The sequence below is a fragment of the Rhipicephalus microplus genome, chromosome 1 (assembly GCF_043290135.1).
Source record: "Rhipicephalus microplus isolate Deutch F79 chromosome 1, USDA_Rmic, whole genome shotgun sequence".
In the NCBI taxonomy this organism is placed as follows: domain Eukaryota; kingdom Metazoa; phylum Arthropoda; class Arachnida; order Ixodida; family Ixodidae; genus Rhipicephalus; species Rhipicephalus microplus.
In genome coordinates, this window is record NC_134700.1 from 71,067,938 (window position 1) to 71,212,116 (window position 144,179).

The following is a 144,179-nucleotide window of genomic DNA, read 5'->3' on the forward strand; positions in this document are numbered from 1 at the left end:
GAAATTTTCGCTCTGATTGCCGCGGTGGGAGTGATTTTTGTTCAACACCCGTCGAAATAAGGCTGGTCTGGCCAAGTCGTCGAAATAGAGACTACGTGTTTGTTTTGGTAATAGCCGATGCTGGGCATTTCAAAACGAATTCAGGCTGGAAGGTGTTCCTAAATGACGAAACAAGTGGGCCCTTCGTTACCGTTTATGGTAACTTCATGATATCATAATGCACGTAATAATATTTTACATTCGTGTCTGTCACAATGAACGGTGGAAAGAACTCGCCGCTCTAGTCGCAGAGCGAAAATCGGGGAGTGTTCACGGCCCATGTGAAACAAAACTGCTATTAGCGCCGGTTGCAAACAGAATAATTGGAGCGAACGGAACAATTTTTTCGCTGCAATTGCGGCGTGTGAAACAGGCTTTACGCGTCAAGCCCATCCGCGTTTTGTGGCGCACTTCAGGGGATGTAAGTTCGCAGATCTAGAAGAGCTCGCCACCGAGGCGAAACGCAAAGAAGGGGACATCCTCGCTGCGCGATCGCATTGCCCACCTCCGCCCGCAGCGCAGTCAATCGAGCCTCGCTGTGCGTGTAATGGCCGTGTGGTTGTTTCAGAAGCGTTTAGGGGTAGCGCGTCGGCACCGTTGACTGATGAGCAGGTACAACACGGTTGGGAGCTGTCAGACCGTGCTTTGGACCCCGATGCTTACGCGGTCCACATGGCCCACGCCACCCCCGTGCATGACATTTCAACACGGGAGCACGCGGTCGGCACGAGGCCTAAAGAGCGGCGCAACCCAGAGCGAGGAACACCTGATCGAGGTGACTTACGATCGGGCCGGCGTGGTGTCCGCGGTCCTTGCTATCAATGCGGCGCGCCGGGGCACATTGCCTGCGGATGCGATCGCACAATGGGTCAGGAGGACACGCGCTATTCGGAAAACGGAAGGCGGCACCGGTGATTCACATCGGACTCCGCGTGGCGATCAGTAATTCCACCGTTGCGTTCGGATCCCTTGCACCCTCAGTCTGTCGCGAGAGTGATGCCGTAGACTCACCCGCACCGCTAATTGATTTAACAATAGCTCGAAAAACGTTCGTAGCACTTTGGAATACACTTTGGGCTTCTTTGCTCGGCGACGACGTGTTGCACCAAATTCGCGAGAACAATATCCGCTTGAGAGGAAGCAACGCCATTTCCCTCCTTGTTACGGGCACAGCACAGTCGAGCGGCGCGGCTAGGCTACTCATCCGCTGGGATAAACATCTGAGGCGACAACGTTTCGTGCATCTTTGTGGGCTGTCAATGTCTCTAAACCTGGGTTGAGACTTTCTCGCAAAGACGGGTATTGTCATTCACATTGCAAATGGCTGGTACCGCGAGCGCGACGGAGACGCACTAAATCTTTTCTCGAAGGCCCCCGCACAAAGGAATGCCAATCGCAGGGAGAGGCGCGAGTACGCGAGGAGAGAAGCAAGCTGTCAAAGTGAGAAACCACCCTGCCGGAACAATGTGTTGCTCTACAGGGAGGGCCAGTGCACCCGCTTTTGGTAGAGGCACAGAGCCTACTAGAAGGGAAACGAGCGTAGCTGTCGTCGCTGTTGTACGAGTATGGCGCAATGTTTACTGATTGTCCCAGCCGCAATACGCTGGTCCAGCATAGAATTGACACGGGTGATGCACGACCTTGGAAATGCAACCCCCGACCGATCAGCTTGGCTAAATGGAAAGCACTTGACGCTGCCTTGGATGATCTAATCGACACAGGCGTAGTTGACAGCTCAAACAGCCCATGGGATTTTCCGGTATTTGTAGCTTCAAAGAAAGATGATACGAATCACTTTTGTGTAGATTACCGCAGGCTGAATGAGGTTACGAAAAAAGACGCTTACCCCCTTCCCTCAATTTCATCGTTAGTACCCAACCTAGGCGGGCCGAAGTACTTCACTACGCTCGATGCTAGCCGTGGATATTTTCAGGTTGAGGTGGACGAGCGGTACAAAGAGAAATCGGCTTTCACGTGCCGCGGAGCACCTTTCCGATTCAGGTGAATGTCTTTCGGCTTGGTGATAGCTACCGCTACGTATCAGAGGCTAATTGACCGTGTTTTGGTAGATGCAAAGTGGCAGCACGCACTCGCATATCTATACGACACAGTTGTTTACTCGAAAACGTTCGAAGAGCACTTGCAACACTTGAGAGACGTTCCAGAAAGGCTGAGGTCTGTGGGCATCACTCTCAACCCCAAAAAAGCTTAGATAGTGGCGACTCGAATAACATTATTGGGATTTAAGCTTGACGAGGGTCACATTTTGCCGGATAAGGGTAAGCTTGAAGCGATAGTCAGCTATCCATCGCCGGACAATATCGGTGAGCTGAGGTGCTTTCTGGGATAGTGAACTCTTATCGCAAGTTTATCGCAGATTTCGCGGCAGTGCAGGCACCTTTGACAAAGCTTTTGAGGAAAGGCGAGCGTTGAGCTTGGAGCCAAGAGCAGGAGGCCGCATCGCGTCGCCTCACGAAGTTGCTGAACAACGTGGCTGAGCTGCAGCTACCCGATTTGTACAGGGAGTTTGTGATTCACACAGATGCAAGTGACCTGGGCTTAGGAGCGAATCTGCATCAGGAGCATGGCGGTTCCCTCCGACCGATTGCGTTCGCGAGCCGTAGGTGGACGCCGGAGGTGGGGCACTACTCGGCAACCGAAAAAGAGTTTCTGGCAATAGTTTTTTTTCGCTCTCCGTAAGTTTCACTTTTAAATCGGCGAAGTTGCGCTTGTGGTTGACACTGACCACGTTGCGCTCACGTGGTTGAGGCGCTTAAACGAACCAAGTGGCCTCCTGGCGCGTTGGGCATTGCTCCTGCAGCGTTACAACTTTACCGTTTGCTACCGCAAGGTCAAGAACAATGCTGCGGCTGACACACCATCGCATGCTCCAGTCCGACACGAGGCAAGTCACGCGACTAATTCGGAACGAACTGAGAGCGAGACACTCGCGCTAATGGAAACAGCGGAGCAAACGTTAGTTCGACGTAAGAGCGTGAACCCCGTAGAGGCTGTTGTTAGCGCAAGGATTGTTTTCAGCAGAAAGAAACTGTTAGAAGCTCAGCAGAAAGAACCATTTTGTCGAAAGGTTCTTACCCCCGCACACTGGACCTGATGTCAGCGCTGATCTCTCCAGACTGAGGCTGCAAATCTGAGCCCCACGAAACCTTCACCCCGCCCCCTCCACGCGAGAGACTGTTATGACCGCCATCATTATTGAAGTTCTTTCAGCGTTTGCGAACTGGACTAAAATATTTCGAGTTCTTCCAAGCAAGGATGGGTCGTCAAAACAGGCTTATTTCCTTTCAGCAAAACGTGAACAAGGGGTCCTAGGACCGGTTCGGCGCTAAGAAAATGCACGAGCAAGCAAAAGCCACTGTTAACTCGACTCTGTGAAAGGCTTTCTAGGAAAACAGAGAAGCAACTGTGCTTTTTCTGAGGTCACCTTGTATTTAAAGAGACCGGAACCAGCATGGTATTTTCAGTTTGGGCTGAAAGCTAAAATTCAAACCGGTTGTTCCTGCACCTTGCGAGGAGAAGCCGAATTCATTCGAGGAGAAGGAAAGTCCCGGAAATTTGCAGTTAAGCAGTAACTTCTAGGAAACGACGACAGATTTTTCGACCACTCCTCTTTCCCCCTCTCTCCATTGCATCGGCTAAATGGAGTGGCATGTTTGTCAGGCCACTAAATGGAGCGGCATGTTTGTCAAACTGTCAGGCCACTACATTGTCCTACCTGAACGCAGTCAGGCAAGTGTGGCACGTGTAGCGAAAGCACGTCTTTTGAACCTCGCCCTACTTGACTGAAGAGTTCCTGGAAACCAACACCATCTAGGATCGTCGGACGTGTGAAAAATCTTGGTGACGTCGGCAAAACGTTAGTACAGTGTGTTCATGACCATATTTGGGTACCGTGTAGACTGTGCCCTCTCTACATGCATTGTGTAGCGCCTTTCCCCACGTTCGTGGGCGTAGCACCTAGACCATCGTGCGCCATATGGGCTGAAGCGGTGGACAATGCGTTCAAGGTTGGCAACGCGATGCTATATGAGCAGAAAAGCTGGTGTATATTTTAGAGTTCTTGAGTTATAGTTCCTGTTCAGTTCTGCAAAGAGCCTATATTAGCTAACTTAATCACCTCCTTTCGAATTCTCAGTTACGAACCGTGTAAATAAATTGTTGTCGTTCTTATGAGCGGGCCATCTGACTTGTTGGACAATGGGTCCTAGGATGGCGGCCCGCTACCAGAATGTGACCCGCGGGACCCATAGTCGCAACACTCCTTAGGCCCATATTGTCATCTCGTTACGCTATCTTTGCCCCATGGCAATTTTTGTGCCGCGAAAGTGTACCAGCAGCACCACCGAGGCAGCCCTCCGCTCATACCGCTGACAGAAGTGCGCGAACCGCCAGGTATAGACGTGAGACTCGTGAGTTTTGCCTGGACATAGCGCCACCTTTTAGGTCAGTTTTGGATAGTGCATAGTCTGAGTTCCTTGGACAGTTGGCTGCGGAACGGTGCAACTAGAATGTGTGAAATAGAGACTCTTCTGAATATTACGAGTGTTTGCACACTGAAAACTCAGGAAAAGAACTACGAATTTCTTTCCGTTACTCAGAAGTGCAACCAAACTACGATGAAGTGCTTGCTGGATCGCTTGCCGTAGTGACAGCAAAAACAAAAGCAAGGCGTAACAGCTCCGCCAGAGAACATGCTCCGAGTGCTACGAAGAAAGGCTTCAGTCGATGCTACTGCCAGGTTGTGCGCTTCCACGGACTTAAAGTACGTAAATTTTACTGATATTTCTAGCACAAAGCATAATGGTGAAAGCGCTGGATACGGGCTGTTGCAAACACGCTTAGGTAGACAAATGAATTGCGTTCTCCACAGGCCGTCGCGTGAGAAAGTGTGATAATGTGGGTCTCCTCTTATTATTTAGAGTAGTCTTGCGGGATTACTATGATACCCTTGACTATAATGCTTTAGAGCCTCTGACCGCGATGCGTGCGGTGTAACAAATGATTGCAGAATGGCGACAAGCGCGATCACAGCGCACTTCGCAGCCATTCATAATTAAAACTGGCTGTCACTACAGAGCATCGCGCACGTACGCTTTGAGGACAAAGATGCGGGTTTAACTAGCAAATGCTAACATGCGCGTCATGCAAGTACATCGTCACCACCACCAGGTTTTTCTTTTTCGGGGTCTCCGTGATTGCCGCAGCTATCTCGGAGGCTTCGACTTTAACTTTCATTCTACAACGAGAATGGGGACATGAGTGGGGTCATGAGCGCAACCCTATTGTTGTGATCAGCTCTCACATCTTAGCTCCGCTTAGACGCGTGGAAGGATTCAAACTTTGCAGCGCTTCCTGAGGTGTCCAGATTCGGCGATATCGCAGCAGTTGTATACTGCGAGTTCTTTAGGGCCGTCGGCTCGCCTCGCCAATACCCTTTGGACACGCCAGACCGCCGGGTCACCTGATGATGATGTGTGGTGCTTTGTGGCGCAAGGGCCAATTGATGGCCAAAGAGCGTCATTTCGATGAGTAGAGATGAGACAATGATATGTTGCGTGGCTGTATAGGGGCCTTAAAATTCCTCGCGATAATGCGGGGGAAAACATAAGTATTAAGATTATGACAGTGGCGTGATATGCATATTAAAAGGGGTGACAAAGATTTTGATAATAAAAACATGTAAAAATTTTTGGCACTAGCACACGTGCCTCATCAGCGCCCTTGTGTCCAAGGGCTGCGAGGCAAGTGCTTTTAAATGTAATCACTGCAGCAGCAACCTCTCTTGAGAGGTCACGCTACGCAATGCCTGGGTATACAACATAGTAAAATTAACATCTCTTAAAAAAGCTAACAATGATTTATGGGTGAAAAGTGGTTCCCTACCAACAAACATTGCGGGGTGTAACGGTATATGTTGTCGGTAGGGTAGTGGAAAGTGTTGTCTTCTTAGAGTGTCTAACTGTTTACATTGGATTAAAACGTGAAGAACTGTCAGTGCCTCACCACAATTGTCACACAGTGGTGGATCACCACCGGACAAAAGAAGTGTGTGTGTGTCGTGTATGTGTGTCCTATCCTGAGTCTTGTTAGTGTTACCTCTGTTAGACGAGATTTTGATACTGGTGGCCAATGGCCAAGGTGTGGCTTGATAACGTGTAGTTTGTCTTGTGTGTGTTAATCCCACTTGCTCTGCCAGTAGTCCCTGAGGGTTCGTTTGAGAGACGGCTTCAGATCAAGGACCGGGATTGATATGGGTGTAGGGGCAGTGTTTTTGTGGACGGATGCAGCGAGCTGATCTGCCCTCACGTTGCCTTGGATCTCACGGTGCCCTGGCACCAAGCACACCACAACATGTTGGTTGAGTGTGTAGAGTGTGCAAAAAATGGAGTAAAGTGAGACAAGGACAGCGTTTTTTTGTTTTTTAAGACTGTGCAGAGCCGTTACCACACTGAGGGAGTCTGTATAAATTACTGCTTTTTGTATTTGTAATTTTTTGATGTGTTTAGCTGCCACAAGTATCACGTAAGCTTCCGCTGTGAAGATACTTGTGCCTGGATGTAGAGGGCCAGCTACCGAAAAGGAAGGGCCAACAGCAGCGTAGGACACAGAGGAGTTGGTCTTAGAGGCATCTGTAAAGAACTCAGGACGTGTGTATTTGTGTTGAAGTTCCAGGAAATATGTTCGAATATGGGCAATGGGCGCATGTTTTGTAACTTCTAGAAAAGACACATCTCAGTCTATAGTCTGTCATTGCCATGGTGGCGGGTATGCTACAGGAGCCATTAAACTGTGTTCAAGTGAGACTACAGTTTCCTCAGCTAGACTCTTCAGGCGAACTGAGAAGGGCTGCCTCATCGAAGGCCTGTTTTGAAACAGAATTGAGCTCGACAAATCATTATTAGTACAGTATGAGGGGTGCTTCTTGTCTGCTTTTATCTTAAGGAAATAAACGAAGGACATGTAAGTTCTCTGCAGATGAAGCGACCACTCATTTGACTCAACATAAAGGCTTTCTACGGGGCTGGTGCGAAAAGCACCCGTAGGAAGGCGGATGCCCGAATGGTGCACGGGGTCCAGCATCTTCAAGGCACTTTGAGTAGCAGACTGATAGACAACGGCTCCATAATCTAAGCGGGTGCGAATGAGGCTTCTATACAGGTTCATGAGGCATTGCCTGTCACTACCCCACGTAGTACGTGACAACACTTCTATAATACTCATGGGTTTTAAACATTTTGTTTTTAAATACTTGATGTGTGGTACGAATGCCAATTCGTTGTCCAAGATTAAGCCTAAGAATTTATGCTCCGCATTGACAGACAGACGTTGACCGTTCAGTTCAATGTCAGGTTCTGAGTGCACGCATCTCTTTCGGGAGAACAAGACACACGTGCTTTTTTCTGAGTTCAGCCGGAATCCGTTTTCCTCTGCCCATTTGGAGAGCTTGTTTAAACCTAACTGAACCTGCCGCTCACACATTGTTAGGTTGCATAACTTAAAGCCAAGCTGGACGTCATCGACATATGTGGAATAGAACATGTTGCGGGGGATGGACAGGTGCAAGGAATTCATTTTATTAATAAAAAGTGTACAACTAAGTACACCACCTTGCGGTACTCCCGTTTCTTGCACAAATGTTTTGGAGAGAGTACTGCCCACACAGACGCGGAATTTCCGATTGGACAAGTTACTCTCGATTATGGAAAGCATTCTATCACGCACACCCAGGTAAGACAAGTCTCTTAATATCCCAAAACGCCATGTTGTGTCGTAAGCCTTCTCGATATCGAGAAACACTGAGAGGAAGTATTGTTTGTGGACAAAAGCGTCTCAGATCTGTGCCTCGATACGCACCAAATGGTCGGTGGTGTATCTACCCTCTCGAAACCCACACTGGAACTGGTCGAGCAGATTGTGTGTTTCAAGGAAATGTAAAAGTCGGCGGTTTATCATTTTTCAAAAAGTTTACAAAGGCAGCTGGTTAGTGCAATGGGCCTATAACTTGAAACTGAGGAAGGGTCCTTGCCCTGTTTCAAAATAGGGATAACAATAGCCTCTTTCCAGAAAGCAGGGATGGTGCCAGAAAGCCAGATAGCATTGCATAGAGACAGTAAAGTTTTTCGCGTTTTAGGCGGCAGGTTTTTCAGCATTTCATACGTGACACGGTCGTAGCCTGGTGCAGAATCACTGCTAGAGTTTAGTGATGTTTGTAGCTCAGCTAAGTTGAAAGGTTGGTTGTATGCCTCGTGTTTTGTGCACTTATATTCTAGTTTCTGTTTTTCTATCCTTGCTTTATATCTTTGGAAAACTTCAGTATACTGTGCCGAGCTAGACACTTGCTCGTAGTGTGCACCGAGGAAGTTCGCCTGATCTTCCAGGCTGTCACCCTGTGTGTTTACGTGTGGGAGTCAGTGTACTTGTCTTCCTGCTACCGTACGAACCATGTCCCAGACTTTAGCCTCTTGTGTATATGAATTTATTCCTGATAAAAACTTGTGCCAGCTTTCTCTTCTGGCCTGCCGACGCTTTCTCCTGCCACGAGATTTTATTTTCTTAAAGCTCTCAAGGTTTTCCGCAGTCGGCGAGTTGCGCAGCAACCTCCATGCCCTGTTCTGTTCCTTTCGCGCATTCTGACACTCAATGTTCCACCACGGGACGTGTCGTTTGCCGCGCAGTCCAGATGTTTGTGGAATGCACTTGCCTGCTGCGTCTGTAAGAAACGCCGTGAAGTACTGCACAGCTTCATCTATGCCTAATCCGCATATGTCGGTCCAACGTAGGTGTGTAATCTTTTGAAATTGTTCCCAGTCGGCTTTGTTCACCACCCATTTGGAAACATGTGGAGGACATTCATATGTTATTGGTGTACTCAAAATTAAAGGAAAATGGTCACTTCCGTATGGATTATGTATGACTTTCCACTGAAGTAATGGTACAAGTGAAGGAGATGCGATACTGAGATCTATGGAGGAGTAAGTATTGTTTGCAAGGTTATAATATGTTGCCTCTTTTCTATTCAACAGACAAGCACCTGATGAAAAGAGGAACTGTTCAATGAGACGACCTCGTGCATCACATCGACAGTCACCCCATTAACCGCTGTGCGCATTCAGGTCCCCTAGAACCAAATAAGGTACTGGTAACTCATCTATTAAAGACTGGAAATCATGTTTTTCCAGGCGGTGTTGCGGCGGTATGTATAGAGAGCAGATGGTGACGAGCTTATTCAATAGAACTGCTCTAACAGCCCCTGCCTCTAGGGATGTTAGTAGTGGTAGATGAATGCATGCTACTCCTCGATTAACTATAATGGCTACACCACCAGATGACGTCACAGCATCATCTCTGTCCTTTCGGAAGACAAGATATTGACAAGATATTGAGTGTGTTTTCTGTACACACAGCACTTTTGGAGAATGTTTGTGTAGAAGTTCATGGACATTGTCGAGGTTTCGACGTAGTCCTCTGACGTTCCATTGTATAATTTGTGTCTCTATTATGGGAGTAAATAAGTGCTGTGTGTACGAAATGAGTGTGGCTGGTGTCTGAAGAGAGAAGTGACTTATCTTACAGAGCCTTCAGAAGGCCCTGTAATTACCGTTTTGTCTTTTTTAGAGCGGTCGAGGGAACCCCGCCGCTCCTTTGGCGCAGTCTGCGCCGGTGCAGTTGATGTGTCCATCGCCTCAGGAGAGACGACAGATAATGTTGTTTTCGTTGTAGGCGTCGTCGTGACAGACGGAGTCTTGAACTCCACCTGGCTGGAGGTCGAGGGGACCTCTTTAGTTTGTGTGGTGCCCTGGCTGCTGCCAAGGTTCACAAAGGCCTTCGGTGGGGCTGTATTCAAGGAGGGGGGGGCAGCCGAGGCTGCTCCTCCCATGGGGGCTTGTGGCGTTTGCCTCGGCACGCTGGGCGTGGTGCAAGGCATTGCCGAAAGCCGAAGTGGTGCTGACCCCCCTCGCACCACTTCGGCATACGTTGTGTTCCCAGCGAAATGCGGGGAGACGCGCTGCCGCGCTTCACGGAAGCTTATGTTCAATTTAAACTTTGTATTAATAATTTCTTTTTTCCATTTTCCAGGCCACGCATGACCTGGAATATGGTCACCCTCACAGTTTGCGCAGTGCACTTGTAGCTGACAGTCATCGTCAGCGGTATGACCTTTGGTGCCGCATTTCGCGCAGGTAATCTGTCCTCGGCAGCTCTGGGAGCCGTGCCCGAACCTCTGACACTTAAAGTAGCGCCGCGGGTTGGGTATGTATGGTCTAACTGGCAGTTTAAGATATCCTGTTGCTATTTCAGTGGGGAGGGTCCTAGATGCGAAAGTTAGTATGATGTGCTTCGTTGAGATTTCCTTATTTTCTCTTCTTATTTTGATATGCTGCACCTGAATGACGTTTTCCTCTTTCCAGCCTGCTAGAAGTTCATCATCAGAGAGGTCCATCAGGTCTCCATCTGATACAACACCCTTCACTGTGTTCATGGTTCGATGCGGTGTGATTGTAATAGGCTGATCCCCAACTGCTGTGAGTTTATGTAGTCTTTGGTACTGTGCGTTGTCTTTTATTTCAAGTAACAGGTCACCACTGGTGGTCTTCGTGGCTTTGTAGCCTGCGCCCAGCGTTTCTATGAGACATTTGGACACAAGGAAAGGTGAACTACTTTTAGCTTTCTTTTCTGTACTTTCACAGTGGATAACCTGGTACTTGGGGAAGTTATCTTTTTTGTTGGGAACAAATTCAAAAATTGCATCGGTGCGTACCCGCTTCAAGCCGGTACGATCAGACATTAGGAGGAATGCTCCATGCATGCCTTTCTTATTTTTGTTCAGCAGCGTTGGCGGCCACCCACCATGAAGTCCAACAAGGGGACGCTGCAAGTTTGCAGGTGCTGAAAGCTTGCAGACGACAGCCGTACAACACTGCCATAACCCAATGCGCCTAGACCAAGATAGGCTATTTGCACAGGGTTAACCCTTGCCACCAGGAAAATTGGAAGTAAACAGAAGAGAGATGTAGACAGGAAAGCTAAAAAAGTAAGAAAGACGAAGATGTAGGGAGAGAGAGATAGGAAAAGGCGACTGCCGATTTCCCCTGGGTGGGACAGCCCAGGGGTGCCGTCTACGTGAAACCGGGGCCAAAGGGGCGTGTTGCCTTTGCCGGGGGGCCTTAAAGGTGCAATAACCCAGCGTCAGCTCAACGCCCAGGATCCCCTTTCCTCCGGACATGGCAAAGCCACGCATGGCTAGGCATGGGAGGGAGTAAAAACTCCCCCGTTAGCTCGGATCCGTGGTGTCGCTACACACCAAACCCCTACTTGTGCAAGCGCCCCTGCGGGGCCGCCGGGTCACCTAAAAAGGGCTGTTTGCTCTCTGGGCTGCCTAGAAAATGTGGTCACCTCGGTGTTTTTTGGGCCTTTGAAATGCACCTGACCATGAGCCGAGTGCCAGAAAACAGCTTCGAGGACGTTTCTCACGTTTCTAAGTGCCTTTCCAGTCTTCATTTCTCGCGCACAGTGGCCAGCCCCGCAGCGATGCCTCCTCAATATAAGTCATCTCTGCGCGCGAGACATTCCGTCGTCCCACTGTGTTAGTTGTGTGGGGTATTGTGTGTGTTCATCCCTCGCCGTGTGACGAACTGGGCTTATTTTTTTTTCCTGGGTTGGGAATGAGGTGGTGTTTGACTTTCGCTTTTTGGGGACGGAAATCAAGACGACGATTCTATTGGACTATCCTGGCCTCAATCGTATTCCTTGCTGAGAATCTTGAGATGACCAGGACACGAAAACGCGAGTGCAAGACGCTCAAGGAAGCTTCATCTTTTATATGTACTATTATGCTACATAATATTGTAAGTATCTGTAAATAAACGTTCCAGTTTTCAGCTCCGGCTCCTCGGTTCGTCTTCGCCATGACCCTTGAGTGGCTCGAGGTCCCGACCAATTTTCTGAGTCGGAACAACATTTACAATGTGTACAAAATAATGATAATGGTCTCCAGAACATGCGAGAATGCGTAATAAGGCAGTCCAACGCACAAGAAGTGAGAGACATGGAGACTGCAACTGCAAAGACGAAAAGTGTCGGGACCATATGGGCCTAATAAAGCAAGCTTCGTGCCACTGATCGTGCTATAACTTTCTCGCGTATGTACTTGATCACTTTGACATCATGTGTATGCCCATATTTGAAACATTTAGGCGTAGAAAAAGCACGTTGGAGTGATTCCTTCGAACTCAATTTAATACGGTGCTCGCTTGCTCTTTCTTGCGAGTTGCAGCACGGTGATACAACTGAAACATACTTTGCACTGCACCCGCAGTTAGCGTGGATGAGTTCCTGCTTTTCTGAAATGAGGGTAGATTGATAAGCGAAGCTTCACAGGTCTTTAATTAATGGGGAACCGTGGTTCAACACCAACGAAAGAGGTGGGTTCTATTGTGGCCTGTCCACCTTCGCTTGAAGATGGCCCTCTTTGCACTATTCAGTTATGGCCAGGGCGGCGAAAAAGGCGCTAGTAGCGGTGCTTTTCGTAGTGCCGCCTCAGTACACTCTAAGGCAAAATGGTGTTAAAAGGGTGTGTGGTTCGTCCTTTTGGGGACTAATGGGGCTGCCACACCCATTAATCCCTTTAAGGACTAACGGCACCGGGTCTAACAGTTAGTCCCCTCAGAAGACTAACATTTAGTTCTCACATTTACACCTTAGTGAGTAGCCGATAGTCCCGCAGTTCCCCCCAAAGAACTAACATTTAGTCCTCACATTCGCACCTTATAGAGCAACTGTTAATCCCCACATTTACACCTTACCGGGCAACCGTTAGTCCTCATAGTTGCACCTTGCCGGACGAACGGTTGATCTACTCAAATACTCCAATCGTAGGAAATTTTTGTCCCCAGTTCAAACATTGCTTTTTGTTTATTTTCCGCCAGGCCAAATACTTTTTTTCGCCTGTTTTCCTGCGCAGTGAGCAACAAATTCTGCAGAAAAGAACACGCGAAAAAGTAGTTAGCCACCTATGTGTATATGCTTTCACAGTCACGGCCACAACGAAAGACAAAAGTGAGACATCGAAATCTTTTATTTTCTACATACACATGAAGCTTCCCCATTCTTTTAAGTGAATTCATGGTGAAGTGTACAAGTCCAGTCTTGTCAAATCTTCTTCACTCCTTGGGGAGCTCCTCCAACGGAAGCAATAGATGACAGGCATTGCAGACGCCAGCGCACGCAGCCTTCTGTCTGTTGTGTTCCCATGGCTGCACGTACAATATTAAAGCAAAAAGTAGTTAGGCACGTGTCAGAGAAGATGAAGATGCACGCATATGACAAGTATGTGCACGTTAATATAAAAATAAGTATTAAAATATGACACACAAATAACTTTACCTTGACATCTCGCACAGTCCAACTGAAGCTCCTCTGACGAAAGAGATGGATGACAGGCATCGCAGACGCCAGCGCACAGTCTTCAGCACGGTGTGTGCCCACGGCTGCATAATAAGTATGTAAAATAGTCGTGAGAGAAGATGAATTCAAATGCATATGAGAAATACGTGCAAGGTGAAATGAAAACATATGTGAAATATGACAAGCTAATAATTTCCCCGTAGCGCAACAGCTTAGGAGCAGCGGCCGCAGTCACAACTCCGCAAATCACCATACCGCTAACAAGTCAGCGAGTCCTAAGTGAGTGACGTCGTTCAGCTCGAGCAAACGAACGCGACACCAAACACGGCGCTGCACGCGGAGCGTATGCCGCTAGCGAACTTCGAAAGGGAAAGCGAGCATACGCTTGGCCGCTGCCGTAAACAGCACCGAGCTGGTTTGGAGCTAGCGCCGAAGAAATCGACGGTAATGCGGCCTTTTTCCTTTCCACAAACTAGATCGAGTGCAGCGCGCAAACGCGAGTCCGCCGGCGCGACCAGCGGACGCTGCCAAGCTTCTTGCGACCGACTGGCTGGAAAGCCCACTGTAACGGCGACCTATTTTCAGTGAGTTCCGACGCTAGCGAAAGCCCCGAAAGCCCATGCTGCTGCACTTACAGCGCGCGACATACTACAACCCAGCTTTTTACGAGAACCCGTAACGTGTTTTTGACTACTCCCAAAACAGCGACGAGGTTTCTGCCCAATATCGTCAGCCCGAAGCTCATCGCGGCGGCGAAGACAGGCGAGCACTCGATCAGTGAGCGTACGGGAGGCCGACGGCAATGGCGGCCAAATTCCAGGTGGTCGAAAAATACAGGCAAACTGCACACGCCAAAGCTGCCCTTCACGATGCATTTCGTGCTTGCGTTATACAACAAGACCAAGGCCGTTGCCGGCAAGCGCGATCCCTATGGCACATGCGACAAAAAGAGTAGTATAAAGAATGATAACCTACTTGCCTTAGAATGCAGCTCTGTTTTCTGCCCTGAGTCGGACTGAAGTATATATCCGATAGGCCTGTTCTTCTCGACCGCCATATTGGCCTTCCCAACTATTACTGTCGTGTGTTGGTCCTGACTATCTTGAAGCCAGAGATATACAGCGTGGCGTGGTGACGTGTCGGGACTTGCTCCAAACTTCGTGGGTGCAGCGAAACGCAAAAGCAGCAGCCGACGCTCATCCAAGCATACATACGAGCACCACGTCGTAATTCTTAGATCGTTGAATACAGGCGGCCGTGGTCGACCACTCCAAGCGCGACGCGATGTGGACCGTCGCCGGCAAAATACGGGGAAAGACTGAGCCAGCAGAGGAGGAGAGGGAGGCCTGGTCACCTTGGCAACGCTTTTCGCGCTCCCTGTAATGCCCGGGCGGTTTATCCCTTGCTTTCGCACTCCCCGCTTCCCTCTGTGGTTGCTCCTCAATGATCTATCTGTTAATCGCGTGCGCCTTTTGGGCCCCGTTACTCCTTTTTCGGGTAATTTTGCCTTAGAGTGTAGAATCTGACATTATAAATATCCGCAACTAGTTTGTCGTTCCTTTGCTCTAGATTGTATACGTTTCTGGCGGGTACATCTAACGTTCCGTGTGGCCGATGGCCTGAACGGATGGTCTTGTTGAATGAATGGCACCTTTAATCAGACTCGGGCTCCTTCTTTGCGTGGTGAGCATGCACCTGGGTCACAAAAAGACATGGAGCGATAAAAGGCTAACTCATGAAATAAAATAAATGATCACCTAAAGAAGTTCACTGTTGCCCAATATTGTTCATTCAAGATAAGCTTAATGCCGCAAACACCCCTCAGCTAGGAGAAGCGTGTCATTCGCTTAAGTAAGCACGTATGTGCGTATTTCTCATTGCACACCCTAAGCATTATTACTTGGCAGTGGCTTGAAGACACGCATGGTGCCTGCACAACTAGTACTCGTACGTAGCAGATACGACTGCTTCAGTAAAAGTTACGTTTCAATTCCAAAGTAGGTCGCCTGCGAACTCGTTGCTTCAGTGTTAACTACGTGAACAATAAATTTTATTTTCCGAATTCACAAGTTCAGTGTTTAAATTTATTCTTCATTGATAAGGCGCCGTATCTCTCTCCCACGCATTTTTTTACGCTTCAGAAGATTTCTCTGGGTTCCCTTGAGACAGCTGTCTTGTTAAGGCAGCGAAATTCCTCCGCCGATGTGGATAAACTCTGAAAATAAGAATACACAAGGCGTGGTGGAAGACTGAATATAAAAAGCCAAATTTGCTACGACATGGATGTGCCCTGCAAAATCTCAAGCTAACAAGGGGTGGGTTCGAGCGACATGGTACTTGATGATGAACTATTTCTTTCACAAATTACCCTGACAAAGGACAAAATACACGGATTTCTCTGCTTCGTACTTTGTCCAGAAAATTTGCGCAAGATGTACTTGACCCTGTAATAATATGGTCGGTCATCTTGGACATCCTCGAATGCGACATGTAGTTTGTGTGTATCGCCTAAACTAGTGAGTGACTTCGTGACACAATCAAGAGTAGTAGGACATATTTACCAGTGAAAAAGACGAATATTGAGACAATGGTACTTTCAACTGCTCAGCTACACTTCTCAAGGACGATATAAACAAATAAAAAATGTCATAAGGATTTTAAGGGTCACGCTGTACGCTACCTTTTGTTTGCTCACACTGTAAGAAAGTAGAATACTAGGGCAAAATCTGTACGTATTTGGGGTAATAACCTTTTTTCATGAGTGCTTTCAGAATGTAGTGCTGTGTGCTTGATTGTAATACTGTACCCTCCTTGCTGCAAGAGGTTATAGCAAAGAAGGCATAGATAAATACATACATAAAGAAATAAATATTTATACTTTCTTTGACTTCCAGACCGTTCATAATGTTGCAAGTATAATGGGCTGTGCTAGGGTAGAATATAATTAGAATGATTAGACAGAATGTTTGATGATTACGCGGGCAGATATTATGGCGATGAACCATATGTGACACCGCTGTCATCTGTCGGAGGCTAGGCTGAACTACCCATTTCGTACCGTGTTGTAGGCTTGTGTCTAAATTGTATTTCTATCGCTGTTAAAGCATCCTACTTCTATCTTTTTTGTTTGGAGGCTATCAAGTCATAAAAACGGCAGACAAGTATGGAAGCTCATGTAAATTATGCCAGCGTTCTCTAGTTTTTAGGTTGACAGTTATTAGATTTAAACAACGACCTATCAATGAGAAGGCGGGTAGTTAGTCACCGAGTCACTTGCAAGCTTGTAGTCGGATACAAAGAAACTGTGTGCAAGGTCACGAATTTTGTTTGTCTGTTTACAGCGTAGTCAACGGAACGTTGTTAGCTCTCTGAATATTATGCCAGTAGTACATATATATTGTGTTTTGAAGGAGGCTTTAGCGTGCGTGACGGCAATGAACCGCAATCTGGGTAAGAAAGTGTTGTGGACCCATATCAAAGCACAGGATACCGCCTACCCTGTATTGTTCACTATACTTTAGATACTACGCTGTTATCTTTGATTATTTCTGAAGTGAAACATATTTCGCCGAGGTAGCGACCTGCGTATAATATGTGTAGATTCGCCACACAGTTCAAATGTAAAAAGTGTCCGCATCTCGCACATGTCGCAAGAGAACAAGGCATGTGCTGGTTTCCTGAAGTTGTTGCAGAGTGCGGATTAGCTGTTATTATATCAAATAGCCATGAGCCAATATTATTCGCATTCAAATCATCGTTTTTGGGACCTACTGGCACTTTCACTGTCAAATCATTGCATCAAGGCAGTATCACGTCACTGGCTGGACTCTTGCGAAACCAACTAAGCGTATAACGAACAGCATTGCACCCACGGTCAAATGCAACACTTTACCAGATCATACTTTTCAGTTTCACACGAACAGTCCTACGGACTTGAATATTTTAAAAACATTCACAGCATCAAGTAGTGGATACAGGTTTTTTTTTGAAGAGTGATAGTTTCGGGAGAATTTCCTAAGTGCTCTTCTTGGAGTAATAATTAAAAAAAACGTAGTTGATCCCTCTTTTCAGGATTTGGCGTATCACGAAAGTGAAATGTGTCCTCTCAGAGCTAGTTGAGCATTAATTGCGCCTTGTTTCGCCACAAGGCCGACGAATGAATTGCTGAAAATTGCAATGTTCGTTGAGGATCGACAACGCCCGTGAGCTACTTGAGTCACATGCGATTGTTATCGCAATGTTATAAACACAGCAATGTCAACAGCAGCACAGACATGAACACGTAGCTTTCGAGCCCGTACACGAAGCCAGTTGGGTCTGTGCCTGCAAGCACTCGGCACGAAAGCTGTCTCGTTCTGGCAAGTCACATAATTGTGCCAATGATGTCGCGTATATTACGCACATGTTTGCGTCCTTCCGTATTTGCTCTGTATTAGCACTGTTTCTTTGTTCAAATTCAGTATATACTGCAATTTGTAACCCAATTCAACACTTTAACGCATTTATCAAGAACGGAAAATGAAAACACGGTTCTATGCAGTAACTCGAGCAATGGTACGGTCGGCCGCTTCTCGTCGATTGTGAAAATATACTAAAGCATGGAAGTCAGTGACCTGCCGATAGTTTTTAGCATGCTGGTTTCCGCAGTCCCTGCAATTACGCCCAAAGCGCGGAAACCAATGAAGGCCCGTAGCAAACACTTTATTGCTACATCGCGTCTGAAGTGCGACAATACATAAACAAATTAAAATGGTTGCGTAAGACACCAGCCTACACATGCCAGCTTTAGAGAACTCAGACTCTGGAGTTTTACGAACACGCAGCACCACCCGAAGATGCAGTTTTGAGTACTGTAAAGCCCAACTCCTCTGCGCTGTTTACTGCGCAACCAGGTGCAACTACGGTGTACGAAACAACGACTGAGCTAATTTTGTGACGGGCTAAGTAGATGCCTGAGGATGACGACGACGAAGTGCTTAACGTGAACGTGCTTGGGCTGCAGCAGCGTTGTACGCATTTGCTCGCCAGTACTTTATTCCCCGTAACAATATTAGGTGTATTTGCGCATTTAACCCTAAAAGAGCTACAAATTTCCGCCCGCTAGTGAGACGCGTTACAGAACAACCATGAAGTGCTTGCCGGTTCACTTGCTAAAACGACGGCGAGAACAAGAGCAGACGCAGCACAGCTCTGCACTCCACAAAATGTACCCCAGTCACCACTACTATTGCGTTGCGAATTGCCATGGACGTAAAGGACTTACGTTTTGCTAGTTTCCGCAGCTTGGCGAAGTGTAAAGGTGACAGTGTTGAATACCGGCCCTCGGGAACGTGTTGGACAAGCAAATTACTCGCGTTCTCCACAGCCGGTCGAATGTGAAAATGTGGTATGTGGGTTATTTGATAATGCGCTCGATCGTTACCGTAGAGAAGCATGCTAACTTTGATTATGAAGCTTAAGAGAGCCTATGACCACGGCGCGTGCATGCAGCCGTTAAAAAGTGAGGTGCGCAATAAACATAGCACATAGCATGACATGCCACGACCACCAATAATCTGAAGCGGTCACCTCAACACAGCATTACGCACGTAAGGGCTTTAAAGGCTCCAAGTTTCAGCTTTAAGCCCCGCCACGGTGGTCTAGTGGCTGAGGTACTCGGCTGCTGACCCGCAGGTCGCGGGTTCAAATGCCGGCTTCGGCGGTTGCATTTCCGATGGAGGCGGAAATGTTGTAGGCCCGTGTGCTCAGATTTGGGTGCACGTTAAAAAACCCCAGGTGGTCGAAATTTGCGGAGCCCTCCAGTACGGCGTCTCTCATAATCATATGGTGGTTTTGGAACGTTAAACCCCACAAATCAATCAAGTTTCAGCTTTAACTAGGAAATGCGAACACGAACGTCACATAGATAAATCACGAAATGATCGTGGCCACAATCAGGTTTTTCTTGCAGTTGGTCTCCGCCCTTGCCGCAGCTATCTCGGAGGTTTATGTTTTGTCTTTCGTTATTGTCAACTCAGAAAGCGGACACGCATGCATCCAAATTTGCAGTATATAGAAATAAAAGACAACCGTCCACTAAACACTTTAGCAACAGTTCAGCGCCTAGGAAGCGAAAGGTCGATAGAGAATGCAAGTGCGAAGACGAAAATTGTCAGGGCCATTCGTGCCAGGTATAGCAAGCTTTGTAGCATTGATTGTAAGATAGATTGCTCGTGTATGTACTTATCGCTTTTGCATCATGTGTATGCCGAAGTTTAACGCATTCAAGCGTTGAAGAACGCACGTAGGAGTGCCTGTCTGGAACTCGATATTGTGTGATGTTCGTTATTCCCAGCGAGGCCTTAGCAGAGTCTCATGTTCATACCGATCGCAGTTGGGTCACATATAGTTACTGGGCAGCTTGGCTGGCCGCTCTTATCTGCAACTCGTGGAACTATTGCAAACACGCATTAGCTTCACGTTTCATGAAAATATGGCGGCATGGCCATTCCTATCAGCCACCACACGTTGATGCATACACTCCGGGTGTGCACTTGCGTAGCGTGCTTGGCCTTCAACATGATGCGAATTCGCTCGGCAGCCGCTATATGGCAGCCGATTTTGCATAAAGTCAATAGCATCGACATCCATTCGATTATTGCAAGAACATTGAAGGTATTTGCGGCCGTATCTACATTTCGGTTATGTTGAAAATGCATTCTACAGCTAACTCCTAATGAACCAGCAGAAAACAAAGATAATCGCCACTCCCATGCCTTTCTTTGGGAAAACAATCGCATAATTCAGTTCTGGGAACCTGGGCGCGTGGTTGCATTGGCAATAATGGCGTTATTATGCAAAGTAAAAAGCTTTGTAGGTGAAAAGTTTTTGCTTAGTTTACGTTTGAAAGCTGGTTATGGGCTACTTGCCGCAGTACCTACCGTCGTTGGTTGCTGTAATAAAAAGCAAAAATAATAGGTTTAGTAGTCGATCATTATTAAATGTGAGTCAACTTAAAATTTTGCGTAGATGACTTTCCAAGTTACGAAGGTCGTGGTTATTTGCCCCTTTTATGGACGACCACAATATATTACGCGTAACAGTAAGCTGGCTTGCAAGCTAGAAATTTTGAGTGTTTACCATGCGTCTAGGTCAATTCACCTCCGCATTGCAACTTTCTCGCACGAGTTGACGAACTTTATTCAAAACTGTCTTATAAGCTAGTCACACATGTGGTTTGTACAACTTTTTTTCGTCATTGACGAGGCAATCGATTCCTTACTATTAAAAACCTTTACCATACCACACCATTACCAGTGTGAGTTAGCATCCGTGCTCGGGAGATTTATGAAATTGGGCAATTCTTAAGCTACGCCTTTGGGTGTTAAACGTGATAGCAATATCCTGTTCCTAGTGCGTACTACAACCACTTAGCGCAGAATTTTATTTGTATTATGTTGATACAGAAGCCGAAATTTACTGCTCAATGTAAGCAGTAAAGTGGAAAGTGACTTGTGTGAGTGAAGCTTTAGCATATGGCTATATTTTTGTAGTGGATGGGCCATGCTTTACTCTGTGACTAATCATACCCCTAACATGTTCTTGAACTAAGCACCATAAGTTGATACATGCTGCAACTTACACTTTTTGTAAGAGGTGTCCGACTTTAAACAATCAAGTTGTTATGATAGTCACATGTTCCGATGCCTCATGGCAACGTACGTTCATTACTGCGATAATAATGACATGATACGTATTGAAGCATACATACAGAGCGCGTGTGTATTTAAAGTAAGAAAGCTACTTTGATTGCATTTCCAAGCAGAGGAAATTCTTTTCACTACATCTTCAAAGAGGCGCAAGGCTGTGAGGCTAAACACCTGCTTGTTACGCAAGCGGCCTGAGTTCGATGCTCACTCAGACGCAGAAATTCGTATTTGTACCCAATTGAGCTTAGTGTGAGTGGTAATGAAAAGCCACTAACTGAATTAATAAATAAAAGCAATTGTCTCAGACGCAATGTCTTCGCGTATTTTGAGACATTGTGCTGAGTCTATCTTGCTTTACCTGTACATATGTTTTTGAAGAACCCTTACTAACAGGCCTACTACCTGCCGACTAAAAAACTGCTCATGTTGTTGCAATCTACAAAGGGGGATCGAAAAAGAATGCTGAAATTCGCAGGCCAATTTATCTAACATTGACAGTGTGCAAGGTAAAGGGAAAAGATTGGTATTGCTTTATCGCATCTAAGTTTGAGCGTGGAGAAAAGATGCCACGGTCAAGAACAAAAAAAAAACAGACGACAGTATGAACTTATGAAGCGTGGAAACATGGGCAAGTTGGTGTCGGCACATTTTTTAACTCTCGCTAAAGATATCTGAGGCATCCTGTATAGCTGACTTTATTGCGCACGTGACGCCACACATATTCCATCTTATTTTTTTCTTTACGCTCCAACTGAGTTGTGCGAAAGCAATAAAGTTTCACCATGCACCAACTCGCCCAGGCAGAAGTACTTGTCTAGAGTAATGGAACACACTCTATACTCCAGAATGACGAAACACTGGATTGAAAAATAAATGTTTATTAACAAATGTTGAGCCTTGAGTCCGAAAGGAATGCTCATGCACCACACAACTGGCTGCGTTTTACCATGATCCGGTTTCCGATATCGATTCTAGGAGCAAACTGACTATAGGCGTATTTTCTTGGAGAGTCTATAAGGCACTTCACATGGTAACGCACTATAACATCTTTGCTACAAACTTAAATTACTAAACATCATAGACCAGCGAACTCACACAAGAGTTGACTCACTCGGACTGACACAGAATCTGAGCGGCCCGTACGTCTGAGTCTGAGTGAGTCCGAATGAGTCATAATTTGGTCAGTTTGAGTCCGAGTGAGTGCCATTGACCAAATTGTCTGTGACTGTGAGTCTGAGTGATTCCGGCTTAGAAATACTTTGGCGAGTCACAGTCCGAGTAAGCCTTTGCCCAAAATGCATTTCGTTAGTGAGTCTTAGTGAGTTCTAGCCTATCAATATACAGAAAACTTGGCTGGCCTATGCTGAACATAAAGGTCGGTGTCCTTTGATTGATCGAAAATTATGTGAGTGTGAGTTGACAATGCGTCATTTGAAACTTAGAAAAGCTCCGAGTATGTTGACGTGAGAACGGGTGTTTGACAAAGTTCTCCGTTGGGGCCACTCGCTTTTGTTTTTTTAGTTTACACAAACAATATTTCACTAGGTATTTCATCCCATAATAATTTTTTTTGCAGACGATTGTATTGTCAATGAACAGATATAGAGTAACAGTGATCCCACCAACTGCAAACTGGTTTGAATGTGTGCAGGATTGGTGCTCTATGGACAAAATGAACCTTAATACAAAAAGTGTGCCCACATTTTACTACTCTTACTAGAATAATAGAATATGCTTGTGCTGCACCGAGTTTTTCGCAGGTCACATTGCTTGATAAATAAAAAAAATTAACACGGGCGGCAAGATTCGTTTTTGGCCGAAAAACAGAGGAGACAGCTGCTGTCAAACGAAAATTGAGCTTGGGTGAGAAGCGCTTTACTCGAGTCGTTAAAGACTGAGATTGAAGTTTTTTTTTCCAAATATATCACGATAAAACAGGAATTAACAATAAAAATTCTTTAAGGAATCTCATAATTATTTATCTCAAAAGGACCATGTTTTCAAAAGAGGAGACTTTAGTATCAAACAAGCCTATTCACAAAATCATTTTTTTGCTACAGCCAATTAGGAGAGGACTTGTTTAAAATGCAAGTGTCTTGTAAAGATAAAAAAATGTTCATGTCACTGTAGTAACCCCCTGCTCCAACGTCTTCGGGCAATGCAGGGTAATATTTCAATAACGGATAAATAAATTAACTTTATTTGCGTCTTTCTGAATTTTTCTCAATCTTTGGGTCACTTACAAGATGGTGACTTTTCGCTGACAACAAGCGACGCCCACGCAGACACCAACGCGGAAATTTTTGGAAAACGAGCTCCTTACGCAATCGTATCAATTATGTTTATCACTGTTTTTGTTTAAGTGATGCACCAGGATTCACCGTTCAAAGAGTGGTGAATCCTGGTGGCGACTCCTAGACATCTGCACACTGATGATGAGTGTTGACTCAACTTGGCCCGAACGAACTTTTATCAGTAAAGGTTTCACGAGTACAGCAATTGTATTGATTGGAGATTAATGCACTCTGTCTTCTCAGATGTGTTCTTACCTTTTTGCGAAACAAAACTTTCTTATACATTGGTATTCGTGTTAAGTAGTCAAAATAGTTACTCCCTTCTTAAAACAGCTCAAAATGTTGAACTATTTTCTTTGCCTAATACACAATTTATGAAACAATGAAGAACAGTAGACATCATTCACTACATTTCTCGTACTGGGCGTTACGAAAATACTTACTCACCTCTCTGGGATCCCAAAACACTGTAGACTACTATAGCTAAGATGGTAATGCCGACCGTGATAAACACCGCACTCACGGCGATTATCTTGAAGATACCTTCTTCACCCTCTCTGCAAAAAGACGCAGGCAAAAATTAGTGACTTATTAGTGACTTAGTAGTTTTTTGTATAATAGAGCGAATAAATAATCCACAAACGCAGAGTACTACTGTCGCATTGAAACCAAAAAGCAGCTTCATTTCACTTTTTGCCCCGCTGCAGTGGTCTAGTGGATAAGGTATTCAGCTGCTGACCCGCAGGTAGCGGGATCACATCCCGGCTGCGGCGGCTGCATTTCCGATGGACGCGGAAATGTTGTAGGCCCGTGTGCTCAGATTTGTGTGCACGTTGAAGAATCCCAGGTGGTCTAAATTTAGAAAGCCCTTGACTATGGCGTCTCTTATATTCATATGGTGGTTTTGAGACGTTAAACCCCACATATTATTCAATCAAATCATTTCACTTTTTCCCGCGCGTTAAACACTGGAATATGGCACGGTTTCACTATTTATCATTCGCGATACCGATTACGTGTGTAGCTTCTCGAAGCGATATTGTCGGAGAATGTGCCTTGCAGAAATTCTGGTGTAGGTGTCCGCGTCGTTGGTTGTTAGCAAAAAATAGTCATCTTGCTCATGAACAAAAATTCATGATGTAAATAAAATAAATAATACTACATTAGGGCAACTTCGCCTCAGTAGCGAAGGAAGTGCGTCACTCGGTGGTCTTCCTTCGCACCTACCTTTTTCTCTCTCTTCGCTTTCTTCTTTGTTCTCTTTTCGAATGTCTTTTCCTTTTTATTTTGATGTTTTTCTATTTCATTTTCTATTTTCCTTTTATTTCTCTCTCTTTCTATTTCTCGCCTGCTTTTTCTTTACCTTATTATACGTGGTTCGGTTGTCATGTTGGCCTAGGCATGTTAGTATTGTGCGCACCTAATTCAAAATAAAGGAGCTCAAAAAAAGACGAACCAGACTTCTTTTTGGCGCGATGGCGTGCTTGAAATGCGGCAGCCAGCTATGCTATATTGTGCTTTTGCCTGCCAAGTGACGATGCCACCATACGATAACCTGGCTCCTTGAGTGCTCCGCATCTAATACCTTCGGTCCGCGTCCTAATCCAATCCAGGTCATCTGCATGGCATGTACGAGCTTTACCACCGAGCCACGGTAATGATTGAAACTGATTAAAAAAACTATTTTTTCATGTGGTCGCCGTCAACAAGCTCGTTCAGTCAACAACACCGCATCAATTGAATATTCCTCATCGAGCGCTGACGAGGATGCTGCCATTGCCGTAGCTCTCCTCGATGGTAAACGTGTAAACATATTCAGTGACTCCCGGGCAGCCGTCTTGCAAGTTACAAAGAAGCACGCCATATTCTAGGTGAAAATCTATCTCTAACCACATCTTAGTGTGATTTCCTGTGCTCTCATGAAGCATTTTGAAAGAGGCCCCATCAACCTCAACGAGCTGGTCCACTAAAAGGTGCGAAACATGATGTTCGGCGCCCACAACGGTTCGCCCCAGCCCGCGACATTGAGCAACGTCGTGCCCATGACATACAATGAGCTAATGGACCTCATACCTCAGGAGGAGCGTCTTCACCTCCTCACAGAAAGCTGCACAGAGCCCAGGCAATAATGCTTCGAATCTTAGAAAGGAAGGCATATCCGTATCCGGCCTTGTTCCATAAGCTTTACCCTGATACTCCCCTCCCCCAGCTCGTGCCCCTGTTGGAGAAAAAAAAATTCCGCCATATGCACGAAGTGAATGATGATGAGTGGGCGAAGCTCCGGAGGTAAACCTGGTAAACCATGAATCCTCTGTACATTTTGCCCACTCGATTTTATTACATCGCTCCCCCTAGCGTACGTCGCCGCACTAAATCGAACGATTGCCTTCAACCAATGACACGCGCCATATGTGACATCATTCCTGTTTTATAAGATCTCGCGTCTTTCATCAACTACAAGTACCGCTTTCTAGTTTATAACATCTTGCATTTTTTCATCATCAGCTACAAGTACCACCATCTAGTAAACACTACAAGAACTAAACGAGAGGTGGCTACATACAGGAGACGGTACCGCCATCTAGTGAACACTGCAAGAACTAAACTAGAGGTGGCTACATACAGGGGACGGTACCGCCATCTAGCGAACACTGCAAGAACTAAACTAGAGGTGGCTACATACAGGCTACAGGGGACGAACAGCCCACGCCCTATGGAGCTTCGCCCCTAAAAGTAGCTAACTTTAGAGCATATGCTGGCAATTACCCTCGTTATAGGCCAGCGATCAAGCCAACCCGGCCAAGTGGTGCTCCACCATCAAAAGCCCGAACATGCCTGATCAGCTTTCAACCGGCCAGAGAGCCCACGATAAGGCGGTCAGGTTTAGCCTGCCGGCAGCCCAGCGTGATAGATGCCCACAGCGCGCTAGCCATGTTTTTCATGACTACAGAGTTTCTCCATCCTTAAGAACGGTACAAGCGCACTGAAATGAAACGACACCAAGAAGACATGCACTCACACCACACACACACACACACGCACACACTCACGTAAACGCACACACACGCACACACACGCACATGCACACACACGCACACACACGTACACACACACACGCACACACATACACACACACACAAACATAAACACACACAAACGCACAAGCACACACACGCACACACACGCACATGCATACGCACGCACACACACGCACACACACACACGCACAGGCACACAATGACAAACATACACACACACAGACACACACACGCACACACACAGGCACACACACGCACACACCGAAAAAACACACTCACGCACAGGCACACACACGTGCAAAAACACACACGTGCACACACACACGTGCACACACACACGCACACACGCGCGCACACACACACGCACGCACACGCACACAAACACACGCGCACACTTACGCACACGCACACACGCAGAGGCACACGCACACGCACACACGCTGAGGCACAGACACACACGCGCACAGACACGCACACACACACGCACACACGCACGCACACACGCACACGCACACACACAGGCACACGCACACACGCACACGCACACACACACACGCACCGCACACCCACACGCACACCCACACACGCACAGACGCACACGCACACAGACAAACACACACACACACACGACACACACACACCTGCACACGCACACACACGCATACACACACACACACTCGCACACACACGCGCACACACACACACGCACACACACACGCACACACACACGCACGCACACACGACACACCCACGCACGCACACGCACACACCCACACGCACATGCACACACACACGCACACGCACACGCACACGCACATGCACGCACACGCACATGCACACAAACACTCACACACATGCACACGCACACATACACACACACGCACACACACCCACACGCACACACACGCACACGCGCACACACACACGCACACACACACACACGCACACGTACATGCACACGTACATGCACACACACACGAACACACACAAACGCACACGCACACGCACACACACGCACACGTGCGCGCACACACGCACACGCACACATGCACACACTCACACACACGCACACACACACACACAGCTCTGTATGCGTAAGGGAGCACCCAAATTTACGCAGCTGCTCAATTTTTCATGCTTTGGCTGGTGATCGTGATTAAAGATATGTGAGCACTTTCTAAGCAGTGGACCTTTTAAACACCTACTCGTTTGGTAATTCACAAGTTTTGATGCATGAAGTTATTGTACTTTTCTGCCAGGCAATATTACATGCGTTAGAGACGCCACCCACTACAGGGCATGAATGGATATGGATGGAGCCAATTCACCAACACGGACATCTGAGCACGTTGGTATTTCGTGTTTAAGAACGGTAAAAGCACAATAAAAACGAGGACACACAGACGGCACACATACAGCTGTGTGTGTGCCTTCTTTGTTTGCTCCAACAGACTCTATAAAGTACACATAAAAACTTAAGCGCGCACACACGACGACACAGACGAAAGGGATACCGGGACCAGTTCAGAATGCCAACTGCTTTTTACTCAATAACGAACCAGAATATATACTCTTTTTCAGCTCCTCATAATCACTGGGCATGAGCGAAAACGTCACAAAGTTGAACCAGAAATTTGAAGATCTTATGGATTGTGGGACTCGATGATATGTGAAGCATGAACTAAAAAAGTACATATGTCACATTAAAATCAGCAAAACATTCCGAGGTGGAAGTAAATGATATGTACATGACATCTGTGTCATATTTATCATGTTTGTGTCGTTTACCTTCATCATCTGTTCGTGTCAAGTGTTACCAAATTCAGTATATGTGGAGCTAGCGAAACGGCCGCGAGCACGCTATGAGCGTGGTAGGTTGTCATGCTCTTATATGACACGCGTGTCAGGATTATCATGTTTGCACCAGCCATATAATTCATCATTCATAGACATAACCCAACCCCAAATTTTGTATATGTGGAGCTAGCGAAACGGCCACGAGCGCATCATGAATGGCCCAATATACTTTAATGTAGCGTTGACGCGCGTGCGCGCTGAGCACAGCGACGCAACGTAAGCAAAAACCAGCGTCCATCGTAGCGGCCCTACGCCAATCGGTGCGAAATGCGACATGCTGCATTTTGCGCCGATGGGTTACATAGAAGACACTGCGTCTCCTTCTGTTCGTGACGGAGGGATGTCTGACGCGCTGAAACGCGCATGCTTTGAAGTAACGCAGCGTGGCGTGCGCCTGCGAGTATGTGGCAGGACCAGCACCTGGTGTGGCAAAGTCTGCGTGACGCGACAAAATAAAAGCCAGTGAGCACCGTTGCGAAGCGCGCCTCCAACGACGTTACGAAGGGCGCCACGAATCTCACCGCTGCAACCACTGTTTCGAAAGACGGCGACGCCAACATGGTCCCGAAAGCGCCACTGCTTTGAATTTTGCCGGGAAGGTCACCAGCCGTTTGGTAGCGTAGGTTTTTCAGCTCGCGACTGCTTCTGCGCAGAGCTGATACACGAGCGGACGCGACGACAGCGAGTTAAACAAGGTTTATGTACAGCATGTATACAAAGGTATTACAAATTCGGCACTGGGGCCGACAACTTTGAGACCCGAAGAGCCGAGCTCTCCTATCTAACACATAGGTCTACTGCTAACACATAGCTCAACTGCTCGCGACGCGCCGCAGGGCTTCTTTTATATGCAACGGGTGAATTCTTTGAGTAACCAAATGTCCAACCAAAAGCGCCGCTGGTCGTGAGGTCAGACTTCTCCAATGGGTCGCCGCTGAGCCGCATCATTCTCATCAAATGTGGAGCCGCTGTGCTGCACGTGGCTGCACCCAAGGACGAGTGACGTCGCCACGCATTGCGTCAGACTCGCCAGACAGGAAGGCGTCGGCTCGCTGGCTGAGGTGACTCCCTGCACGTGCGCGGCCGAAAGGCACCTTCGCGTGATGACGCTGTTGAGTTGTTCATCGCGTCAGGCGGGCTCGCGTGCTGGCCTTGACACAGATTGCCTTTTTTCAGAGGCATGGACGCTCGCTGTAGACTCGCAGGCATAGCAGCACCCCCGCCGCCAGACTATGCGCCGGAAAAACGAGCTGCTTCCACGTGGCTCGAATGTCAGGCACGCTCGTTCGCCAGGTCTCTTCAGGTTTGCCTCCAGGGCCCTGGGGAGAATGCAGCTCCAGACTCTGTTCCGGGAACACATCCCATTCTTGAGGACGGATCCCAGCTCCACTGGCTTGTCGCCACAACTTATCGGCCAGCTTCGCTCGTCTCTTCTGACCATGTTTGGTCTCAGCACTTGTCGATGGTTCTGCAACTTGTCAAGAACGGTTCGACAACAGACAACACACGACACAAGCAAGTGCCCTCGGTCACCCGACAGAACACCAGACAAAGTATAGTACAACATATACCTAGCTACGTGGCTATCAGAATTTCGTTCCCTCTACACCAAGAGGTACATGTGGGACACAAGACTACTAATATGAGAACTCAATTTTGTACACGTAGAACATCGTAACAAAACAAAATAGAACATAAACTTGCCTCCTTGAGCTCATTCTGGACGAAAGCGCTCAGCTAAGTTCGTAATGAGGACAAAATTTTACCCCGAATCACCAGCGAGAAACCAAAGGGTTTAGAAGGTACTAACACGCACCGCTCAATGCGTCTGCATTAGCGTTTAGCTTTCTTTTTTTTAGCGAACGTCAAAGTTGCGCTGTCGGAGTATCGCGCTCCATCTCAGTAACCGGCCACTTTTAGGCGACGATACCTTTGCCGTACTAAGGGCTGTTCGTACTTGCGACGTTGCACATCTGTGTAACTACAATAGGAGAGTCCAGATTTCTCATAAAAAGGAACATTCCTTCTCAGCTTTTTCTTCTGGACTTCACTTAACCTAGGCTCTAGGTTCAACTGCTCCAAGATCACCTCCGATCCCCTTTCGATTACATCACTAGAACTCAAAATTTCTGCTCCCTCTTTCTCTGAAGCATTCAAAAGCAGATTTACGACTGTTTGACGTTGAACGTATGGTTTCATCAAGTTACTGTGGTAAATTTTGTTCGGCCGCCTTTCTAACTTCACTTCATAATTGGTATCAGAAAGCTTCATGGGTGCCTTCCACTTGTCCGCGGATTTCCCCGCTCTCTGACAAGTGTCACATGAGCGTACAAAGTCTTCGATATCCTTCCAGCATTTTGGCCAATAAAACTCGAGGGAAACTCTAGCCTTGATCTTTTTTTATGCCGAAATGTCCTGCCCACGCATTTTTATACACCAGTTCTAATAGTTGGCGACGATACTTTTGTGGCACCAAGAGCTGCTCATACTTGCGACCTTGCGCATTTGTGTAGCTCCGATACAAAAGCCCTGCTTTCTCAAAAAACAATCATTTTTTCTTTTTTTCCCAAGTTTACGCTTTCCATTAGCGCTTTTATAAAGAGTCCTCACACTGCTCTCAAATGAGCGTTTCTCGATCAACCCTCAAGAGCTCATTCCAACTTTCCGCTACAGGCGAGAGCGTTGCACCCCTCTCGCTCTGACTAATTGGCGCCATGTCGTCTCCCCCTGCTACGGAAACCGCGCCAGTCGCTTCGGCGACGGGCCGCACGAGTGACAGCTCAAATGACCCACACGGAGAATCTTGTGTCTGAGGTTCCGTCGACTCGCTGCCAAGGTCACACAGATCTGCTGCTTTTGAACTTGTTTCACCACATAGAACAAGATCAAGCTCCCGCGAAAGCTTCCACGCTTGCGATCGCGTGAGGGCCATGTACGCTAAGTTGGAGAAAAATGATTTACCCTGCTCTTTGAGAAGCTGCTCTTAGTTGTTAGAGAAAAGATAAGGAAAACGATCCAGACACAGCCGCTTCGGTGCGAAGCTTACCGAACGGGCCTTCAATGACAACCGTAGCCATTCGTAAGCAAGCACTCTTCTCCTGGGCGACTTGCCTGATCCACGCGCATTCTCCTGTAAGTCATCCGGAGACACCAATGAAGGATAGACAACGTCCACTGTTGCCGCTGAGTCACGAAGTGCTTGACACGTTTTCCCATTCACACTAATTTCTTAGATATACGACTCTAACAACCACATGTTCTTTTTGATTCTCGAATTGTTGCAAAAGCAAACTTTTGCTTACAGTTTATCGCGATGTGACCTTCCTTTTTGCAGTTGTAGCGGATTCGCGGCTTCCATCGAACAGGTTTCTTTGAAAAGCCCGTTTTCTTTTTATTCTTTTGACGCGCACTGCACTGCTATGTAACTTTCAAAGAGTATAATACTCCTCAGCCAACTCTGCTGCCTTGTTTAGCTGCACTTCACCAAGTTTTTCCTGCAGCCAAAGCTTGACATCTTCCTCGATGCAGCGGCAGAATTGCTCCAATCCAATGCATTCCACCACTTTATCGCGATCGTCATATACACCTTCGCCCTTGAGCCATTCAAATAAATTGGCTTTAAGACGAAACACGAAGTCAACGTGTGACTCATTCCCCTTTTTAGCATACCTTTGCCTGAAAGCCTCGGGTGACGACCTATAACTTCTCAAGAGCACTTCCTTAACCTCGTCATAGCTCCCAAACGCTTCCCTCGACAAGCAAGTTACCGCGTCGGACACTTCACCGGAACGAAGAGCTAACAGGTTCTGCACACAAAGAGACCGCTATAAAACATTTCGCTCACAGACGTGTTGAAACTTGACGAGATACTTTGCCATGTCCTCGCCTACTGCTAACAGTGGCAGTTGGTCGCGAATTCTATAACCACTGACCTGAATCGTCGGAGAAGCTACGCTAGGCGCCTGCGAACACTGTAGGATTGCCAATTCTATTCGTTTAATTCGAGGTGCTCCTGTCTCTCGGCATCCTCGCGCTCGCGACGTTCGCGCCTTTCAGCTTCTTCACGTTCGTGAACTTCTCGCCTTTCAGCTTGTTCACGTTCGCGGGCTTTCACTTCTTGCCTTTCAGCCTCCTCGCGGCGTGCTTTGATATCCGCCCAGACGTCATCGACTTCCTCAACTGACACTCCTTCTTTCCTCATGATCTCAAGGATCGCTTGCTTTCGTTTCGCACGGCCCACAGCAATGCCGAGTTCCTCACAAATTTCGATGAGTTCCTTCACTTCAAGGTTCTCCATTGTTTACACTAGCCTCTTGCTGTTTGCCCCTGTTAACAATGTACTTGCCGTACCCACTATAAGTCAACTAGCAAGACGCGCAAGCAATATTTAACACTCCCTTGTTTACCCCCTCCGCATTAACTTTGGTTTCAAAGCACTCTTACTTGTCTTGAAACAATCAAAGCTCACTTTAATGCTTAACACAGCCCTTCTCTAAACTACTATAACCTTTGCTAGAGTAGTCTGGTGAACTGAGGGGAAAACATCAGACACACCGCATCGATGTCGCTGACGCCAGCTGATCCCGCAGCTGCCAAACACTGTTGCGAAGCGCGCCTCCAACGACGTTACGAAAGGCGCCACGAATCTAACCGCTGCAACCACTGTTTCGAAAGACGGCGACGCCAACATGGCCCCGAAAGCGCCACTGCTTTGAATTCCACCGGGAAGGTCACCAGCCGTTTGGTAGCGTAGGTTTTTCAGCTCGAGACTGCTTCTGCGCAGAGCTGATAGACGAGTAGACGAGACGACGGTGAGTTAAACAAGGTTTATGTACAGCATATATACAGAGGCATTACAAATTCGGGACTGGGGCCGACAACTTGGAGACCCAAAGAGCCGAGCTCTCCTATCTAACACATAGGTCTACTGCTAACACATAGCTCAACTGCTCGCGACGCGCCGCAGGGCTTCTTTTATATGCACCGGATGGATTCTTTGAGTAACCAAATGTCCAATCAGAAGCACCGCTGGTCGTGAGGTCAGGCTCTTCCAATGGGGACACCGCTGGGCCGCGTCATTCTCATCGAATATAGAGTCGCTGCGCTGCACGTGGCTGCACCCAAGGACGAGTGACGTCGCCACGCATTGCGTCAGACTCGCCAGACAGGAAGGCGCCGGGTCACTGGCTGAGGTGACTCACCGCACGTGTGCGGCCGAAAGGCACCTTCGCGTGATGACGCCGTGTAGTTGCTCATCGCGTCAGGCGGGCTCGTGCGCTGGCCTTGCCAAAGATTGCCTTTTTCAGAGGCATGGACGTTCGCTGCGGACCCGCAGGCATAACAGCACGCGCACCGCGTCACTCGAATAGGATTGGCACCTTGACTGCGCCATGAAGTCATGCTCTCACATAGTTTGCATCTCCTGATTATCATGTTTGCACCAGTCACATACCTTCTTCATCCATTGGCATCACGTAACACCCAATTGGGCATATGTGAAACTAACGAAATTGCCGCAAGCGCGTCATCAGTGGGGCATGTAGTCGTGTTGTTAAATGACATGCATGTCCTGACTATCATGTTTGGTTGTGTCATTTACCTATATCATCCGTTCGCGTCGTGTAATACCGAGTTCGGTACACGTGAAGCTAGCGAAACAAACGGCCACTAGCGCATCATGAGCTGTGCAAGTAGTCATGTTCTTTCATGACACAGATCTCATGTTTATCATGTTTGCACCGGTATCATACCTTCGTCATCTATTTACGTTCCATAACACCAAATTTGATATAAGTGAAGCTAACGAAACGGCCATGAGCGCATCATAAGCGTAGCATGTAGTCATGGTAAATGACACGAATCTCATAAATATCAAGTTTGCACCAGTCAAATACCTTCGTTATATATTCATGTACTGTAATACCAAATTCGGTTTAAGTGAAGCAAGCGAAACAGCCACCAGAACATCATGAGCGTGGCATGTGGTCATGTTGTTACATGACACGCATCTTATGATTACCATGTTTGCACCCGTCACATACCTTCATCATCCATTCATGTATTGTAGTACAAAATTTTGTATATGTGACGCTGGCAAAACGGCCATGAGCGCATCATGAGCCGGTCCCTTGTGTTCGCCACGCAATCGAGCCATACCATACCAGTTTTGCAAAATGCCATTTGAACGAACCAACGCAAAAGCAGCATAACCATGAAATGCAAATCATGACGTTTATGACATACATGTCACGATTTTCATGTTATGACTAGTCACATGTGTTTTTCATAGAGTCATGTTATGCCATACCAAGTTTGGTATCGATATCATTATCAGACGGCCAGGAGAGCGAAACGTCGTAGGCGTATAGATAGATAGATAGATAGATAGATAGATAGATAGATAGATAGATAGATAGATAGATAGATAGATAGATAGACAGACAGACGGACAGACAGACAGACAGATAGATAGATAGATAGATAGATAGATAGATAGATAGATAGATAGATAGATAGATAGATAGATAGATAGATAGATAGATAGATAGATAGATAGATAGATAGATAGATACGCTCAAAGTCGCCAAAGCTCACTAAGAAATGTTTCGCATTTAATGAATACTTCACCGAATGCATTGTAATTTAACAAGGTATTCAGAAATTCGATTTCTTTTCCATTCAGCGATACAGAAGGGTTTTTAAGACACGTGCATTTGGGTGAAAAGATATGTCACCGTTCTTCGAATTCTCTTGTCTGATTAGCTTTAACATACAGAACCTCAGTTTGATTAAACAAAGGCTTACGCGAACTAAAATAACAATATGCACAATGCAATGCTAGATGTGGTTCTGGCCTCACCTTCGAATTTGTCAAGTGCTCTTTGAATCTCACTTGGAAGCATCGGCTTGTTTGACACACATAACAGTGCCCAAAACTGAAAGGAGTCTTACTAACTACATTTTTTTTTGCACAAGAGTGCCTGATGATATGCATGCTTGGAACATGCGCTACAGATATGCGTTGTCCTTTTTCTCGTACAGATATATTTACAGTCAGGCACACTTCACCTATTTTTTTACTTTACCGAGATTAGTACTTTATACCATACTTAGCTGCCACCTTCTTTAGTTTATGAGCGAAACCATGCACAAAGAAAATTTTGGTAATCGCTACTCACTTTATCGCTTGCCTTTAAAAGCATGCCGTTGAAACTAAGCTTGCGCGTTTTGTAAAGTTGATGAAGGTACGGCGTGGTGACCTCTCATTCTCTTCGAAAAAAAGCTGCCCGAGTCCTGCCGTCATCATTATTGGTTATATGCTCCTCTTGTTAGCAAGTCACCCGTCTTCAGTTTTCCGGTTTTCTGTGTTCTTTTAACTGAGGAAGATTTCAACCTGCCATGTAGGTTGAGTAATCGAGATGTGGTCGGCAGGATGAAGTGTTTCTTGTCGGCCCTTCGCTGAATGAATTCTTAGCGTTTCTCACACTACGCGATAATACGTAGATGTCAGTGTGCCGTAGCAGTCTCAAAAGCCTTCTGTACCTTTTCCACATTAGCGAGATTAAACTGTGTGGGTCGCGTAAAGTCCACTCCAACAGCATGTGGATCATCCGAAGCCCCATTGTATAACTTCACAGAGACATATAATATCTCGTTGGCTTGTGACCATTGTTGGTACGCGGTTTCGACTGAAGCAGTTTCTGGGTCTTCAGTGTTGGTGTTCTTACGTTCCTCAGATTTCAATTTTATGACTTCCAAGTCCACATAAATCTGTGTTGTCTTACGATTCGTCACTTCTGCTTTCAATATAATCACCTCGTTGCAATGCATTGCCGAAGCGCAAAAGGCGAATGGTCTATGTTGCGCCCAGCCTAAGGAGGTCTCGACTGCTGTTAGTCAGTTTTCTAAAGTGTCGATGGTTCGAGTGACAAAACCAGTAATATTCACTGCCAATCAAGATATCAACAGCATTTGGACTCTCAGCTCGGTTGATTTCGTAGAAGTCCTTGCTGTCCGAGCTTGTCGACGAAGTCTCTTGTCGGTCGTTGGATTGAATTATTCCTGGTCTTTGTTGTGAAGAGAGCTATCTGCTGTGACTTTCAGCCACGCACTGAACTCAAGGTGACAATCACGCGTGAGACGGGCTTCTCGTCATGTCGTCCTGAAAGACTTACGTACCCGAGTAATTGACAACGCAATTTTTCAACCAGTCGCTTCGTCATGAAACTACGCTGATTGCTTCCGTAGAATAAAACTCGAAGAATCACTGCCCAAGTAATATCAATGTAGAGGTACGCACTCGACTTCGAGGTTTTCTATTCAAGTTTTTTGCGATGTACCGGACTTGGCAACTTAGGGGCATCTGTAGTAGACTGCATCATCTGAGGGTCGCACATAGTAACGGCATGGCGTTGATTGCACTTTGCACATTTCACCATTCTCCAGAAATATTTTGCCATATAATATTTCAAGGTGGAGCGGCAGCTAGCAGGCGCCTTTTCTACCTTTTTAATGGCAATTAGAAGTCGCACTCCTCGGTGTAATGTGTAGTTGAATCACAGAGAATCCAGGCGTTCTTTTGAGTAGCTCGATCGTTTTATGGATGACTTAAAAGAATTCATGCTTGATCGATGTCACGAGGAGTATACGTCCCACATATGTGAAAATATCTAATTTGGCTTTTCGACGCGTCCTCTCTTCTAGGTACTTGCAGGACTATTTGCTTTCGAGCCTAAATTTCTGTTTAAATAGGTTTCTGTTCCTGGTTGTCCTGTATTTGCTGACCTGAGTTCCGTACGTTGGTGTGCGATGCCCTTGTTGAATTCGAGGACGATGTAGTGAGAAAGCGACTTCGGCAGAATGGGGTAGAACATCACCCAGAAACTATCATTCGATACTCCGGGAATCTTGAGGGCACGTGTCTGTGAATGGACCGTGTCGTAATGTCATCAAAGTCTTTCAAGATCGGTGGAGGACTGCACCGGTCGCATGTCGGTGAGTCGCTGCATGTGAGCCTGAATTAGGATGTAGTTTTTGGCGAAGCGTTGTTTTAAAATGGCCAGGGCTTCTGAATAGCAGCTTGTCGTTGCTTGAAGTCTGGCGATAGCCGATGCCATGTCACCTGTCAGAGCCGAACGTAGACAGGCAGAGCGGCCTCTGTCGGTGAACCCACGGTGTTGCGGATCAGTTGACTGAACTGTTTCTGAAAAGGCATTCACAATGAAGGTTGGTCATTGAACTTCACGGAGTCGATTTTCGGAAGTTGTATGGTGGGTATAGGAACGTGCGTGACATGGGTTGAGATGGGTGCTGTCGGTGGTAGTGCACGGTTCCGGAAATCCCGAAGATTGCATTGCCTGTACCTCAGCTTCACTGACGTCGTTGTGGCAACGCACGGTCACACTCTGTCCCCGCTTCTGCAGTTGTTAGGAGAGGTAGGATGTCGAAGGCGGTGTTTTTCAAGTCAGTGTGCAGATGGTTGCGGCGTTCGTTGAGAATGCGAAGCTCATCATCCATGACGTTTCTTGAGTGAGTGTTGTCTCTGCCTCGTTGATAATGCATGTTTATTGAGCTCTCTCAGATTTTTGCTTCAGTTTGAGAGCTTCCATGTTGCTTATACGCGTTGAGGAGCTGTAATTCAGTCGGTTAAATCCGTAAGCGGGAAGACGATTACCTTAAGTTTATCCACGTGGTTCGCTGTTCCGACAGTTCTCGGCACCACTTGTAGAAAATCGAGCCTCCCGCTGCGTAGAAACGGTTTGTTTACAATAAACCACAGCCCGACCGACTCTGTGGGTTGCTGCTGCAGCGCGTAAATCCGAAGGAAAAAACTGGTCGTCTGCTTCGCCTTCGGTAAGTGTTGTAGGCCCGTGTACTCAGATTTGGGTGCACGTTAAAGAACCCCAGGTGGTCAAAATTTCCGGAGCCCTCCCCTACGGCGTCTCTCATAATCAAATAGTGGTTTTGGGACGTTAAACCCCACAAATCAATCAATCAATCAATCAATCAATCAATGCTTCGCCTTCGGTGCTCAAAGCCTTTCGTTGCAACAACAAAAAGCTCTCAGCACGACAAGACGCGAACATAGTCTTTCAAAGACCATAGATGGATGGTTTGCGTCGTTGCAGCGTGAATGAGGCGACGAAAAGTCAAAATATGCTCCTAAGAACTCTCGGCTCACCAAAATTTTCATCGATTTTTCAGGAGCTTTCACGTTCCACACAGTTTCACGTTCACGTATCACGTTCCACACAGTTTTAAATGCGAAGCATTTCTGAGCGAGCTTTGGTGACTTTGAGCGTATCTATCTATCTACTTATCTATCTATCTATCTTTCTATCTATCTATCTTTCTATCTATCTATCTAGCCGCTTACGTTTGGGTGCTCTCGTGGTAACCTCCTTAACTTGGCGTGAACCAACATTACAATGGAAGGGTAAGATGGCTTGATGAATATGACGCGCTAGTCAAGACACGAATACTGTCGCAATGCTACCACGCACGTCGCCAAACATTTCCCGTCAGACAGTGGCACATATGCATGTGCGGGTATGTGCCGCTCGCATGCGGGTGTGTGCCACAAATGATTGACACTTAGTATCTATACAGGAACGACGAGAACACACATGAGCGTGAGCGTTAATGAATACCCGACATCGGTAGCGTCGACTCAACGAAGGCACAGAATTAATGTCAGTAATGAGAAAAACCTGAAATAGGCAGCGTGGACCCCCCGACGAATGCAAAGAAAAAATTTCAGGGTCCCAGCAGAAATTGAACCCAAAAATTCTGCGTGGCAGTGAAGCATTCTAAAACAGAATTACGCCAAGTCTCAGAAATACTGTTCAAATATACGCAAATCTTTGTGAAGCGTCAATAGTGGTTGCAGTGCTGCCTATACCCAATTTTTTAAACATTACATATGTACTCTTTTGATACAGCCGTCACGTCTGGTTAACGCCTATTGTGGTTGGTTGCCATGCGCTGAGGTTCATGTTTGTAGCAGTGTCGAGAACCTCGCTAGCACCAGAATCTTCGCTAGCATCAGCGCTTCATATCAGCTTTTGGTGTTAATAATGCGCAAGTTCCAGTTGTTGTCTTGGCGCAGCTGCAAACCACTGGTTATATAGGCGTCTTCAACTCAACATATGTCTGTGCGTGACACACTTGTACATATATTTGGCGTCATTTCATGGCGTGTCGCTAAATAAAAAAAATTGCGACGCAGTCATCTTTCCTCCACGTGCTTCTAAAAACGTCGATTACCAGGTACTACAGATCTGCCGATTTTTTTAGCTCCTGAACAGAAATCACTGGCAAATCATTTCCTAAATTATCTCAGAGATTGAAGCCTACTTTTATAATCGTTCCCAGTTTGTTCGTGTATATATTGCAAAAAAACCTTGTTTTTCAAAAGGTTTCTGTGGGGATCAGTTTCATGGGGAATTATATCTTTAGTATGGATAAATGACAATTACTCATTCACGAAACGCGGCGTGAAATAAGGCTTTTTGTGAATGACTGTGCCATTTACATACATGTTAAACAATCTATGATAAGACAAAACTTTGTAACTGTTCAGAAAATATTAGCACTTGGTGGGAAAAATGGGGCATGAAAATTAACACAAAGAAAACCATGTCTAAAAATGTTACTCGTAAAAAGAGCCCTTAAACTTCACATACAAAGTAACAAACAATCGCGTGAAACACGTTGACTCAATAAAGTACTTAGGTATAATCATGACAAAATCACTAAAGTGGGAACTGCATAGAAATATCGTTCACGCCAAAGCGTTTAAGCAACTCGCAATTCTACGAAGAAAGTTTGTGACGACTTCCCCATCGGTGAAATTAGCCGCTTCAAAAACTCGTTAGGCGTGTATTGAAACGTGGCAGCATTGTATGTAATCCACATAAAAAATATTTATGCCTCGCATTCAAAACGATCCAAAGCAGGGCCGTCAGGTCCTCTATATACACAATATATTTAAAGCATGACAATGCAACTGCACTTCGTACCCAAAGGGATATGCCTACGCTGACCTGTTCGAGAAAAAAGCCATTTCTAAATTTCTGTATCTCATCAGGACTTCACAAAGTTAACCTAGTCTGACTACTTAGGGCCGCCCGAACGTGTTTGTAGTAGTACTAACCAGAAAAAATGTATTAAGCCGAATTTTTCGCGGTACAACGCGCTAAAATGTCTTTTTTTTCTACAGCAATATATATATATATATATATATATATATATATGTCCCATCTGATGATATTTTTTGCTCACAATTTGGACCACTTTCGTATCGGCACTTGTTTTCCGCCTCGAGTCATTATCAAGTCACATGATTGCACTGTTATTTAGTATTATATTAGGCATTTTGTAGGCGCCTTAGCTGCCAGTTTTTCAGCTCTTCTTCCTGTGTTTACACCTTTTTCTTTTTTTGTGCTCACCTATACGCACATGTTCATGTTATTACTTTTTTAAAATCGCTTGTTACTGAGTGTATACGTAAAGGAAGTGTGGCACACTGCTTCGTTTATTTTTCAACATTGTATGAAGTTTTTTTTCATGAAATGCCCAGTGTGGTTTTAAATTGGCTGTATTAAAGTTGTTTGCTCCTCCTTCTTGACTTTGCTTCATTCTTTAAAGACACAGCGTGTCTTTTGTAATTTATTTTGCAATAGATGCCCTGTCTGTACTGTTTGTATGCCCATTCCTGTATGAGCATTTGGCTTACTGAATCAATCAATTAATAAATAAAAATTGATGTCGTGTTCAACAGGTAAAGTGCTGCTGAGCAGAGGTAAGAGACCGTAGGCTCTTGGACGTGAGGAGCAGAGAGCCGAGGCAGTCATCCGCTCGGGAGAAAAGAAACTTAACAGTTTATTTATATGTAAGACTGTGATGAGTAAAGGAGAACACACGAGACGCGTGCTGAACGTGGAAGTGCCGTGACGGTGCATGAGCAGAGGAGAGTCCCCCGAGTGCACTCGAAGCAGCCACATATATGCAAGAGATTGGTTGGGAAAAGGCTGGAGGCACACGGCTGGAGTTAAGAACGAAAACTCCAGAGGATGTGCTGGCATGGTGCCTTGGGATGCCGAGCTGCGAAGACGGAAGGTCAGTGTCGCTACCGCGACGCAAGCAGTAGTACCGCCTAGTTCTGAGGCTTTCGGCGAAGAAATTCGGTCAGTGGCCGTCGATATCGGAAGAATCGAGTGAGGCTGCCTGAGCTTGCCGCAACCGGTCACAGATTTCCTGGGTGGACTACAGTTTCTCCGCTTCGAGACAGAACGTATGCGGCCTGCAGCGCAGTCAAGACGCCATTGACAAGTTCGGTGGCAAATAACTGAGCCGGAAAATACGACGAAGGCTGGGACCAACCGGCAATGAGGTGGAGTTGCCCATACGGCGATGATTTCGAGGACCACTTTGACGTGGGTCGTCGTAGCTTCGTCGTATCACTTCGTCGTAGCTCCGAGGGTGGCATCGGAACAGTAAGAATGTTTCACGAGAGAGTGCGAGAGTAGGCACCGAGACGCTTATTGACTAGAAATAGTTTAACGCTTAAAGGCTGAACTTGGCTTGGATCAGTGCTAGATACGGTACCGCTGCATATCCGATTATTGTGTGCGTACAACAACCTCGGAAGAGAGCAGCGCCTCAAGATAGGTAATAGTCCACTTCAACTTGTAAAAGACTATGTCTTCTTAGGGCAGGTAATAACTGTGGAGCCCAACCCCGAGATTGGAGTAACTAGAAGAATAAGAATGGAGTGGAGCACATATGGCAAGCACTCTCAAATTATGACAGGTAGATTGCCACTATCCCTCAAGTGGAAGGTATATAACAGTTGTATCTTGCCGGTACATAGCTACGGAGAAGAAGCCTAGAAGCTTACAAAGTGGGTTTAGTTAAAATGAGGACGATGCAGCGAGCAATGGAAAGAAAAGTGGTAGGTATAAAAGCTTAGGAGACAAGGAGAGAGCAGAGTGGATTACAGAACAAATGGGGGTTAAGTATATCATAGTTGAAATCAAGAAGAGGAAATGGACATTAGCCGGGCGTGTAGCGCGTAGACAGGATAGCCCCCAGTTAAAAAAATAATAAGGATAACTAACTGGATTCCAAGAGAAGGCAAGCGGGTTAGGGGGAGACAGATGGTTAGGTGGGAAGATGGGGTTAAGTAGTTTGCGGCTATAAATTGGCAGCAGAGAGCACAAGACCAAGTTAACTGGCGGAACATGGGAGAGGTTTTTGTCCTGCAGTAGAGGCTGATGATGATGATTATGATGGCATGATTATTTTTTTGAGTGAAACTCTGAGTGTCAGATTACTGTTTGCCAGTTTGTTTGGTGTGATAGAATGTTTTTGTCATGCCACACACATGTCCCACCCTCGTTTCTCTCTCAAATTCATCCTTCAAAAGCACTCCCCAGATTCAATTCGTGACATTAATTATTAACGAGCCTCTGCCAGGACTTTTTCCTTGTGCGGCCCAGTCACGTTATCGTCGGAGAATTCAGGAATGAATTTGGACAAGATACTGAGAGTCTTTCGTGAGCGAAAGCTCGTTAAGGACAAGGGCATAAATTTCATCGAAAAGACAAGACGTGCAAAACAAGATGCAATACGCGAAGCAGAGCATGTAACGCTTGAAGCCTATGCGCGAGAAAAGCAGGAACTTGAGCGCCAGCGGCGATTGGCACAATCCGACGGGGGCACAAGGCACGATGAGAGAAAACCTGCAGAGTTTGAACAGAGAGAAGTTAGGGTACCCGACGTAAAGAATTCCAGTTCAGTTGAGCCGAAGGGCATTGATAAGGCGTGTTAGCAAATGAGACGAGTTTTATCGTTGATGAGCTGAAGGGAACGAGCGCAGACGCGAAAGATAGTGGTAACAAGTCACCGGTGAAGGAAGTGTATGCCACTGTTGTCGAAGAGGACACGGAGAAAGAGAAAGCGACGCCTACAGACAACAGAGACAAGGCATGGTGCTTCGGTGATATAAGCTCATCTTGAAAAAAGAAGCAAGGTGAAAGCGCGAGTGAAAGTACGAGAGAGCAGTAGAACATAAATAGTGCCTCAGACTAGCATAGTTTAACACGAAAAAAGAAAGGAGACGCTGATAGCTTCAAAGGTATTGAATAGCCTAAGCATTTATCCGGACGCGAGAAGCATTGTTAAAAGGTGTGTCAAAAGACGTGTCAAAAGAAAAATAAAGAATGTTTCAAAGGTGCCTAAAGTAGGTCATACGTATGTGGATGCACAGAGGGTGGTGAAAGATCGGACGCAGCCTAAGAAAGTTGGTTTAGAGAGGCGTGGAGTGAAGTGAAATAGTGGAATCAGCAGTAGCGAGCGTTGGAGATATTGAATAGCGAGCAGGTGTAAGTAGAAGCTGAAAAAGGCGTAAAATGATTGATATGTGGGGTTTACAGGTGAAATGCACCAAAATTCGGCACTTCGCAAAAAGTCAAGCTGCCTGCCAAATGTCGCATTCAAAATACAAGCGCTTATCTTAGAAAAAAAACTTGCAAATGATGTTTTTAAGACCTAAACTAGCAAAGATGACGCCATTACGGCTGACTGCAAGTGACGTGAACGACAAAAAAATCGTCTGCTCCCTGGTCCTCGAACACGCATGTCGCGGACGCAGCCCTTAGTGTGTGTTTTTTTCTGCGTTAAATTGAAAAAGCTGCGTGAACATGTATCTTATTGAACGCTGGTCTGGGCTTCACACTGGTGGGTTCGCAGTGTCTCAACTACGTATTCAGAAACACCGATTTACAAGAACTTGATTTGCCATCGACTTAACTGCAGCACGAACGCGCTTCGAACGCGCTGTCTTTATGTGGCACCAAAGTCAACACAGACGCAGGGAGCGGTTTAGCGGCTGGCAGGATTGGTCACAAGGAGCAACGCGGCGACGTTCTGTAGTAATCGTCATATCCGGTTCTGTCTAAATTGCCTGGGCACACCACTAGAGCATTGCTTTCTCTGCTTTCTGGCAATTAGAGCACCAATTAAAATTGAATACGTGACAGATGGACTTTTCACTGTCGTTATCGTAACTCACCGTATATATACTACGTATTGATGGCCGTTTCCGGCCAAGTAAAATTTTGGTGCAGATGGTCTTTAACGTACGAAAAACACCATATTAACATCAGAGATGCAGTATTGCTGGGCTCTAGAAATCTCTACCATCTCAATTTAATTAACTTGAACCATAAACTGAGCACATGGGCCCACAGCATTTTCGTCTTCACCGAAAATGCAGCCGCTTTAGCAGGTATTCCATCCTGCAACCTGTGGGTCAGCAGCCGAGTACCTTAGCCACTAGACCACTGCGGCGGGGCAACAAGCGGAATGTGAACAAGCACCGACTAAAGCCGGTAGTGTTTACTTGGTAAATGGTTTTGCGGAAAATAAAGCCTGGATAGCGGAAAAAGTTACGAGCAATTTGATAGGTCGATTTAGGTTGGGTGAATTTGAGTTCAGTTTATAATATATAGGACAGATTTTGTACAAGTATTAAAAATTGTACAGATTTTTTTTAATATTGTGTGATGAGTACTGTGTGCAAGTATGCCTGTGGGTGTATCCGTGTAGTGTAATATGAGGAACCGGTGTACCTGTAAGCAGTTGAGTGGTGTTTCATGCATATTGGTGAAAGTGTGTGGCAGTGTGGCGTGGTGCCAAGTGAATATTAGTGAAGGCGTGTTGCGCGAGAAGATGATGGGTCAACCCGCGCACGTTTGGCCGTGAGTCACAACACCGACAGAAAGCGGAAGGCCGAAACCAAGAAAGAAGGACAATGGACAGACTTGCCCACATCATTTGGAGTAGAGAAATGAGCAGTTTTTCAGAAAAAACTCCCAAGCAATGCCATGAGGGTGAACATGGTTGAGTTCGAATGCACCGGGTGATGCTATGAGGGACAGTAAAGTTAAAATCCGTTGGCATTCACCAGTGATCTAACGTAAACTCCCTCGTGTGATTCTATTGCGATTGCCAGGAACCATTAGACCCTGTCGGAAATTCTTGGTGAGTTTGCGCGTATATGTGAGAGTAAATTCGCACTATAATGATGTTTACGTCCGTAGCCCGCTCCGCCCGCTTGCGCTTGGCATCACGGGCCCTTCGCCGCGCTGCCGTGTGTTCAACCTGCGCGACATCTTCAACGACGCTTGCAATGCTCGCATTCGATTAAGTTGTACTCGTTGTTGGAGGTATCGCAGTCGAGGTTGATGCCTGCGATGGATCCATACCTATGACGACTTGCCGATCTCGAGCAAGCCGTGGGGGCGCGCGCAGCCACGGAGCGAAGGGCGGAGCGCGCGCAATCACGTTGTGTGTGACGTCGCTGCGCCGTTGCTACAGACGCTCCTCTCCGATCCTCTCGCTGCTGCTTGGAGATGGGAGGAGGCACACCGCGGACGGCGCATTCAGGGTCGCTTGCAAAGTGCATTCGCACTTCAAAAACTCCTTAAAAAGGGGCCCATTGCGTTAAGTAAAGCAGAGGGCCGAGACGCGCACCGAGCACGGAAGCGCAGCGAGGGTGCGTGAGGAGAGAAGAGTCATCCGAGTAGAGTCATCCGAGTAGATGTGCACCAGCCACGTAGAAGCTAGAGATTGGTCGGAGAAAGGCTCTTGGCACGCGACCCGAGCAGACAACAAAAATCCCAGAGGGTGACCTGGCACGGTGCGTTGCGACGCCGAGCTGCGAAGACCGAAGCTCATTGTCGCTCCGTGACGGCAGAAGTAGAACCACCTGGTTCTGACGATGCCTTTTAACTGATTCAGAAAGCGGCCGTCGATATCAGAATAATCGAGTGAGCCCGGACTTGCCGCAACCTGTCACAGCCGCTTTCTGGGTAGGCTACAGCTTATCCACTTCGATACAGAACGTATGCGGCCCGCGCCACAGTCAAGACGCCGTTGACGAGCTATGCGTGGCCTAACTGAGCCGGAGATATCGACTAAGACCACAACCAACCAGCAATGCGGTCGAGTTGCTCATACATCGATGGTTCCGAGGACGAATTTGATGACGGTATCACTTCGTTGTAGCTTCAAGAATGGCATGAGAACAGTAAGAATGTTTTGCTATTGCCAGGGCGCACAAGAGTAGCCAACGAAACGCCATTTTGGCCAGGGCACTTTAGGGCTTCAGACTGAACTTGGCTTGGATCAGTGGTAGCTACGGTATCGCTGTATAGCCGATTATTGTGTACGTACAAAATTAATTAGTGGGTGAATTACTGTTCGCTGTATTGTTTGGTGTGATACAAAGTTTTTGTCCTGCCACACTCACGTTTCTCTATCGTCTCTCTCAAATCAATCCTTCGCAAGTGCTCCCGACAAGAACTTCTTGGAAAAGACGGCAGGTATAGTCGGAAGACTGATTTGTTTCCAACGTATTATTTGCGAACACAAGCTCAACAGCTCGTTATATACAGTTCATATTGTCACGCATGAAAAGAAATCCTAGGGAGAGAAATACCACGTAGTCAGAAAAACTGAAGCAGGGCTTCATGTGAGTCAGGGACAAAGCAAAAAAGAGCGAGTGAGAGCGCGCGCTATCCTAAAAGACTTCATCATTCAATTTTTCTAAATGCGGGCCCGAGCTCGCCGTACTTCATGAGCAGGTGCCATTATTCTACCACTGAAAAACAAGCGTTGCCCCGAATCTCACGCAAGTAGTGCTGCATAAGCAGAATAAAACCAATATAGCACACTGTGGGCACAATAAATAAAAACACAAAAAGTAATCCGATAGCGTCACAGTTGTTTTAACGCGTGAACGATGGTTTGAGTCATACAATGTGCACAATCTCTGGGTAGTACTTTTGACACTGGGGTGACATGGTTCCATCTGCGTCAGCCATATAGTTATCGTCGCTCACGTGACGAGCCACTTCGTGGGGTCCACAGTAGGGACTGGGGAGCTTCTTGCAGTAACCTTGGCGGCGCACCGGAGTCCATACGCAAAGTTGTTCTCCTGGGTGGTATTCGACTTGTCGATAGCGAAGCTTGTAGAGGCGTGCATCTGCAGAGTGGCTTCGTGTAGTGCAAGTGTGCAAACTGTTGAGCTTCTTCGTCAATCTGAGCAAGTTACAAGCTACTCAGCATCAGATGTGAGTGAAGCATTGTAACCGTGTGGAAAGATAACCTCTAGAGTGGTCTGGGCCTCACGTCGTAGACGAGACGGGACGGTGGGAATGGTGTCGTTCCGTGGATTGCAAATTTGTACGCAAACGTTATGTGTGGTAGGACTTGATTGATGTCTTGTGCTGAACTTCCACATACATGGATAACATGTCGGCGAAGGTATTTTTCAGTTGTTTCGTCAGGCCGTAATCCTGCTGAAGATGTGCGGTCATGTTACGATCGCTCGTATAGCTTAGTTTGAATACATCGTCACTCTGCTGAGCTGTGAAATCTGTTCCTCCAAAACTGATCACGCAGAACGGGGAGCTATGATGAAGAGCAGTAAGTTCGACGAAAAGGCGGGCAACATTAAAGCTGCAGCTCGTTTAAGGGCCCTTGTTTCCGTATCTTTCGTAAGGTATTCTATTGCTTGGACTATCCATTTGTTACTGGCAGGTGACACAAAAAAATTCATTTCTATTTGATCGAACGGGGCCCTAGTTGTGTTTTTGGTTCCAGCAGGCCTGTAAGCCGCAGTGGTAAAGATTTTTGTCGTTGATATTCGTGGCAGCTTTTTTCATATAGCTTGACCTACCTAGCAAGCGTAGTACGCCTGTTGAATTCCAGCGAGTGTTCGCGAAGAACTTAGATGATCGGACATCAGCTCGTCGTGGCGGGCGAGAAGAATGTCTTCTCTAATCTCAGAGGGGACAACTAGCAGGTAGTATTCCTCGTTTCCGTTCGAGTTTGTCTTGTAAAAGACATCACTTCGTTGGGAGATTGAAGAGAGATATCGAGAAAGGTTTCGCCGTATTGGCGTATTGCGTCCTTCTAGATTGTCCATGACTGCGCAAATCTTGCCGTCGTAATGTAGTGTGATCAAGTCTGCTGCAGTGAGGACTCCTGGGAGACGCTGGGATCCTCATTGTCAGGATCACAAACTTCAGCAGGTCCACGGGACAACGAATCAGCATATTCGTGCTTGCGGCCCCATATAAAGACTATAGTAAAGTGAAATTCTTGCAAATGGAGCGGCCACCTTGCCAATTGCTCAGACGGCTGGGTCTCGTAAATTGGCTAACCAGCACAATGCACAATAATCGATCACTATTTTAGAAATAACAACCATTGGGGTAAGGGCTTAATTACATGGTTACCCATTCTATTGTGAGGCACCCCTTCTCAGAGGAACAAGAGTCGTGTCAGAGGTATTATAGTTCATCTCGGTGCGACAGAGGGTAAAGCTGGCGTAAGCTATTACTCGCTCGGTGCCTGCTTGGTGTTGGACAAGGACGGTGCGGAGACATCTGTTGCTCGCGGCGGTATGAACTTCAGAGGCAGCTTCTTCATTGAAGTGAACAAGAACTGGACGAGGCTCTATACGCTCCCATAGATCGATAAAAGGAGCCTTCTGTTCTTCATTCCAAACGAATCGTACGACTTCACGTGTGAGGTGGCTCAGAGGTTCGGCACATTGAAAAAAATAGGCGATAAAGCGACGATAGTAGGCTGAAAGCCCGAGGAAGCGATGTAATGCTTTCTTGTCACAGAGAACAGGAAAGGAGGCTATGGTAATTGTCATGCCGGAGTCAGGTGGAACACCGCCTGCGCTCACAACGTAACACAAAAGTATAGGTTTTTTATAGCTGGAGTGATATTTTTTAAACTTCAGCTCAAGGTTTGCAGAGCGCAGCGTTTCTAGAACAGCCTGCAGACGCTTCCAATGCTCTTTCGAGGCGACCGGAAACATGACGACTTCATTTAGATGATCTAGGCAAGTGCGTCACTTTAGACTGGTAATAACAGTGTCCATGAGTCCTTATAATGTCACTGATGCGGAACACAGGCCTTAGAGGAGCACCTTGAATGCATACTGGCCATGCTGTATAACAAAAGCAGTTTTTTCCTGTCTTGTTCATTAATCTCATTCTGTTAGTGTCCACTTTTAAAGTCTATGGATCATAACTACCTCACCTGTCATAGTATTTTTAGTGAATCATGAATGTGCGGCAGAGCATACACGTTCTTTAGTCACGCCATTCAGCTTTCTGTAGTCAACGCACAAACAAGACTTTACGTCCTTTTTTTAACAAGAATAGACAATTTTAGTTGGGCGTACAAAGAGGCTGCGTACGCTGTAAAAATTACGTTGCGTACGCTGCAAGTGAAGCATGCAACTACACTTTAAGTTTAATGCACATTGATGCTTTTCAATCAACTAGATAAATCATATTCAAGATGCAAGGTTTTCACATGCTCATCAGTGCTACCGACGTTAGACGCATACCAGGTCTCAGTATTAACGTAGCCTCTGTGATCTGTACGAAAAACATCCTGACTGCCAAGGTAAGGGCCACCAGCGTTAGAGGCAGGCCATGGCGTTCACAGTGTAGATTTTTAGCATCGTTCCTGGGTGCACTGAATGTGCACGTTCGACTTTGCTGTTTTCAAGTTGGGTGTGCAATGTACCAACGGCGTCTGAGCAGGCATGGCCGCACTGGATCGATCCCAGCGTGCCCCGCCACGGTGGTCTAGTGGCTAAGGTACTCGGCTGCTGACCCGCAGCAGCCGAGGTTGTCGGATCAAATCCAGGCTGTGGCGGCTGCATTTCCGATGGAGGCGGAAATGTTGTAGGCCGTGTAATCAGATTTGGGTGCACGTTAAAGAACCCCAGGTGGTCAAAATTTCCGGAGCCCTCCACTACGACGTCTCTCATAATCATAAGGTGGTTTTGAACCGTTTAAACCCCACAAATCAATCAATCAATTGATTCCAGCGTTCTATCCAGTGCTGCTGCGGATGAGGCTTAGCGTACCCCAATGCAAGTGGGCGCGTTCCAAGTATTCATGACCTTACGATGTACTATTTGCACATTTAGGGAGTGAGAACTAACTCAAGCTTCGAGGCGTGTTTTTTTGCACCAGAAATAAAAGTACGCACCAAGCTGCCGTTTTATTTCCGGTTTCATTCACCGAGAGAACTGACAGAAAAAGACGCGTTCCCACGGCTTTGCTGGGAGCGACATCACAGGGCGGCCTAAATTTACAATTGATGGTGCGGTGAGTCTGCTGGGCCCACGGACCTAAACACCCTTCCCACCTGACTACCTGGAGGAACCTTCGCAGCCTGCGCTTCCGCCTCCTCCTTTGGGTGGTGCACCGAACAATGGGCCTCGCATCTGGGCTTGTGCCGAGAACACGCTTTCTACAATCCTGGGCCAGCGACCGCGCCTTGGTGCTTTGTGTTCAGGGCCTGCAGGGAGCTAGCTGAGCCAGTGGTGCCGTATTGCTCTTCCCTGTGCTACCGGGTGTGCGTGTCCTTGCAGTTTTCTGGAAACTGGTTTGGCGGACTAGTCTGCAGAGGGTCGGAGTGGATCAGGACAACCCTATTCAAAGGACTTGAGCTGACTTGTCTTCCCTCGCAATGAATCCAGGGAAGGCAGTGTATAAAAACGCGAGTGCAAAGACGCTTGGGTGTGCTTCATCTGTTCCATGCTGTTCTACGCTAATCTCAACATGTAAATATTGTACATAAACGTTTCTTCTCATCTACACCGGCTCCTCGACTCCTCTTCTCCCGTCACTCGGATGGCTTCAGCCGGGACCCCGCTACCCAAGGCCACCACAGTCACGGACGTGGCGGCATGTCCCGACACCTCATACCTAACACCGCACACAATCTATCAAAAACGATTCTTGAGGATTCTCGTGAGATACCAGATAATTCGTTTGGAATTATGAGGATCCTGGAACGCGCCGCTTCAATTTGACTTGTCTGGCATGAAAACATCGACTTTCATTGTGAAGTACACATGCGCTGCATCAGGTCCGCCCTTGCTGCCTGCGTCAAACGCTACTGCCACCACCATATACTCTCGTTTTCGTTTCTTCGAGGTCTCGCGATAACGTAACGTAGTAAGCGTTGTGTTACGTACGCAGCATGTTGTTTCGGGCGTACGTGCGCATCTCTGGACTCGATACGTTACGTACTGCACATGCGTAGTTCTCTCATGTGACAGTGCTGCGCACGTGGCCTCGTTACTTACGCCCAACTAAAAGTGTCTAATGACTGGCGATAAGCATGGAGTATTCGACGGCAGTATAAGCTCATCCTAGAGCATTTCTTCGACTTGAGGGTTGACCACGTCACATTTCTTTCCCGAACCTCGGTAGGGCTGTTGCTAAGGGCGAAGCACCGGTGTGCGTAATAATCCGGTTTTGACGCCCCTTCGAGGACGAAACGAAGTACCCTTGGAAATTAAGCAGCGATTCCTGCAGCGCTGCTCGCTGTTGCTCCGTGAGGCTCCAATCGATGTTCACCTTTGCGAGAGCCGTAGAGACGCCTGTCAATTTCGATTGTAGCCCGCTGTTCATTGATGTGGCGGCAAAAAATTCAGCAATATCTTTGGTTGCTAGGCGTAAGCGAATGCGGTGCGATGAAAAAGTGCCACTGCTCATTACTGAAATTTGTAACAAGAAGCGTGGCAAGATTGTCGCAAAGCGTGATGAGGCTGTGGCAAGCGCAGACACCTATGCTATTTAAAAGTGCCAAGCTGCCTTCAGCAACTTTCTCACCATCAGGTAGCTCGTCACACACATCAACCAAGACGCTTGAACGCGGGGGCATATATGCTGTCGGCAGAAACACAAAATGTGCGGAGGTGGCGTTCACTAAGTTTCTCTGGTGCTCTCTCTGTCTAGAGCCTCGTGATGTGCTCTCACAGGTCAATTGTGGCACCGTATCTACGTAAGAAGTCGATGCCTAGGATCAAGTCTCGGGGGCATTCGGGAAGTATAAGACAGCTTCTGAGAAAAGTACGTGTGCAAACGCCGACTGTAATCTCGCACATACCGAGATGGGTGACGACGTGTACGCCTGCTGTGCGGATTTGAGTTCCGTAACGTACCATGGCGTAGCAACTTTTTTGACATTCGTCGGCAGTTTCCTGCTCATGATGGAATAGGCAGCTTCTGTGCCTAATAAATTACTATCATCGTCGTTACCATCAAGCACCACAGGTATGTCCAGAAGGAGGCGGCTTACAAAATCAGGTGCTGTCATCGTCAAATAGCTTGTGGTACTGACATGCGTCGATTGGGGGCATCGCTCACGTTGCTTCCGCGGCCTCGCCCCCGAAGATCGCTGGCGTTAGTTTTCCCGTCTATGGCTTGGCCAACGCGCTAGCTCCTCCCTTGGATAGTTCGAGATATTCGGAGGAGACCGTCTTGGAGATGCTGATCGTGACTGCCACTGCAAGGGCATGCAGTGGCATGCGCACCTGGGACAAGTATTGCTCGATCATTTTAGGATTTATATCGAACCTTGGCCTAGGTGAGTCGACGACGAAACCCTATAGTACGAGGTGGTGATAGTGACACTCGTGGTATACACGTCCGGGTCGCCACAGTGGTTGGACAGCGGCCGCTTGTCCAGACTGATTGAAATGCATCATGATGCGTAGGGTGTACGAAATGGTGTGGAGTGTTGTAACGGCTCACGACCTCGGCATATGATGCGGGAGGAGCGCAATGGTTTCCGGCATCGGCGTATGCTGCGGGTGGTCCTGGATGTAGAGGTTTCGCATTCCCTGCAGAAGTTCTTTGACCGTCTTGGGTTCTCGCATTTATATTTGCTTCTGGAGGTCCGCACTTAAGGGTGTGGAATGGTTCACAGCCCTGGCATATGACGCTTGAAAGGCATAATGGCTTGCAGTCTCGGCGTATGGTGCATGCCGGTGTCTATTGGCTCAGGTGGAGTAGCATCGCTGGAAAACAGAGCTTGTAGAGCCTGCTGTACTTCACTCTTGAAGACGATAGAGATGGATCGTGCAGTAAGTAGAAGCGGGCAGTGAATCATTTGCAGGTCATCGCGTACCGCTGTTCTTATGAGGTTAGAGAGAGATCTTCGATATTGGTCTTACTCCCGGCAACTTCAATCTTGCCCACTGGTGAAGCACCACTCAGTTGGCTGTCGTACACAGCCGACAGCTGCTGCATGGTCTTTTCCATGGTTGTGGCTTCGGTTAAAAACTCCGCCATAGTAACACGCACACTAGAATTTTCTATCACTGTACGAGTGACTATAGGAAGAGACCGTTCCTGCACGACATACATGGTCTCCCCCCCGCCCTAATCTTCTCTCTACAACCACCTCGACAGAACAGGGAGGTCGGGGGCTGTTGTCCTTCTGATTACTTTCAAGTTTTGACAAACCACGACAGCAATCCACTCCTTCTGACCATTGATTGCGAGACAGGTACCCAAAAATATGCATCTCCGCGCACGCGTACCCCCCTCCCCCCCACCACCATCTTGCTGACATTCATGACAGGTGAAGACCGGTCCCTCACCGCCAACGCTGCATCTTTGCCACACTTGCAGAGAAAAGCGCCCGGTTCACAGGAGGACGGCAGGAGCAAGGGAGAAACCAGTTCTCTGAAGTGATGGGGGGGAGGTGTCCCAGCATTCTAGATGCCTGAAAGATTTTTATGAACGGTTGGAACAAAACATTGCTGACACTTTGTAACGGATTGTTAAATGTGCGCTTTCGAGCGCCTGAAACAACCACTTAAATTGTCCAGATCGGCCAGGTAATCTGTTTGGAATTCACGGGCTGTATATGCAGTGTTGCGGATGATTGCGGCCACGTGACAAGAAGGAGGATAATCGAAGAAAAAAGAAGTTAGGCGTGAAAAGTAAAATAAAGAGACGTTCTTAGTGTAAGGCTCGTGTCTTGAATATGTGACATCTTTCTGGTGCCGGAAACACCCCTGTCACGCCCTCCCAAGACTTCTACTTCTGATGGCGTCGTCGGAGCGGCTGCGCAAGAACCGCGGCATCACACGAACTATCACGCTCTTGACCGCGAAGCTGGAGGCCTCCGTTCCCGATGCCAGTCAGTTCGACTCCCAGGTTGGGTACCTCACTCAGAAAAACGCCGAACTTGTCACCTTAAAAAAAGAAATCTTCGATGCGACTGATGACGACGACTACGAGGAAGAACTCGAGGTCATGAAAGTGTACGACCGGAGGGTCTTTTACGCAATGTCCAGAGCGCGTTTCCTCCTCCGAGAGGCTGCCTGTAAGGCGACAATAACGAGTGCGGCGAGGTCGGTGGTCCCAGCACTGCAGCCCAGAGCAAGGTCAGTCACTTTTCTCGAGTAGCCGATGCGATTGCCAGCCAAAGAACTATGCTGCGTCATCGCATGGTGGTCCTGCTGAAACTACACAACCCCACGTTTTCCGGCGCAGTACGGGATTGGCAGTCCTTCTGGGGCAATTTCAGAGCCACAAGTCACCTGAATGATGATATTTCACAGATTAGGATGCTCAACCACCTTCAGTCGTATTTGAGTGGTGCAGCGAAGAGACCAATCGATGGTGTCCGACTAACCGAAGACAATCACAATATCGTGATCAAGGTTTTGACAGAGTTATTTGGTCAACGCGACTTGCTTGTCAACGAGTAAGTTGACCACCTGCTCACCTTAGCGCCAGTCAAGTCATCAACAGACGTGGAGAAGCTTCGCCTACTCTACGACAAGGTCAACTTTCGAGTCTCGGCGTTGACCGGTTTGGACGTCGCACCTGAACAATACAACCTGGTCCTGAACCACGTCTTGATGAAGTGCCTGCCGGTCAATCTTTCAATTCCGTACTGTCCGAAGGTGTAAGAAGTGCCGCAGGAGACGTCCGGCATCGCGACGCCTTAAGAGAGAGCTAACCAGGCTGTCGAATCGCTCAATTTTCTGCGCATTCACATTGATGTTTGAGAGGAAAGCAGGGCAGAAAAATCGCCGTCTGGTTTCTCGTGGTCGGGGCCTGAAAAGGTGCAACCTCCATCGGAACCCATAGGACATTTCCCTTCAGCGTTCACACTTGCTGCTGAATGTGTTACAGTTACAGAAGAGGTATGCCCTTTATGCAGCAGTTCTCGGCACACCATTGCCGACTGCAACGTTAAACTCTCGGCTGACGAGAAATGGGCTTGGTTGCGCGCTGCTCGCTGCTCCTACCGTTGCGGCTTGTTAATCCACATGACACTTTTTTGCTGACGTGCATGCAGCATCATCTTTAGTAAGTGGAACCGACGACACCTCACTATACTCAATGAATTGTATAGTGACTTGTATAGTGAACCAGGACTACCCCCGCATCGTCAGGCGAGGCACTAACACCCTACAGTAACATCGGACTCGAGTGTCCTTAGCAGAATATACGTCGTTCTTCTTCAAAAAACACGAATCTGCATCGAGTGCGGGTCCCGAAAGCATTTTGAGCGCATTCTTCTTGACAGCGGCAGCCAGCGCACATTCACCCGAGCGGATGTGTCAAAGGACTTCAAAATCCCGGTTATCGGAACCGAAGAACTTTCCTTGGTTACGTTCGGCCATTCGACGCCCCGTGAAGTAACACGCAGTGGAAGTGTAGCCTTGACGCTACGAGGCCAACGTAGGGGCATAGCGATAATCATGAAGGCCTTGGAGGTACGCGAAGTGTGTGCAGTTACAAGCACGCCGCTCAGTACAGATGTTTTGCAACATCTGTGCGACAAGAACTATAATGCTGCAGACTACTTTCATCCCGACACCTGGCACCCACAGAAAGTAAGCGTCTTACTTGGTTCCGGCATTTACTGGAAGGTCACGACTGGAGGTGTTAATTATTTAACCAGCAATCGTGGAAACCAAGTTCGGCTGGACCGTTAAGGTTACCACGGAACACGAGAGAAGTTCAGCTCACACGAGCGCTCTATTTCTGCACTGTAGCACGAAGTTTGTTTCAGACTGTGTTCTTTCTGCGATGTGGCGTCTCGAAGTCATGAGGACCAAGACGCCTGATGAAGAAAACAGCAAGAATCCACCCCAACTTCAGGCATTTCAAGAGGGAATTATACAACTAAACGCGCACTACCTGGTGCCACTGATGTTAAAAATTCAGGAATACCTGCCGGCAGCGACCACTGATGGTTGGCGAAGCGCTGGTTGCAAGCACATATAAATGAGTTCAAATCACAGCCCCACTTCCTGAAGCACTATGACAGGGCCATAATGGCGTACTTTATTGGGGAGCATGCAGAGCTAGTCGAAGAAGAGCCACTACCAAGAGAAATAAGTATTATGTGCTTCATCATGTCGTCATACGAAGAGAGGTGGTTATGACAAAATTTCGGGTGGTGTTTGACGCTTCCTCGCTCACACCTGGCCATCCCTGCCTGAATGATGTCTTGTTCAATAGTACGAAGCTGAGAGTAGACATTGTGCAGCTACTGCTCACCTTTGGATGTCACCCGGTGGGGCTCATCGCGGATATCAAAAAAGCATACTTGCAGATGCTTATTCGCCCAGAAGAACATGGCATGCTGCGATTCCCCAGGATTGATTGGCTGCCCACGGAAAATAATTCATCTCTATCTGTGGTGACGTTGAGAATGATGCAGGTCCCGTTCGGAGCCTCGTCTAGCCTATTTTCGCTCACAGCAACAATTCGACATCACCTAGCATTCTGTCGAGAACGATATCCGGAGACGGTAGCATTATAGGAGAAGGCCTTTTACGTCGATGAACTTATCGTGGGACATCGATTGTGGACGGAGCTGCTACGGTGTAGAATGACAAACGCAAGATATCCTCGCAAGCAAGCATGGAATCGCGCAAGTGGGCTTCCAATGCACATGCCTTGCGGAAAATGTTTCCTAAAGACAAGATTGTTTTTGAAGACGAAGCCGGAGAGAGCCTCCTATTCAAGGTCCTTTGTGTACCTTGGGAAAGTGAAGGCGACAGAATTGTCTTCATGATGCGCGAAGCGTCTGACTTCACTGCGAACAAGCCTTCAACCAAGCGCGTTATGCTCCAGATGTTAGCAGGGGTGTACGATTCGTTGGGGTATCTAGCTCCATTTTCGGTGAGAGCAAAACTTCTGTTTCAAGACATGTGGAAGAAGAAATGCGCATAGGACGACGCCCTTCCACCAGAAGAACAAGCAAGCTGAAACAGTTGGCGCACTGACTTGAACAGCATGAATCCCTATTCTGTCGACCGTTACGAATTCCTGCAAGCAGCTTATGCGACGATTTTAATTGAACTATGCGTGTTCTGCGACGCAAGTTTTAGATCGTATGGTACCTGCATCTACGTACGAGGTGTTCAATGAGTGGTGGATAAAACTCACAGCTCCACATAAGCAAGAGCCGCGTGACACTAGTAAACATATTTAGCTGCTGCGTCTCGAGCTCTTTGCACGCGTCGTCGGCGCAAGGTTGTGCGCATACTTGAAGACAGTACCAGTGCTAAGCTCTGTTACTGTGCACTTCTGGACCGACTCACTCGTGACAATGCAATAAATTTGGAACGCGCTTCCAAAAAGAGAAATGTTTGTACGTCATCGAGTCATCGAGATTCATAGCCTGACGTAGCCGACCCAGTGGCATCATTGTTCCGGAAAAGAGAATCAAGCTGATTTGGTTACACGAGGAGTTTCATCACTTCATCTTGCGTCAACAATGTGGTGGCATGCACCAACTTGGCTTCATGATCCGGGAGAGCCAATGCCTACTGAGCGCACTGAATTGACAGAGTTTGCAGTCTTCGAACGTAGTCCAGAAGAAACGTTGGTGTGTCCCACGGGCTTTCTTGCGAACACTATATTATCTGTAAGCAATAACAGCAACCTGAACATACTGCTAAGAGTCATTGGGTGGGTGTACTGTTTCGACACAGAACCGCTTCGTGGGTGTACCGCTTCGGGTGTACCCCTTCGGCACCATAGCTCCACTGTGGGATGCAGAGGATATACATAGTGCTGTTTTCTGTTAAACAAAAAGTGGTGAAGTAGCTTTACTTGCCGCCTATTAGTGGTAATAAATGCAACATACTTTAGTAATATTTTTGAGGGCATTGCTTCACACTCGAAACCACGTTTTTTAATGATTCTGTAAATAGACTCCATTGCACACGCACTCTTGTCGTAAAACCATCAGTTTTGTTTTGCCTCTAGGAGCGTACACGTTCCCAGTTTGATAGTAGTGCATGAATGGTATATAACTCTTACGCAGGCAACGAGGTGGCGGGGCATTGAAACCACTCTAATGATGGTATTTTTTTTCTTTATGTGTGCCTAAACACATGTACAGCCACACGTGCAAACGCTTGAACGACCATGCATGAAGAGTAGGTAAATATCGCTTTCCACCCGCCCACCACCATCATCCGACTATAAATGTCAGATACGCTTCTGTCCTGCACGATAATTACTGTCGATCTTATACCACTGTAGAATTAAACACTCTCAATCATATACAATGCAATATATCGCATAAGGTGACCGCAGTGTGGCAAAAACAGTCGCAAGTGCAAACAGCTGCTATGGCGATTGACAGGTACCTTACCATGTTTTAAATATTCGCACCACCAACTTATCGTATTGAGGCAATCCTATTTATATAGAGTCATACGCTGCCTAATGTTTTTACCGCACACGTTTACTGTCCTAATTATTCGTAAAGTATTCTTGAATCATCGTCATTTTTGGGCTCATATGCATTCAATAAAATTTACCATCTAGACCAATGTTTGACTAAAACATGCCAGTCTTTATTTACACTTTCAACTACCATGTTATCATGCAGAACACATTTAGTTCCTCGCGCTATCACGTGGAACGTATAGCGAAGATGACTTTGTTTGACTGTCATGTATATACGGACAACTTTTTTTCAGGGGCATTTACTAGACTCACATAGAAATCTCAGAATATAAGTGAGCGAAATATTTCCTCAGGCCGTTATTGGCATAAATGCACAAGTTGCTACTTCTTTGGGCTAACGAAAATTCGAACTTAGTTTGCCATTTATTGGCACTCAGTGATTGTGCGGCCACAGCCTTTGGGCCCAATGCCATAGAAACGAGAGTGACAGGTGTCGCGACGTTTCATCTCGCTCTTCCTTATAATACGAAGTCACAGGCAGAGCATGACCCCCACCTGAACTACCAAAACTGCATATCTCGTGGACCAGGCATTATAAGAACAACGTTACGCCTTTAGGCAGGTATAACTTGTTCATGTTCAATGTGAAAGCTGTTCAAAACATTTACAGGGGACGTACAAGTTTCTTCTTCGGGCAAATCACTGCTCAGTCACGCATAGCAACATCAAATTCTCATCGAGAAACATTTATGTTGGCAAAAAATGGTTGAGATGTATACGAGAACGTGACCGCAGTGCAAATCGAATAGCCCTAGGAAAGTCCTGCTCATACTCTGCTGCACTCGACAACACAGGTTCCCACATGCAGGAATGCACATAATGAGCGTGAAACTTCAATAAATATTATATTGCCACCGTGGCCAGCAGAGTGGTCTCGTTCATTTAACACAAAATATTCGGAATGGGGACGTAGACAGCACCTGAGCCAAACAGGAAAGAGAAAAAGACGAGTCTAGCGCTGACTTCCAACTGAAATTTTTTCGCAGGAACATTGCAAAATTTTTTGAGATTGCACACGGAATCACTGCTCATTAATTTGCGCACGGTTACAGGCTTGCAAAGCATTTGAGAGACGCAATAACAGCAAAAAAGTGACGCCATATCTACGAAGTAATGATGGTGGAGGGCCCCGCCGCGGTGGTCTAGTGGCTAAGGTACTCGACTGCTGACATGCACGTCGCGGGATTAAATCCCTGCTGCGTTGGCTGCATATCCGATGGAGACGGAAATGTTGTAGGCCCGTGTGCTCAGATATGGGTGCACGTTAAAATACCCAGGTGGTCGAAATTTCCGGAGCCCTCTACTACGGCGTCTCTCATGATCATATAATGGTTTCGGGAGGTTAAACTCCACACATAATTAATTATTGATGGTGGAGCAGCTTGCTCCAGAAGTTAAATCTGGTAAACTGTGAATCATCCGTACATTCATTCGACCATCATACTAAGACGCAAAGACGTGCCCTATCAAGGACAGCGATTCTTATGGGACGTTGAACCCTACAATTATTATTATTATTATTATTATTATTATTATTATTATTACTATTATTATTATTATCATCACTTTTAACATAGCGAATGTTCTTTGCAGCCCCTCCCATCGGAGCTCGTGTTTTACTAGCTAGCGTTGCTTGCCCAGCGTGCCTTCTTATGCAAGAAGAGAAGGGCGTGCGTCAATTTACAATATGGCTCTGTGCAATTGCTCCAGCGGGAGCGTGGCTGCTACAGAGAGACGAATGAACAAAGATCGAGCCTAAAAAGCAAGCTCCTAAAAGCTCTTCGAATTTCCATAGAACCTGAAAGGGTGTAAAAGAAATCAACAGAAATTTATTTAGGTTCTTTTACCACATGAAGTAAGGTAATCTATTCTTCGTGAATAAGACTAATTCATGGTTTCCTGATGCAGTTTTCTTTAGTGATATCCGCAGCCTCAATGATGACACGAGTGCTACACTAATGGTGCCTAGTTAAAACAATCGACGGATCCCGCGTACACTGGGATTTGAGGATAAGCGAAGCACGAATGAAAACTGTTGATGTGTCACTTTAAAATCCGCACAACCTTACGAGGTGGAGGTAAATGATGCCGTACATTACTTCCCTGTCATGATAATCCTGTTTGGATTTGTCGTTTACCTTCGTGATCTATTGACGTCACGTGATACCAAATTTAGTATATGTGGAGCTAGCGAAGCGGCGGAGAGCACGCTATGAGCGTGGTATGCTGTCAGGCGCTTACATGACGTGCGTGTCAGGAATATCCTGTTTGCACCAGTCATATATTTTGTCATCCAACGCTGTCATGTAACACAAAGTTTGATCTATGTGGAGCTAGCAAAACGGCCGCGAGGGCATCATGAAGGGCCCAACATACTCCAACGTAGCGTTGACGCGCGCGCACGCTGGGCACAGTGACGCAACGTTAGCAAAACGCGAGCACTCTATAGTCTGACGGCAGGCGTGACCAGCGTCCGTCGACGAGGCCCGATTCAACTGGCACTAAGAGCCACATTCTGCGTTTCGCGCCGATGCATTACCCATACAACACTGTCTCTCCGTCTTTTCGTGACGGAGGTACGATGGACGCGCTGAAACGCGCATGCGTCAGAGCAACGCTGCGCGGTGCGCGCCTGCGAGTATATAGCAGGACCTGTGCCTGGCGTGGCAACGCGGGCGTGGCGCGACAAAATGAACGCCGGTGAGCACGCGCACCGCGTCACGTCAAAATGTATTGGCGCCTTGACTGTGGCATGTAGTCATGTTCTCAATTGTCACGCATGTCATGCTTATCGTGTTTGCCGCTGTTGCATACCTTTGTCATACATTAACGTCACGTAATACCAATAATACCAAATTTGTCTTATGTAAAGCTAGCGAAACGGGCGTGATTGCATCATGAGTGTGGCAGGTTGTCATGTTGTTAGATGACACGCATGTCGTGATTATCCTGTTTAGACGTGTCATTTACCTATGTCGTCCGTTCGCGTGGCGCAATACCGAGTTTGGTACATGTGAAGCTAGCGGAACGGCCGCAAGCGCGCCAAGAGCGTAGCTTGTAGTCATTTTGTTACATTACACGCATCTCATGTTTATCATGTTTCCATCAGTATCATACCTTGGTCATCCATTTACGTCCCGTAATACGAAATTTAGTTTGAGTGAAGCCAGCAAAACGGCCGCCAGTGCCTATGAGCGTGGCATGTTGTCATGTTGTAGCGTCACACGCATGTAATGACTATAAAGTTTTCACAAGTCACATAACTTCGTCTACCATTCACGTACATTTATAAAAAAATTGCTATATGTGACGCTAGCGAAACGGCCGCGAGCGCATCCTGAGCGTGGCATGTAGTCATTTTGTTACCCGACACGCATGTCATGATTTTCATGTTAAGGTCTGTCGCTTGTGTTCGCCATGCAGTCATGTTAAATCAAACCAGTTTTGCAATAGCCATGTGAACCAAACCACCACAAGTGCTGCAGGTCCATGAAAGGTCATGACATAAATTTCATGACATTTATGACATACATGTCATGGTTTTCTTGTCATGAGTAGTCAAATATGTTTTTCGTACAGTCATGTTAGGCCATACCAAGTTTGGCATCGATACCATTAATGAAATGGCCAGGAGAGCTAAAAGTCGTAGGCGGCTAGGTAGATAGATAGATGGATACGATCAAAATCACCGAAGTTCGCTAAGAAATGCTTCGCCTTTAAAATTGTATGTTTTGTATCGGTGGAGCACCTGCACCTTGAGAACAATGAATTTTAAGAGAAGCTTCTCTCCCTTTTTGTGCCTGTTGTTATGCTTCTGCAAACGTGCTTTATGGCAAAGGTGCCTAGTGCTATACAAGTCTGTCTACACAAAAAGTGGTCTGCTATAAACACTGCTACTACAGCAGTGAATGAATTTATTGTTGTGGTTGATTTTGCCTGTACTGTGATTCCGTTGTATTGGTTGGGGCTGACGCTCAGCTCAGATGGTTTATGCAGTGCCGTAAATGTGACAGAGACGCCCGCCTTCTCACCAATCTTTTTGAGTTTGAGTGAAATGAAATGTTCATACGGAATGGCTGCTTCCTTATTTCGCGTTGTTGCTTGAAGGGCCAGACAACTGATTGAATGCTTCAACATTTTTGGCAGCGTCTCAGCTACAGAAACGAGAAGCTAACAGAGATAGCCAGCTGTCTTCAATATGCCTATGTGCGAAAAAAAGCTATTGCTAATAGAACAAGGAAAGACTTCATTAGAAAGTTCTGCAAACTTGCTCGAAAGATTCTTTGCTTAGCCTACAAAGTGACGAAGTGTAAGGTAGGATAGGTTCATTTGGCGTGGGGCTCGATGCTTCAACACGCATACCAACAAAAAGGGATGGTTCCTCATTGAGATATTTGTGCCTTTTACCTGCAGTGAACTCGTGAGTTATAACGAGAGGTACAAGGTCGTCCTCAAAAATTTTCAAGGTGCCCGGAGACAAAGATTCAAAAGTGACAACATCACACTTAAACAATACGAAATCATCATGCACAAACTGGAAGCATTTTGCTACCTTGTTCCCTTCTAATCTCGCTTCAGTCTTTTTATCAACACGGGCTTCATGCAATTCACTGAGTATGGGGGCGATGCACGAACCACTACATACGCCACATTTCTACCAATAAACCCGCCAATTTCATTGAACGAAAGTATAATTCAGGCACAGTTTGAGTGTATTTAGACAGCCTGCTGGCGTAACACGCACTCATTCTGGAAAGGAATGGTAGAAAAATTAAGAATACCGTCTTCAATGACACTCAACTGATCGTGATCGGGAATGGGATATTGTAGATCTTTAACCTAAGTAGACATACCATCGAGCGAAACAGTGTTATGCTCACTAAAATGGTCCATGGCATCATTTACCAGAGACAGCTGTTGGGGGCACTGTGACCAACATAAAGAGACGTTGGGCCACTTTCTCCTTTCAGAAATAATCCGTCTGAATCGCGTACCACTTTGAATTATGGCAGCTAAAAAATATATACGACTATCTTTTTTTTTTGTACGGGCTTGGCTAGTACATTCAAAATAAGCTTCATTACCAGCTGTTTTCTTCGCGTGTGTCATTTTGTTCTAACTCAGCATCAAACACAGCGTCAAGGCAGCTTCAACTTTACAAGTTAATGACGGGTTACAAGCGACACAAAACCCACGTTCCTTGTTGGAGGCAAAAACAGAGGTTGGTTTTGGTCAAGTAGGTGACAGGCTATAGTATACGGGAACTTACGCCGGGAGGATACCTACGAAGCACGTCTACACAGCTTTCACCGTTACCTTGTGGAGTCCGCTTGGCACGTTATGCTCCACTGAAAGATGTTCTGCAGGACAGTTCTGTTGTATGCGCAATCATCTTTGTGTTGTGAATTGAAAAAGGCTCCAATAATTTATCCAGACCTCGAGTTAGGATGCGAGGAAGAGCGCTCGTAATTTATATCGCGAGATACTAGGTGTGTGCTTCGACATACCACTAAAAGTTGTTGTGTTCTTTTAGTTTTGTTTTCACACACGTCGCAAGCTGACTACGTACAGTGAAGGCTGACGAGTTTGGTGATCCATTGAGACACCTCCTGGCTCGTGGAGCATTCTGAAATAAAGCAAAGACACTATATTACGGGGCCGCTATCATGCTACTAAGCTCATCCAACATTCGTGATCCTGAACGTATACAATATTCAGATAGTGCCATATGTGTAAATCTCCTTCACAACATGGAGGCAAACCTGATCCCTCATTGAGGTGTCTGGTATTGCAACTAGCCAGTCGACGTTCATGCGCTTGAGGTATCTCCGTGATCAAAAACATCGGTAGCGTCAAGACCCCCTCAAGCAATTCTGTGCGAGACTAATTTCGTAGCAATGACAACTCATATATCTAGATTCATGTAGGTCGTCTAGTGTTGCCTGTGTCTTCCAAACGAGCTGACGTTCTTTATTGATGCAGTCCTTGGGCTGATCACCCCAGTAAATAAATGAATTTATTATCACTGGATTTTTGTTGCCCTTATAAGCAGTTTTGTCCTAAGCCAAAGTCATTGACGTACAAACTGACGGCTAATCATACACGTCATACGCGACGGGAGAGGTATACCTTGCTTTGAAAAAAATGAAAAAAAAAACATGACTGTCAGAGAAATTCAGATGTGCAATATTTGAAGGACACACCACAGAATTACTTGCATTTAAGGAAGCAACCCATTTTGTATTTACAGACAAATTTACCATCTCAACTCACAATTACACAGAATTTCAATATTTTTAATAAAACTTTCAAGAGTCAATGATAACTACGAAAGAACTTGGAAGATCAAGCTGCTCGTTATTATTAACATCTAGACAGAAAAAATCGGCCCGCCACGGTGGTCTAGTGGTTATTTATTTTTTTATTTATTAGAATACCCTCAGGGCCCGTAGGGCATTACAGAGGGGGTGGGTACAACATATATAGCACACAAGAAAAAAGACAAAATAAAGAAACAAGTGTCAGATGCGCAAATCAGGAAGGCAACATAAGTCAACTAAAAATGTATAAGAATTGAAGCACATACAAGACAAAGATAGATAATGGAAACTGCGTATAGTTACAAGCATTGCTGAGAAATTGCAGTCTTGAATAACAAAGGGTCTGTTATTGATACAACAGAAGAGGGAAGGTGGTTCCAATCGGCAGCAGTTTTCGGTAAGAAGGCTGCTGAAAAGAATTTGGTGCGGCAAAACGGAATGGCAACCTTATGCTGATGATCAATGCGCGATGAGTGGTATGACGGTTGTGAAATGAGGTCTCGCTTCATTGATGGATTGTGAAAAAATATGAAAAAAATGCAGTCGCGCCAGTTTCCTCCGGACAGTTAAATTTGGTAGGTCAAGGTTAGATTTCATTTCTGATATGCTAGCAGTACGGGAATAATTAGAACAAATGAACCGAACTGAGCGGTTCTGAACAGATTCTAACGCGTTAATTAAATTTTGCTGCACGGGATCCCATATAGCGGACGCGTACTCAAGCTTTGGGCGAATTAGTGATCGGTATAATAAAATTTTGAGGGACAGCGGAGCGCGAGAAAAGTTATGGCACTTCGACTGCTAAACCAAAGGTCGTGGGATTGAATCCTGATTGCGGCTACTGCATGCCTGCATTTTCTATGAAGGCGAAAATGTTGAAGGCCCGTGTACGTGGATGTAGGTTCACGTTAAAGAACACCCGTTGATCTTAATTTACGGAGCCCTGTCTCAATCATATCGCAGGTTTGGGACGTGTATTTCCAGGTATTGAAACGTAAAAACTTTAGAAAACGAACTAGCTAACGCAGCAGCTGCCTCAGGAAGGACACCAGGTTTTGTGCGTTAATCCGCAATATCCATTCAGCAAGTGCGGATTCAGTTTTATGAAATCTTGAATTCGTATTAGCACAGCGACTGGAAGACTCAAGGAGTTCAGACGGCATTATTTCATTGGATCCCAAGTCCGTACGAATTCTTCAGTTGTTCCTCTTCCTAAGAGCCTACAACATATGTCGCCTGGTCCACGGATACTTTATAACTGCCTGCACTTACAGCAGTGACCAGAAGAAACCAACTTAGGTTCACCACCACCATTTCTAAAGCCTTTTTTATTAAACAGTGAAAGAGCATAACACCTAGTCCTATTCCTCTACACATTGAAACTAGAATTTTTTAGACTATTTTATTCTTCTTAAGAGACGAAAATAACTGTCCTAAACGAATCGGAAAGCAAGGCTGCTAGGGTTACACAGTTTTCAAACTCTATAGAAGAGAACACTACAAGATAAATAGATATGTGGGGTTTAACGTCCCAAAACCACTATATGATTATGAGAGACGCCATAGTGGAGGGCTCCGGAAATTTCGACCACCTGGGGTTCTTTAACGTGCACCCAAATCTGAGCACACGGGCCTACAACATTTCTGCCTCCATCGGAAATGCAGCCGCCGCAGCCGGGATTCGAACCCGCGGCCTGCGGGTCAGCAGCCGAGTACCTTAGCCACTAGACCACCACGGCGGGGCAGAACACTACAAGTAAATAGTTTTTCTGGCTCCTTACCAAATTTCATGCTTAGTTAAAACAACTTGATATGCAATGGCCAAGAAATTATAATCTTTTTGTGTGTTTGTTCAGTTCGTATTCGACTGTTTCTTTCTGAAGCCTTTAAGAGTACAATTGGCAGCCTGCTGAACACGCTGCAAATACGTGTAGCAGCTAAGCAGGTGGGGTGTAACGATTTTAACTGAGCCGATCTTAACGGCACTAGTTCAGTATTCAGTCATTTCGTTCGCAGTTTGATGGCGATGAAGTGCAATACGTTTGTGTATTTAAAGCTGGGTGCACAGTAAAGAGCGCCTGAACAGCTCCGTTATCTATATAGGTGAAGTTTCTTTTTGTCGCCTGTCGTCGGACAATGCCCCGATTATAAGAGAGGCCAAGGCCATGGTCGCAAAAATTAAAACTTTAGGCTCCGTTATCGTCAGTGGCTGTATCAAAAATGAACGAAAAAAAGCTGTGCTACAGTTGCTCATTGTTTGAGGAGCTAGTGGCAGTTTGTCATGTAGAAATTGGTTTGATATACTGGAACTTACGATGCACCTGGCTGAAAAGTCCCACGTGAACGGCCACGGCCGATACTTTAGCCAAGTTCTCTGCAGCTTTTGATGAAGTTCTCTATTGACTATCAGAGTCACCTGTACGCACTGACTGAACTGAAGCCATGACACGCAAGCTTTTGAAGTACCGGTAAGTATCGTTTGCCTAGCACGATGCAGCAGATTATGAGCTGGGCAAGATCTAGGCTGAAAATATAATTGATATAATTTATACGCTTCCATCTGTGACGCACCAGTGGTTGTTTAAAAAAAAAGAATAGTTCCTGGCGATTGCGCAGGAACTAAAGGCGCATTGTAAGCCAAGTTGCAATCCAACAGCATATGATCTGCCAGTGGCAGCTAAGAAATTCGAAACTCATCGGGAAGGACAGATACTCTAAAAGATTTCATTGACAAGGGCTCATCAACAGCTCTACGGCACTTTACAGATCACCAACACAAGGGCCTGTATGCCATGAAGCGGCGTTTCAGCTTCGCCATCTAGATTGCACCACCTCATTGATACTCTATTGGCTTGAATTCCGATGTTTGCGATGATTCAGACGATATCCTAAGTATAGAAGCGTCAGAGAGATTAAGAGCATCTATATCGACTGAAAAACATCTTGTTGCATTTGTGACAAGCATGCCTGGGTGCGAACTCCTTGGGGCATTGTATAAACTAACTTGGAGCATACCTTGCAAGTACACTTCCAAGTTATCCATCACGCTTTAGGTGGTAATTTTTTTCAAGTAGGAAAGCACCGAATACGCCATTATTCAACATTTTGCAATGAAGAAGGGCTACTGCTACACATCTTAAATTGTGCACTTTGTTGGCGTGGCTGCTGACGATGAAGAAATGTTGCTTTACCTTTCGTAATAGGTAGAAAGCATTCAATGACCTGCTCGTTACGCAATTCACATTGTGTGCAGCCAAAATACACGACGCACATTTTGTGACGCCTGCTTGTAATTTTACTCTTCTACCACGCTACATTACGTATCCTAACGCCATTGGTTTCCGACACTAAGCTAGTATAGCGTCTTTTTGGGAGTGTTTTTCAAGCACGGAATGGCTATGTGGTAAAATACTGGACGGCCGCAGACAGGGTTCTCATTCGGAGCCCGCGCCATCCTGGGTGGGTTTTTTTTTGTTAGTTCATTTTTAGTTTTGTTACTTTTTTGTTCAGTAGTGGTCGAGTACAACGGCACAGACGGTGGCAGCGGACAACTATGGAGCTAAAAACGGCGGTTGGTATGATAAACAACTGAAAGAATCAAGAAGAATATTTTCAACATAGTAGTTGTTGGAGGGAACCTCTGGTGAAAAGCTGCAAAAAAAGCAAAGAGTGCGGCCGCCTGCACACAGCCCAGCGTTCACATACACTTTGGGCAGCGTAAGCGTAGTTATTCCACTTTGCATATTTTGAGCGTTATAACACAAACTAATGAGATATAATACTGGAAAGCATAACACCGTGTTTTTCAGTTAAAGTTATGTTTTATTCATTTTTTGCTCACAAAGCCTACTTGCAATGCTCAGCGCAAACTGCGCCTCATTGTTCTGGAAGGTTCACAATTATTGCAGATCGTTTTTTTATGATTGCGCGCAAAACACAAACTCTCTAGATTATTTCAGAGCTTGCGCGAAGAACAGTGATGAGAATAGAATATTCAATGGCACATGTATTATATACCGACGGTCTTCCCCGCTTGGTATTGATCGACAAACGACGCTCTGTTCCCCGCTATCAGTGCCAGTGTCTTGCTGTAATCTGACTTTCTTTGTACGTGGCCACAAGTTCAACCCAATAAACAGTTTAACCTAGACATCTAGTCTGCTCCATTCGGTCACGTCACAACACCGTGGCATCTGGTGGAAGTGCTTCCCGGCCGGCCCATGTATCGTACTCCTCCAAGTAAAGCTGAAGCCAAAAAAGTGCAGATTCGCAAGCGAGGAGCACATGTTAGTGAGACACGTGATTAGGAAGTATGGAGTCTGTCTTTACACGTGGAATATGATCTTGGCATACAGCCAGACAAGCCACCGCCGGACGACAGCGTACTAACCACATACCAATAGCTTCACCGAGCGGCTAAACAAAACTATCACCGACATGTTGGCAGTGTACGTTGATGTCGAACACAAGACGGGGAACGCCATCTTCGCATAGAACAGGCAGTGCAAGACACAACGCACAATTCACCGTATATGTTGGTCTACAGAAAAAACCCGGCCACTACGCTCGACGCCATGCTACCCAAACATCACTGACTAATAAAAGTTCTACGTCACCATAAGCCTTCAGCGTGCCGAAGAAGCCCGACATCTCACCAAGCTAGGCATCAAGAACCAACACACGACCGATAGGTGCCATTACAATGCTCAATGCAGATTCATGGAATACCAGTCCGGGGACTACGTTTGGGTGTGTACGCCGATACGCTGACGTGGACTCAGCGAAAAACGTCTGCGATAGTAGTTCGGACTGTACAGGGAACGTTTCAGCATAGTCGACTACGAGGTTGTTCTCGAGGGCATTATGAACTCTCCATGGAGGCGTGCACACCCTTCATCGAGAGTTCATGCCCCGCGAGAATTGCCACGCGAGAATTCATGCCACGAAATTGTCCATACCACGCGCCTCTAGACACTTCATGCATGTTAATGAACATGACGACTGCATTTATTGCTGTACTGTAGTCTGTGAACTCACTGTTTATGTTCTTTTCTTACTTTTGTATAGTACTTTCATTTTTTTGTTAACGCATCGGCATGATGCCTTTTCCAGAGTCGGGCAATGCAACATTCTTTCCTCAAGTTTTCTTATCGCACCACTACACATTGAGTGATTCTCAATCAGCAGTGTTTGAGAACCTTCAGGATTGTAGTTCAGTACTCACAGATTGAAACAGGGCACTTGGTGCGTGAGGCCGACGGTACATGTGCCGCCGTTCGTGGGTGCGCGTAGAACCAATGTGCTGCATTGTAGTATAGAGCAAGGGGAAGAACACCTACAGTCTACAATCTAAAAAAATATCTACTAAAAAGGGAGTCTTTTTGTCCCACAACATTGATCGTCGTCAGGCTCGCGTGCGCTTCCTTCCTTCAAAACTCGGCGCTGGCCACTTTCCTATTCAGAATGAAATGTAACCTTGATAATGGGTATGTCGATCGTGACCGGAATGTACCGGGCGCGGGGCGATAGCGCAAGGATGGAACGCATTATAGTTGACGATTATTGTTGTGGGACGAGAAGACACCCTTTTTATTCGCTCTTTTTTTAGAGTGTAAAGGAAAAGGGTGTTAAAAGGGTGTGTGGTTTGTCCTTTTGGGGACTAATGGGGCTGCCACAACCATTAATCCCTTTAAGTACTAATGGTATCAGGTCTAACAGTTAGTCCCCTCAAGGAACTATCATTAAGTCCTCGTATTTACACCATAGAGAGTAACTGTTAGTCCCAAAGTTCACCACATGGGACTAACAATGAGTCCTCACATTTGAACCTTACAGAGCAACTGGTAATCCCCACATTTATACCTTACCGGGCAACGATTAGTCCTCACAGTTGCACCTTGCCGGATGAACGGTTGATCCACTCAATACTCCTATCGGATGAACTTTTTGTCCCCATTTCAAAAATTGTTTCTGTTTATTTTCCGCCAGGCCTAATACATTTTCGCCTGTTTTTCTGCGCAGTGAGCAACAAATTCCGCAGAAATGAACACGCGGAAAAGTAGTTAGCCACCTATGTGTAACTGCTTTCACAGTCACGGCAACAACGAAAGTCAAAAGTGAGACAAATCTTTTATTTTTCTACATACACATGAAGTTTCCCCACTCTTCTAGGTGAATACATGGTGAAGTGTACAAGTCCAGTCTCGTTGTCAAGTTTTGTTCACTCCTTGGGATGCTCCTCCGACGGAAGCGATAGATGAAGGGCATTGCAGACGCCAGCGCACGCAGCCTTCTGCCTGTTGTGTTGCCAAGGCTGCGCGTACAATAATATCATGAAAATACTTCGGCACACGCTACAGAAGATGAAGATGCACACATATGACAAGTACACGCGTGTTAATATAAAAACAAGCGTTAAAATATGACACAAAAATAACTTTACCTTCACGTCTCGCACAGTTCTTCTGAAGCTGCTCTTACAAAAGAGTTGAATGACGGGCATCGCAGACGCCAGCGCACAGTGTGTGCACACGGCTGCACAATAAGTATGTAAAATAGTGAGTCACCCGTGACAGAGGATGAAACAAATGCATATTAGAAATACGTGCAAGGTTAAATGAAAACATATGTGAGATATGACACGCTAATAATTTCACCGTGATGTCACACAACGTAGAAGACTCTTTCCGATCCCCGTAGCGCAACAGCTTAGGAGCGGCGGCCGCAGTCTTAACTCCGCAAACCACCGTGCCGCTAACAAGTCGGCGAGTCCTAAGCGAGCGACGTTGTTCAGCTCGAGCAAGCGAACGCGAGACCAAACACGGCTCTGCACGCAGAGTGTCTGCCAGCAGCGAACTTCGAACGGGAGAGCGAGCGGACGCTTGGCCGCCGCCGCGAACAGCACCGAGCTGGTTTGGAGCTAGCGCCGAAGAAATCGACGGTAATGCGGCCTTTTTCCTTTCCACAAACTAGATCGAGTGCAGCGCGCAAACGCGAGTCCGCCGCCGCGACCAGCGGACGCTGCCAAGCTTCTTGCGACTGACTGGCTGGAAAGCCCACTGTAACGGCAACCCATTTTCAGTGAGTTCCGACGCTAGCGAAAGCCCCGAAAGCCCGTACTGGTGCACTTACAGCGCGCGACATAATACAACCAAGCTCTTTACGAGAACCCGTAACGTGTTTTTGATGACTCCCAACACAGCGATGAGGTCTCAGCCCAATATCGTCAGCGCGAAGCTCGTTGCGGTGGCGAAGCCAGGTGAGCACACGATGAGCGAGCGTACGGGAGGCCGACGGCAATGAGGCCAATTTCCAGGAGTTCACAAAGCACAGGCGAACTCCAGACGCCGAAGCTGACCTTCGCGATGCATTTCGTGCGTGCGATATGCAACACGACCGAGCGAGTTACGGGCAAGTGCGATCCGTATCCCACACGCGACAAGTAGAGTACAATAAAGAATGACAACCTACTTGCCTTATAATGCAGTGCTGTTTCCTGACCTGAGTCGGACAGAAGTATATATCGGATAGGCCTGTTCTTCTCGGCCACCATATTAGCCTTCCCAACTGTTGCTGTCATGTGTTGGTCGTCACTATCTTGAAGCCATATATATACAGCGCGGCGTGGTGACGTGTCGAAACTTGCTCCAGACTTTATGGGTGCAGCAATACGCAAAAGCAGCAGCCCACGCTCATCCAAGCGTACTCACAAGAACCACGCCGCAATTCTTATACCGTCGAATTGAGGCGGCCATGGTCGAGCACTCCGAGCGCGACGCAACGCAGACCGTCGCCGGCAAAGTACGGGGAAAGACTGAGCCAGCAGAGGAGAAGAGGGAGGCCTGGTCACCTTGGCAACGATTTTCGCGCTGCTTGCAATGCCCGGGCGGTTCATCCCTTGGTTTCGCGCTGCACGCTTCCCTCTGTGGTTGCTCCTCCACGGTCTATCCGTTCTTCGCGTGCGCCAATTGGGCTCCGTTACTCCTTTTTCGGGTAATTTTGTCTTACAGTGTATGGAGCAGAAATACTCCTTCCGGTCACCAAAGTGTCATCCTGTAGTTCACTTTGTGTACACTGCCAGATTGGCGCTGCCAGGCTCACGCACATTCGCATGTCGACCACACTAGCTTACCGCTGCGCACCACTTTTATTGCAGCGCCAACAGACGACCTTCTCGTTCTTCGCACTTAGGCGCTGCGGTACGCATACTGTGCAACTAAGACACAAGATTCAGTTAAGAGATTACGCCTTGCGTGCGTTCACTTCGCTGTGAAACATCTGCATGAAACATTGAAAATTCCCTTCAGGCTTTGTGTCTGGACATGAAGAAAAATGAGTGGCAGGCTTTCCTTCAAGAAACATGGAAATACAATCGTGTACTATTGTCACTAGGGCAAACTGTTGCCTATTCTTGAAAAAAATATGGCAGAAGTTCACTCGAGGTTCTCTAGCCGGCAGCTTTACAAAAAATTGCCAAGCAGAATAGCCGCAATATTGGCTGCTTGGGGCGAAACAACAAAAAACTAAGTGATTGTTTTAATGCTGCAGTGTAATAGGCCCGTTGCTGCTGCTTTTACTTTGCGTCGCGACAAAAAAACATGACAAACTGTTTTTGTGTAGCTGTTTATCACGTCTACGAGCACGTGCCATGTGCAATATCTTAGCTGTATCCCATATATTACTTGCGGAGCCTACGTGCCTCTTCGTCGAAGGGCGCAGATCTAGAGCATCGTCTGCCTAAATGGTGCGCACTGCCCACTTGATTCGGGCTGCATGCATGCGAAAGCGCACGGGCTTTGCACCACCACGCTGACAGTGCGCGCTTTGTGACCTAAATGGCGACTCTTTAGCGACCGGAAGGAGTAATGCTCCTCTGTAGGTGTTCTCTTCCTCACTCAATAGAACAATGCAATACTCTTGTTCCGTGAACGCCCACGAGTGGTGGCAGCAGCACGAGCTGCCGCACGCTACGAGTATCCTGTTTCAATTCATGAGTACTGTATATCATGTTGTTATAACTACGCCGACAACGTGAACATTACAGATTATTCTGCACCCTACAGGGTCGCTAGCAATAACAATGGAATGCTCGACGCCACGTATGTAAATACCGACACGCTTCCCCAGTTGTCAGTAAAGGTAGGTGACGCTCTGTTTGTTGCTATAAGTGTGTATTGCTGTAACCTGGCTTGTCGTTGACCGGCCACAAGTTCGACGAACGATCTGTTGCCTTCGTCGATGTCACGATCCCGTGACAATATGATAGTTTTAACCTTATAACAGATACGAAGAGAGCACAATCAGCTAGAGTCAAGTAATCTTAGTCAAAATTAAAAATTCTGCGAGAAACAAGATAACTGGAGGCCTTAAAAGGAGCCTCCTGGATACTAACAGAAGGCAAGCGCACAATCGAGAGGGCGCAAATGAAACGAACAGATCATATTCAGGCGTTTTCGTGGTTAACGTGGGCGCAGCAGGCACAGAACTGGGTTAATTGGAGAAAAATATAAATTGGCATAAACCCTGCAGTTAGCGTGGTCATTTTTCGTATGATAGTGATGATGAGGACCATGCTCACTCACTTGTGAAACGAGAATGGGGAAAAATGGTAGATCTCACGTGCAGCGGGAATGGATGATATGCGCAGCACAAATGAGGAAGACTGAATTGTCACATTAAAATCAGCACAACGTTACCAGGCGGACGTTAATTGTGCCATACAGGACTTCCATGTTATGAATATAATGTTTGCGCCTGGCATTTGTGTTTGTCGTCTATTCACGTCATAAGTAACGCTTCGCATTTACAAGCTTTTTTGGCAGGCTATTTGTGCTCGTGCCTTGTCAAGCGGGGGGCGGGTGTGTACACTTATTCTGAGACTTCAGAATTACTCTCGGCATGTGCCCTTGCTTCTAAGGGCGAAGCTCCTTTAGGTCTAACCTTGTCATGTGTCTAGTGTAACCGAGAGAAAAAGAGACGAGGAAAAAAAGGAAGGCAGTAGCTACCGAAAAGTATAATATCCAAAGCTGTCACGTAGAAGTACATACAAAGTGCCTTTGAGTAAAGATATTCAAGGGGGCGCTGTACTGCTACCCTCCGATTGGCTGCTGCGCAAGGTGTGCCTGGGTACGCGGTCAAGGACTGCCTCTCTCCTAGATCGTTGCCGTACATGGGGAATTGTTGGTGGGGCATGGACAAAGGAGACCCGTGGGCGCGGAGCGCTGCGGTGGCTCGTGCTCGTGGCCTTGTTGGTTGTGCCAGAATGAGGTGGAGGGCCTCGGCTGCTTGTCCACGGAGTGCACGAATGGTCGGATGGATACACAGACCACACACAGACACACAGAAAAAGAGACAGACAGACGGATCCACGCATGAACACACGGGCAGACATCCAGACAGACCCACGAATAGATTTAAAGATGAACAGAAAGACAGATGGACACTTCGCTCTACTCATCATCATTCGCTCCGTGAATATTATTATGTCTTGACGTGTTGTTGTGTGGGTTCAAGCGCACACATCCGCGCTTCAGCTGGCCGTTTGCACCACATCAAAATATTGCTACTACGATATCTTTATCGTTATCTGAATACCGCTTAGCTGCCTATTAATACGTTCTGCTCTTCTCAATAAACTATCTTTTCATTCTGCCGAGTAAGTTGGTATCTTGCTGGTCTGGTGCTGCTATGCGCGCGCCATGGCTATGCTACAGAAGGGACAAGGATGGACACCACCCATGCAGTGAAAAACGACCCTGAACCGGAGGTTACGAAAAACCGAGCAACCTAGGCTATCATAGCTAACCACCTGCTTCCGGAGGTCTAAAAAGGTAAAGATACGTGAAAACCATACCTCATTTAATACAAAAGATACTTCGAAGCGCATGCGAGGACTCGTCTAAGAAAAGATCATTGCTGAATGCTGCTTTAAGCACGCACACAATATAAGTCCTGGCAGGGAAAGTAGCCCCACGCAAACCGAATGAGTTGAGCTATGAAAAAAACGTTGCAGTTTGAGCGAGCATTACGAACCCAAGCGACATGAAATTGCCGAGTACTAGAAGTTTTGAATTCTAAGCATTTCTAATCGCACTTCAAGGACTTTCAGTGTATCTATCTTTTTATTTATCAATCTAGCCGCTTACGTTAGGGTGATCTCGTGGTCACTCCCTGAACTTGGCGTGTACTAAAATTAGCATAGAAAAGTAAGATGGTTTGACAAATACGACGCGCTGGTCAAGACAGAAATAATGCCACAATCCCGTCTTGTACGTCGTCTAACACTTCCTGCCAGACAGTGGCACATACCCACGGGTGGGTATGTGTCGCTGGCATGCGCGTATTCGTCGGAAGGGATTGACACTTAGTATACACACATGGGAAATGTTAAGGCGCGAGCGTTAAGAAATGCGCGCAACCGGTAGCGTCAACCCGATGGATGCAAAAAAGAAATGTCCGGGGTCCCAGCTGGAATCGAACCCAAGCACTCTGCGTGGTAAAGAAGCATTTTACCACTTAGCTACGCCAGCTTTTAGGACTACTTTTCAAATAGACGCTATTGTTCGCTAAACTTTAATAATGGTTGCAGTGCTGCCTACCCAGTTTTATAAACATTACATATGTACTCCTTTCATACAGCCGTCACGTCGGGCTAACGTCAATTGTGGTTAGTTTCCATGCGCTGAGGTTTATGTATGTAGCAGTGTCCAGGGCGAGCATCCTCGCGAGCATCAGCGCTTCCTATCAGTATCTCAGGTTGCTAATACGCATGTTCACGTTCGCTTCCTTGCGCACGTGTAAACAACTGGTTATATAAACATCTGCAACTCTATATCATATGTCTGTAGGTGCAACATTTGTACATATATTTAGCGTCATTTTATGACGTTTCGCTCAGTAAAAAAAAATTGTATCACGGTTACCTTTTCTCCGCATACTTCACGTAACATCCATTCTCAGGTACGTGTGATCTGTCAATTTTTTTCAGTTGGTGTCAAACGTAGGATGAAGCCAATAATAAATCTCTAGACGACATTTGACGAATTACTGACAATCGCAATTTTTGCAGTGCCTTAAACCGCATGCTATGATATCGCATAGTGCGTGGTGTCTGGTCAAGTGTACTGTACAAGCAGCAATTCGCGAAGAAGGACTTAACCTTAGAAGAGGCTGAGGCGATGGTCCTTTCAACTGAAGCTGCAGATATGGGTGGGAAAATTATGAACAGATTGCCCTTGACACCAGTGTTGAAAATACAAGCGGACCAGCGGGAAACACCGCAATACGAGCGGTGGAGTCTGCACGTCGAGAATGCTCAAGGTACGACAGTGCAAAGCACAAGAAAACCAGTTGCCCCTGGTCTAACGCTCGCTGTTACCGCTGTGGAGGACGGGGTCACCTTGCAAGGAAATGTCGAAGTTGTGGTTCCCGTGAGTAAAGAGCAGCAAGGAAAGCACCAACTAACAATATCACGAGGACGGAAGGATCGACATACGATGAACACGAAGCAGAGCACATCTGGACATTGGCTTCGGAACGAAAGTCTTGTCTAGAGTCACCTATTCGCCGAACGTTCTTTTGGTGTGGTGTGCAGCTTACCATGAAAGTCGAAACAGGGTCGCCCGTTTGTGTCATCCCAAATAAACTGTACGAGAAACACCACGACCAATGGCCGAAACTGAGACCGTCCAGTGTAAAATTATTCTGCCATACAGGCCGACTGCTGTTGCTTGGGGAGCTTGCACTTAGAGTTTTCCATAAGGGAGCGGTGGTGTAGTGCGCACTGACCGTGTTAGACTGCGCAAGACCGAGCCACTGCGGTCGTGATTTAATCCACCTTTTCGTGCCTATGTGGTTCGCGTTGAAGACCCAGAGCTTAAAAAACAAATGAGCCAGGTCAGTGTAAACAGCATATTCAACAATTACCACGACATGTTTTCTATGAAACTGGGGCTCATCATGGGCCGTCCTGTCAGTTTTTAACTAAAGGAAGGCGCCGTGCCTAAGTTCTGTAAGTCTAGACTCATTCCATATGTGTTACGTGACCGCGTGTCGCTTGAACTGGATCGGTTAGTTTCATTGGGCGTGTTATCGCCAGGGGCACACTCGTATTGGGTGTCGCCCATAGTAGTTGTGCTCAAGGAGGATGGCGAAGTGAGAATCTGTGGCCATTTCAAAGCCACAGTGAATCCGGTATGCACCATTAAACAATACCCCTTTCTTTTGCCCTTCATTAAAGATATGTTTGTACAACAGCACGATGGCGATTGTTTCAACATCCTGGACTTACGAGACGCATACAATCAAGTGGCATTGGACAATTCCGCGAAGATATTTGCGTCATTAACACACCAAAAGTTTTTTTTCTGCTATAACCGACTGCCTTTCAGAATAGCCTAGCCACCGGCGATATTTCAAAGAAAAAACGGATTAGGGGCAGAATGGTTTAGTGGGGGCACAGGCTTGAAACCACAGCAAAAAAGGCTGAAAAGCGTTTTGGAGCGATTTCGAGATGGAGGCGTAAGGTTGAGATACGATAAGTGCAAGCTGCGCAGCCCAGCAGTTAGCTATCCCGGGTATTGCATTGATTGCAAGTGGTCTTCATGCGACAAAGAAAACCTCGACACTATCATGTAGGTTCCAGGCCAATGCGACGTCAGGGAAATGCGTTCTTTTCGGGAATGATTAAGTTTTACACGAGATTTATTCCGAACGTTTCTACTTCCCTTCTTCCTTTGCATCAAGCTGTTGGAAAAGAATGCGCGCTGGCACTGGAAATAGCCTCAAAACCTCGCGTTTGAGTTTGCTAAGCAAAGGCTCAAGGCAGCCAAGGTTCTCGTCAATTTCAATCCTTCGAAGGAACTAAAATTGGAGTGCGATGCGTCTCCATACGGTGTGGTCTCTGTCTTGTTTCTCACGATTCGTGACATTCATAGGCCGATCGGGTTTCGCTTGCGAGCGTTAACGCAGGCAAAGCGCAACTACTCACTGCTCGAGCGAGAGGCACTGGTACGCATATTTTGTGTAACTAAATTTAGTGACTACCTTGATAACATGTGGGGTTTAACGTCCCAAAACCACCATAAGATTATGAGAGACGCTGTACTGAAGGGCTCCGGAAATTTCGACCACCTTGGGTTCTTTAACATGCACCTAAATCTGAGCACACTGGCCTACAACATTTCCGCCTTCATCGGAAATGCAGCCGCTGCAACCGGGATTCAATCCCGCGACCTGCGGGTCAGCAGCCGAGTACCTTAGCCACTAGACCACCGCGGTGGGGCTTAGTGACTACCTTCTAGGTCGGGAGTTTACCTTAGAGACGGACAACTAGCCGTTGCTGGGCCTGTTGAGGTGAGAAGGTCAGACGCCTCCAATGGCCACTGCCCATGTACAACGGTGGGCACTTCAGCTGGGGGCCTACCGGTACCAACTGCAGTATGCCCAAGGACGACAGGTGTTAAAAGCGGGTGCCCTAAGCCGACTACCGCTGCAACCTACGAAAACGGAAACTGACGACAATGGTAAGCCACCTGAATACGTACTCTCGCTAAACCAGCTGAACAATGGTGTCGTGGCATCGCGCGAGCTAAAGCTTTCTCCGCTTCAAATCCTATCCTAGCAGAAGTCAAGCGGTTCATACTATAAGGGTAGCCCAGACACCGGAACATGCTGGCAAAGGGCATACTGTCTTGTTTTGACAGCAAGCTCGAGCTGTCTGTGGCACATGACCTTGTTTGCAGGGGCAATGGGGTCACAACACCAGCGGAAGCCAAAGTACGAGTACTGCAGATTCTACATGAGACTCACCACGGTTCACCAGCAATAAAATCTACCACGCGCTCGCTGTTTTAGTGGCCAGGCCCACACAGAAGTATTGAAGTGTGTGCTCTGTGCCAGAACTGTGTTCAAAATTTGCCGATGCCAGCTGCCGCGCCCATTGTCAGGTGGCCTGGCACAGGTGAAAGATGGTCCCACATTCACATTGGCTATGCGGGGCAGATCTGCGGCAAAATGATACTCGTTGTAGTTAACGTCCACACCAAATGGTTCGAAGCTGTATAACTGCGTCGTATGCTTCAACGAAAACTACCAATAATTGTTCGCGTGACATTTTAAGCAGGTTCGGCATACCTGGCACAATCGTTTCCCATGACGTGCGTCAGTTTTCTGGCCATGATTTTGAGAAATTTGTGGCAAACAACAACATAGTGCGCCTCCGATTTGCTCCATACCACTCCTAGTCTAAAATGGCGTAGCTGAAAGGGCCGTGCGAACTATAAAACACGTCCTTCGGAAAATTAGAGGAAAGCTGTGGGAAAGTCTGGTGCGGTTGCTGTGTAACTGTCAAAGAACGCCGAAAAATTGCGGTATTTCTCCAGAAGAGTTGCTCTTATGTTACCAAATACGCTCATGGTTCTACACAAGCTTTTCTTCCGCGCTTACAGGACCAAAAGAAAAAGACTGGTTGCCGTTACCAAGAAGTGAGGTGTACTCCCGTAATTTTGGCTCGGGGAGCAAATGGACGCCTGGCAATGTAAAGGCAACGTTGGGGGCAAGAATGGTGACCGCGTAAAGCTCAGACTGTGTCGTCCAGAGCCATGTAGATCAAATTTGCCCACGACAGGACTCTTCTAAGTATCAGGCACCTTTAACCACCGCAAAAAGTTGCATCGAGCCAGACCACGCAATAGAACGATTGCATCCTCAAGAAGTAAACCCGAATGAAAGCATGTCTACTCGGCCCATACCACAAAAAGGCCGGTTCTGCACAACGGACATCACGAAAGGTCACAGTGAGCCCATGGAATTACGGTGTCGCCTATCAAGCCCTCACGTGTTCAATAAGAGAACGCAAGCGAGTACAGCGCTTTCATTTCTTAGAGGGAAGAAATGTTGTGTTCACGTGTTGTCGTGTAAGTGCGTGCGCACACATTGATATTTTAGCCGCCCACCTGCACCACATCAGATTATTGCTACTATCACGTGTTCACCGTTATCTGTCTACCACTACTTTGTCTATAAATACGTTCTACACTTCTCAGTTAACATTATTTTTGTTCTGCGAACTACGTTCGTATCTTGCTGGTGCGGCACTACTACGCGCCCGCCATGACCATGTAACAAGTATGCAGCAATTTTTTTCTTCGCTGAGAGCCCACGCATTTAAATATATTCAATACGGCTTGGCTGCATGAATACTTAAGAAACCAAGGTAATATCACGGCCATGTGACAATGCAGCATCAGCTCGAGCTAGCCGTCGAGATCCTGCGGTGATAGCGCAGACCGTCCGCCATTCGCATCTTTCACATGAACCGCGAGGTGGACAAGTTCAACGCCTTCATGGTCTAGCCACAAGATGAAAACAAAAAGGATGGCGTCTCAGGTCATTCTATTAGGACTTCGGCACGTCCTTTTGCGGTTAGCCCGCTTTATGAAGAAACTATTCAAGATCCGTAAACTTTTGCGTTCTGCGAGCTCTACTAATAGCTCTTCTTTGGCATTTTTAGAGCCAATGTCATACTTCCTTACTGCATGGCCTCCGGCTTGTTTTTTGCCTACTTTGAGCAAAATCACCCATCAGAATAGTATACTGTGCTTTTAATTCAATATTGACTGACTTGACTTCTGCATAGAACTGTTCAACCAAATGATCATCATGGCTCGATGTAGGCGCACAGGCCTGTACCACCGAGAGCAGCTGCGCTTCCATAAAGGTGTCTGCGGTCTGCATCTGAGGGCTAAGAATACCACATTTGCCGAATCTCTGCCATGATGGCACATTAACGTTATGGTCGTTACTTTGATGCGGGGCTAAGCCTTGAAGAGAGAAAGATTTTTCGCACTTGGTCGTGAACTTGAAAACTTGAGAAGGATGAGCTCGCCCCGCCACGGTGGTCTAGTGGCTAAGGTACTCGGCTGCTGACCCGCAGGGTGCGGGTTCCATTCCCGGCTGTGGCGGCTGCATTTCCGATGGAGGCGGAAATGTTGTAGGCCCGTGTGCTCAGATTTGGGTGCACGTTAAAAAACCCCAGGTGGTCGAAATTTCCGGAGCCCTCCACTACGGCGTCTCTCATAATCATATGGTGGTTTTGGGACGTTAAATCCCACAAATCAATCAATCAAGGATGAGCTCACAGATTGCGTGGACAGAGAGTTTGCGATAGCCCGCGATGAACGTGCTGAGCAACGCGATTTCGCAAAAGAAAGCGCTGAGCGGCAACGCCTACTTCAGGAACAAGAACTGAAGATAATGAAGCTGAAGCTGCCACTTCAGGAAAGCACGGGAGGGGAGTGTACTGGGACTAGTGCAACAGGGTAACCTACCTTGAGCACCACGCGTGCACCAGAAGTGTGTAGCGCTCATAAACTGATACCGCCCTTTGACGAAACTAGTGACGACCTTCACACTTATCTACAGGGTTTGAGCGGGTCGCGACGTGTGAATTGTGGCACAGTGAGAAAAGGGCGTTGTCATTGAGTTTATGCATGTTTGGAGAGACGCTTACTGTGATAGAACGGTTGGATCTGAGCGCTGCGATGGATTATGGCCAGTTAAAAGCGGCACTGCTGCAGTGGTTTCAATACACTGCAGAAGGCTATAGAGAGCATTTTCGCAAGGCGAAACCCGAAGATAATGAGTCTGGCCTGCCGTCTGCGGCGAGACTGTCCGGTTATTTTGATCCCTGGCTCGATACGAGCAACACAGAAAGATGTTATTCTGAATTGAGGGAAGTAGTCATATCTGAAAAGTTCATGGAAGGCTGTTCCCCAGCACTAAAATTTTTTCCTAAAGAATGAAAATGCGAAACACTGAGCGCAATATGTGAGACAGCAGAAACCTTTCTGTAAGTGCAGGTGCTCTCGAACTTGAATGCAGAATGAGCTCGAACGGAAATAGGGCCACCAGAGCTTGCAAAAAAAAACGCGTCTGATGGATATACACACCCCGTTCGTCAAAAATATTAACCAGTGTCATCGAAAGACTATATATATATATATATATATATATATATATATATATATATATATATACATATATATACTTCCAGCAGGTTATCTTTTCATTCACTTTTTTTCCTTCACATATGCATTACATTTCGTTCTATATATATATATAAATATATATATATATATATATATATATATATATATATATATATATATATATATATATATATATATATATATATTATATATATATATGCTCACAGCTGGTAATTTTTTCATCCACTTTTCTTTCTTCTTTCTTCTTATTTACATTCCATTGGTTCTAATAACTTCCCCTGTGCATTCCTTGGCATTACTGTCTGTTATATCTCATTAATATTGTGTTAAAACACGGAACTACGAGCCCTTAGGTATACACTTCTCTCCCTTATTATATATATATATATATATATATATATATATATATATATATATATATATATGAAGGTATGGGATATGGCACAACGGGAGCGTTGTCAACAAGGATAAATATATTTATTTCCCAACGGTTTCGGGAGGGGACCTCCCTTCATCAGGGGATGAGTTATACTGACATGAGCTTCCAAAACTTCCTTGCTGCCGCGTCCCTCTCGCCTTGAAAGACGTTTGCGAGAGTGAGAGGGAACTGGAAGAAGGAAAAAAAGGAGAAAAAAGACGAAAAAAGAAAGAAAAGAAAGAAAGTAAAAAAGAGGAAGAACCACTGTCAACACTGAGAACGAAGCCAACTGTCCGTCTACATCCACCTACGGTTCATATCACGTGCTGTTCAGTTCTTAGCGTGTGTCGGGCCACCCAAGATTGTCGCCGCGGTGCCGGGAGGGTCCGGGACGGCGTGCCTAAAGAAAGGGGTTTCCCCGTAATTGGTCGTTCGGCGGGCGGCGGGCGGTGTGTGTAAAGGAAAGGTTTCTCGTTAATGGGTCGGTCGGCTATTTACCTTTAATCTTCGTCCGTTTCCCTTCAACGGTCATGAAGTGGTAGGCGAACGTAAACACTTTGTATGTGCATGTGAAAAAAAAAGGACAGTGTACACGTACGAGTCAGTCAGAAAAAAGCATGGTCTCCAGCTATCAATCTTTGTCATCAATTTTCTCCTGGCTTACTTTTCGGAGGCAGTTGAGTTTTCCGGGGTCCTCGTTGATACCGGCTACTAATGTACGAAATTTGAAAATAAAATATGCCTCACGCTGTTCGCGCTCGCGTCTGTTTGAAAAACCGGACTGCAAAAGAGTTACGCTAATATTTTTAAAACTGTGGTTTGGCAGGCGCAGATGTCTAGATAAAGGTAGCTTCGGCAGTGAAGTGGCGTGGTACCGGTGATTATTGAACCGCAGCCGAAATGGCGTGTCTGTTTGGCCGATATATTCTTGTCCGCAGATGTTGCAATGTAGCATGTATATTACGTTACTGGAGTCACAATTAAGGCTTTCAGTTATGCAGAATTTGAAATCCGAGAAGTTCGCTTTGGATTCACGTGTTGTGAGCATCTGTGGGCATACCTTGCATCGAGATTTTCCGCAGGGATGGCACCCTGATTGAATTTTGGGGGTGTTTGTTTTTGCCCTGACAAGAATGTCCTTCAGATTTTTATCCCGGCGGTACACCACGTGAAGTGGCTTCGCGAAATTAGAAGTTAGTCGTTTGCTTTGCCTGATTATGTTGAAATGGCGGGAAAGTATGTTGTTGATTCGTGGCGCTGATGAGGAGTAAGTTAGTACAAGGTTCGTTTGGGAAGTCGTTTTAGGTACTTTGTTTGGTCCCTTAATTATATCATTCCTGTTCACGTTGCGAGCACGTAGTACGGCATCGTCAATAATGTCTTCCGGATAATTTTGTTTCAATAAGGAATGCTTTAGGTGTTCCGCGTGTCTGTCAAATTCCCGCATATCGGTGCATATTCTTCGGTACCGGTAGGCCTGAGAATATGGAATACCCGTTTTGCAATGCTTTGGGTGGCTGCTGTTGAAATGTAGGTACATTTGACGGTCTGTAGGCTTTTTGAAAAGGTTTGTTGACAAGCGGTCATTTTCGACCGTGACAATAACGTCCAAAAAGTTAATGCTAGTTTTGGAAATTTTGTGCGTGAATTTTATTGACGGGTGGCATTTGTTGAAATCCTCTATGAAGCGGAAAAGACTTCCCTCATCATGGTTCCATATCATGAAAATATCGTCTAAGTATCTTCTGTAGTAGAAAGGTTTCAAGGTGCGTCCCTCAATGAATGGGATTTCAAGTGAAGCCATAAAGGTGCTCGCGAAGTTTGGGGCCATTTTCGTGCCCATTGCAGTGCCACTGACCTGAAGGAAATGCTTGCCGTTGAACTCAAAATGGTTATAATTTAGTACAAGTTCAAGAAGTGTAAACAGTACCTCGCCACTTACACTAGTTGATGAGTCAGATTTTACATAATCAGAAACCATAGCCGCTATTCCGCCATGGTGGGGTATGTTGGTGTACAGTGAGCAGACGTCCATGGTCACCAGAAAACTGCCGCCTGGGATGTCGAGACTTGAAGTTTCGCAGATGAAGTGGTTTGTGTCCTTTAGGTAATAGGGAAAATTTGGGGGGATGTTTTTTATTAAGGAATTGATGAATTCTGATATATTTTCTGTTGATGTGCTGTTACTGGATACTATCGAACGTCCCGGATTACCTGCCTTGTGTATTTTGGGGAGCAAATAGAATCGACCGGGAACAGAGTGGGCCGGTAACAATGCTTTTAACATTTTGCCGGTAATTTTCTCGTCCCGGCGGAGATTGTTTAGGGTTACTTTTTTCTCCCTTTCAAATTCGGGAGTCGGGTCCGTTGGAAGTTCTTTGTAGAATTTTGTGTCTGATAGCTGTCGTTCCCCTTCCTTTAAGTAGTCCGACGTATTTAGAATTACTATGCAGCCTCCTTTATCAGCCGGTTTGATAGTAATTCCAGTGTTTTTTCGTAGTTCATCGAGTGCCCTTCGTTCTGACTTTGATATGTTGTTTCGAAATGGCCGATTTTTTCCATACGCTCTGATGATATCTTTTTGAACTGCTGATATATACATATCGAGGTGCTTGTCCCTCTGCTCACCCGGACACCATGATCTGTCACCACCAATCACTCTATTCTCGTTCGTACAGTCCTTGCGATCATGAAAGTATTCACGGAGGCGGAGATTACGCGCAAAGTTATCGAGGTCTTGGTACAGTTCAAATTCATTGAATTTACCGGATGATGGACAAAAGGTCAAGCCTCTCGACAAAAGTTGAAGCTGAGCGGGTGTGAGTGTTGTGTTTGACAGATTGAGGACATTTTCCTCATAAGTTTTCAGCTGCTCTTGGCTATCACGTGGCACGGGAGTGTCAGTGTCATATTCGAGAGTAAGGATGTTTTGATTAGGATTGCACTGTGGTTCTGAGTTCCCATTTTTCTCCTCAAAGTTAGGTTGAGGTGCGGGTGGTCCCTGGTGTTCTTGTACGGCCTCATTCCTATTTTCCTGTTGCAGAGCAGTGGAGCTACTGCAATCCTGCTTGAATTTTCTATCTTTTACTACTGAAATTTCGCCTCTCTTCTTTAGTTCATATCTTTCCAGTTCTCTTGCCTCATGCTCTCCGAGATTAGATACCAATTTCTGCGTGGCCTCCGTGACACTGTGTTCGGCGGCCTTACGCTCACAATGGTCCGCAATGACCCGAGTCAGTTGCAAGGACGCTTCTAGTAATATTTTTTCCCACTTCCCCCTTTCTGCTTCACTTAGTGTAGACATTGAGGGGTTGCAGGCTAGGCGGAGACCCTTAAGTGCAATTTCGTGAGATAGATATTTGGTTAGTTGTTCCACGTGTTTTTCGTATTGCACCCGCTTTTCAATGATTTTCCTAATCGATAGAAATGAGTGGGACCATGCGTGTTTAAGACTGCCCGTACCTTTTGTTTCCCCGTGTCATTTGGAAGCCGCCGCCTTGGTCTTCGCCGCATTCGTCCGCCTGGTGTTGTAAGGCCTCGCTGGTGGGAGTGGCGCCGTCGTCACTGCTGGGACCCTGGATGGCTCTTTGTGTCCCTCGGCTCCCTGTTGTTGAGTGGGTTTGGCACTGGAGTTTGCCGTGCAAGCCGTTGCCGCCGATCTCTGACTCACTGGTGGGACCCGCTGGCTCGCTGGCCTCGCTGGTGGTAGTGGCGACATCGTCACTGCTGGTGCCCTGGATGGCTCTGTGTGTCGCTCGGCTTCTTGTTGTTGAGGGGGCTTGGCACTGGAGTTGTCCGTGCAAGCGATTGCCGCCGATCTCCATGCCGCCGACGTCCATCGCAGCTGCACCCTCGTGTGCTGTGCCAGCAGCGCGACCCCCTCGAAGCTTGCATGTAAGCCGTCAGCAGCCAGGAAGCGGCGCAGCGGGAGTGTTGAGAAACCATGTTCGACGTAATAGACGCCTGCTCCCAACAACCCGTAGTGGCAGAGACGGTGGACCTCTCTGCTGAATCGCTGTACCTCCATATTAAACCGATTCATTGATCGCCAGTTCGAGTCCCGCCGTCGGCGATTGGGTGCGCGAGGTAGTGGCAGACTAAGATGCAGTGTCTTGATGTTCGGGCGCATCTGCATCATTCGCTTCAATGCCTCCCTCAACGAATCCAGTGATCTTGAAGAGCTCGTCTTCAGGATGTCCGTGGTGCCCACATGCAGAAACAACGTGTCCACCCGGTGAGGTAGGTACTCAAGTAGCGCCGGAATGTCCGAAAACATAGCACCACCATAGGAGATGAAGCACGGCGTCGACGAGTCGTTCGGGCTGAAGTGCGTGTGGACGTACCGCATGATTGAGTCCCCGATGACGGCACACTTCGTAGGGTAATTTGGATATCTCCGCGACAAACGCTCCGTTGATGATGTACTGGCAGCCATGGTTCAGGTCAGTGGGAGTAATAATTCAATGGGCCAGTTAGTCTTCGTGAAGGTATGGGATATGACACAACGGGAGCGTTGTCAACAAGGATAAATATATTTATTTCCCAACGGTTTCGGGAGGGGACCTCCCTTCATCAGGGGATGAGTTATACTGACATGAGCTTCCAAAACTTCCTTGCTGCCGCGTCCCTCTCGCCTTGAAAGACGTTTGCGAGAGTGAGAGGGAACTGGAAGAAGGAAAAAAAGGAGAAAAAAGACGAAAAAAGAAAGAAAAGGAAGAAAGTAAAAAAGAGGAAGAACCACTGTCAACACTGAGAACGAAGCCAACTGTCCGTCTACATCCACCTACGGTTCATATCACGTGCTGTTCAGTTCTTGGCGTGTGTCGGGCCACCCAAGATTGTCGCCGCGGTGCCGGCAGGGTCCGGGACGGCGTGCCTAAAGAAAGGGGTTTCCCCGTAATTGGTCGTTCGGCGGGCGGCGGGCGGTGTGTGTAAAGGAAAGGTTTCTCGTTAATGGGTCAGTCAGCTATTTACCTTTAATCTTCGTCCGTTTCCCTTCAACGGTCATGAAGTGGTAGGCGAACGTAAACACTTTGTATGTGCATGTGAAAAAAAAGGACAGTGTACACGTACGAGTCAGTCAGAAAAAAGCATGGTCTCCAGCTATCAATCTTTGTCACCAATTTTCTCCTGGCTTACTTCTCGGAGGCAGTTGAGTTTTCCGGGGTCCTCGTTGATACCGGCTACTAATGTACGAAATTTGAAAATAAAATATGCCTCACGCTGTTCGCGCTCGCGTCTGTTTGAAAAACCGGACTGCAAAAGAGTTACGCTAATATTTTTAAAACCGTGGTTTGGCAGGCGCAGATGTCTAGATAAAGGTAGCTTCGGCAGTGAAGTGGCGTGTTCTATTACGTCGAACATGGTTTCTCAACACTCCCGCTGCGCCGCTTCCTGGCTGCTGACGGCTTACATGCAAGCTTCGAGGGGGTCGCGCTGCTGGCACAGCACACGAGGGTGCAGCTGCAAAGGACGTCGGCGGCATGGAGATCGGCGGCAATCGCTTGCACGGACAACTCCAGTGCCAAGCCCCCTCAACAACAAGAAGCCGAGCGACACACAGAGCCATCCAGGGCACCAGCAGTGACGATGTCGCCACTACCACCAGCGAGGCCAGCGAGCCAGCGGGTCCCACCAGTGAGTCAGAGATCGGCGGCAACGGCTTGCACGGCAAACTCCAGTGCCAAACCCACTCAACAACAGGGAGCCGAGGGACACAAAGAGCCATCCAGGGTCCCAGCAGTGACGACGGCGCCACTCCCACCAGCGAGGCCTTACAACACCAGGCGGACGAATGCGGCGAAGACCAAGGCGGCGGCTTCCAAATGACACGGGGAAACAAAAGGTACGGGCAGTCTTAAACACGCATGGTCCCACTCATTTCTATCGATTAGGAAAATCATTGAAAAGCGGGTGCAATACGAAAAACACGTGGAACAACTAACCAAATATCTATCTCACGAAATTGCACCTAAGGGTCCCCGCCCAGCCTGCAACCCCTCAATGTCTACACTAAGTGAAGCAGAAAGGGGGAAGTGGGAAAAAATATTACTAGAAGCGTCCTTGCAACTGACTCGGGTCATTGCGGACCATTGTGAGCGTAAGGCCGCCGAACACAGTGTCACGGAGGCCACGCAGAAATTGGTATCTAATCTCGGAGAGCATGAGGCAAGAGAACTGGAAAGATATGAACTAAAGAAGAGAGGCGAAATTTCAGTAGTAAAAGATAGAAAATTCAAGCGGGATTGCAGTAGCTCCACTGCTCTGCAACAGGAAAATAGGAATGAGGCCGTACAAGAACACCAGGGACCACCCGTACCTCAACCTAACTTTGAGGAGAAAAATGGGAACTCAGAACCACAGTGCAATCCTAATCAAAACATCCTTACTCTCGAATATGACACTGACACTCCCGTGCCACGTGATAGCCAAGAGCAGCCGAAAACTTATGAGGAAAATGTCCTCAATCTGTCAAAAACAACACTCACACCCGCTCAGCTTCAACTTTTGTCGAGAGGCTTGACCTTTTGTCCATCATCCGGTAAATTCAATGAATTTGAACTGTACCAAGACCTCGATAACTTTGCGCGTAATCTCCGCCTCCGTGAATACTTTCATGATCGCAAGGACTGTACGAACGAGAATAGAGTGATTGGTGGTGACAGATCATGGTGTCCGGGTGAGCAGAGGGACAAGCACCTCGATATGTATATATCAGCAGTTCAAAAAGATATCATCAGAGCATATGGAAAAAATCGTCCATTTCGAAACAACATATCAAAGTCAGAACGAAGGGCACTCGATGAACTACGAAAAAACACTGGAATTACTATCAAACCGGCTGATAAAGGAGGCTGCATAGTAATTCTAAATACGTCGGACTACTTAAAGGAAGGGGAACGACAGCTATCAGACACAAAATTCTACAAAGAACTTCCAACGGACCCGACTCCCGAATTTGAAAGGGAGATAAAAGTAACCCTAAACAATCTCCGCCGGGACGAGAAAATTACCGGCAAAATGTTAAAAGCAATGTTACCGGCCCACTCTGTTCCCGGTCGATTCTGTTTGCTCCCCAAAATACACAAGGCAGGTAATCCAGGACGTTCGATAGTATCCAGTAACAGCACATCAACAGAAAATATATCAGAATTCATCAATTCCTTAATAAAAAACATCCCCCCAAATTTTCCCTATTACCTAAAGGACACAAACTACTTCATCTGCGAAGTCTCGACATCCCAGGCGGCAGTTTTCTGGTGACCATGGACGTCTGCTCACTGTACACCAACATACCCCACCATGACGAAATAGCGGCTATGGTTTCTGAATATGTAAAATCTGACTCATCAACTAGTGTAAGTGGCGAGGTATTGTTTACACTTCTTGAACTTGTACTAAATTATAGCCATTTTGAGTTCAACGGCAAGCATTTCCTTCAGGTCAGTGGCACTGCAATGGGCACGAAAATGGCCCCAAACTTCGCGAGCACCTTTATGGCTTCACTTGAAATCCCATTCATTGAGGGACGCACCTTGAAACCTTTCTACTACAGAAGATACTTAGACGATATTTTCTTGATATGGAACCATGATGAGGGAAGTCTTTTCCGCTTCATAGAGGATTTCAACAAATGCCACCCGTCAATAAAATTTACGCACAAAATTTCCAAAACTAGCATTAACTTTTTGGACGTTACTGTCACGGTTGAAAATGACCGCTTGTCAACAAACCTTTACAAAAAGCCTACAGACCGTCAAATGTACCTACATTTCAACAGCAGCCACCCAAAGCATTGCAAAACGGGTATTCCATATTCTCAGGCCTACCGGTACCGAAGATTATGCACCGATATGCGGGAGTTTGACAGACACGCGGAACACCTAAAGCATTCCTTATTGAAACAAAATTATCCGGAAGACATTATTGACGATGCCATACTACGTGCTCGCAACGTGAACAGGAATGATATAATTAAGGGACCAAACAAAGTACCTAAAACGACTTCCCAAACGAACCTTGTACTAACTTACTCCTCATCAGCGCCATGAATCAACAACATACTTTCCCGCCATTTCAACATAATCAGGCAAAGCAAACGACTAACTTCTATTTTCGCGAAGCCACCTCACGTGGTGTACCGCCGGGATAAAAATCTGAAGGACATTCTTGTCAGGGCAAAAACAAACACCCCCAAAATTCAATCAGGGTGCCATCCCTGCGGAAAATCTCGATGCAAGGTATGCCCACAGATGCTCACAACACGTGAATCCAAAGCGAACTTCTCGGATTTCAAATTCTGCATAACTGAAAGCCTTAATTGTGACTCCAGTAACGTAATATACATCTACATTGCAACATCTGCGGACAAGAATATATCGGCCAAACAGACACGCCATTTCGGCTGCGGTTCAATAATCACCGGTACCACGCCACTTCACTGCCGAAGCTACCTTTATCTAGACATCTGCGCCTGCCAAACCACAGTTTTAAAAATATTAGCGTAACTCTTTTGCAGTCCGGTTTTTCAAACAGACGCGAGCGCGAACAGCGTGAGGCATATTTTATTTTCAAATTTCGTACATTAGTAGCCGGTATCAACGACGACCCCGGAAAACTCAACTGCCTCCGAAAAGTAAGCCAGGAGAAAATTGATGACAAAGATTGATAGCTGGAGACTATGCTTTTTTCTGACTGACTCGTACGTGTACACTGTCCTTTTTTTTTTCACATGCACATACAAAGTGTTTACGTTCGCCTACCACTTCATGACCGTTGAAGGGAAACGGACGAAGATTAAAGGTAAATAGCCGACCGACCCATTAACGAGAAACCTTTCCTTTACACACACCGCCCGCCGCCCGCCGAACGACCAATTACGGGGAAACCCCTTTCTTTAGGCACGCCGTCCCGGACCCTCCCGGCACCGCGGCGACAATCTTGGGTGGCCCGACACACGCCAAGAACTGAACAGCACGTGATATGAACCGTAGGTGGATGTAGACGGACAGTTGGCTTCGTTCTCAGTGTTGACAGTGGTTCTTCCTCTTTTTTACTTTCTTTCTTTTCTTTCTTTTTTCGTCTTTTTTCTCCTTTTTTTCCTTCTTCCAGTTCCCTCTCACTCTCGCAAACGTCTTTCAAGGCGAGAGGGACGCGGCAGCAAGGAAGTTTTGGAAGCTCATGTCAGTATAACTCATCCCCTGATGAAGGGAGGTCCCCTCCCGAAACCGTTGGGAAATAATTATATTTATCCTTGTTGACAACGCTCCCGTTGTGCCATATCCCATACCTTCACGAAGACTAACTGGCCCATTGAATAATTACTCCCACTATATATATATATATATATATATATATATATATATATCTACGGTGCACATATAGTCAAGAAATAAAGGAGCACACTGAAGAAAATTGCATAGTTTTTCACTTTACATTTCGGCAGTGGCACGGCATTCGTCAGGATGAACAGAAATACGAGTGTGTGGTCGCTTTTACGAGCAGGCATGAACACGGGAGTACCAAACACGCGCGATCAGCATATGAGTGTCCAGAAATTTTCAGAACAGCCGCGACAACACTAAAAAAAGCATTAGAAAAATTGTAATACAGTAGACAAGATTATGGGCATGTAAAAATGCATTTGTACTATTGACCATTGACGACGATCACGCATGAAAAAAAAGTGATAACCTTTAGAAAGTAAACAATACGTAAGAGATGCTTGTTTAAATATTTCGCCCAAATGCGGACGTGAGGGCATCATAGAAAGACATCACACTTTGCCTACGCATTGGTTAATGCCAGATAACACACTATTGAATTTATCGCGATCAGGAAAGATTCTTGAGTATCGCGATCATGATGAGGTTTAAAGCCTGATTCTAATAATGTCCCCATAACCTTGTCAAACGAATGTAATGGTAGATGAAAATGCTTCGACAATGGAAGATGTGGCAAACTGTTTACGTGTGATTTGGTGTTTTTGAAACGGATACGAAAGGATGTCTCGGTTTGACCGATGTATTGCACGTGGCAGATTGAGCATGCAAAACATTGAAAGATGTTGCTGCTATCGCAGTACAAGACCCTTTATTCTTAAGTGAAAAGTTAGATGCCCAGCTTTTAGCAACAGTCGCAGTGGTCATAAGCGCACAAACTTTACATCGCGGTTTGTTACAGGGGTGACAACCAATAAGGGCACCTGTTGCACAATACCGGAGGTACCGGTGCATGACGGTAACCTGCAAACAGTCGTTGTTGACGCAAAAAGATATGACAAAAGAGTCGAGATCAAGGCTTTGAGGTAGTGGAAATCAACAGAGAGGCGCATGGGTGGGATGGTTGTCAACAAGATTAAATTTAATTCAATAGGAGGCTAGGTCATGAGGTGGGTTGGCGACTTGCAGGATGTGCAGTAGCTTTGTGGGAGGGGGGGCACGTGTGCCTTTCGGCCTCTAGAATAGCTAGTAACGAGGAAAGCAACTAGGGGGAGTGGGACTCTTGGACAAGTGGTATAGACAGATTCGATTGCAAAGTTGCACTATTATCCATGACACGTAGAGTGCGGGGGAGAAATTGACGTAGGCACGAGGGCCGAGCAAAACAGACGTAGGGTATATTAACTTGCAGGATGGCAGGAATGGGTTGAAGAAAGCAGAAATAGAAAAACACCTAAGGGAGGAGAAGCTCATGGTATACAGATTTGTAGCAAAAACTCTTAGGAACAGGGAACAACCACCTCCTAGCAGTCCGGACTACGCATGTGAATAATTTGATAGAACAGAAGGCCGCCGAAAGAGGGTGGCATTGGGACATTTAATCATAAAAGTACAGACTGGCAATGGGTCAAGCAGGAGTGCAGGGATCATTTATGGCAAGAGGGGAAAATGGCAGAGCATATGACGCTCCTCCGTTTTGTATACATTCGGATAGGGGTGAAAGCCAGAGATAAAAACCAAGAAATGGTGCAGTGCATATAAAATGACATTGATGAACTAGGACAAGAGTGCGAGATAATTATATTAGGAAATATAATTGCGCACATAGAAGTTATGGATGAATATACTGACCCAACAGGCATAATGCTAATAGATGTGAGAAATGCTGGATTTATTGGTTTGAAACAGTGCCGAGGAGTGCGAAGGGCGGAAAACATGGAAGTAGGGAAACGTGAATTCGACGATACATCACTCGATGATCTCACGTAGGATGTATGATCCGCTAAGGGTGGTGAAAATAGATGAATGGGAGTGCAGAAGCTTAGGTATCACAAACGTATCAAGCTGAGTTTTGGAAGAAAAATGAAAATGGGAAGGAGGCATTATGAACCACATGGTAATAAATATTGCGAAATCGAATAGAAATAGTCACTAAAGGGATAGGAAAATTATCACTGATCATACAACCACTGAGGATCACTGAGGATACAACTACATTATTACCTTAAAAATCTCGACTCAAGGCGTCACCGCTATGCATTTAGTGCAACGAAATTGAAACAATTGAACACTTCTCTTTATTCTGTCATCGTTATTCTTATCAGAGGAAAAGATTTTTACTAGCCCTTTTACAAAAGCTCGGAATAGAAGTAAATCTACCAGCAATTTTGTCACTTGGCGGAACTTCATTTGGTTACTGCCACAGGGATATATGCTCCACTGTGTTTGATTACATCAACGCAACTAAAAGATTACCATGCTAGTGAACCCTAAACTTTTCAGATCTTAAGTTTTTAATTCGTAGCTATGTATGTCAAAAACAATAGATGGTTTAACCGCTTGCTCAGCAAACATTTTTGTTTATTGGTAGTATTATTTCTAAACTACTTTTTTAGATTGGGTATATTTTCATTTTAGTTTTATTTAGGTATCATGCCACCCGGTTCTTGGCCCCTCCCCCTCTGTGGGTGAGCACTATCCATCTGAGGCCATCAGCATCAACATCAACTCTACGAGCGCTATCTCTGTGTCTGTATTCATTACAATGGCGCAGTTCGACAAGTGATCCTTTCGGTTGATGCCACCTGCACACGTCCTCACAGGTCGTGCAGGTGGCACCCAGGAACGCCGTCTATGCTTTTTAGGCGATTGTGTCGACAACCCGACCATCACTCCAGCTGCCCACCAGACCACTAATGGACGGCGTCCATGCCTCCCTTGTGGTACCAAAGCACGACCTAACAGACACTATGCTACCACTTCGCGGCAAGAATACGCACGTGCCCCTGTCCTTGGGAGAAGGCTGTTTAAGCTTCCTGTGGTATCGTGGCCTGGAGCCATGACGAAGGGAGAGGATACGCTTCTATAACACAACAAACTGTATGAAGCTTTATTTTAGAACGCGTGTATATGTAAGACAACAACAAGACAACGAATGTTGCTAGACTATCTATTGAAAGCGAAACTAGCGACATAACATATTTCCTCCCTTAAAACTACGCTGTTAGTGTGTTAAAAAACAGTTACCACAACTACAACATCTAACACTAATTAAAAAAGGAAACAAACTGCAAAAGAGGAAACCCGCTATCATACATAGTCGTCGTATCGTTTTGGAGGACGTCTTGCCCTTGGTGGTTGTACACGTTCTAGAGCCATTAACGGTTGTGGTTTAGGCAGGCTTGGGTCTCAAACAGCTTGTTTGGCTAACCAAGCAGAAAGAGGTGCACCTACTTCGTTCCGGCATCGTGAGCCGTATGAGTGGTCGGTGGAACAACAATAGCTACGGCTGCCACTTGAGATGCCTGACGAGCAGCTGGTAGCTCCGCATGTTCCAGTAATGGTGACATCAGTGTGCTAGCCTCCGGCACGCTCCAGTTCTTCTGTGAATGCAAGACGTAGACATCTGAAGGAACTATGGCAAGCGTAGATGCATTCCATACCTTGCCATCATCGAGACGGAAACAGAAAGGTCCGCGTTGTTCGACAATTGTACAGGGACAGCGAAACAAAAGGTCTCCTTTGAAGACGAAGTAGGGTTTTCTCACCCTAACGAAGTCTCCAACAGTGTTTTTTGTCGTTTTCGCAGCTAGACGAAGATCTGTGTGTTTCTTGCTGCTGTCTTGCTTTTGCTTCATTCTGTGACGCAGCAAACTAAGCTCGGTAGCTTGGTTTTTGAAGAAAGAAGACGAGTATACGGCGACTGTCATAAATGCGGCGCTTGTAAAGAGGAAAGAAATTATTTGAAGGAGGTCGGTACAAGTGCAAAGTTTTAATGGAAGGATACAAATTTATGATAAATGGGTGAGAACAAGTGTCCCTCTTGAAGGCCAGAATGCCGACATTGACGCTCTTGTAGTAAAAAGGTGTGACTCTAAATTTTTACTTTCTCGACCTGATATGTAGACACCGTAAGTTAAATCTTTATTGAAACGATAAAGTAAGTGTGGCACAAGAGACGTGCGCGTCGTTCTACGTTGCGGACCACCTTGTTTAGTGTGAAAAACACCTGCGTGAGAAATTCCCAGCACTTGCCTGTCTAGGCAACTATCCACCGGCAACAACATACTTAGTGTTCTCTTTGGGCTGAAACATAGTACGCTGGTCAAAAAAAAACCGTACAGCATGTCCCGCGACTAGAAAATTTGGCTGAAGACTGAAATCCAGAATATGTTAGATGCTGGAATAATACGGCCGCCCTTCTCTACATTCGTCTCGCCTATTACTTTGGCTTAAAAAACAGACGAATTTTTACGACTGTGCATTGATTACCGGATTCTAAATTGCCGAACAGACATTTCATTTTCCGATGTCCAGGATTGATAAAATATTTGAATAAACCAAAGGCTTCAAGCTGCTTTTCCGTATAGACCTCTGCGAAGGATTTGGCAGACTCCGCTGGAAGAGAAACACAAAATGTAGACGGCTTTTGTCACCTCATTTTACATGTACGAATATATTTATTTACCTTTCGGGTGAAGAAACAGTACGACATCGTTTCAAAAAATGATCAATAGTGTTCTCGAGCCATTCCATAGATAATTCCGCATTGTATACGTAGACCACATCATAGTCTATTTCAAAAATCAAACATCGCATGCAGAGCATTGACATCTATTTTGATGGCACTGAGGGACGTCCAACTAAAGGTCAACTTTAGGAATATGAAATTTCTCAAACAAGAGGTTACATTTCTCGGGCGCATTTTGGACGGATATACAAAGAGTACGAAACGAGAGTCCGTACATCGTGCACAATCGACAAAGAAGCCAGTCAATGTACACGTAGTCAGAGTGTTTCTAGGCCTCGCAAGACATTTTAGAAGCTACATAAGTATTTTGCACCACGAGCGAAGCCGCTGAAAAACTTCCTTCGTAAAGACACAGATTTAATCTGGATATAAGAGTAACAGGGGGTGTACAAAAACTTGGTATTAGCCATATTATCAGATCTAGTTCTTACACTGCCGGACTTCCCTGTTCCATTTGAACTCACAACGGACGCACTGAACTACAGCGCAGCTGCTGTGCTGTACCAAAGAACAGACACAACGACAAGTGATAGGATATGACTCCTACACCTTCACGAAGTCGGAACTAAATTACAGCATGACTGAAAAGAGGCATTGGCTGTTGTATTGGCGATTAGGTATTTTCGATCATACTTAGAGGGCACAAAATTCAAGATGTGCACTGACCCTGAGGCGTTTACATATCTGCTAAACGGTGCTCAAGCGAAAGGCTGAATCGCTAGATGGATAGGTGAAATCCAGTAATTTGATTTTGAGGTGAATCACAGAAGCGGACAAGGTTTGTCATACGCTGACGCCCTTTCTAGACTTCCCATCACCAATAACTGTACCGACGATGAGAGCGTTAACTCATTTCAAATAAGGGAAGTCACTGAGACGCTGGTGATTGTAGATTACAAATTTCAGGTACCGGATACTGTGAGAAAAAGACTTCTTGACTTTTAACACGGCAGTACAGTCATGAGGGCATGAAGGCTTCAGGCGAACATACTACAAAATGAGAAGATTTGCGTGGCCTCGCATAAAAAAATTTATTTGCGATTGCATTAGCTCTTGTCAGGATTTTCAACTGAACAAAGCAAAATTTAAGCAAAAGACAGACAGCATGATATTTCCACCTTACTCAAATGCTTTGTTTGAAAACGTGCACGCTGATTTAGCTGAACTGAACAAAAAAAGCGAAGGAGGGAACAAAACACAATCCTTTTTTAGTGTGCATTGATGAATGCCCACGGATGCTAGCCGCCAACTCAGGAAAAGAAAATGCCGCTACTGTCATATCACTCTTGAGCAGAAGCATGTTTAAAGGGGTGGGTGAAGTGTGTTGTCTCCGACAATTGAGCCACGTTCAAGAACCATATATTCGCAAAAAAGGCAAAAGAAAGAAACATTGTCATGAAGTTTACAGCCCCATACCACCAATCAGCTAAACGACTAGCGGAGCATGTGATACAAGATGTCGAACAACATGTAAGTATTTACCCGGGATTTCCAGCTGGGTGGTAGCGTTGCCTCCAAGCAGCTGTGTCGCACCACAAATGATCACATGCAACCACTCTTGAGTGCAGACCTCAATACGCCGCCTTTGGTGAAACTGCCTATTTAACTGCGGATGACACACTTGGCATGGCAGAGAAGCTTCACTTGAAAGAAACAAAGAAAACGTCTGACCAACAATAGAAGCCCATAGAAGCTACGAATAGAAATTTCGACAAGCGTCATAGCACAAACATTCAAGCGATAGCACTAGGTGGAATGGCTCTGGTGCAGAAAGGTTATGGTAGTACTTACACAAAGCTTGTAGGTCCCTTTAGAGTGGTGAAACTAACAGAAAAAGAAGGAGGGCTGAAGACTATCGGCTACATGACAGAAAACGGTTTGATGGAAATAGCAGCCATTTACAATGTCATTCATTATTTGGAGTGGAGTGATAAAATAAAGGCAGGGAAAGTGTAGTGGGTTGGTACTACGATGGACAGATTTGGTGGGAAGAAGGAAAAGACGAAGAAAAAGAATAAAAAGATCGCGCTTTTCGGCCTTTGCCTGTTTATCGTGGAATCTTACAATGAATACTGAATTGAACACGGAAAGCCGAAAAGTGGGTCTCAATATTATTATGCACAAATTTAAAGTAATGTACAACAGTCCCGGCATAAACCAGCACTTTCGATAGGTGGAGAGACGCTGGCAGTTGTAAAAGAATATGTCTACTTATGACAGGTAGTAACCACGGAGTATAATGATGATAGTGAAATAACTAAAAGAATAAAGATGGGGTGGATTAGATTCGGCAAGCATTCTCAAATCATGAATGGTAGTCTGCTACTAGCCCTCATGATGAATGTATATAACAGCTGCATATTGACAGTACTTACCTACAGAGAGGAAACCTGGTGACTTACAAAAACGTTTCCAATTAAATAGAGGAGGACACAGTGAGCGATGGGAAAAATGATAGGAACCACCTTACGAGACAAGAAAAGGTAAGATAATGTCAGGAAACAAACCAGGGTTAAGGATATTATATCGATAACCAAGAACAAGAAATGGACATGAGCTGGGCATGTAGCACGTAGGCAGGATAATCGCTAGTCATTAAGGGTAACTGACTGGATTCCCAGAGAAGGCGAACGCATGGTGAGGAAACAGAAAGTTAAGTGGGCCGATGAGATGAAAAGGTCGCAGGTATTGGCCGCGAAATCAAGCAGAGTCACTGCCTGGCGGCAACTCGCCGAAGTAGTGAAGTGTGGATTGCTCCGTACGTCGTCTATGCGCCACGTCGTGTTTACATGTGCGTGTACGTCATGCACATTCCTAAAGTGTGATTTGTCCAGTCATGTAAGCGCTAGTGTAACTGTTTCCACGTATGCCTGAAGCGACGTACGAAAGCCTTTGGTCTTCCTCGGCTGCTAATGCATTGTAATAAAATCGGCAAGTGCAACTTTCTTAAATTCTATTTGTTGTCATCGTACCCTTCATTCAGCAAAATTATTTCAGAGTGAGAGAGGGCTTTCTCTTTCAAGCACATTGCAAAATGCTCTTGGCATCCTTTCGAACATGCGGACTATTAGGTGGTGTGTGAATCCAGCGTTTCATAGTGACTCGGTTGTGAAAAAGAAGAAAGGGGCTCTACGCCATGCACTTGCGCGTTGTTGGTAAGTGTAACCCTACGGCACTGCAGTTTGCCAATCATGTGAAGAGCCTTAGTTGTGTTTATCTAGCCGTGGTGCCACAACACAAAATATTACTATCACATAAACTGTGATACTTCGACAAGTAAACTGTGCCTAAAATATAGTTAACGTGCGCAACCATGTGCTTAGATTTAAAACTGCTTTAAAAAGCATTGACGTTGAAAATGAATTCAGAGGACATGCCTTTATAAATTTACTGAAATTGTTTCTTTTTTTCATTGTTTTCAGCGTTTGTGTGATGTTCTTAGCGACCGATAGAAGGCAGTGGTTATTTTTGTCTGAAAAAAAAAACATGCTTGTCCAACTAACTAGGCCTAGGTTGAAGCATTGTCATGCACGTAATCTCTCGTTGAAAACTTTCTGCTGAACTCCTATATAGGATTTTTACTGGTGCAAGAACATGTGTGCACACGTGGTAAACGCAATGTAGCGCAAAACACCGTCAGCCACTAAGCTTTCCTGAATAGGCCTATCAACTGTCGCACGTTTCACAGTGAACAAAATAAGAGAAAAAAAAAGAATCCTAAAAGTATAGGTTGTGAACGGCGGTACTGAACGAATTGCACAGATATGCGGGCTTTCTACGATCTATCTTTTTCTCTTTTTTGCCATATGCAGATCACAGAGGTGTAAATAGGTAGTTCAGTCATGCTACAGCAGTGGGCAGCAGGTAGAACACAAGCTAACCACGTACAAACAACACAACGAACGCGTGATTTAGTGCGAAAGCGTGAAGAGAACCACCAAGGCAGAGCATCCCTATTAAAAGCAAAATGCGCTTTACTCGCGGGTATTGTTAATGTTGCATAGGCATCGTGAACCGATTCAGTAGAGGAGATCGTATCAACAGTACGCTGTAGCCAACATATTTCATCCGCTGACAATCGGCTCAGACCAAACGCAACGAAGCACCGCTGCGTGTATTTGTATACGCGCCGTCGACTACCTATCCACCCTTTCGCGGGATGGTGCTGCCACGTATAGCCCGATCTCGCTTGAATAACGTGGTAACAAAAAGCACAAGACCGGGTTGATTGGCTGATCTTGGCAAAGGCATTCGCCATGCAGTGTGCGTAGTGAGACTGATGATGATAGTTCAACAGTTATCGTTGGATCTGAATATTGATATAGTTAGCCTAGCCTCAGCACTTTCCCGTTTAATTCCCCCAATCCAATGCTTTTCAAGGATGCACGAAAATTTAGAATGAAAATTTACTGTAGAAATCTTCATAAGAAATCCTCATTAGTTAAAAAAAGGAATGTAGGGGTGGTTGCACTGTGCCTGTGCAATGCTTCAATGACTGGAAGCACCAATCACAGGAACTTACGAACACTTAGAGAAATGCAATAAGCGTAAGTCGGCGATCCTTCAGAGGCACCTCAAACAACTAGAGACATGACTTCGATGTGGATACAAGTAACCAGAATGTTCACTGTGAGCCACTATGTGCATGACGACAGCACCGAACACTCGAGAACCAAGGAAGCTGTAATATCTTTAACATAATCTGCACTGTCCTCACTTGAACTTCATAACCTTCAAAAAAATTTAAGACGGGGCAGGATCAAAGGTAGTACCACGGCAGAACCGGTTCATTAGCCATATGCAGGATAGGTTATAGGGTTGCTTCTCACTTACCCCAATAATGACAAAAACTTAATTGGTTTGGGCATTTGTTAAATAGTACCGTATTCATGTCTGCTTGAAAACAGAAGGTCCAAATTAGAAGAAAAACGTTTTGCCATGAAACCTTTCTTAGGGTAATATTCCAGTCAATTCCGTCGCCATATGTTTCATAAAGGAAACGACTGACCAACGGCAGATAGCATTTGAACCACGAACGTCAGCTTGCAAGCACACATAATTTTTACAGCGCAAGCTGTACATGACCAAAAAAAAAAGACATTCAGCATACGTTTCACGAATGGTCTCCATTGGCTGTGCTATTACTTACGTTGTTCTCAGCATAGTACCCAAGCACGCATGCCGCTGGCTGCACTTCGAGTGACGCCATGCATGCCGTAGTAGCCGTGGCGCCGAGCACGTGTGCATAGGTTTCTACTGAGAGCTTCCTAACGCGTATGCCGCTGACAACTATAAGAACGCCCACAGTGGAAACGCGACAGAGCGCGCAATAGCAGTGCCGATGCTGCAGTCCAAGCACAAAAACAGGCTCGGGAGGCCGAATACCGGCAACAACTGCGTACCGATCATCCGGCCGCTTTCTAATCCACGCTAAATGGCGAACGAAAATGGAAGCGCTGGTAGGGGCAGATGCCGCAAATTGAGCCGCCAAGTTCGCTATGTCAAATGCTTGCAACAATATGCGCCGAACAAGCGCATTGTGGGCACAATGATGTCAACGTGTTGATTGCGGGAGCGAGTTCAGTGACCGAACGCCCGCTTTTCATCGGGAGTTTCTCCAGCAGCACTTAGGTTTCGGCTGTGACGTCTGGAACGTCCTGTGGTTCAAAATAACCACAGTGATTAACACATTGCCAAGCAAATTAAACCACTCACTACAATATTCCATAATCGTGATCATGCAAGACACATTGTGTGGCATGTGAAATAAACACTGTGGTAAACCGAAGCCAAACCTGTCGAACCTCATTAGGAAGCACGAACAAGTACCCAACAATTGTGAAAGGCTTCTGTGCAGCGCCGGGGTAAACCCACCGCTAAACGCAGAGACTGCACGTTTTAGCTTGCGCTGGTTACCCACTTAAACGGAGTGCTTGGGTGGTGATTATCTCACCGATGTTGGTGGCGTGACAATCAGTGCATGAAAACTCATAGGCTGGCCATAGGTTGACGGTGGTTTGAAATAGGTTGACAATGGGCGTTCTCGCTGTTGCATGTAATAAACTATCATTCCTACACTTCTCAGAGATTATTTGTTATTGCACTTACGAAAACACGCATTATATGAGTACGTATTGAAATCCGGCTTATGACGGCGTAGATACGCGAATGTCTGCTTACTCTGAAATACCAAATCTTCGTTCCTTCGCAATCTAAAAAATTGATATTACGCATAACCATCTTTTCAATCTCTATGACTGCTCCACATGACAATTAATACATAGCTAAGGGCTATTTTCAATAATTGGGTGTTCGAGTAGGGTTTTGGAATAGAATGGCTACGAATCAGTCTTCCCTGCCTATACAGAATTAAATGTTACTATTTGTTGTTTTTTTCAATGTCGTGGTTAAGCTAGCTCATCTGCTGTGTGTGGCACTAAGAGGGCTTCTATCACTGCATTCACTTCTAAAAGGAAACATGTACTCACGATACAAAGCTAAAAGCTTGTCCTCGTGTTCTCCTTGTTGCTTGCTGCTAAAAAAGCCGGCAGTTGGGTACATCGAGTAAGATAACCAGAGCAGTAGAAACGGCTACGGCAACCAGCGCGGAAGGTTCTTCTTCTTCTTCTTCAGCCTTGCATCTTACTCCGATCCAAACTGACCGTTCCCCACTGTGTTTGACGCTTCTAAAGTTGGATAACACGGGAATACCGCTTCCCCGTGTTTTGACGTTACTTGTAAGTACGCAACCCTCTCGAATGAAATGGCAAAAACGGGAAATTTTCACTCTTCGGGATGGCATCAACAGAATAAGGTTAACACACTTAAGGAACGTACCTAGGTGAGACCGACAACCGCTCAGAAGAAGCAGAAGTTACCTCCTTAATACGAGGTTTTTTTTATTTTGTTTAAAATGACACTTTTTTTCTCACAAAATGCGGATTAGTATCATTAATTCTTCACTCAAACATTTTTTGGTGCTTCTGTGGGGAAAAATGAACCTGCGCTAGTACCTATCAAGAGCAATTTTACTGGTGTGCACTAATAATTATTTCTTAGCGTTGGTATGCACCACAGTTTTCATTAAATATTCTTGAAATGTAAAACACGCAGACGTGTGTTAGTTTGACTCACCAGAACAATGACACCACCTTCGCTTGACGATGAGCTCCTCGTGAGCATTACCATGAGAACTGTTAGCTTAGAGACAGAATGAAACATTCATTAGATGTCCTGCGCGAGGGTAACAGTGAGTGGGATCTTTAGGCTGGAATCTCATTGACGCAGACCATTTTCCTCGCAAGTTTTACGAGGGCCTCTTGGGTTTTCGCCTCCGAGCTCGACAGAGGTGCCTTCAACCCTTTACTGTGTTGTGCGCTGAATTGCTAAGGTCTGTTATTTGGACATTCCCATAGTATGGTGTAAAGTGTGACTGCTTGACAGGCGCAGAACGTGCACTGCTGTGTGCGTATCTTGAACAGTATGCGTGGATTAGGGTAGCACAGCGTCTGCAGGCGAAGCCCCACTAGCAGCACTACACTGTCAGCTTAATGCCTAGCGGCACCTGCCGACGTGTTGCAAAAGTGCGAGGAGTGCCTCATGGCATCCGAGATTACCTCCGGTGACACGTTGCCGGAAGCTAGCGAGATGGTAAAGAGTGACGACGAGTATTCGTAAAACTTATTACATCTGCCTTGTATACTCTAGAACGGCCTAAATGGCAGAATCAAGGTGGTTAACTAGTTTCCCCCTCTCCTACAAACTCCAAACTTTAGGAATCATGGGAGGGCGTCACTAACGCTTCACATTGTTGCTGGACGATTTCAGGGACTTTCCATCTAAAGTTTACTGCTAATAAAATAACCACGTCTTTTTACGGCTAACCGCTGCATTATAGGAAAGAACAGTGCGCGAACGGACGAGACCAAGGTAGGAAGGTAGGTATAGGTAGGGATCCGTGCTTTTGGAAGTTATTTTGTTTGAAACTTGGAGGTTTTCTTTACTGTAATTTTTTATATTTTCAGAGGGCGTTAATATTTTTTGAGGACGTTCCGCGTTTATGTGAGCTCATTCCACTTAAAATGCTGATTCTCCGAAAATGGACGTGTTTTTTTGCAGTATAAATTGTGGCAATGTCTTTTTACAATGTTTCTAATGATATGCAATGCTTTGTTACTGATACTTCCCCTTTTCCCGCCACTCAGTTTTTTATCACAACCTGTTCATTTATCTTGATAGTAAAGCAGTTCATGTGCACTGCTGTAACCTAAATAAAGGGTAGTTTTCGGTATCGCAGCCACTATTGTCAAGCTGCTGCTCTGCTTTCTCTACCAGCCTCCCTCACCTTATGAAAAATGATGGACATAATAATTATTATTATATTTTTATACTGCTATTCCCAGTACTCAAGAATTTTCGACGATATGAGGATGATGATTCGTGAACGCACGCAGTGGACATTAGATATCTGGAAAGTTTGAAATCTCAAACATATATGTACGTACAAGCACAAATGACTTGAATACAAAGCACCTCACGTTTGTCTGTATTACACGTAAAGCTTATTTTGTTAGGCACAAGCGAACTTTGCGGGGTAGCTGCCGCTCATGGAGGAGCGCTCTCTTCTATTTTAGGTATTTGTTCATATTTAAACTTTATTAACACTACGATTCAGATTTAGGTTCTGATAAATAAATTTTGAATGTACATGACAAAACATTTCTCTCGTGCATTGAACGAACACAAGATTCTGAAGAATAATAAAAACACAATAATTAGGTAACCACAAAACTATGCACTATCACTAGGAGCATCTTCGTTTAGGAAGCAGTCCTACTGAATCTTGTGGCACGATTTGGTTTATTGAGCTTCATCGCACATCAACTAATGTGTTAAAGGAGTGGGCCAAGCTTTATTAAAAAATGTTTCTAAGCGAAATAGTCACGATCCTTGTACCAAAGTTTAGAGCACAAGTTTTGAGGAAATGAAGAACAAAGGTTTGAAACAGGTGTAGTGCTTACAGAAATAATTCAGCAGAGTGAAATTTCTTAATACTTGTTGCCCGTTTCACCATTGACTGTTCCCTTTCTGTAGAAACTCGAAAAACATTTATCTTCGTTGTTTAGCAGCAGTTCTAGCTTCTTAACCTTTGATAATTTGTGAGGCACGCTTTTTCAATATACGGGCCGGGATCCACCTGAATATACCTAAAAATGTCGAATGTTGTTTTGTTGCCATGAATAAATTGATACAGTGTCGAAGACAGAAAATTTGATGGTTAATAAGCTCGCATGCATGTCTTGGAGCGTGAACAACACACATCCCACTTTACGCGTTCATGTAATGAAGCGTTTAGCTCTTATAAATTGAAATTACGTGTTGACAATGGTTTTAGAGCATTAAAAGATGTTTGCACTCGATAACCAATAAACAAATTGGCAGATACCACGTACAGTGGGAATCGATGATATGCGAAGCCCAAATGAGAAAGGTTGATACGTCATTTTAAAATCAGCACAACGTTACGAGGTGGAGGTGTATGATGCCGTATATGACTTCCGTGTCATGATTATCATGCTTGGATGTGTCGTTTACATTCTTCATCTATTCATGTGACGTAATACAAAATTTATTGCAAGTGTAGCTAGCAAAACAGCCACAAACACTCTACGAGTGTGGTATGTTGTCATGATCTTACATGACACGCGTGTCAGGATTATCATGCTTGCACCAGTCACATACTATCTTCATTCATTGACGTGACTTGAACACCAAAATTGGTGTATGTAGAGCTATCAAAACGACCGCGAGCGCATCATGAAGGGCTCAGTGTACTCCAAAGTAGCGTTGACGCGCGCGCACGCTTGGCACACCGACGCTACGTTAGCAAAACGCAATGACTCAATTGTATGACGGCAAGCACGACCGGCGCGACCAGCGTCCTTCGGAATGACACGATAGCAACCTGTGCAAAATGCGGCTTGCTGTATTTCGCACCAACGCGTTCCCCAGACAGCACTGCGTTTCCCTCTTTTCGCGACAAAGAAACGGCGAACGCGCTGGAACGCGCATGCGTCAAAGCAACGCAGCGCGGCGCGCACCTGCTAGTATATAGCAGGACCGGCGCCTGGCGTCACAACGCCGGCATGATGCGTCGAATTGAACACCGGTGAGCACGCGCACCGCGTAGCGTCGAAATGTATTGGGGCCTTGGCAATGGCAAGGAGTCATATTCTCACATGACACACATCTCATGATTATCATGTTTGCCCCAGTCACATACCTTCGTCATCTATTAACGTACCGTATTACCAAATTAGGTATGTGTGACGCTAGTGTAGCAGCCACGAGCGCATCATGAGCTTGGCATGTAGTCATGCGTTTACATGACCCACATCTTATGTTTATCATGTTCGCACCAGTATCATACCTTCGTAATTCATTCACGTCCGGTAATACCAAATTTGGTATAAGTGAAACCAGCGAAACGGCCGCCAGCGCATCATCAGCGTGGCAAGTAGTCATGTTGTAACATGACACGCATCTCACGATTATCATGCTTGCACCAGTCACATACCTTCGTCATTTTTCGTGTACCGTAATACCAAATTTGGTATATGTGACGCTAGCGAAACGCTCGTGAGCGCTTCATGAGCCTGGCATGTAGTCATGTTGTTACATAACACGCGTGTCATGATGTTCATGTTAGGGTATGTCGCTTGTGTTCGCCATGCAATCATGTCATACCATACCAGTTTTGCAACATGCCATTGGAACGAAACCACCACAAAAGCTGCAGTAGCCTGAAATGTAAATCATGAAATTCCTGACATTCATATCATACTTTTCATGTTATGACTAGTCAAATGTGTTCTTCATACAGTCATGTAATGCCATACAAAGTTTGGTATCGATACCATTATCGAGACACTGAGGAGAGCTCAAAGTCGTAGGTGGCTGGATAGATAGATAGATAGATAGATAGATAGATAGATAGATAGATAGATAGATAGATAGATAGATAGATAGATAGATAGATAGATAGATAGATAGATAGATAGATAGATAGATAGATAGATAGATACGCTCAAAGTCACCGAAGTTTGCTAAGAAATGCTTCACCAATCTGATGATACACACAAAACTGGCACTTTCTGTTTTGATTTTGTATGCGATGGGTGTTCTAGCATTTTGCATGTGTTGCAAAAAACACTAACAAAAAATTGCAAAGAAATTTTGCAAAAAACACAAACAAAAAATTGGCAGGATATCCACGGAGTGAATTATGGAGAGTGGGACGAAGCATTTGTCCGTCCATTCGTTCTTGCCTCCGTCCATCCTTGCGTCCGTCTGTGTGACCGTCCATCCGCCCATCCGTGCGTGCATCTGTTCGAGCGTCCGTCCCTGCATTCGTCCAGGCATCCCCCCTGCATCTGTTAATGCGTCCATTCATGCATCTGTCTGTGTTTTTGTTCGTCCATCTATTCAACACTCCAAGTACCACAAGCTCGCATCTTTTCATCATATATTCCCCATATAGAAGCACTACCATCCAGCGGACATTCCAAGGACTAAACGAGAGGTGGCACACGCACACTTTCTTGCGGCTTGCACTTCGGGTCTACTTCCCACCTTTAACCACCTCGGGTTCATGATATATACTAGTTCTCGGCACTGCGGCCCAACACGGCACTGTGGCCCAACGCTCGCTAAACCTTTCTAAAACCAACAAGGTTACGCCCAGCGAGTATAACGTAGCAACCTTTTCCTGTCAGATAGTGCTCAATTTACATGCCAATGGCTGCTAATGGGAAATGAGAGACAGGATCGGGAATTCGGCTTTTACTTTCTTACGGCTTGCGCTTCGTATCTACTTCCCTCCTTTAACTACCTCGAGTTCATCGTATATACTAGTTCATTGTATTCGTGGCAATACGGCTCAATGCTCGCTAAACATTTCTGAAACTAAGGAGGTTACACGCAACGAGTATAACGCAGCAATGCTTTCTTGTCAGATAGTGCTCAATGTACCTGCCAATGGCTGCTAATGGGGATTGCAGCGTGCGCGTTAACTAAAAGCCGAATGCTCCTGTCTCTCATTCCCTATTAGCAGCCAATGGCACGTACATTGAGCACAATTTTTTTTTATTGTTCAACAACGCACAGAAGAAATCTCTCACTGGCACCACCTTGGAGGTCCAAATGTTATACTTGTTACACACTACAACGGCTACGAAGGACGAACGGGTGCCGCTATAAAGAGCTTCGCCCTATAAAACTACATTTAGAGAATAAAGTATCATCAAAAGCGGTAAATTTCTAGACCGCAAGATATCACGCTTCGGCGTCTGCGGCGCCGTCCACACCCCCAGGGCGCAAGCTCGTGCCTTGCTTGTCGTTCCGCATGCTCGCGCCTAGTGCCGGCCCCGGAAGACACCCGAAAACTTTCGCTCTATGAGCCATTAAAGAATAATACACCGCCAGGCGTTTAGCAAGCCCTGAATTAGCAGTGGGGTTGCGGTCCTCTCCTCCGTACTCCTCTCCCACAAACGTGGGTGGTGTGTATATTCAGTAATGCAGTCAAGGACATCCTTACTTGGCTTGAGCTTGATTTGATACTTCAGTTGACTTGAGGACATGCAGTGAAAGCAACAGTACCTTCAATTTGTGTTTAGGCACAACCCAACACCATCATTTCACCACTCGTTGAAGGCAGCGCTTCTCCTTTATTCAATAAATAGGAATAATAAAGATAAAATAACATTTAGGCACTCCCAAACAACTATAAAGAACCCCAGATGGTCGAAATTCCTGGAGCCCTCCACTACGTCGTCTCTCATAAAAATATGGTGGTTTTGGGACGTTAAACCTCACATATCAATCAATCAATTCCCAAACATTGCTCAAATACGCAACAGTAACACGCTACCCCCCTTCCTTTCAGTGACGCATTTACTCCAGTCCCTCTCACGTGTGGTCATGCTGGGGGCTTTTTTTTCCCGCTTGGCCTCATACCCTAAGGCAGACACCAAATCGGCTTGTGCGTCTACGCGTTGCAGACCCAACCTCCAAGAAAAGCCAACCACGCTTCCTAGGCCATGGAAGCAGTGTTGCCACGGTAGCTGGTTTCTCAGTAGATCTGCTGATTTTTACATTTTATGCCTAATGAAAGATAGGGTGTCGTGATTTAGTGGCTTTCTCTATTCTCTTCAGAAGCATTCGCAGAAGTTGCTCTTTCTTAAAGGTCTTGTTTAATTCGACGTCGTGTCATGCGTTGATGAACAAAAAAAAGAGGGAAATAATCATCTTACTCAAATGACGCAGCAAAAAAATTTCTTCGAATGTGGGAGCAAGTGCTTGTTCAAACGAACTTCTTGCGCAAATAATTATTTGTTTGAACTTTGTTTGGAGGTCATCCCACAGTTTTTACTTTTGGGCCTCCTTCTGCAAATGTAGCATCTTATATATATATATATATATATATATATATATATATATATATATATATATATATGTATATATACCTTGAAACAGAAGGAAAACAAACATTTCTTACAATCTAGAGGGGTCTATGGCTTTTTTTAGTACTTAGTTCCTTTCGCAATACGGTACCTTGACAAGAACGTGGAATACTAAAGAAGCGCTAAGCAAGCTTAGAGCACTAAACAGCCTGTCCATGAGTGTGAGGTATTCTTGCTAGAAAGCCACTCACACATTTTTGGAATCAATCGCAGTGGCGTTTCGCAAACATTTCATTGCAAATGTGTGAGCAAATGACGTTTGCAAACGAAGACCTTTCGATCACCGCTAGACTACCGGAACCAATAACTTTGACCATGCTCCACTCCTCGGCTCTTCTGCATTTGACTTCTTTTTTTAAGTGCACGAAATTGACAGAACTTCTTCAGAGAAGTGCCACGCAGAGCTCGTTGAAAAGTCTCCTTGGCTTCGAGGCACTCTCCCTACAATGCGGAGTGGTGAAAGCACGTAGAGGGGAATAATCATTCTAGGCCGAAGTTTTTTATTGGGAAAACATTTCAAGACAACGATGACATTGGACACGTGGTAGATAATTCCAAACAACTGTGCTCAAATGTGCGCACTCTAAGAAAACAGGAATAAAAGAGGTTGAGAGCTCAGTTTTTTTGGGGAGCAACTGACTTGCTACAACATTTCGTCATTTTGAGGACTTACAGCAAAAGGATAAGCAGTTAGTCCTTGAAGAACTAACTGCAACAGACTAAGAATCGCTCCTGGGCAGACTAGTGGTTGCTCGCTCCTGTAAGAACAGCTAATTTTTGAAATTGGTCTCTAACAGAGAAAATGGCAATCTCATAAGGGCTAATGGTTGATCCCGAGAAATCATTCCTGAGACTGTGAATGTTTTTCCTTCGGGATAAACCTAATTCATTGAACAGTTTTTAGGGACTAATGATTAACTCACTATTCAATAACCTGGCCACCTTCACCAAACTGAAATGATTGGTCAGGTCAGCTGTGACTCCCACAGTAATTTATTCGTTATTGTGCGTATGAAGGAAAAATTGAAGAGACCCAGTCAGGGCAAGAATTGTTTATTTTCGTCAAACAGGGCATCACCCGCACCAGCGGTGTTGGCCGGGAGCTCCCGTTCCTTGTGATCTGTGAGAAATACAACAAAATATTGTTGTAAAATTAAATTAGCTATAAGACCACGACCAGATCCCCTAAGCACGAATAATATTTTATTTATTTTGGATGTTGGACGCTCAATTACGTAGCTGGATGCTCATAAAACATGCTAAGACATGCCGCGCACGGTACTCTCTCAACTTTCATAGTATTTATAACTTATTGTACCAAGAGGTAGAAAAGGAAAAACAATTTTCTTGAATATTCGACTGTGCGTTATTTTTTGGCAGCGCGACCTAAACAGTGAGACAGCTAATACAGTTAGAGAAGGTAGTGTTACGATTGCCTTGGACTGCCTAAGTTTGTTGCTAACAATGGCTCTACGTGGAAGCTCGACTACCCTCATTTCTAAGTAGATTCAAATTACTTACTGTCTAACCAATTTTTTGAATCTATACACCTCGCCCGAGAGACAAACGTTTTATGCGTTTACTAAAGCGCCAAGCTCAATTTGTAAAAACTCAATGGTCGCGATTCCACTTCCCAGAAATCTTGTTCGTTTGAGCGCTGCTAGAACCACTGAACGTCAAAATCAAACATATTTCTACAACAAGTAAGTTTATTTAGACCTTCAAATAGAATTTGGAAATAATCACCCCTCTGACGCGAAGCAAAGGTCATTCCAGCATTTAAATGATCGCCTACAAGATTACTTGGCACACGTGAACATGACCATAATAAATGCGACGATTGCATTCGTATCAAATTAAAATTCTGGGGCAGGTATTTCCTCGCATTCTATTCGCTGGTCTTTTTTGCTTAGGCTTGCAGATCACACACCAATATTTAAAGCAAAATTATTTTCTGTTGTACAGGCACTGCGTAAACTTCCTTCGGGTGAATCAGAAGAAGTCGTAATTAAATATTAATTTTAAGTATGGGCTGCACTCTCTCCAGAAGCCAATTTAACACTTGTTGGTTTCAACAGCTCCTACCAACAAACTTGCAAAAACTTCAGCTGTAATGGGCGCCAGGCCATCGTAGCATATATCTCAATGAGATGACGGATGCACTACCACAGTATTTCTTAGCGGTGCGCTTATCCCTACTTTGCCTGATACGGCTTACGCAGCCACTACACGTCGATTGGAGGTGACTTCGAGATTGCGTTGTAGAAATCTACCACTAAATTATTATTTACATAAAGTTTGTCTAAAGGCGTCGCCGTTATGTCTGGTTTGCGAAGAAAAAGAAACAATATATCATTTCTTTTTATTCTGCTGGCGATATGCTTATCAGCGGCAAAGATGCCTGGTAGCTCCATTTGAAAAATTAGGATCAGAATTAAATTTGGCAGTAATTCTATCGTTTCGCAGCATTAGATTATGTTATAGCCACTGGGATATCTCCTTTGTGGTCTGCGACTACGTGATTGAATCAAAACGATTGCCATGTTAGTGTGAATTTATCTGCTTATAACATTCGTTTTGTACCCATCACTGCCTCTGTCTCATCTGATAGCCTGCATCCAAGCTCAGATATACTCCTTTCGTTTAGTTGATTTTTCTCTCTTGTTTTATATTGTTACGGTGCGATGGATGCCTTTATTTACAGGAGATGATCAATGCGAGAGTCCAGGGATCTGGCCGATCACCGCTCGTGCCAACCTCGTTCTCCTCTTCTTCCACGCGCATCCTCAGTATCGTAGCAATTCCCCCTTTGCAGACGATGCCCACCGGGCGAGTTAGGCTTCGTTGCGATGATGATAGCGTTTTAAACGGGCAACATGAACGACGTTGGTCTTGCTTGAGCGGCGGCCAGTTGACAACAGCTGAGATATCACGTACGTGACATCACTTAGACGTTCCAAGACAACAAACGGACCGGTGTAGTTGGCCAGAAACTTTTGGCAGAGGCCGCGCTTGCGAAGCGGCGTCCAAAGCCACACCAAATCCCCTTTCTCAAACCATACGTGCCGGTGACTTCTGTCGTAACGGTTTTTGGAGCGTTTCTGTGAGACGAAAGTTCTAAGACAGGCGATGCGCCGAGCGTCTTCTGCGCGGCAAATTGTTTCGGCGAGAGTAGGTTGATCAGTCTCGGAAAAGGGAAGAATAGTGTCAAGAGCTGTGCGGGGTTGGCGTGCGTAGAGCAGATAAAATGGACTGTATTTCGTTGTTTCGTGCTGCGCAGTGTTGTAGGCGAAAGTTATAAATGACAAAATCGCGTCCCATGTTTTGTGTCCAGAATCAACATACATGGAAATCATGTTGACGAGAGTCCTATTTGTTCCTTCCGTCAAACCATTAGCCTGCGGGTGATACGGGGTAGTGTGACGAAAATGGCACGAAGCAAGACGAAGGAGGTCTTCAACTACATCGGCAACAAATTGCCGCCCGCGATCATTGATGATGACACGGGGGGATCCATGACGTAATATAACGTGTGACAGCATGAACTGTGAAACTTGAGTGGCCGTTGCCGCAGGAATCGCCGCAGTTTCGGCGTAACGTGTGAGGTGGTCAACGCCCACAATAATCCATCGGTTGCCGTTCGTTGATCGCGGAAAAGGGCCGAGCAGGTCGACACCTACGACGTCAAATGGTGAACTCGGGGGTGCTATGGGATGAAGTAGTCCGGCTGGCGGAGTTGTAGGATGCTTGTGGCGTTGACATTGCTCACAGCTCGCAACGTATGCAGTCACACTTTTACGCATCTTTTGGCCAGAAGAAGCGTTCTTGCGTGCGATAAAATGTCCTAGAAAAACCCATATGGCCAGATGTTGGGTCGTCGTGCATTGCTCGAAGTACGTGTTGTCGAAGACTTGTAGGCACAACTAGAAGTAGGCGAGGGCCTACGCCGGAATAATTCTTTTTGTAAAGAATGCCATCCTTTACGACGAAACCACGTTGACCGTTTGTTCCGGAAATAAAGAAAGGAGCGAGACTGTTGTCATTGCGTTGCTCTGCTCGAGAAGTTGTTAGGTCGGGGAACGGAGTATTCACTACAGCCAAATATTCATCAAAGTTGTCAGCGTCACACTCGGTTGTCGGAAGGGGAAGTCGTGAAAGGCAATCAGCGTCGGCATGACGACGACCGCTCTTGTAGCAGACTTCAAAGTCGTGTTCTTGCAATCGTAATGCCCAACGAGCAAGACGACCAGATGGGTCCCGTAGTCCAGTGAGCCAACATAAAGAATGGTGGTCCGTGACAATCGAGAATCGGCGTCCATAGATATAAGGGCGAAACTTGTGCACGGCGAATATGACCGCGAGACATTCCTGCTCTGTGACAGTATAGTTTCGCTCCGGCTTACTTAAACAGTGACTGGCATAGGCAACGACGTGTTCAGCAGCTCCATGGCGTTGGACCAAGACCTTGCCAATACCTACACCACTGGCGTCGATATGAACTTCTGTGGCAGCAGATGGGTCATAGTGGCGAAGTACGGGCCCTGACGTAAGAGCACACTTGAGTTGCGAAAAAGACGACTCGCATTCCGCTGACCACCGAAAAGGTGCATTATTGTTGAGTAGGGACGTCAAAGGGTAAGCGAGGTCGGCAAACCTGGGCACGAAGCGAAGGAAGTACGAGCATAGGCCCAAAAAGCTTCGCAACTCTCGTACCGACTGAGGTTGTTTGAAGCTGCTGACTGCTGCGACTTTCTGGGGGTCGGGTCGAACGCCATGCTTGTCCACCAGGTGACCGATAACGACAGTCTCACGGCTGCCAAAGTGACACTTCTTAGAGTTCAGGGTAAGCTTAGCTCTCTCAAGGCAGGTGAGAACAATGTCTAGACGATGGTTGTGTTCATCGAATGTACGGTCAAATATTATAATGTCATCCAGGTAGCAAAGACAAACTTCCCACTTTAGTCCACGTAACACAGAGTCCATGAAGCGCTCAAACGTGGCTGGGGCGTTGCATAGGCCAAATGGCATTACATTGAATTCAAACAGACCGTCTGGGGTTATGAAGGCCGTTTTTTCTTTGTCATTCGGGTGCATGGGGATTTGCCAATAACCAGATCTCAAATCCACGGATGAGAAGTACGATGCCGAATGTAAACAATCGATGACATCATCAATCCTGGGAAGCGGGTACACATCCTTTTTATTAACAGAGTTGAGCCGTCTGTAATCCACGCAGAATCGCCATGTACCATCTTTCTTTCGGACAAGAATCACAGGGGCAGCCCAAGGGATACACGACTCTTGAATAACCCTTTTCTTTAACATCTCTTCTACCTGTTGAGTAATGACCTTGCGCTCCACAGATGAGACACGGTATGGTTTCTGCCGGATAGGGTGAGCGGATCCTGTGTAATCCCATGGCGAGTACGCCACTCGGGTACACTTATTTGCTCTTCTTTCTGCGCAAAGTCAAATATAGTAGCGTGCTTCGCAAGGACTTCGACCAAAGCTTGACGTTTTTCTGATGATAGCGACTTGTTTACCATACTGAGAAAGTTGGCTTCTGTATGGTACGTTGCACGAATAGGATCTACTCTCTCGTCACTTAAAGATGCAATAAAACTGGTCGCATTTTGTTCGAAGCGGGCGAGTCGCATTCCGCAGGGTAGCATAACAGGTTCATTTGAATAGTTCGACACCCATAAGGCCGATCGGCTATCACTGATCGACAGAACACAATGTGGAATGAGCACATTTTTCTTGGCGCAATTGAGAGGAATGGGCTCCACAAGAACATCAAACTTTCCGGCGTCCGAGGCAGAGGGGTCAACGCGTACGGTCTTCATCGAGTTGGGCGGCAAGACAACATCCTCAATGACGGTGATAGATCCTTGACAGCACCTAGGATCGTCAATAAATGCCGATAGCATAATCTCGCCAGCACCGCAATCTACAGTAGCCCCGCACTCGCGTAGAAAATCGATGCCCAAGATGATGTCTTGGGTGGAGCTGGTCAGGACGGCGAATTCAGCCTCGAAGACCTTGTCACCCAAAGTGACACTAACAACACACACACCGATCGGGCAAAATGTCTCCCCGCTCACTGCACGAAATGATGCACAACTGTCCCAGCGAAACATCACTTTATGTCCTAGCCGCAATTTGAAGTTAAGACTCATAACTGAAACAGCTGCTCCAGTATCTATTAAAGCCATCGTAGGAAGTCCATCAATAAGCACGGGGACCCTATTTTGAGTCATAAAAACGGGTGGAGGCATAGGCGGATGTAGTGACAAATGTTCGGCGACCTCACATCCATTGGCCGCACCACCTAGTTTCCCGGAGGCGGGGAGGTGACGCGTCGACCAGGAGATGGGGAACGGAACCGGCGTGTTGTGGGTGGCGTCAAGCTTCGCACGGAGGAAGGCGAGTCGTTGCGTAAATTCTGGTGAATATTGCGTCCTACATGTGTATCACTGTGGGTCGTTTGCTGGAAGCCGTCCCCAACGTACGCGTCCCGCATTGAACGCATACCACCGCGCCAGCGGTTTTGTCGAGAAGAAGGTGATGGTCCCTCGTAGTAGCGTTGCTGGGGGCGACGCCTTTGACCACAGAATCGAGCCACATGTCCACGGAAACCGCAGTTATAGCACACAGGGGCCTCACGCACGTCGCCAAACCTTCCACGAGGCGCCATGTGCCCATGATCGTCCCACGAAGACACCATTGTAGGTGGTTGGTGGGAGGCGTTCTGGAAACCACGGCGATGATGTAAGTTGTCGGTTGGGGGCTCTGGTGCTCTTGATTGGGGCACATCATATAGCGTGGCATCAACGGCAGCACACATTGCGTTGTATGGCGGGGAGGTGTTGATAGCAGGTGCTCTCGGCGGGTTGACAGCATCACGTCGTCCAAGTTCTTCGCGTACGATTTGTCTGATCATTGAGGCAAGATCACAGGGGGATGTTGGAGGGACGTCGACACTTGCAACGGTGGTGACGTTGGCAAGTCTACCAAATTTGGGAGTGATGCGCCTAGCCTTCAGTGTCTCAAACGTTCGGCAGTGTTGTATTACGTCCGCTACAGACGCCAAGGTGTCCTTGCCGATGAGGAAATTGTAGACACCCTCAGCAACCCCTTTGAGAAGATGCCCTACCTTGTCATCTTCTTTCATGCGTGGGTCTACAGACTTGCACAATTTCAGGATCTCTTCAATATATATATTGTTACGAGAAGGAGAATGACTCAGAGGGGTAGTCACCGATGTATTTACAGCCGGTTCGGCGAGCAGCGCCAGCACACAGATTAGCTCACGCCAGTCTATCTGCTTTGTCTTCTTCAACTCCAAGCACTGGCACGTAGCATGAACCCCGGCGGCGAAGGCACCGTCCCGGTGCTTTGAAGGTCGTTATCTGACGCATTCTTGTAGGGCTTGATCCGCGAGACGTGTACGATATTACTGGGCCGCATAGTAGATGATGATGGACAGATGGGGCTGATATCGTAGGTGACAGGTCTTATTTTACGCAATACACGGTAGGGTCTCGTGTAATGAGACAGAAGTTTTTCGGATAGACCCAGCCGACGATGAGGGGACCAGAGTAAAACGAGGGTACCGGGAGCGAAATGTATGTCTCTATGTTCCGCATCGTGCCGACGGCATTGGTTGGTTTGCGACGCTATCAGCCGAGCGCGAGCGAGCTGACGGGCACGATCGGCTCGCGCAATCGCGTCGCGGGCATACTCACTGATGGACGAGGTGTGAGCTGAGATGACTGTGTCAAGTGGTAAAGTCGGCTCTCTTCCGTACAATAAGTAGAACGGCGAAAAGCCCGCTGTGTCGTGATGGAATGAATTATACGCGAAAGTTGCGTAGGGTAAGGCAAGGTCCCAGTCTCGGTGGTCAGGCGACACGTAAATAGCGAGCATATTTGTTAAAGTGCGGTTAAATCGTTCCGTGAGGCCGTTTGTTTGAGGGTGGTAAGCGGTTGTCAGTGTGTGTTACGTGGAACAAGAACGCAGAGTGTCAGCGATGACTTGGGATATAAATGTACGGCCATGGTCTGTGAGCAGCTGTCTCGGAGCACCGTGAGTCAATATAACGTCCCGTAACAAGAAGTCAGCGACGTCGGTTTCACAGCTGGTCGGTAGAGCTGACGTAATAGCGTAGCGTGTAGCGTAGTCTGTAATAACAGCTATCCATTTGTTTCCCAATGTTGATGTGGGAAAAGGACCAAGCAGGTCTAACCCAACATGGTAAAATGGTTCCGCGGGTATGTCAATTGGTTGAAGATGGCCAGTGGGTAGCATCGACGATCTTTTACGACGTTGGCATAGGTCACACGTGGCAACGTATCGGCGTACCGAACGAGCAAGGCCTGGCCAGAAAAAACGGCGCCGGATGCGCACGTACGTGTGAGATACGCCAAGGTGTCCAGCCGTGGGAGCGTCGTGAAGTTCGGTGAGAACAGAGCGGCGTGAATGCTTAGGCGCAACAATGAAAAGGTTGGACCCGTCTGGTCGGAAATTGCGACGGTATAGCACACACTTTTGAATGACAAAGTAGCGGACGGAAGCATCATTTGTGGAGGATTTCATATGGCTGATGAAGTCAAGCAGCTCTGGATCACGCTTCTGTTCTTCCCCAATAATAAGAAAGTCGGACACTGACAAGATAGAGTTCTCCATGGGCTCGTCAGTGTCCTCAGGATCGTTGACAGGGTACCGGGAGAGGCAACCGGCATCATGGTGTAGGTGGCCAGATTTGTATACCACCGAATAGGAAAACGCTTCCAGGCGCAAAGCCCAGCGACCAGGGCGGCCTGATGGATCTTTCAGAGAGTTGAGCCAGCATAGTGCGTAGTGGTCGGTAACTACCAAAAATGGGCATCCGTATAGATAAGGTCGAAATTTCGCCACGGCCCATACAAGAGCCAAGCACTCACGCTCTGTTATTGAATAGTTACGTTCAGAGGCGAATAGGAGGCGGCTGGCATATGCAATAACGCAATCATGGCCGTGTTGTTTTTGAGCCAGCACTGCACCAATGCCATGCCCACTTGCATCTGTACGGATATTCGTAGGGGAAGCAGGGTTGAAGTGTGCCAGAATCGGAGAAGTAGTGAGAAGAGCGACAATAGTTGAGAACGCAGAAGCCTCTTCGGAGCCCCATTAAATCGGGACTTCTTTCTTGAGGAGCTGCGTAAGCGGCCTAGCTATGTGCGCAAAGTTTTTCACGAAGCGTCGGAAGTACGAGAATAGTCCTATAAAGCTGCGCACAACCTTCGCAGATCGTGGCCCAGGAAAGTTTTTGACGGCGCTGATTTTTGCTGGGTCTGGTCGTACACCGTTGGCGTCTACTAAATGGCCAAGCACTGTGATTTGATGGCGTCCAAAGTGACATTTGGATGAGTTGAGCTGCAGGCCAGCGCGACGGACGATTTCCAGGATGCCTGAGAGGCACTCTATATGAGTTTCAAATGTTGGTGAAAAGACGATGACGTCGTCCAAGTAGCAGAAACAGGTGAAACATTTGAATCCTCTGAGCAGGGAGTCCATTATTCGTTCGAAGGTGGCTGGAGCGTTACAAAGGCCGAAAGGCAAGACCTTGAACTGATATAGGCCATCGGTGGTGATGAATGCCGTCTTTTCACGGTCCATTTCATCTATCTCTATCTGCCAGTAGCCGGAACGAAGGTCTATGAAGGAAAAATAGTGGGACCCATAGAGGCGATTGAGCACATCATCTATTCGTGGAAGAGGGTAGAAGTCTTTTTTGGTAATTTTATTTAAGTGTCAATAATCCACGCAGAAACGCCATGCACCGTCTTTCTTGCGGACTAGCACTACAGAAGAAGCCCAAGGACTGCAGGATGGCTCAATGATGTCCTTGACAAGCACTTTGTCGACCTCACTTTGAATGATGTGACGCTCGGCCGCCAACACCCGATATGGACGCCTATGAATAGGATGCTCATAACCAGTGTTTATGCGGTGGCTCATACCGGTAGCTTTCCCCAACGGACGGCCGCTGATGTCAAAAACGTCGATGTATGACAGTAGAACGCGGTGGAGCTCATCAGTCTGCTGCGGCGTTAAGTTGAAAGCGATCATCGAAGTGATAGCACTGTCGGAGTGTGGGGGTCAGAAGGAGCGGACATCGCGAAAACATCTACCGCGTTGTCTTCTAACGTGCAGAGCAACGCCAAAGAGATCACTTGTGGCAGAACGTGAGGTTTCAAGCTAAAGTTGACAACTGCGAGGCATGTAGAATTTTCTGCGACGGATAGAGTGGTGTGCGGTAATGTAATGCCATGGCTTATGAGGACATCGGTGATAGGGATCAGAACATAGTCACCGTCGGGAACTGGTGGTATTGAGAGGAGCTCTATGTAGGTAAGTGTCTGTGGAGGGATTCACGCGGGTCCCGTTGTGCAGAAGCGACTCAGCCGTTGTGCAAGAGGTTCTGTTGCGGGCAAGTGTAGACGGAGCGTACTGGTCGAACAGTCTTAAAGGGCAGAATGCACGGACAGGAAGTCAAGGCCTAAGATTACGTTGGGGGGGCATTTATCAAGGACGGTGAAGAGAACAACTGTGTGTAGATCCGCAATGCTCACACGAGCGGAGCACATTCCAACGATAGATGCTATTCCACCATCCGCAACACGGACGAACTGAGTGATCGCAGGTGTGAGAACCTTCTTGAGCTTGCGGCAAAATTCACTCGTCATCACGGAAAGTTGGGCGCCGGTGTCGACAAGAGCAGTGACATGTACGCCGTTTACTTGTACGTATATGAGGTTCCGTTTTGTCGGTATCAACAAAAGAGGATTTTCGGTCAGTCCGAGCGATGCAGCGCCACCTCCAGGGGCGCAACGCTTATTTTTCTGTCGGAGAACCTCGTGTGAAGGCGGGGGAAGATGGTCGGCGGGGCTGTGGAGAACGAGACTGGCGACGTTGGGGGGATGGTAAGCTGGAGTATTTGTGTTCAGAAGCAGGTTCCTGAGCAAAATGGTCGCGGCTGGTCTCATGGTGATAAGCAGGACGTGCATAGAAGGGATGAAAGGAAGGTTGTGCAGGAGGACCCCAGCGACTTCGGCAATGGCGAGAAACGTGCCCGATTCTGTGACATGAGAAGCAGATCGGCATATCATCGTGTGTTCGCAGTGCGGATGGATTACGGAACGTTGAGGGAGAGCCAGTTGGGAAGGGACGTGCAGGAATGTATCGGGGCTGGTAGTCGGTGCGGGGAGGTGGTGAGATAGAGGGAATTCCTCAAGCTGGTGATTTCCTGCCGGACGACTGCTTGAATGAGAGGCAACGTTATTGGCGGAGAGGGGTCAGGAGACGTTGGTCCCACCTTAGCTGGAGCAGCCGCTTCAAGCTCCCGCCTGACGATTCGCGTCAAGTTGTCACAGGTGTCTGGTGGATGATATGTGTCGAGACACGAGGACGTCGTAGTGGTGTTCGGGAGGCACTGGAACTGATGGGAGATGCGTCTGCTTTTAGCTTGTTGGAACCGGTGGCACTCTTGAACGATCGCATCAACATATGACACATTGTTGAATATCAACAAGTTGAACGCATCGTCGGCGATACCCTTTAGGATATGCGCAACTTGTTTAGGTTCGGACATATTTTTGTCAGCTTGGCGGCATAGTGAAAGGACAGCCTGAATGTAACCGATGTAGGGCTCCGTGGAAGATTGTGCGCGAGTCGACAACTCATTTTTCGCAGCTTCACGACGAGCAGAAATGTTGCCAAAAAGCTCACGGATCTTTGCCTTGAAGCAGTCCCAGCTTGTTATGTCATGCTCGTGGTTGTCAAACCAAACTCGAGGGGTTCCGTCGAGATAAAAGATGACGTTTGCAAGCGTAAGAGTGGGATCCCACCTGTAAGTGGCGCTGACGCGTTCATAGAGGCGTAGCCACTGGTCGACGTCGGAACCCCCGCTGCCCGAGAACACGCCGGGTTCTTTGAGCGCGGGAAGCGTCACGAAAGTTGTTGCGGGTGCTGGGTTGACAAGTCGGGCAGAAGGGCGGGCGACTGGAGAGGATGTAGCCGAGTCTTGAGTGGTCATGTTGTAAGCCTCGAGGGAGCGTCCGCTTCGGAGTTCCGTGGCGAGAACGGGGATCGCACAACTCCACCAAATATGTTACGAGAAGTATAATGACTCAGAGGGGTAGTCACCGAGGTATTTACAGCCGGATAGGCGAGCAGCGCCAGCACACAGATTAGCTCGCGCCAGTCTATCTGATTTGTCTTCTTCAACTCCAAGCACTGGAACGTAGCAATATATATATATATATATATATATATATATGTGACGTATGAAGTGATGGTTGGTAGAAGCTGAGAAGGAAGAAGTGAGAACGGAATAAACATGGGGTATGAGCCAGGCCACGTCTCCCAGTCATCATAGCGTCACACAAGTCGACAAGATGGAGACCTGCCTGCCCCTTCATCAGTCACTCATCACTACCGTACATTGACTACCGAATTATCGCCTAGGAGGACAACGACCAGCACCATGACAGAACCATCGGCTGACCTCGACATCCCCAAGTATACCGGATCAGCGGACGACGGACCCGTACAGGACTGGTTCAACCTGTTCGAACTCCACGCTACCGCTGCATCTTGGTCGGAACGGGAGATGGTTACGAACTTCAGCGACTACGTCACCGGTGAGGCATTCAAATTTTACCTAATTCACATATTCGAGAACGACGAGTCATGGCAAAAAATCAAAGAGGAGATGATTACCCGTTTTAATGATTATGACCAAGACCTACTCATTGCCAACCATCTAGAGACAACTGCACACTATCGTCAATTTCCTAAGCAGTCCTCAAGCATTCGAAAGTTCAGCGCGAATCGCCAAGTGCCTCAAGACGAAGTGGCACATGCGTTTACTTAGAGAAGGCCATGCGTATATTGGGAAAAACCCAACCGTCAAGCGCAGCTCCCTCGTGCACGAAAGTCGGCATTTCCAAAGTCGTGGCACCAACATACGACACGAGACGTCGCTCACCCTACTGATGCCTTTCATGCTTCGTCTCGCATACATAGTCCACCATCCGGTTTTCCATCACGCGGCTCTTCAAGCGTTCCTGACGCTCACCGTTTGCCCCATAAGGACATCATGTTCACGATAGACGAGTTGACACACCGAGAAAATACACAGTTGAGCCATGCTCCTTCTGCACGGGTTCATGTATCACCGTCCGGTGCACACACCCCCGAGAGTCCAAACAAAACAGAAGGCTCGAACGCATCGAACGTCGCACGCTACCAGGCGCAAGAACTACTCGCAGTGAACAGCGAAAAAGAAGCCTCTGAAGAGCTTCGTGTCATTTCTGCGGCACCACAGACTTGCCAAAATCTGCAGTTCAAACCTAGTAATGCCATGTCACCTGTGGTGCCCACATGCAGAGCTCACCAAATCAGGAATCGAACAAATTCAGAAGTGCATGATACATCAAACCTCGCACACAGTTGTCTTTCGGAAGCGCCCGTAATGAACCCCGTCACCGAAGCCTCTGAAGAGCATGCTAGCAAGGATGACGCATTACCAACTATGCCAGACAAGCAAGACACCAGTTCACCATTCATCAGCTGCCTACAGGACGCGTCAAACACCGAAGGAAATGAACGCCCCATTCCGGAAAGGGCGCCACTACAGCCATCTCTTGAGCAACCTCAGGAAAGCAAGCAAAGCCAAGTTCATAAACTCATGCTACAACGAGAGAGACTGCAACGAGGGCATCGACGAACGCAAAATTCAACGGAAGCGCACTCACCAATAAAAGAACATCGGAAAATAAGATCTCTAAACCAAAGACCAATTCAAGATGTCAGACACTTTCGCACAAAGAAAAGTCACCAGAGACGCTCCCTGCCTCAGCTATTACACCGACTGCACCACCACAGAAAACGCCGAGAAAGACGCGTAAGCACTGCTTGCACACCGCAAGCACTCAGGCACTTCATCACATTCTGTCAAAAAGCACGAAAGCAAGAAGCACCGGGATTGCACCATTCACGACGAAAAATACAACCCCGACGACATCCGAGCTGCCAATGCAACAATGCGTTCCAACCTTGCTCAGTCCCCAGAACAGTTCAAGCAGTATTGTCAGTGTTTATGTGTAGCCCACTCTGTCCGGAACGCAACAGTCAAGCTCGTCCACCAGAGTCGTCATAAAAATCACCGGACTGCTTCCTCGGCCTTGAAGATTTAGTGAGATTGTGGAACTCCGTCGGGACGTGAAACTGCGAATTAGGCCAGTATTTTGTTTATTTTGTTTTCAATTTGTTGTTGTAACCGGTGCCAGCTTTCGGGGGGAGGGGGAATCGTGTGACGTATGAAATGATGGTTGGTAGAAGCTGAGAAGGAAGAAGTGAGAACGGAATAAACATGGGGTATGAGCCAGGCCACGTCTCCCAGTCATCATAGCGTCACATATATATATATATATATATATATATATATATATATATATATATATATATATATATATATATATATATATATATGTGTGTGTGTGTGTGTGTGTGACGCTACAAAATAGAGACACGTCGTTGTGCATATGCTATGCGTTTATTCGAATGCACGCGCACTTCCTCTTCGTCCGCTTCTCCTAGAATCACCTCGTTAATGCGTCACACTTCCCCCTCCCCTCGAGAAAGTCTCAGTTCAGAAGGTACAAAATAACGCCGCAGTTTGCTATGATGCATAATGTCAGAGTTTCTACGTAAGGGTAGCACAGAGCGGTTGATCTCATAGTTCACTGTTGAGACCTTGCGTAGAATCTTGTTGGGTCCTTCCATGACAGAACTCAGTTTGCCGTTGTTGGGATGCCATGGTGTCTCGTAAAGGACAAAGTCCCCGACTTGGAACTCAGTCGGAAGAAATTTTCTATCATAAATGACTTTGTTCTTATTATGGTAGGCGATAGAATTGGTAACTGCAGCTTTTCGCGCTTCTTCGACAGTTTCTTCTCGTTGTTCCAGTAGAGTAGGATGAAATGGAATTCCATACATCAGGAAGAAAGGTTTGTAGCCGCTCACTTCGTGGCATGTTCTGTTTTATTCGTCAATTACCTCCGGAAGCAGCTTCGTCGAAGACTTCTGTGGTTCGTCATTGATCTTACATTGTCTTACATTTATGTCGTTGCATTGTGGATAATGAGATGAGGTGAATAGTTGGTGTATACGATTATGTTTTAAAAACTGCTTGAATTTTTCTGCGTAAATACTGTTCCACGATCTGAAAGGAGCTTCCGTGGTTTTCCAGAAGAAAAATTTGTTTCTAGCATGAAATGTAGGTATCGCTGTTTAACACTTTTATAAGCAAACGCCCATACGTAGCGAGTCGCATGATCAATAACCAAGTGTATAAACCTTTTTGGCGAGCCATATCCAGAAAATCCTCCAATGGTGTCTATCGCAAAGAGGTCGTAGGGCTCTTCAGCTGGAGGCATTGATTCAAGCGTCCTGAACTTTTTTGTTTTCGTGTTCTTGCATCTCTGGCATGTATCGCAATGCCGAATGTAAGTGGAAACATCGTTTACCGTATGCGGCTAATAATATTGCGGAGACAGGAGTGATAGCGTCTTCTTCACTCCGACATGCCCAAAATGTTGATGTGCATTCTTCAGAATGATTGGGCGTAGTTCATGGGGCACATATATTTTACGTAGTCCTTTTCTTTTAACGATGATGATGTTATTTTCCAATGAGTGCGTTCCTTTTGGACGCTCATTGTTGCATCGCTGAAGGTCGTTGTGTGGTAGAAGATTAACTATCGGGGCTCTGGAGAGCACATCTGCTTTGATGTGCTTACCCTTATGATGTTCGTTGTTCACATCGTACATTAACAGTTTCAAAGACCACTGGAACAGACGACCATGAGGATTTTTAACATTCTTCAGACACCGGAGTGCAGAGTGATCTGTTACAACAGTGAATGACTTTCCATGAAGGTAGCAATGCCATTTATCAATGGCATCTACAATGGCAAGACATTCTCTTTCTGTATTAGCATAGTTCACCTCGTGCTTAAGTAGTTTGCGGGAATAGTAGGCAACAGGATGTTCTTTGCCTTTGTCATCAGGTTGTTTCAGCACTGCACCGATGCCTTCGCCAGATGCGTCACAGTACAAAGTACATGGTCTCGAAGGGTCGTATATGCGAAGCACCAGTTCTTCAGTTATCCACTCCTTCAGTTCACGAAAGGCTTGCTCGCATGCTTCTGTCCACACCCACTTGCTGCCTTTGTGGAGTACTTTTGTGAGTGGAAGAGTGATATCGCTGAAGTGGGGGATGTACTTACGGCAGGTGTTTACAGTGCCCAGAAAACACTGGAGATCTTTTTCTCGTTTCGGTGTCGGAAAATTGAGTACGGCAGCCACATTACTTTACTTAGGTGTCACTGTTCCTTGTGAAATTTTGTGGCCCAGGTATTCAATGCTTCAGCGTGCAAATTGGCACTTTTTTCGTTTGAGTTTTACGTTCTCGGTTTTGAGAGCGTTCAATAGCGCCTCAAGGTGTCGCATTTCTGTCTCTGATCGCATTAAACGTCTCTGAGTATTCGAGCACATCGTCAAAGTAATTACTTACATTGGTGAGCTGATGTCTCACTATTATTATATTTCATGGCTCTTTGAAATGTAGCTGGAGCATGCTCTAACCCAAACGGCTTTACAAACCACTCAAAATGACCATCAGGCGTGACAAATGCAGTTTTCTTAACATCGTCAGGATGCATTTGGACATGCCAGTATCCCGACGTTACGTCCAACGTAGTGAAAAACTCCGCCTTTCCCAAGTGGTCAAGAATATCATTTATACGTGGAATTGGTTGAAAGTCGAGTACCATTATGGCATTGAGTTTCCGGTAGTCAATACATAGACGAGCACGTCCTTCACCTTTCTTTTTTTCTAAAATGACAGGTGCGGCTTATGGCGATAATGAAGCCCTCACAACACCTTGCTTGAGGAGAGCGTTAACATGTTTGTTGATCACCACTTTGTCTGCCTGTGAACATCGGTATGGTGCTCGACGAATAGGGACAGCATTGGTAAGTGAGATCATATGTTTATCAGTAGAGATGCACCCAATATCTGTATGAGATTTCGAAAATATCAAATATCTCGTCATACTTGCTTGAAAGAGAGGCGAGCGCCACACGCTCATGCTCTGATAAGTTTTCTGAAGACAGGGTTCGCATCAGCGGGGCTTGAATGATTTTCTTTTCATTGTGATGCGGAAGGTTCATATTCTAGCTTGCTTGTGTCACTGACTTGCTTTCCAGATTCACAGAAAGATTGAAGTATAAAGCACTGTGTAGGCCAAGAATTAATTGCGTTCGCATGCCTCGCAGCACATGTGCATAAGCTTTCTTTATGACGTTCGCAATTTGTAACTGAATGTTTACGTGACCCAAAGTTCGAATGCTTGATGCAACTTGCTGGACCATGATGCTGGAGTCTCTCATGAACTGAATTATTAGCTGTTTGTACACATCCTCGCTGATACAAGTAATTGTTGCTCTTGTATCGAATATTGCATTTACTGGCTTCCGTTGATGAGAGCACTGAAGTGTAATAATGAAACTATGGGTCGCCCTCCTCGTTTTCCCGTACAGTATCAATAGCGGACACATAGCCGCGGCGCAGAAATTCCTTGTGCCAGTGAAATTGTCGTGGGAAACCAGCAGCTGAGCATTATATACATTCGTTTTGCGGGGCACGCGGTTGAGGAGTTATTGTCGGTTGCTGCGGTCTGCTGAAGTGACGTGGAGCTTTTGATGCGATACCAGCGTTACGAGTAAAGGAAACTCCTCTCACCCGTTTTAAAGATGTCTCGATCAGTTGAGCAGCGGTCAGCCACTCTAAATGCGAGTTGAAAGACAGTCCGGCGAGCGCAAGTTCCACATCATGAGGGACACCATCAGTCAGTCCAGAATTGATGTGGCACTCTTTCAGGTCAGCCAAGGAACCCAGTCGCTTTTTTTCGCTGTAGTAGTCCTTGATGATCTGTCCTCCTTTCAGTCGGTAGTGAATGAAGAGACGGAAGGCATCTCCGTCAGTCGTAGCAAAGCGGGCTTGCATGTCACGCTTGATATCGTCCCAAGTTGTCTCGACGTTGCCATAAATCTCTGTCAGGTACCACTTGAACGCTTCCCCTTCAATGCATTCGTTGAAGTGACTGACCCGATCGCAATGAGTCCATGACGCCTCGGCTGCCTTCATGTCGAAAAGAAGAAGCCACTTGTCCATGGGGACGTCTTCTGGTGTTCCCTTGAACTTCTGTATTTTGAGCGGAGGCTTTGGTTTAGCCATGGCACGTTAATAAGGTCGATACTGTCGATTTGTGTGACGCTACAAAATGGAGACACAACGTGGCCCAGATGCCATGCGTTTATTCTAATGCACGCACACTTCCTCTTCATCGCGGCTTCTCCTAGAATCCCCTTGTTCATCATCATCACCATCATCATCATCATCATCATCATCATCATCATCATCATCAGACTGACTACGTCTACTACAGGACAAAGGCTTCTCCCATGTTCCGCCAGTTAACCCGGTCCTGTGCTTGCTGCTGCCAATTTATACCCGCAAACTTCTTAATCTCATCTGCCCACCTAACCTTCTGTCTCCCCCTAACCCGCTTCCCTTCTCTGGGAATCCAGCCAGTTACCCTTAATTACCAGCGGTTATCCTGTCTACGCGCTACATGCCCTGCCCATGTCCATTTCTTCTTCTTGATTTCAGCTATGATATCCTTAACCCCCGTTTGTTCCCTAATCCACTCTGCTCTCTTCTTGTCTCTTAAGGTTACACCTACCATTTTTCTTTCCATTGCTCGCAGCGTCGTCCTCAATTTAAGCTGAACCCTCTTTGTAAGTCTCCAGGTTTCTGCTCCGTAGCTAAGTACCGGCCAGATACAGCTGTTATATACCTTCCTCTTGAGGGATAGTGGCAATCTACCTGTCATAATTTGAGAGTGCTTGCCGAATGTGCTCCACCCTATTCTTATTCTTCTAGTTACTTCAATCTCGTGGTTCGGCTCTGCGGTTATTACATGCCCTAAGTAGACATAGTCTTTTACAACTTCAAGTGCACTGTTACCTATCTCGAAGCGCTGCTTCTTGCCGAGGTTGTTGTACATTACTCTCGTTTTCTGCAGATTAATTTCAAGACCCACCTTTCTGCTCTCCTTGTCTAACTCCGTAATCATGAGCGGCGATGGCGTAGTGGTTAGAGCATCCGCCTCGCATGCAAGAGGTCCGTGGTTCAAATCCCGGTACCGCGCAGTTCCCAACCGGAATTAAAAAAAAAATCCGCGTGTTGGTGGAACTGCATTAAGAGGCCTGGGGTGCGGCCTCACCGGCAAACACCGCCGAGAACGCATTCCCTCACCAGAGAAGGATTGGCCACCCTGGTGCAGTATCTGGCCACTACCTCCCACATCCCCTTGTTAATGGGTCATATATATATATATATATATATATATATATATATAAGGGATGGAAGTGTATATCTAAGGGCTCGTTTTTCCGTGTTTTAACACAATAATAATGAGATCTAACAGACAGTAATGCCAAGGAATGTACAGGGGAAGTTATTAGAACCAATGGAATGTAAATAAGAAGAAAGAAAAGTGGATGAAATAATAACCAGCCGTGATATATATATATATATATATATATATATATATATATATATATATATATATAAACAAAAAGTGGAAGACGGACGGGCAAAACGATTGATTGATACGTGAGGTTTAACGTCCCAAAATCACCATATGATTATGGGAGACGCTGTAGTAGAGAGCTCCGGAAATTTCGACCACCTGGGGTTCTTTATACTGCACCCAAATCTGAGCACACGGGCCAACAACGTTTTCGCTTCCATCGGAAATGCAGCCGCCGCAGCCGGGATTTCAACCCGCGATCTGCGGGTTAGCAGCCGAGTACCTTAGCCACTAGACCACCGCGGTGGGGCGACGGGCAAAACGAAATATTTTTTTTGTATTGTGTTTTCTCTGATAACGGCCGGTCCCCGGCTAAAACGTAGTAAAAATAAAAAGCTTTTGTCTTGCCCGTCCTCCGATTTTGGTATTTTTCCACTGGATCCAATGGGACCTTCTTTTTCATATATATATATATATATATATATATATATATATATATATATATATATATATATATATATATATTTATTTATATATATATATATATTTATTTATTTATAATGGAAATAAGTGTATACCTAAGGGCTCGTTTTTCCGTGTTTTAGCACAATATTAATGAGATATAACAGACAGTAATGCCAAGGAATGTACAGGGGAAGTTAATAAAACCAATGGAATGTAAATAAGAAGAAAGAAAAGTGGATGAAAAAATTACCAACTGTGAGCAGGAATTTTTTCATCCACTTTTCTTTCTTGTTATTTACATTCCATTGGTTTTAATAACTTCCCCTGTACATTCCTTGGCATTACTGTCTGTTATATCTCATTAATATTGTGTTAAAACACGGAAAAACGAGCCCTTAGGTATACACTTCTTTCTCTTATTTCATTGAACGAGAGTCTCATACTGGCAGACTTGGTGTGTTTAGGTTGTATAAGAGGGACAATTAATCAGCTGCCCGCTCATAATAGGTTCACGTGCTACGTGACGCCAAACATGCGCATAACAGTGTTTTCACACTCGTTGTTTGGCATATAGATGACGCTGACTGTCGCTCCTACTTCTAAATTCACAGATAAACCCAAAAAAGTGGATGGAGGGAGGGCCGCTGTGATAGCTCAGTGGTTAGAGCATCGAACGCGCATATATATATATATATATATATATATATATATATATATATATATATATATTGTATGGTGTTTGAGTGCTCGTAGCATTACAAGTAGATCCACCGCGAGTGGTCACAACGTGGTTCATTTCGACGTTTCGGCCTAGAGTATGGCCTTCAGCAGCATTGAGCGTACAGTTTGTTGTTGCTCAGCTTTATGCAATCTTATATCAGAGGGGCATTGAGAGAAAGAGGGAAAAAACGAGAGAAAAGAAAAGAAAAATGAAAACGGAGAAATAATGGAAAAGAAAATAAGAGAGAAAAAGAAAAAAAAAGATAATATAGGGTAGACTCTCCCGGGCGCCACCTTTCACTCTTCTTACCCCTTCCACCTCCATCTCTTTTTCTATTCTCCTTTTCACCATTAGCATGTCTGTGGTCTGTGTATCCTTCCTTTCACTAACGCAATGTTCCTGACTAGACGGCGCCTCCTGGCTCTGGCGGTTTTGTGTCGGAGAAAAAGAGCTGTTTCAAAAACTTTAAGCCTTCAACTATTCAGCGCCCCGTCGACATCTCGTCGTAGAAAGAGGGGCTCCGCGTTTTGGCGCAGAGGCTGGAAAGCGGGAGCAATGGCAATTCTTGCGCGCTTCTGGATTACGCGTGCAGTACCTCCCGACTGTGCACAGGGTTGCTGTTGGGCGAATCATGTTTGGCACAATGGATTTTATAGTGAGGTAAACTAGAAACAGATGACAGCTCTACTTAGGAAGAGTAGTTACACTTGGAATTATTTTGAGTTGTCCAGTGCCCTTCGCAGCTGCAGTGCCATGCACTCAGTTATTTTTTTCATTATTGCCGTTATTGTTTTCTAATGCTTTAATTGCTGCAAGTGTACCTGGATTCTCTTTTATTCCTCTATCGAGGGTGTTAAATCGGTAAATAAGGTAAGATTCTCGTTGTTCACGTTTTCAGTTTTATTTAAATATCGGCTCTAAAAGTGTTACTGATAGCTTGTCAAATGCATGGTCGGCAAGGTTGAGATGTTTTGATAGGGGTGGATTTGAGGCTGATTTCGCATGGGCTCTGTGATTATTGAAGCGAATCCTAAATGGCGTTTCTGTTTGTACGATGTACTGCATACTGCACACGTTGCATTCGAGTAGGTATACCACATATGAGGAATCGCATGTTAGGTTTCCTCGCATGTTAATCAAAAACTTTGATTGTGTGCTGGTTCCTTTGTGTGTTTCTTGCATCGCTTTACATACAAGACATCGTGACTATAAACAATGTCGGCATGAATTATTAGGGGGCGAGGTATCGATTTCAGAGTGGACAAGTGTGTCTTTGACGTTGCGTGGTCGTCGGTAAACGACGCCAGGAGCGGATGGGAATGCGCGTTTCAGACGTTAACTTTGTTCCAGAATGTTGTAATGTCGTCTAAAGATTTTGTTCACTTTGGGGAAATTTGTGCTATAAGTTAAGCATATGCTTGTTCCTTGTGCGTCTTCTTGCGGTGGTCGCTTCATAAGTAAGTCATCACGCTTCTCTTTTCTCGTTTTTTAATGGTGTCATAAATTACATATCGGAGGTATTTTTGTTTATCGAGCACAAGTTTTGCCTCTGTGAGCTCGTGTCAAAATCAGCGTCTCTTGAGCAGGTTCGATTAAACTGGTGAGCCTGGCTGTAAGGAATACTGTTTTTACAGTGGCGCGGGTGATCGCTTAGGTAATGGAGGTATTGTTGTCGATCCGTTGGTTTGCGATATAGATTTGTTAAAAGCTTGCCTTTTTCTGACGTTATGGAAACATCAAAAAGTTTACGGTTGTTTGTGAATAGGTGTTTGTGAAGTGTGTGTTCAGACGTACAGCATTGTAAGTGTTGATAAAGCTGAGAAGTTCATCCTCACTGTGGGTCCAAAAAGAAAGATGTCGTCCATGTATTATCTGTATAGCAGTGGTTTCAAGGACTTTGTGCAACAAACTCCGATTCTAGCTTTCCCGTAAATATGTTGGAATATTTGGGCGCCATTTTGATGCCCATAGCAGTCCCACTGATTTGTCGAAAGTACTCTTGGTTAAATTTGAATCAATATAATTCGAGGACCATCCTCGTCAAAGATGCGATGGCAGAGAAATCTGGATTGCTAGATTGTCTATGGTCTGTGTGCATGTTTTGTAATGAGCTATGCCGTCATCGTGAGGAATAATTGTTTACAATGAAGAGACATGAAGGGTAACCAAGTACGAGTTTTTCGGCCCACACAGATCTGCAATGTCTCGAAGAAAATGTGTGGTGTCTTTTATGTTCCACGCGAGGGTGCATGGATTGTGGCCTATTAGTTTGTCCACGTACCCTAATATAGGTTACGTTTTTGTACCGATGCCTGATATGATTGGTCGACCTGGGTTACCGGGTTTACGAATTTATGGGAGGATGTAAAAGCCACCTGCACGAGGGTATGTGGCTCGCAACAGTTTGCGGTCAATGTTGGTTATCTTTTCTGCATCCAACAGTTTCTTTAGTTCTGTTGATACGATACATTTGTAATCGTCTGTCGGATCACCTAGAAGGTGTTCGTATAATTTTGAGTCGTCTAGTTGGCGGTATGCTTCTTGTAAGTAGTGGTTCGTATTAAGCACTACAATTGCTCCTCCTTTGTCAGCGGGTTTTATTCTTATGTCTGTCCTAGATGCCAGATTTCTCAGACTGATTTTTTAAAATTTTGTCAAATTTTCTCGTTTTCCTTAATGAGCTAATGAAGCTCATTAGGCACACTCTTAATAGGCTCCTTAAGAGTGTGCCACACTCTCCGCCATTGCTACTAGTGGCGCTGACTGACACTTCCACGTTTAAATTCACATAGATACCCAATAATGTGGCTGGGGAGATAGCTGCCGTGGTAGCTCAGTGGTTGAGCATCGAACGCGTTACAGGTTCGGATCCTGCCCACGGCAAGTTATCTTTTCACTCACTTTTCTTTCTTCACATTTACATTACAATTGGCCTAATAACTTCCCCTATACTTTCCTTGGCACTATTGTCTGTTATATCTCAATAATATTGTGTCTAAACACGAAAAAACGAGCCCTTAAGTATACAGTTCCTTTCATTATATATATATATTCATATATATATATATATATATATATATATATATATATATATATATATATATATATTGACATGTGTTTATATGAAAATGAACGGTGATAGGAATGTTTCATAGATTCCAGCTAGTGGGTCAGGTGGTTGTTCGGGACGACAACGAAGCAGGCATCTTGCTGTACAGCTGATCCTGAATACGCTCTTTTCGCTGCCGTAAGCTGCTGTCATCTTTTGTTCGCGTTGCACTGCGACAATATATATATATATATATATATATATATGTATATATATATGAGATCTAACAGACAGTAATGCCAATTAATGTACAGGGGAAGTTATTAGAACTAATGGAATGTAAATAAGAAGAAAGAAAAGTGGATGAAAAATAACCATCCGTTAGCAGCTCACGTTTCCTGCTCACGGCTGGGTATTTTTTCATCCACTTTTCTTTGTTTTTATTTACATTAAATTAGTTCTAATAACTTCCCCTGTACATTACTTGGCATTACTGTCGGTTAGATCTCATTATTATTGTGTTAAAACACGGAAAAACGAGCCCTTAGGTATACACTTCTTTTCCTTATATATATATATATATATATATATACATATATATATATATATATATATATATATATATATATATATATATATATATATATATATATATATATATATATATATATATATATATATGGGCACGCAGGCATGGTGGTGGAGCGGCCCTAGCGTTGAAAGTAGTTAAGTAGATCCTATGTTGGAAGTCACAACGTACACTGCCAATCATTTCACACCATTAAGGGTGAATTTTTCAATACATCACCCATCTTACACCTATTATTTCTGCCAAACTTTTCCGCACGGGTGTAAGTTCTGCAATTCCACCTTTTCTACACCCATTTGTTATTTTTAGGTGTACTATAGGTGTATGTTAGTGTAGGTGTATGCTTGCACGGTGTATGCAAGCGTACACCGTGCACTATAGGTGTATGCTTGCACACTATAGGTGTATGCTTGCACGGAACGGGGAGTGTTTCCGACGCTTTGCTAAGACGAGACGGTGGTGGCACCTACCGTCGCATTGCGTTCTACACCTGATCACCTCTGAAATGGGCGCGCACACCTGTCTCTGAGCCACGCGATTTGTATTTTAAGAAAACCGCCAGAAGACGCTCATGTCTCACATGTGACATGAGCGTCATGTGTGACATGAAAAAAAAGGTAACGTGGAATTACAATAGGTATGATGTTGTGAGAGGAATATGGAAAGGGGTCATGGTTTCTGGTCTCACGTTCGGCAATGCGGTCTTGTGCATGAGATCAGAAGTTCAAGCAAGATTAGAAATTAGGCAACGTGGAACGGGTAGGCTTGCTTTAGGAGCTCACGGGAATACACCAAATCAGGGAGTACAAGGTGAGATGGGATGGACATCATCCGAGGGCAGGGAAGCTAGCAGCAAGATAAAATTTTAGAAACGATTGAGAGAAATGGGGGAGCAGCGTTGGGCTAGGAAGGTTTTCAGCGTCTTGTACATGAAGAATGTCGATACAAAATGGCGGAAGCGAACCAGGAAATTCACTGGTAAAGATTTAGAAAACAGCAGGTGGCCAAACCAAAAGAACTATCAGTTAAGAAGAAAGGGAAGGAAACGGAGACTGACATGTGGAGAATTGGCATGATTAAGAAGTCCGCACTAGAGACCTATCGAACTTTTGAGCGAAATTGCCAAGGAAAGGATCTACGATAATACTCGGGGTAGTTCTGTACTGTTTGAGGCCAGGACGGGAGTATTGCGAACCAAGACATATCGGGCCAAATACGAAGGGGTAGACACAGTATGCAGTGCGTGTGGAGAGGAAGAAGAAACTGCCCAACACTTGATAATGTTCTGTAAAGGGCTTCACCCTATAGTTCAGGATGATGGCGCAGTGTTTTTCAAAGCACTGGGGTTTAGGCACAGGAAGGGCAAAATAGACTTTAATTGGGTAGACTTATTTAGAAGAAGGTTATCTGATTGGTGGCTAAAGTCAAGGCACGAGTGAAAATTAAACCCTTCACTACAAAGTACGAATCCTAACTCTCACTATTTAAAGGGAAAAAAAAGATAAATCTAAGGGTTAGTTCACTAAGTATTACGAATAGGTGGCGTTAGCCGCCGCCTGATTTAAAGGGTACAGCCACATCCATCCATCCATGACGTGACTTGATACGCTCGTTCGCCTGCACTGCAAGCTCGAGGCACTCAAATACAGTGCCTCCAGAATACCACTCACCGACTTTCTTGTGCAGAACACCAAATAAATGTCCCGTTCACTCTCTCCACACGCAAGACTATCGTGTTTCGACGCCATTTGCAGAAGCATGCAAATACGGGGCCAGTTTTTTACAATGGGGGTCCATCTATTTCCTCCCACTGAAGTATTTCGCATCATTACACAGGTCCCTGACCTATTCAGTGAGTTATATTTAAATCTATGAACATGGATCAGTTCAAATTGAATGTTTGTAATATTCGCATTGCCATGGAACTAGGCATGTTTACAATTAACAGGCTAAGCTTACTCTGATGCAGCTGCTGTGTACGCATGCTGCGCCGCAGGACGCAGGACAAGTTGCGCACATCCGCTAAGCACGGGTGAACTCTTCCAATGGGTCGCACCCCTCCGTGGGCACTTACTGCTCTTTTTTCGTTTCCTTGATATGTACGCTTGCACGTCGTATTATATACACGAGAACGATCATAGACAACACTAGCGCAATGCACCCGTGCCACAAAGATGGAGAGTAGTTGACTAATTGCAGCATTGTAATTGACAGTTGTTACTGTCGCGTAACAACGCACTGATAATCACACATTCGTATGCTCACACAAAATTTAAGACTTGAAATAAAAGCAAGCGTCCTTCATACTTTGTCGGTAAAAAAAAGCATAGCCCCCGGTTCTTGCTGACTGGCAGAGTGTTAATTAGAAGAAGCTAATAGCACAGCAGGGGTGTTGCCAGGATTTATGCGTGCAAGGGGATAGAAAGAGGAAAAAAAGGGGGCCTGATCCAATTTGTATGTACATTTTTGCCTGTGGTTGCATACGTGCGGATCCGAATCGCAAGCTTTCTTTCTTTTTTTTTGCGAAAAGGGCCAAATCCTGTGCTCAAAGTAGCTCAAATGACACTCAATTGGCTCATACATACGTTCACTTTTCCTCTAAAACAGTAATATTAAATCATTATTTATAATTATTACTGTTCTAGAAGAACGTTGATAGCATGTATATGTCAAGGCAGCGTTAGTTGAGCTTGTTTCGGTTCTAGATTTGCCCCATTTTAAATAAAAAAAGCTTCTCAAGTGAACATAAATAAGAGTGGGAAATGTGTCAAATATGGAACAACCTCCTTGCCACCCTTCCCTAACTTTTTATTTGTATCTATGTTCCGCAAGTAACAAATTTCGACTCCAAAATGTCGAAACAACGCCACAATAACGCCTCACTCGGGTAAAGAAAAATGTACATTACGAAGGCTACGCATTTGCCGCCTGCACACGTCAGTGGCAAAAAATAAAGACTTTGAAGCTCTGCTAGCAAATAAATATGTTGTCAAGCATAAAATAATACACTATTTATTGGAGGCTTGACACAGCTTGGAAATTATATCATAAAACGATGCTGCTATAAATTTCGGTTTCGGTTTTGAGGTCGCAGGGCAACTGCGCATTGTCATCGTCATCAGGCAGTCTTTGAATTGGGTGGTAACATGTCGTGTGCGTGTTTGCTGCAGGTTGACGGTGGTTTATTATTTTACTATTCACTTGCTTTGTCCAGGACGCGTACTTATACAGCTTGCACAGTTTAACTTGCGCTTACAGTAGATACAGTACGTGTCACTGCAATCTGTGGCGTGTCGGCAAGTACAGAACAACTTCGGTGCGGCGGAGTGTGTGTCCTCTGTCAGCGGCTTTCATTGAAGCTTGTGAACGCCGCAAGCAGAGTGTTGCCGATCAAGCAATCAACAGAGTGTACGCTGGGAGCTACATGGAGGACGCTTTTGGATTTCGTGCTATTGCTGAAAAGGTAAGCTTTCGTGCATGCGAACAACGAAGTGCAGATGTGCGGGCCTGCCTGCCAACTCCCGATTTGCCCGCGATACTCGTAATTGCAGGAAGCGACCGTCTCTTGGCGCCTCTAGCTTCGTGACCTTCGCTCGCTGTGTGCTTATCAGCTGCGATGTCTCAACAGTTGCACTGTTCGTGAAGCTCGCTGTAGCGCATCGTTAAAGAAAACGGGGGATGTGCCGCGCGCAGATAAACCTTACGGCATGCGGCAGCAGGTGAGAAAAAAAAGGGGGTGGGGGGGGGCGAGCGAGCCGAGGTGGGCGAAAGAAATAGCATAATTATATTAGTAACAACAATAATAATTAAAATAATAAAAACGAAGCAGATCAACGGTAAAAAAGGCACCAGTTGTCAGTTAGCAGGATGCAGTGGACAAATGGGGCGCGTTTATTACGCGGGAGGAAAAAAAATCCAGATTTCAATGACTGAAGATAGGGGTGCGTTTTTAATGCGAGTAAATACGCTATTTAAAGCAACAATTGAAAAATAGTTATACTTTGTATCAGTAGCCCTTTAATGCCTGCGCTTTGCAGCGGCGTGACACGTGTTTTGTTAAAAATCGTGCAGCTAACCAAAGAATATATATGTACCTTGTTTGGTCAGTGATTTGCGCTTTTTATGCCTCGTTAGGTTTGTTTATATTTATACTAGTATATCGTAAATTATCAGGATATAGAAATTGTGATCTGCTTTAATAAAAGATTGAACAGCCACACTCCATTGCACACATCTTTTTGCATTTTCGCCCTGTTGTAGTGCAACACATAGAATAATGTAGAATCTAATATTTCTGTATATTTTGATGTAGGGTTTGGCGCTGTGGTTACATATGAAAGGTTAGCCAAAGTGTACCAACAAACACCCACAAAAAACTTTCAGTTAGACTGATGCAGCACAGATGATAATTGTGTAGGCATAGTTAGCTACTAAAAAACACGCTCGGGAAAAACAAAATGAGAATGGCGACACGGGTGGCTGCAAACGAAAGCAGGCAGACCAAACAGCTCTTGTCTGTTTCATGCATTTTGTCTGTGCAGGTTTCGTCCTTACGAATGTAAACACACTGATCCAATTAATAAGCCCTGCATGCATATATTTCTGTTAGCTACTTCTGCAATAGGTCGTGCATTTTTTAAATTATACATATTTATAGGCCAACAGTTCGGAGCTTATTGAGCATATATTTAACCTACTTGTGGTACGTTATCTGTTGCATAACTGTTTTTACGAATTCAAGAAATTCAACTGCGAATGAGCTGCTTATGTATGCACTAAAAGAATAGGATTAGCAAGTCTTATTTATTTTTGAGAGTAGTCAGTTTTACTCGTTGCCTAAAGTAATCATTTTGTTGACCAATAAGCAACCTGTGAAAGACATATTATAAAATTATCCAGTACACCAAATTTATGTAACTGGAGAAGATATTTAGAGGTGAGCTTCCACAAATACACAGTGCTGTGTTTCCAGCAGCATTTCTCATTTTTTAAGTGCTATTAATCCTTCCAGATTGGGGCTTGCTCGATGTTTTACCCTAGTTTCACTCAGTAGATTGTACATCTGTGTTCTGTATACGTCTACACATTATCCTTCAAAGCAAATCATAAATATTTCTACTTTTCTGTCTGAATGGGTTTACATAATTTTTTGTATCACCCATTGTAGTGGCCTATTGGTTAGGGTATTCTAGCTTAGCAAGAAAAATTGGTATAAACGCTGAAGTTTGAGCTTCCCAGTATATTTAAAACTTCTTGGTAGGTGCATGATTCAAGAGAGAAGCACTTTTTCACCACCACCATGGTCTATACTCAAACATGGCACTTGCATTCGTACACTAATATGCACAGATGCTTGTAAACGTAAAAGTGAATAGTGGTAAAGCTGAAAGTGGGAAAGCTGGAGCTTTTTATTATATGACAGATCATAATGAGGTTCTGATTGTTCCCAGTATTTTTTAAATGCTTAGTTGAATGTTGTGCATCTCTTACATGCAGATTATTGAAAGGAAAGCACACTACGTCTTCTACGATGGATTGGGTGCTGACGATGCAGTGCACTCTTTATCACAACCTGAAAGCAGCTGTTCCGGGCTCACGACCTCACTCAAAGGGTTGCAGCAGTGGTGGACGCTGTTCATAGGGTGCACCAAATATCTTGTACATTTTAGGAACATGCCTTTAATGAGAAAGGCTTTATCTCAATCTATGTGTCCTATATACCTGTATACATTTCCAATATGAGTATCAGTTTGTCATCAGATTAACAGCAGTGCATGTAGAAAACTGTGTACAATGCATAATGTTAGAGTTGTATGATAAACTGGAGAATTCCTAGATGTCTCCAGCTTAAAAGGTTGATTCACTAATTGGTCAATCCACGCCAAACATCCCAGCTATTTTAGCGACCATCTCAAATGTATCCAAAAAATTGTAATGATTTACTTCATTGAAAACATAGTTGCCTTTTGAACTTACCGGAATTTCGTTTCAGTGTGGTTTGTGGGAAGGTAGTTTGAAAGTACAGCTCCTTGCTTCTATACCAAAATTTGTCTACATGTTAAGTACAAGTTCATGTGTAAAGTGTTTGAAGCGCAGTAATATTAGTGTAATATCACTGGCACATACGCCTCCAAGACTAACGAAGTACTTGATACGACTGGTTGGTGCTGTATGGTAGACAAAGAAAGTGGTTAACAGCGCAAACGACAAGAAGGGAAAGAAGAAACGAGAACAGAGCCCTGAACAAACTATCAAGTTTTATTGCAAATCAACTGCAATATATAGAAAACAGAATCTGCGCATAACCATGCACCATAAGCAGAATCGCACATACATGCACCATACGGCCTACCTTATCAACAACCGGTCATGTAAGTGGACCCCAGATAACTGACTTCACAGCAGCTAAGAAAAATTGAGGGTACGCTAACACAGGAAGCACCAAGTTGTTGAATATAGAAAGCTTCACTAATCTCATGCTCGCACCGATTTTTATATCCCGCGTGATCAAACACTTGTCATGAATTGGCTGACAAGAAGACTTATTGCAATGGTCTGCCAAGTGGCTGGGAAGGAAACCTTTTAGAGAGTTAGCGTGCTCCATCAATCGATCATTCATGCATCGCCCTGTTTGGCCAATGTCCACAAGTAAATAGATTCTTGTAGAGAATCGCTAAACACATTCAACATGACACATAGCGTGTTTCTTAGTGCATGCTTCTTTCTTAGGTCCTTCGCTGTTGACCCTGCGACATAGGCCAGCGAGCTTGTCGCGTGCGCAGAACGCAACTCTTAAAACTATTTTTCCAGCGACCTTCTTTAGCCTATGGGAAACTTCGTGTACGTAGGGAATAACAGCCTTGCTTGGATGAGGCTTGTTGAATTACCTGTTGCTTTGTGTCTTATCAGGCAATCTTAGTGACGTTATGAGAGTCTCGGCAATAGAAGTTAGCAGGGGATTAGAAAAGCCTGCTTGTTGAAGGCGGTGAACTTAGAACGAGAAACTGCACTCTATCTGGTGGTGACAAGAACCAGTTAAAATTGCCTTTAGGCAGGAAAAAGCGATGCTTCACTTGACTAGCTTAGAATGGGCAGACGTAAAAAGGAGGTTCTTTCTTGAGCATGACTCGTACCGCCAACATACATGAGCATCAAACGCGTTATTCGAAGGTCGTAGGTTCGATTCCTGCTCACGGCTGGTTATTTTTTCGCCCACTTTTCTTTCTTCTTATTCACATTTCATTGGTTCTCATAACTTCCCCTGTACATTCCTTGGCATTACTGTCTGTTAGATCTCATTATATATATATATATATATATATATATATATATATATATTCTGTCTAGAGTTACTTCGTGTACGCCAGTATTACAAAGATCATCATCATCATCTATAACAGAGGCAAGTGGTTTCTACAGCCAGGTAATCCGCAAATTTCAAGGTGACTATGTCCAATCTTGAAGCTTTGCACAGACGAAGCCGCGAAGCAGTATTGCGGCTGGAGTGTCTCTTCCTTCGCAGGAAAGTTGCGGTGTTCAGTACAATGAACAGCCGTTTCAAAGAAACACAAATGAGCGAGCATTCAGTATTGCAGCACATGTATGTTCTTCACAGCTACGCTGATAGCCGGCGAAGCAACACTCGCCTTCCACAAAATCAGATCAAGAAAGGTCACGACGAGTGACGAACATGAGCTACAATGCTGACTGCAGTGACTGTGAGTGGTTACGAAGAAGTCTGGGGTGGCTGCATACAAATTATACTCGCTGAAATACCCGCAAAACTTGCATGATTGTCACCGCTAGTAAATGTTGTGATGTTTATTGAAGTACATTTCAAATCCTAATAATGAACGGCGAAGTATTAACACCCGAGAAATTAAACTTTTTTCGCGTTATTTTCTTCATCGTAACCGTAAGGGTACAAACAAGCAGCGTCAACAGTTCACTGAATCAATGAACGAGTACTTGCCACATTCTTCACCCTTCAGTCTCCCGCATCGCTCAACCACCACACCGACAAAGTAGAAGGGCTAGTTTAGGAACAATGGGGTGCACCTTCATCCCCTATTTGAGGTAGTATGTGAGCCGTTCGTCCTCTCGTTTGTCCTCTTAATTTGCACACGACACCTCGCTATTCGTGGGCATGGGAGCAGCGTTCGTGAAAACATGCCGAAAATTCTTCTCTACGCCCCGCAGGTTTTGCTGACCGTCTTTTTCGTCTGGCCATTTCGTCCTACGCGCATCGATCCTGGGCAGGCCTTTCAAGCTCCAACTGGCGATGACGTGCTGGATATCTACAATCGTGGCTGCGACGGTATCAACCTTCGACTAAGCAACTCGACGTTCACCCGGAACACGGCCAAAGTGACGGCGGCAGCACTGTGGCGCACGGATATAAACAAGCCACGCAGCACACTTGCCTTTAGTGGGC

At 45.9% G+C, this 144,179-nt stretch overlaps 1 long non-coding RNA gene across 1 annotated transcript; it reads right to left on the reverse strand.

Moving 5' to 3' along the window:
- Positions 1-23,899: 23,899 nt before the first annotated feature.
- LOC142768135 (uncharacterized) lies at positions 23,900-104,288 on the reverse strand. The gene is made up of 3 exons (XR_012885255.1): positions 104,182-104,288; positions 64,546-64,602; positions 23,900-24,003 (listed from the first exon to the last, which is right to left on the reverse strand). It is a non-coding gene; the product is annotated as an uncharacterized LOC142768135 (long non-coding RNA).
- Positions 104,289-144,179: the final 39,891 nt, after the last annotated feature.